Raw genomic sequence first — 144,179 nt, forward strand, 5'->3', positions numbered from 1 at the left:
GGTCCCCTGGGCGTGAGGGTGGAACAGGAAGCAGGTATCTCAGTTTGATGGACTCAGCACCCACCGGCACCTCAAGGCCAATGAGGCACATGCCAAGGGTGTCCACTGGCATCCAGAGAACAGGCTCTGAGGCTGGACCGATCGCCCAGCATTGCCCGGTCCCGTGTCTTTGACCTACAGGAAGCTGCCAGTCTGCCCTGCACAGTTGCCATGGCAACCTCAGTGCCAGGCTCCTAAGGGCAGGGTGGGGAGAAGGGAGGTGGAGAAGGCACGGGGTGGCTTTTCTGGAAAAGCCTATCTGTCCGTTCCCCCAGGAAACCAAGCTGGGGGAGAAGGAAGGATGGAAGCGACACCTGGGTCCAGACAGAGAAGAGAGGGAGAGACCCCGAGACGCCCAGAGAGCAGCTCTCCTTGGGGCTGTGCTTTTCTTCCACAGTGGAGAGGGGCCCATCGCCGATGGAGACTAAGGTCCAGTGGGTCTTGGCGGGGGCATCTGTGCAGGAGCCCGTGTGCAGGAGGCAGGGCGGCCCCGTGGCCTCAGGTCCCGGCGGGAGCCCTGCGAGGCCCGTATCAGCCGCAGCAGGCTTTCTTCTTGGCAGGGCGGTCAACCTGAATGGTTTCTTCCCTCACTGTGTCTTCTTGCTCCTTGAGGATCCTGGGGGAGGGGAAGGTGGAGGGTCAGCAGCAGAGGAGCTGCTGGGACGGACCCAGCCTCCCAAGAGCATGGACAGTGTTCCAAGTCTCCCCTGGGCCAGGCACAGGTGCACAACTGTGATTTGTAAAGCTAGAGTTGTAATCAGTATGGATCTTTCACAACACCTCCTCCAGGCAGCCTCCCCTGATGCTCTGGATAATGTAAGTGCCCCTGGTAGCACTTGGGTCCTTCCTCTGTTACAGTCCCATCACTGCTTCTCAGCAGAGAGTGAGACGCTGATGACAGAGATTGTATCCTTTGTCTCTGTGTCTCTGAAGCTTATCATAGTACCCAGCACCCAGCAGAGGCTCAAACATTATATTTATTGGTCATTAATTTTATGGAGTGGAGAAGGAAATGGCAATCCACTCCAGTACTATTGCCTGGAAAATCCCATGGTCAGAGGAACCTGGTAGGCTACAGTCCATGGGGTTGCAAAGAGTTGGACACGACTGAGTGAGGGCTTCCCATGTGGCCAGAGCTCCAGATTAACTATGAGAGGTGAAGGATCAAAAATAGTGTCAGGGATCTTATCCCTGCTTTATATTCTCCAAGAACTTTCACCAGAAGCATCTCTACCGATTTTCACATAAGAGCAGAGAAGGTAGGATGGATGTTCCCATGTTGGAGGCAAAACCCTGGCAGGCAGGGCAACTTGCCCTGGGAATCAGTGGCAGAGAAAAGCCTAGAGTTTTCCCCATAAATCTCTAGGTCTTTCATATCTCCACAATGTCTCCAGTGCACCAAATAAGTTGTTCTGTGCTCTTAATTATTTAAAAAAATATATATATATCTTTTAGATGCTCCAGAATGAATACTCAGCATGACATAAGCACTAATCAGTGTCTGCTGGGTGGGTTGATGGATGGGGATGGGTGGATGGACAAATGGATGGCTGGATGGAGGGAGGGAGGGATGGATGGATGGATGGACAAATGGATGGATGGATGGAGGGATGGATGGATGGGTGGATGAGGGGTGGATGGACAGATGGATGGATGGATGGAGAGATGAAGAGATGAATGGATGGATGGATGGGTTGATGGATGGGTGGGTGGATGGATGGAGGGAGGGAGGGATGGATGGATGGACAGATGGATAGGGGGTAGAGGGATGAAGAGATGGATGGGTGGTGGGTGGATGGATGGCTGGATGGAGGATGGAGTGAGGGATGAAGGGATGGACAGAGCAATGGATGGATGCCTAGACAGATGAATGAGTGAATGCCCAAGGATTGAGACTGGGGCCTGTGTGGTCCTGTTTCCTTAGCCTTGGTGTAGGTAGAGGCGTACAGCACCAGTCCTTTGAGCGCTGTCTTCTAGGGTACCTCTGTGTCCCCCATCGCAGCCCCTCTCCTTGGCTCCCCTCCCCCTCCCACAGGAGTCCACAGTATAAGCCAGCTGGCTGCCAACTAATCCTTGGTAAAACATTAGGCAGCATTGAAGAGCCTCTTATCTGACCTTTCCCAAAGCATTTGCATTTAAAAAGAGGATCTCTGGGAAATGGCAGGCAGCCTTTAAGACTCTGAAGACAAAGACTGCGGTGGGAGCTGGGGGGAGCGATGGGGGCGGGTGACAGGCAAGGAGGCTCTCTTTTTGTCATGGTGTTTCAGAGGTCTGTTTCTGACCCTGGGGTCCCACACAAAGGCCTAGGGCTCCAGCCCCTCTACCCAGATGGCTCAGACAGACAGAGGGGGTTTAGGCACACAGAGACACCAGCTGAGTAGCATCTCATTACCTGGCCAGATGGAGCACAGGCTCTTCCGTGTTGTGACCAGAATAGGCGCTGCATTCGTAGAAGATCAGGTCATGTTCCTGGAATCAGAAGACAGAGGGCATGAAGAAGAGTTGTGGGGAGGGGGTGGGATGGAGGGAGCCTTGGGTGGGGGGAGAATGCCCGTCTACACCTGCCACACCTTCACTTCCTCGCGAGCCCTCCTTACTCTGTACCAGGCTGAGTTCTGTCCCTCGGGCTCTCTGACGGATGCAGGTTCCGGAACCATCTCCCAGGGGAGCCATAAGAACTATAAAACAACACAACCTACGCTGCTGCCTTAGTGCTTCACGCTTTCTGGAATTGCTGTCTGGGGTGTATGGGCTCCTTTTTCTTCTCACACCAGCCTGCAATGCAGGCCAAGACTCAGACAGAGGCCAGGGTGGGCGACATCCTTCCTGCTTTACAGGCAGGGAAACTGAGGCGTGAGAGGGTACAAATGGTGGGTGAGCCTGTTCAGGTCTCTGCCAGGCTCCCAGCAGCTCGCTTTCCCTGGCACACGGGCACAGTTATTAATAATTCACATACCAGCTAACACTCCGGCTGCCCCTGCTGTTGGCCCTGGGGTACAGGACCCTGGGGCCACAGGACAACTGTCCGTCACCTCACCAGGCAGAGGGTGGACTGTAAGTGTGGGGACAGGGGGTTTGGCCAAGGCTCATTCTATTCCATTTATCATTCCCATTAACAGGCTTCCTGCTTTGTAACGACAATGCTAATGGCATCTGGCAGGAGCCCTGGAGGCCGACACCCTGGGGGACAGGCAGCTGGGTGCAGATGCGTCCATAGCCGCAGATCAGGAGGCCCCAAGAATGCTGGCCCAGCTCCATCCTCTGCCTTCGCCTGGTCTGGTCCCTGCACACCTCTGTCCTGACTCCCCTTCAGTCCATGGAAGGATGAAGGCTCCATGGTGGGGGTGGAGGCAACACATAGACCTGGAACTGGAAGGCACAATTTGCCCCTTAGCTTCAAGTCCCGACCCCACCACTGAGGACGGGTGATGACTGAACAGAGCACTTAACTTCTCCCAGCCTTCTCTTTTTTGCACTTATAGAAAGAAATAAAGAAAAATAAAATGGAATGATAAAAACACAGATCTGCAGTTCCTTAATCAAAATCCTTGGATCCAGGTGTATTTTGGAATCCAGAATTTTTAAGTTTTAGAAAGATAATAGTGTTAGTTGCTTGGTCGTTAGAGCACATCATCTGTGAAGGCGACCAAGTCAAGAAACATGGATGGATGGAACTCAAGGATTGGCTGGGGGACTGAAATAAGGAACCTCCTCCTAGCAGACTCTGCGACCCTACAGACTGTAACCTCTGTCCATGGCATTCTCCAGGCAAGAATACTGCAGTGAGTTGCCATTCCTTTCTCCAGGAGATCTTCCAGATCCAGGGATGAAACCTGGGTCTCCTGCATTACAGGCAGATTCTTTACCATCTGAGCCACCAGGAAAGCCCAGAAATAAGGACAAGAAAGATAATACTTGTCCATAATATATATTACATAATAGCCTCTGTGGATATACAACAGTACCCTATAATCAAATATAATATTTCCTAGTGAAGCATTTGAATATTCATTCAAAGTGAAGTAAACAAAAACCATAAAAAGCCCCAATTGCAGTCCTGGTCAGCTTCTTCTGACAAATGGAATGCAAAAAAACCTTTGTGTTTGGAGCTTTTTGAACCTGGAATTGCGGATGTGGCCCAGGGACATGCAGCTTCCCGCTGACCACACAGCCGCCGGACCGTCCTCCTCCTCCTCCCGTGAATCTCACCCCTGTGCCTGCCTGCCCAGCCCCAGGGGCCGTAAGTCCCTGTCTCGAGCAAGCACACCAAGATTTATGGACTCCTGGTGCTGCAGAGCACTAGCTCCACAGACGCACGGTTCCTAGAATCTGCTCCAAGGGAAAGCAGGCTGCCAGGAGCGAGCGTGGTTTGTGTTGCTGCCTGATTTCCTTCAAGCCACATTGGTCCTCTGCTTGGGCGAGGGGGCTGGTGCTTATTTTAATGGTCGGCTTTGCAGGGCCTGCCCTGAGTTTGTCTGGAGTCTGCAGCTTGGAGGCTCAGTCTTGGTGGGAAAGAGGAATGCTCTAACTGGAAGAACACTCTCCAAGGAAGAGCACATGGCCTGGCGGGGAGTGAGCGCGTCGTCTGTGAAGGCGACCAAGTCAAGAAACATGGATGGATGGAACTCAAGGATCGGCTGGGGGACTGAAATAAGGAACCTCCTCCTAGCGGACGGTTTGGGCTTCCCCGATGGCTTTGTAGGTAAAAAATCTGCCTGTGTCTCCTGCATCGCAGGTGGATTCGGGAGACGCAGGCAGACTGGGGTTCGATCCCTGGGTCGGGAAGATCTCCTGGAGGAGGAAATGGCAACTCATTCCAGTGTTCTTGCCTGGAGAATCCCATGGACAGAGGAGCCTGGTGGCTACAGTCCACAGGGTCATGAGTCGGACACGGCTGAATGCGTGCACAGCTGCAGCCTCTGAAGATTCATAATTCTGAGTTTTAAGGAAGAGGATTTGGGAAATGCCCCACACCCAAGGCAAGTCTGTCTTGCAACCTTGGTTCTCTGCAGAAAGTTCCACATGCACAGCAGCTGGACTGCCCCCCGATGCCAGGACACCATCCGGCCCCCTTGCTTCCTTCCCAGGGGCCACCCCAAGAAGGATCCCAGCCCAGCTCTGGGCACATGCATGACCCCCCTGGGGTCCCTCCCTGTCCAGAGAGATGGGATGCTCGCCCCTCACCTTGGCCAGCTGCTCCCCCAGGCCTCGCGGCACTTCCCGCTCTTTCTCATTGTCAATTTTGTTGGCCAGCAGAAGAACAGGAATGCGGTCTCCCACAGCTTCCTGTGGAAAAGATAATCCCCAACTGAGAGATACATCTTTAAGGAGAACCTGGAAGGGCAGGTGAGAACACTGGCTGCAAAGACTCAAACTGGCTTGCAAACTCTCTGCTGCCACAGAGGTTGGGTGATAAGACAGTCAGCCCAGAGCGGAGAGCGGACCTCAGTCTCTCAGAGCCTTAGTTTGCCGGGCTTCTGTGAGTGCCTGAGGCTGCCTCTGATGCCTCCCAGTCCTCTGTGCAGGGACCCCCCACCTCCAGCCTGCTCCTCGGGTCCTAGCTGGAGCAGAACGAGGGCACAGCTGATGCTGATAAAATAAGGGTCTGTACACAGCCCCCACGGGCATTCCCAAGTGACCAGATTTGGTCGACATGACCGAATGAGCAAGGAGTTACTGTGATGGGCTTAGGAGGTGGTCCAGGGACTATGCTGCCAGCAGTGGCACCTCCGGGGACCTTGAACTTGGCGCATTGCTCCTCTAAGGATGGGTCTGGGTCCAATTCATGGTCCTGGGCCCACAGTGCCCAATACTTGGCTGTCGTGTGCTTCCCTGGAGGTCACCCCACGGGGATCCCTGTCCTGGGTACCCTGGCTCTGAAGAAGTCCCAATCAGGAAGAATGGGGGCTGGAGCACCCACAGTTCATGGGCCAGAATAACAGGTTAATTCGAGGGCTCAACCCTACTTACTCCTCCAGCAGCTGTGATGTATCAGCTGGGGACTTGCACCCCAGGATCCCTGCACTCCAGGGTCTCTGCACACTGGGGTCCCTCCACTCTAGGGTCCCTGCATCCCAGGTTCCCTACACTCCCAAGCTCTTTGCACCCCAGGTCCCTGCACCCTGGGATCCCTGCAGTCCAGGGTCCTTGCTCCCCAGGGTTCTTACACCCCAGGTTCCCTGCACCCGAGAGTTCTTGCACCCCAAGGGCCCAAAACACACAGAGACTGAGTCAATGTGGTAATGTTCACATTCACTCAGGTTGTTATTTTTGTTTTGTGAGATATTTAATTAGGGGCTTTTGATCATAATTTGGTAACAACTAGTTATTCACTGCAGCTCTGTGTTTCACAAAGTAGAGAGAGCCGTGGGATTCCAGAAGTCAGCCAGTGGTTACAGCGCCACCAGCAGCCCAGCTGCCTTACCCTAGACCCGGCCAAGCAAACGTCCACGGTCCCTCCGACAGGACTCCTACAGAAGTTTAAATGTCATCACATTTGAAATGAAGCCTCCCTGTTTCCTCAGTGTACACATTCCTTTTTATTGAAGTTCAGTAGTGAAAAAATTCTCATTGATTAAATGAGAACGTTAGAGCTCAGCGAATCCAAAATAACATCCAGTAAAGTCAGTGTTATGAAGACCCATCCTTTAGTATATGGATCACCTTTCTCAAATCTTTGGCTCTAAGTTCTTATTTCCAATGACCTCTACTACTTTGCTGCTGCTGCTGCTAAGTCGCTTCAGTCGTGTCCAATTCTGTGTGACCCCATAGTCGGCAGCCCACCAGGCTCCCCCGTCTCTGGGATTCTCCAGGCAAGAACACTGGAGTGGGGTGCCATTTCCTTCTCCAATGCATGAAAGTGAAAAGTGAAAGGGAAGTCGCTCAGTCGTGTCCAACTCTTCGCGACCCCATGGACTGCAGCCCACCAGGCTCCTCTGTCCACAGGATTTTCCAGGCAAGAGTACTGGAGCGGGGTGCCATTTCTTTCTCCAGTGGAGCTTCCCCACCCAGGGACTGAACCCGGGTCTCCTGCATTGGCAGGCGGATTCTTTACCACTGAGCCACCTGAGAAGCTCCTCTGCTATCCACTGTCTCATTAACCAGAACTCTCTGAAGGCAGTATTTCTGCATATCCATGGTGGGACGAATGATGACTCGAGGCACTCCGGGATCTTACAGTGTCCTCTGAGACATCAGAAGTAGGTTGACTTGTGCACATGTTGGTGCATGTGCTGGGCGGGCTCCGCCATATTCCAGGTATCTGTGTGTAAGAAATACTCATGGCTGCATGCAGGGTCCACCAGACTCCCTCTTAACCAGACTTCGGGGACCAGGGACGCCCCCCAGTCTCACCTGTTTTGTGCCACAGAAACTCTTGCAAACAGTTTTTCACAGAAAAGGAACAAAAGAGGAAGAAGCAGGAAAATGAGCCAAAAGCCTTGTTGTTTGGAGCACATGTGAGAGATATTTGTAGATGGATGTGTGAGAAATGACCTAAGGCTGGCGGGATTTCTCAATGTGGAAACTCTGTGAAAATAAGAGCATCAGACTTGAAATCGCAGGGTGGGATTCTAGCCTGGAGTCTGATATTGTTACTGGAAATGGCTGGTTTTTCTCCCTGGGTCCTGAATGACCAAACGGGATGAGGTAGGAACAGGCAGCCTAGCACCTGTACCACGAGCAGCAAAGCTGCCCCTGAAAAAGGAGAGTGGCCTTCTTTCCTAAAATGATTCCTGGCTGAAAAATAAAAATAAAGATGAAAGAGTTTAGAAGGAGCAGAAGAAAAAAAAAAGCTCAGGCCCCAGCTGAAGTGGTGGTTTCTGCTCTTTGCAGTGTTCTCCTCCTACACAAACTCTCTGGCCCCTCACTTTTCCTCCGTGGGCCCTGTGATGTAGGAGAACTAGGCCTATCTCCAAAGATGCGGCAAAAAAAAAGTCAGAACATACCTAAGGCCACGGCCCGTGCTACCCATCATGGGCAGCCAGGTGTCCTCACTCCGCCCTAGATCCGTCTCCAACATGGGAGGAGCCGGGGCTGGGCTGGGGTCTCATGGCCCTCTCTGACTTGAACCTCAACACTTGAGCCCTCTGCCTACACTTTACATCATTCACCTACCTAACTAGCTGTCGGCCTGTCTGTCCACTGCTTGAACAAAGATGCTGTTAATGACCCATCAGATGAAGTGATACTTCCTTTTGAAAGTCCGAGGAGCACCTCCTTTGGTGCCTAAGTCTGCAGGCACTCAATGTCTGTGGATGTTTCTATAGATGTTGGTAAGGTCACATGGGGCTTCCCTAGCAGCTCAGACGGTAAAGAATCTGCCTGCAATGCAGGAGATGCAGGTTTGATCCCTGGGTCGGGAAGATCCCCTGCAGGAGGGCATGGCAACCCACTCCAGTATTGTTGCCTGGTGTATTCTGTGGACAGGGGAGCCTGGTGAGTTGCAATCCATGGGGTCGCAAAGAGTCAGATACAACTGAGTGACTGTCAATTTCACTTTCACAAAGTCACGAGGGCACCCCAGGTTGGAAGGAAGGAGTGGCCATCTGGGCACAGTGTCTGGGCAGCCCTCCAGGCCCTGTCCAGCTCTGCTGCAGCTCTCATGGGACCTGCCCAGCTCCCTCCTCTCTCCCCTCTCTACTCCCTGAGCTGGGAGGTGGGTTTCAGTGTTGGCGTCTTTCCTCCCACTGTCCTCAGAAGCCTCTTTCCACCTTCCACCATTCAGTTACTTTTCTCTAAACTTGAACTTCTCGGAAGACAGACTTGTTGAAATTCAAATATTCTCCATCTCTGACTTTAACTTACAGGAACTGTCAACTTGGAGCAAGCTTAGGACATGCAGCTATTGCATTTGGTTGGTAGCTGTGTGTGTGTGTGTAAGAGAGAGAGAGACAGTGTGTGTGTGTGTGTGTATGTGTGTTAATATCTATTTGCTGGGAGGCAAGAAAAAGTACTTAGCCAGGCGAGTGCTGTATTTCTCCAGAGGCAGGAAAAAAAATCTTAACACATTAAAGCACGCAGTTATGCTAAGAACAAAAAAATGACTGCAAAATTATATCTTGGGGGTTTCCATATTTATCCAACCCCCCCACCCCGAAGATGAGTCAAAACAAGATTTATTTGTGTAGTTCATTCTAAACTGCCAGCACTTTGAGCTCAACTTGGAACATGGAGGAAAAAAATCAAGCTGCTATTTTTTGCCAAGTGCTATACATTGTCACCGGCGACAAAGATCACAGAGTGAGAGTCAGCCAGTCGTCCAGGAAGGGAGCGGAGACCTGCAGAGCTGTTCTGCTTTGAGGTGGGAGCCGGAAGGGCCGGAAAGAGATGAACGTCTGTTTCTCAGAAGCAGGTGTACCCAGGGCCGTGTGATGAGGGAGGAGCAGACCTTAGATTTCATCCCTGGCTGTGCCACCTGACCAGCTGCGGATCCTCTGACAAGTCACTTCTCTCTGCATCTCAGGATTTCTCAGTTATAAGGCAAACAGCCTACGTGACATTAATCTCCATGGTTTTATTCCAGCTCAGATTCAGTGGTCTTGCTGGTTCATGACTTAGTTCAGATGCTACTTCCTTGACGTACAGGCTTAACGGGACAGAGTTCTGGGGGTGACAGAAAGATCCAAACAAGAAGTTAGTATGCCAAGACTCTGGGCACTGGGGACCAGCAATCTGGATTCAGAAGAAATATCAGCCTATCTGGCTTGTGTTGTTGTTTTCAGTCACTAAGTCATGTCCGACTCTTTGTAGCACCATGGACTGTAGCCTGCCAGGCTTCTCTGTCCATGGGATTCTCCAGGCAAGAATACTGGAGTGAGTTGCCATGCCCTCCTCTAGGGGATTTTTTCCACCCAGGGATTGAACCCACATCTCCTGTATTGGCAGGCGGGTTCTTTACCACTGAGCCACCAGGGAAGCCCCACTGGGCTTGTTGTTGGGTCACTAAGTTGTGTCCGACTCTTTGCGACCCATGAACTGCAGCACACCAAGCTTCCCTGTTCACGATCTCCCGGAGCTTGCTCAAACTCATATCCATTCAGTTGGTGATGCCATCCAACCATCTCATCCTCTGTTGCCCCCTTCTCCTCCTGCCCTCAATCTTTCCCAGCACTGGGGTCTTTTCAAATTAGTCGGCTCTTCACATCAGGTGGCAAAACTATTGGAGCTTCAGCTTCAGCATGAGTCCTTCCAGTCAATGTTGAGCGTTGATTAGGATTGACTGGTGTGATCTTATTACTCAAGAGTTTTCATTGGGCCTGTACCAAATCCTATTTTCTTGACCTGATTCATGGACAAAGTTTTCAGACGTCTAGGGTGCCTCACAGTCTAAAAACAGGGCCCTTAGATCCCGTCCAGGTTCTCCTCTAGACTGGACTGGTTAAAGGAGTCCCACGCAGCAGAGATTAGGGTCAGATGGGTCGGGGACGCTGAGGTGGCAGGAAGGTCTAAGGGCTGCGATTTCCCGTAGGTGCACAGGAAAGGTAAGACGGCGGGAGGATCCTCAGAGTGTGTCTGGATCCAGCTTTGGCCTCTTCTGCAGGAGGCCTGCGGGCCAGTAAAGGTGGAAGGGGTCTGGGGGGTGGCCAGAACACCTCATAAGGTGGGGCAGAGGCCCCTTTTCTTCATCCAAGGCGTTTGGGTGGGTGAAGATCCTTCCAGCCCAGCTCCTTCCTCTGGGCTGGAAGGATCCCTGGGGTCCTCTAGTCCATATGCTCCATCCTGGCCCCCCCAGACAGTCAAGGGCCAGCCCCAGTAGAACGTGAGGGCCAGAGCATCCCATCCAGTCCTTCACTGAGTGACTGGCCCACATTGTAGAGCCAGGCGGTGGTTGAGTTGAGACGGTGACAAGGTCCAAGTGGAGTTCAGGGAACTGCACTCCTCCCCAGCGGCTGTTCCCACCCCAGGCAACCTCGCCAAGGAGCCAGGCTTTGCCGTGTATAATCTCAGCCCTTTCCTCTGGTACAGCTTTCAGGTTGAGGGGGGATGGGGTGCTGGGAACAGCTGGCCACCATTCACTTAACAATAAGGCTTCCGAACCCAAAGGCTGTTATTAAAGCTCCCGCTCCACCCTCCCTGCTCCGGGCAGGGGGTGCGGGCTGGCGGAGTGCCATGGAAGTTGGAGGTGCGCCACCAACATCAATGCTGCTTATGCTCAGTCCCTCTCCCATCCGAGTAGGTGTCAAGTTTTCACCCGTCACCTGACGTCTCTGGTGGCTGGTTGCCAAGGCAGAACAACTTAGCTTTTCAAGAACCTTGAGATCAATTGCATTTCCAATGCCACCGTTCCACGTCCTCAACACACCCCCGCCACCTGACACAGGCTCTGGCACCTGCCCATGAAATCCAGGGCCACCAAACTGGGCCCTCCAGACTGCCTGGGACATGCTGAGCACACGGGTCACGCCCCTCAAATTCTTGCTGAAGGAGCACAAACGTCTTTGAAAAGGATTTAGAATCTTGCTTCTCAAAGTGGGGTCCCTGGCCCAGCAGCACTGGCTAGTTAGAACTTGCTAGAAATGCAGAATCTGGGGCCCCAGCCCACACCTGCTGACCCAGGATCCGTATTTTAACCCTGTCTCCAGGAGACTATTTATGCATATTAGAGTTTGAGGAGCCACTGGTTTAGGCTGGAAACCATGGCGGCTGAGGATCAAAAGCACCTGGGGGAACTTTGCTTTTCTTGTTGTTCAGATTTCCAGGTTCTGGATCATTCTCTTTGGGAGAAAAGGCCCTGGTGTCTGTTTTGGTTGAAAGCTCCGTAAGTAATCTTCACGTTCGTTCAGGTTTAGAATCACCTTTTCAAGTTTACCTGTACCTTCTGCTCAAAGCTAAAGCAGGAGAATGGAAACCACAAATTACACAGAGAAGGCCCGTCCACACATGGGTAATTCTGAGTTAGCCACAGATGGATCTGCCATTTCAGCTTTGCTTCCATGGGGGGCTCTGTTGGGGGGCACACAGGTGATGCTATCCAGCCCTACCCCGGGCAGGAACAGGCTAATCACACAGTGCTCCACCCAGCTTTGTGCAGAATGACTGAACTCAGCCTTCAAGCTGCGACGATGTTGTTGTCGTTCAGTCACTAAGTCGTGTCTGACTCTCTGCGACCCCATGGACTACAGCATGCCAGTCTCCTCTGTCCTTCACTATCTCCTGGAGTTTGCTCAGATTCATGTCCATTGAGTTGGTGATGCTATCCAACTGTCTCATCACCTGCTGCCTCCTTCTCCTTTTGTCGTCAATCTTTCCCAGCATCAGCCCCTCTGACATTTCTTTACCTCCACCACCACCTCCAAATTCAATCTGATGTGCCACTTCCTGGCTAAATCCCAGGCTTTCTGCAAAACAGGGGCCTTAGAAACCCTAGCTCTTACTAATGCAGAGAGCACACTTCTGTAAATTTCTCTCCATCCTTCCTTGCTAATTTCAGACTACCTGCATTGCCTGTTCCCAGAACTCGCTCTGTAACTGCAAGGAATTGGTGCCAGGACCTCTGAGGGCACCAAAACCCATGGGTGCTCAAGTCCCTTACTTAAAAAGGTGTAGTACAGTCAGCCCCCTGCCCGGAATCTGAAAGTCCCACATCCTCCAGTTTGGTGTGTGCAGAAACCCCACTGTGTGTTTATCAAAATTTTGGTGTGGGGTGCAATTAAACGTCTGTGGCTGGGGAAAGAATGGGTGACTTTGAAAAGGTCCTGACCTCAATTTCTTCATTTGAGAACCAGATGGCTATATTACATCTGTGGTTTTCAAAGGGAAACCCTCTTGCCTAACAAAATCATAGTCAAGACTCAATGCACAAAACTGAAAGACAGGGAATTCCCTGGCGGTCCAGTGGTTCAGACTGAATTTCAAATGTAGGAGACACAGGTTCAATCCCTGTTCAGGGAACTAAGATCCTTCATGCTATGTGGCATGGCCAAAAACTAAAATAAAAATAAATAAAGCAATCAAAAGACAAAAATTTAACAATATAGAAGGACTCTGAGGTGGGGGGTAGAGGGTCCAGACTTGTGACCACCACCCTTCCCTGACCATCTCTGGCCATGGGAAAGGTCAGCCTGATTGCCAGGCTCCAAGGAGGAAAGTTTGAAAACCACCAGGATAGGTAAGCCCTAAAATCTCTCCTGGTGCTTTACCTCTGTGAGGAAGATAAAATCTGCTGATGCCATCAAAAATCAGGTTGTAAATCACAAATTTTAAAGAGGATGCACTTCCATATCACCCCACCATCTGCCTCTACCATCAGCTCTGTGTAGGGCCACTCGCTACATTTCAAAACATACATTTTCTCTATCGTGTTTTAGACACAATCATTTTGAAAAATAATTTGTATCAGGCAAACTTCTGAGAAACCCTGGAATCTCACTTCCATCCCTGTTCCTCATTTTCCTTGGTGATGCCAAAGCAGCAGCAGAACAGGAGAGAAAGCAGTGCCCCATCCAAGTCCAAACTCCAAAAGGAACACATTTTGGGTTCGAGGCAGTATGGGTCTCAGGGCTGAGACATAACGAAATGAACAACGCCAGTATCCTGCCTGCACGGAGACACAGCATCCACACTTGTGTCCAACATCTGTTAAGCACAGAGGAGCCTCTGCCAAGCCCTGGTCACAAAGGCAAAGATGCGTGGAGGGCGGCAGGGGTTGGGGCTGGCAACTCCTTCCTGGACAGCAGTGGACAGTCTGATGAGCAGGTTAAGAGCTGAGCAAGGCCTGTGGGCTTGAAGACACGGTCGAGCATGAGCTCCACGAAGAGAGGAAAACTGTCCCTTTCATCCACTCCTGGAGCCCCCAGGCCCCAGAATAATGCCTGTTAGAGCTCAGAACAAATAAACAAAGCATGGGTCCTGCTGGTGAAAGGAGTGGGACCTCCTATTGGTCTGTATGTGAAAGGACTGGGGTGGGCCGGGCTGTAAAAGAAAACAAGTGACTTGGCACAAGCCCTTGGCCTTGGGACGTCTGCATTCAGGTGGCTGAGGACAGCTTGAGGTGGTCGGGAGCACCAAGGGCCCCACAGAGCAGCATGTTGGAAGGACAACACGGGAAAGCAGAGTCTTAGAGAGAATCCAGAATTCAAGGAGGAGTCCCATCTCTCGAGGGCCCTGCCCAGGGTGACTTGGGACAGCCTGGGACCCTCACATTGCAGATGAGCCTCCCTTTGTGTGAAGGGCTGTGATGAGACCACCAAAAACTGAGCAGACCCGACGCCCCCTGGAGCTGGAAAAATGCAGGCGGTGGGAAGAGGCCCTGATGACTCTATTTAAACATCCTGGAAAATCGTGCACCCCCGACACTTGGCACTCCCTCCCCCACTCCTAATCCCACTTTTCACAGTCTCAAGGTCCGCATTACTGGCTTCATCTGTATTTTTCCTGGGTTCCTCTCCCAGCCCCCCCCCCCCCCACAAGGGCAGAGTCTGATCACACCTCTCGGGTTCACCTATGGGTCCCCAGTAACCAGCCTGATGCTGGGCACTTGGGTGGACAGACGCACGGACGCCTGAACCGGTTTGTTCTGGGAAAAGGTGGGGTCTGAGTCAGGTGTCCCGAGAGGGCCCAGGAGGAGGGCCCTCCCGGGAGGCCAGCCACTCACCTCCACGCTGCTCAGCCACTGCCGCACGTCCAGGAAGGACTGTCTGGCTGTGAGGTCGTACATGACCACGACGCCGTCCGCTTTTCGGAAGAACTGCTGGGTGATGCAGCGATACCTGCGCGAAGCTCCTGGTCAGGTGTGCGGCCTCCTCGGCCGCCAGACCCCGCCCCCGCGGGGAGAGGGCAGGCGGGGTTACCCCTGGGCCGGGGCGGGGGTGGATCCTCACCTCTCCTGCCCCGCCGTGTCCCACAGCTGCACGGCCACCCGCGAGTCGTCCACTCGCACCGTCTTCACGCGGTAATCGATGCCTGTGGGTGGAGCCGAGCATCACGCCCAATCCAGAAGACACGCCCCCACCCGTCAGCCCCAGGGACGGCCCTCCCCGCTACAGCTCCTGACGGGTGATGTGGGCGTGGACTGAGCACTGGGCAAGGAGCCTGGGGACCTGGGCTCTGGTCCTGTCTCAGCCACTGACCAGCTGTGGGACCTCGATCCAACCACTGAACCTCTCTGAACCGCAGGCCCCTCACCGCAGTGTCCCTCTTTAGGGATCAGATGAGCTCATATATGGAAAAGCAATCTACTAAGGGGAAAAATTATCATTCATGAATTGATTCCCTCATTGTCAAGACGAGGAGACAGAAAGACTGTCCTCAGATTCCTCCCTCCCCCGCTCCCTTTCTCCTTTTCTTCTTTTCCCCTGAAATCCTTTTCAAATTTTCTATAATAAAATTCAGATATCCTTGGGGGGATGGATCACATGTTCAGACTCCCATGAGTGATACAAAGATAGGTGAAGGGAGGGGGAAGCATAAAGAGGGGAGTGCTTGACAGTGGCGGGGGCGCGGGTGGCTGGGGCAGAGAGAATAAGGGGCTGGGAGGGAATCAGAGGCAACATTCCCCCTAGAGTTGGGTCCAGAGTTCCTAATCCCAGCCACCAGTGAAAGTGTTAGTCACTCAGTTGTGTCTGACTCTTTGCGACCCGATGGACTATAGACCACCAGGCTCCTCTGTCTGTGGGATTCTCCACGTAAGAATACTGGAGTGGATTGCCATTCCCTTCTCCAGGGGAATCTTCTGGATCCAAGGATCAAACCTTGATCTTCCGCATTGGCAGGCAGATTCTTAACCGTCTAAGCCACCAGGGAAGTCCCAATCCCAGCCATCAAGCCCCTTGTAATCATCCTTCTGAGGCTGTGACCGCCCCCCGACCCCTGGAGTCATTGACCCCAGAGAGAGGCCATGGGGCAGGGAGATACACCATGTGCCCCACAGCAGACTTCAGACAGAGAACCTAAATGCAGTTTCTTTGATAACAAACATTCCTCTATTCCACATCCTGTAAGGGTATTCACAGATGTTCAACCAGTTAAAACACTTTTCCCTCTTAAGGCATCAGTTCTTGAAACCAGTGAAAACCCCCCTCCACCTTCAAAAAGGCCCAGCTTCTAGGGTCCTTACTCTGGAGCGCCCAGGGAGGAACAGTAGCAGCAGCTGGCCAGAGCGAGACAGACAGATGGACAGGCAGATAAGAGGCAGGTGACAGAAAAGGGCATCCCTGCCACAATGTCCAGGCAAAGGGGCATGAGGGGCCAGGCAGGGCAGGAGAGATGCGAGGGTTGTCAGTCCCTAGGATGTCAGCAGGACCGCAGACACCCTGGGTTCCCAGAAGAGGGTCAGAAAGAGGGTGCCCACATCTGGGTGAGGAACAGAGGGACAGGTCCCAAAGGTAGAAGGTTTGGCATTCCCAGTTCCCATGTGACACCCCTCCCTCCTCATGGAGCTCCCCTGTGACATCCATGTGAGGGTTGCTATCTGCATACACACAGGCACCCATACATGCACATGCACACACCTCCATCCCCTCCGCATGGAAGGCTGAAGAAGCAGGAGATGCTCTTTGCCTGAGCTGGTCAGCAGCCTCACGGAGTTGTAAACCCAGTTCTGAGACTCATTCCCCTCTTCACAGCAGCACCCTGGGCATGGGGCACCCAGTAGCTTCATTTCACCCAGAGAGTCCAGGACTCAGTGCTCCCATCAGAACAGGTGGGAACCAGACCCAAGGGTATCTCCTTGGCTCAAGCGAATGGGCTTCCCCCATGGGTGCTCCGGGAGACAGAGTAGCTGCCTGCCATCTGATAACAGCTCAGGAGAAAGCCAACCACAGCCGATACCTCCGGGGCCTGGTCTGAAGGCCCTGAGGACCCAAGGCTGAGCCCTGTGTTTGGTGGAAAGGGGATGGAGGGCCAGCTGGGTCCCTTGCCTCACTGATGACCGCTCTGCTGGACCTGGGGAGCTTGTCTTGTAGGCGGCACAGTGGACCAGGAGCTTGGTGAGTCCCTGCTGGCCCGCAGGGCACTCCTCCCTGCAGCCTCGCCTGCAGGCTGGGAAGAGGATGAACAAGCCCGAGGGGAGTGTGGGGCTGGGAGGACATGGGACATCAGTGTCCAGCAGAAAGGGCCTCACAGAAGGACATGGGACCAGAGGGGTTTCTGAGACCCCTGCACTGGTTCCAACGATCCAGGAGCCCAGACCCTGTGTTCCTGCCTCCGAGCAGCCATGTGACCTTGAGGACTTGATGTCACCCCACTTGGGGAACTTCATTTTCCCCGTCTGTAAGGTGAGGCATGATGGGGGTGTGGGGGAAGTTGGGTGTCCATGACCTTTACGTTCTGCTGCAGCATTCAGTGAACTCTCACAGGTGACCCCCAGACTGCAACCTAAGTGGTTCCTGAATGAGGACTGGACCCCAGGGCCCCTCACCGTGGAGTGTATGTGTGGTAGGATGTGCAGGTCAGAGCTGGGTGATGGACCCCAGGAAGGGCGGCCTTCACTTTTCTAAGCAGTCAGTCCGAGCACACGGGCTTGGGAATGGGGAGAGCCAGCGATGTCATGGACACAAGCTCCCAGAATTTCTCTGTGCAGATGAGGAGATGGATGGAAACTGACTGGTGCCCAGGAGAGGTCAGAGGGCATCCTGCCAGGGAAAGCTTTTGGAAGGAGCACCTTGGGGCACAGCCCATGGTTTAAAACAGGAGCCTGTGAACCAAGGTGAGGCCTCAGGGAGAGCCCTGGACTCAGAGTCCTGGGTTCAGAGCCTTTGCCTCCAACAGCCTCTCTTCTCCTTGACAACACGAGTTCCAGAATTCTACAGGAAGCATCAGTTGACATTTCCAGGCCACTCACAGGACCCACGCACCCGCTTTTGAAGGGACATATGGTAGGGGAGGCAGGGCACCCCAAGACACACTGCTGCATTGTGGAACCCAGATCCTGCACAAGCCAACGGGCAAGGACAAGTCATGTGCTCACTAGGGGCTGGGCGATCAGGAAGTCTCTTTGGGGAAGGAGGAGGGCTTGCGAGCACTGCCGTGTCCCTGTAGGTCTGTGCTGAGGGTCCAGGGCTGTTGAGCCTATGGGACTCAGCCTGCTGGATCCCCGGAGCCCAGGACTTGATGCCTTGCCTGTATCTTTAAAGGGAGCATCTTCCAGGCAGCTGGCGTGACATCAGCTCCCTGACGCATGTGCCAGGGACGCAAATTCCAGCTAATGCTCTGGGCTCCCCTTGCACAGTGAGAGGAAGGGTGTTCTAGATTTGGAAACTCTGATATTTTTCCCCATCCTAAATTGTCGGTGTTTCCGTAATTGGCCTCCTGGGAAGTGCAAATTAGTCTGATATTCTCAGAGTTCTCCATCTCAGAGACACTGGTTGGAGGTGTGAGCAGACCCCGATTCTCTGATTCTTCCAACAGGAGGGGCAACATGCCCATGGCATGGGGGCTACCCTGGGGGGTGAAGCATCTCCCCTCTGCTCCCACAGGCTGATGCCCGAGGCGTGACCTCGGGGGTAGTTCTGCAGTCACCCCACGGAATGCTCCAGGGAGGGCCAGTCCAGCTCCATAGAGGTCACTCCCAGGGTCACCACACTCGGCACCCAGGGTCACTCCCAGCCGTCCATCTCCAGCTGCCCGCGGCAGGGTCTTCTGGGTGTCTTCCTGTCAGAGTCCTGATTCTTCCCTTTGGGAGGCTCTGAGTCTCCAGGTGAAATGGGGCAGAAGTGGGGCAAGAGGGGCCCTCAGATTTGGAATCTGCAAAGGCTCAGCCATAAGAACGGGGTGCCTGCAGCCTGCAGGAGAGACCCAACCATAGGAGGAGAATTGGAAAGAAGGGCCCATTTAGGTTATCCTGGAGGAGACCTTGGAGTCTCCCAAAGCAGGTCTCTGGGGCAGGAAAGTTTATCTCGGAGGGCCAGCTTGTAAGACCACCAGGGGTCAAGGGTGGTTTGGACAGGGTACTGGGCTTGGAAGCAATCTTGGGTGGCTTCGTTCAAATCTCTCATTTTTTCCAGGTGAGGAAAACTGGAGCGCAAAGAAGAAATACCTCCAGAGTCACATGGCTGGCCAGTGGCAGAGCTGGAGTAAAGGTCCAGGATTTCTGATGCCTCCTGGACCTCAGCAGACTGCCCTGCCTATGCCACCCGCCTCCTGTGGCAGAAACTGGGTGCTGAGCACACAACTCCGTGTTGTTAGGGAGACAGTGGGCTGGAACAGCAAGGGTGCTGGGGGCGGGCAATGGGAGCACCAACCAGATGATGAGAATGAGGACGGGCCTCTGGACCTCTCCTGGTCCTGCGTTGGGCTGATAGCAGTGCTTGCCTTTTCAGGGTTGTTGGGAAGACAGATGGATATGGTAACTATTAGGTGGGGATGCAAATTGATGCAGCCACCATAGAGAACAGGATGGAGGGGCCTTAAAAAGCTAAAATAGAACTATCATATGATCCGGCAATCCCACTCCTGGGCATATACCCTCAGAAAACCATAAGGCAAAAAGACCCACATACCCCAGTGCTCATCGCAGCACTATCTACAATAGCCAGGACATGGAAGCAACCTAGACGTCCATTGACAGATGAATGGATAAAGAATATTCCACCATAAAAAGGAATGAAATTGGGTCATTTGTAGAGATGTGGATGGATCTGGAGTCAGTCATACAGAGTGAAGTAAGTCAGAAAGAGAAAAACAAATATCATATATTAATACATATATATGGAATCTAGAAAACAGGTACTGATGAACCTATTTTCGGGGCAGGAATAGGGAACAGACGTCTAGGCACAGAAAGGGAAGGGGAGGGTGGGATGAACTGGGAGAGTAGCCTTGACATACAGACATGACCGTGTGTGAAACAGATAGCTAGAGGGAAGCTGCTATGTAACACAGGGAGCTCAGCCTAGTGCCCGTGATGACCCACAGAGGTGGGATGGTGGGGGGGGGGGGTGAGAGGGAGGCTCAAGAGGAAGGGATGTACGTATACATACAGCTGATTCACTTTGTTGTACAGTGGAAGGTAATACAACATTGTTCTTGCCTGGAAAATTCCATGGACAGGGAAGCCTGTTGGGCTACAGTCCATGGGGGTCACAAAGAGTCAGACGTGACTGGTCAGCTAACATTTTTCACTTCACTTTCTTATCAGCAAGGTTAAATGGTACATCGAAGACACTCCATGGATTCATTTATTTTTTTGCTTGAGTGACTGAATTTGGGAGAAGCTAAAAGGTCGATATGCCCTTGGGTTCTACCACATATCCCAAGGCAAGGAGCAACTCTGGGAGAAGGGGCCAAGGCCTCTACCTAAATACAGATTTGTGCTCGGTCACTCAGTCGTGTCTGACTCTTCGCGATCCCATGGACTGTAGCCTGCCATTCTCCTCTGTCCATGGGAATTCCCAGGCAAGAACACTGGAATAGGTTGCCATTTCTTATTCCAGAGGGTCTTCCTGACCCAGAGATCGAACCCATGCATCTTCTGCATTGGTAGGTGGATTCTCTACCATGGAGCCACCCGGGAAGCCCACCTAAACACAGAATTACCCAGATAGTGATGGGAGCAGACAAAGACCTGATCAGCTAATAGCTGAGCTTAAAGAGCATCCACGACAGACTCCAGCTGTTACCAGCAGGCCTGGGATGTAGGATGGGGACACCTGACAGGTAGAAGAAGCCACCAGAGCACTGTCCTGTCCCCTGCCCATCTACACAAGTGTGTGCACACACACACACAGAAAGTGGGGAAGGCATGATTCAAGAGAGACAGGTTCAGAAAGGCAACAAAGGGCCAGCAGTTCATCTTTGCCAAGTTCAAGTCCCCTTCAGGCCGGGCGTAGGAAGCATTTATGGTTGCACGCTCATGGAGCACTGGAAAGACATGGTCCTCACCTACCAGCCCAGCCCTTGGCCCTTCCCACAGAGCTCCAAGTTCCTCCCTGGGCCCCCTTCTCACAGCCACCCCTTTCCAGAGGTGGGCTGGGGTCCAGCCTCAGGTGGAAAACTCACCCACAGTGGCCGCTGAGCCTGGGGAGAACCTGCCATCACAGAACCGGCCCAGGAAAGACGTCTTCCCCACGGAGGAGTTGCCCACGAACACGATCTTGAAGAGCCGGTCTGGGGTAGATGGGAAGCCTTCCTCCTGCAGAAGGCAGAGAGTTGGGTCAACCACTGGTATGGTCACCAGTCCCCACCCCTGCCACCCCCACCCCTCACCCATCCCTGCAGCATCCAGAGAGACACCACCAACCAGCAAGGGAGGCTGCTCGGCCTCAGATGCAGGAAGCTTCGGGTTCAGGGCACTGGGGCTCCTTCCAGCATCAGATGCGGGAAGAGAGACATGCCTTCCAGCACCACTGATGCCCATGTGCTGGGCCGCAGACCCTGTGCTGGGCTGGGTTTGTGGCAGAGGGAAGGAGGCTGTGTGTACAGAGTCGCAGCATGATGCTCCAAGTGTCCAGGGAGCATGGTCAGGAAGTCAAGGGTCTTGGGGTGCAGGGTGGCTTTGGGCTGGGCCTTAAGGAGGAGCTGGAGGTTTTCTGTGGGGAGTGATTAGGAAGGACAAGGTGGGGTGTTGGCAGGGAGATGGGGAGATAGAAAAAGAAGGCTTAGCTATATCTTGGGGGCAGAATGATCCCAGACGGGGTCAGGCCTCTTATTTCTGCCCCATCACTGGAAACCTAGGCTGGATGGAGGATGAGCCTACCTTCCTGCACACTATCCTGCCATCCCATCTCACCAGCTTCATCTAGGGGCCCCATCTGCCCTCGAAATAAAAGAAGAAAAAAGAAATCCACACTCACTAAAAAAAAAAAAAAAAAAGCTTTAAAAACCAAAAGTGATACTCATTTTAAAAATTAGGAAACTTAGTAGAGAGGAAAATAATTATTCATCATTCATCCCACCACCCTGAAATGACCACTGTTTCTATTTTGATGGATTTCTTTCAGTTTTTTTTTTTTTATATATAGATGAAGCAATAGGTGACTTTTGAGAGCGATTTGAGATATTATATGTAATTTGTTTATATTATTATACATAAATTTAAATTTATATGTAATTTTTTATTTTTAATATATTATTAAATTATGAATAGTTTTCTGAATTGCCAAAGTTTTTTGAAAGTGTGATTTTTAAAAATTATTTTAAATTAATGAATTTTTGTTTCGGCTGGGCTGGGTCTTCACTGCTGTGAGGGCTTTTCTCTAGTTGTGGCAAGTGGGGGTTACTCTGTACTTGTGTTGCGTGGGCTTCTCACTGCAGTGGATTCTCCTGATGCAGAGCACGGGCTCCAGGGAGCACAGCTTTGGCGATGGCAGCACATGGCATCAGCAGTTGCAGCTCCCGGGCTCTGGAGCACAGGCTCTAGTTATGGCCCATGGGCTTAGTTGTCCCATGGCATTTGGAATATTTCTGGACCAGGGATCAAACCCATGTTTCCTGCACTGGCAGGTGGATTCTTCCTTACTGAGCCACCAGGGAAGTCCTGACAGTGTGACTTTTAACAGTGCTATAACATTCTGTTAAATTAATATAGTTTAATTTATGACCAACAAAAGTCTGTCTAGTCGAAGCCATAATTTTTCCAGTAGTCAGGTATGGATGTGAGAGTTGGACTATAAAGAAAGCTGAGCACTGAAGAATTGATGCTTTTGAACTGTGGTGTTAGAGAAGACTCTTGAGAGTCCCTTGGACTGCAAGGAGATCCAACCAGCTCATCCTAAAGATCAGTCCTAGGTGTTCTTTGGAAGGACTCATTTGAAACACCTGATGTTGGGAAAGATTGAAGGCAGGAGGAGAAGGGGATGACAGAGGATGAGATGGTTGGATGGCATCACCGACTCGATGGACATGAGTTTGAATAAACTCCAGGAGTTGACGATGGACAGGGAGGGCTGGCCTGCTGCAGTCCGTGGGGTCACAAAGAGTTGGACACAACTGAGCGACTGAACTAACTGAACTGAGGTGAATTTATGGCCTTATTGTTTTTATTCAATTGTGGCAAGACAATCTCCATCAGTAGTGTGGCAAATCCTGAGATGCCAGGCTATGGGCAGAACTTTCCAAAACACGGTCACACTGCCCCTTCTCTGCCCAGCAGGGGGAGGGACCTGGAGCTGGCCAGCGAGTTCCTTTGCAATGCTCCAGCCAGTAGGAAATGGACTTGCTCCAGGACAAGGGGGATGGGGCAGGAAGCCAAGGGTCATGAAGTCCAGAGAGCCACCCGCATGCCCAAACCGTGCTCTCAGGCTCTGTCCGGCACTGCTGGCCGAGTGAGCAGGCTCTTTAGAATCCATTTAGAAGTGGATCTGGGGGAATTAGCTCTTCTCATGGACAAATACTGTAATGGAGCAGCCGCTGGTATTAGCAGTTTCAGAGAAAAGCCATTAACAGCCTTTTGGGGAGAAATCAATTCCATGCCGTACTTAGGAGGGAATTCAAGGTCAATTATAGGAATTTGAACTCATCTTTAAAAAAAGAGAAAAGAAACCCACGCTCAGAAACACTGTCCCAGCCCCATGTTCTTTGTTCCTAAACAAGCACCACTCTCTGCCAGCCTGGGGTCTCCACGTGTCATTTGTTTGAGACTAAAGCTCCGTGCAGCCATAGGTGCGTCCCAGGCCCGGGAGGACACGGAACATGAAACCCAGGCTGGAAGGAGATGCTCCAGGCCGCAGAGGTGGGGGCTGACCTTGCTCTGCGCTCTCCCCAGCACTGCCCCCACCCTAGCAGAGCACTTATTTTGCAGACAGGATACCACCAACATGGTGATGGCTCAGCTGAGGCCGCCTCACAGGGTGGCTGAGCAGGATCCACCTCACATGAGTGGCGAACCCTCCCAGGGTCCACCATCAGCCCTTAACCTGGGGAACAATCCACCTGCCCACGACAGTGAGACAACCAGATTGTGGGGCGGGGGCTCGAGAAACGATCTCCCCACTAGCAAGTTAGGGGATCTGTTCTCATTCTCATCAAGGCCACTCTTTTTTTAAAGCTTTAAAAAAAATAAACGTATTACAAACTAAGTTTTAAAACCAGGAAACTTAGTTGAGAGAAAAATAATTATTTGTCATTTATCCCACCACCCTGAAATGGCCACCATTCCTAAATTGATGCATTTCTTCCAGGTGTTTTTCTACATTCCCTTTTCACATTTGATGAATCAATATGTGTTTCTTGAGAGAGGTTGGACCTATTATACATAATTTATTTACACTACTATGTATAAATTTAAGTTTATACATAATTTTATTTTTTCATATATTATTGTATGCATGTTCAGTTGTGTCCAACTCTTTGCGACCCCATGGACTATACCCCACCAGGTTCCTCCGACCATGGGATTCTCCAGGCAAGAATACTGGAGTGGGTTGCCATTTCCTTCTCCAGGGGATCTTCCCAGCCCAAGGATCATATATTAATAGATTAAGAATAGTTTTCTGAGTCACTAAAGCTTTTTTGAAAATACGATTCTTGAATGCACCATAACATTCTATTAAATGACTATAATCTAATTTGTGTCCTTGGCTGCTGCTAAGTCGTTTCAGTCATGTCCGACTCTGTGCGACCCCAGAGACGGCAGCCCACCGGGCTCCCCCGTCCCTGGGATTCTCCAGGCAAGAACACTGGACTGGGTTGCCATTCCCTTCTGCAATGCATGAGAGTGAAAAGTGAAAGGGAAGTCGCTCAGTCGTGTCCAACTCTTAGCGACCCCATGGACTGCCGCCACCAGGCTCCTCTGTCCATGGGATTTTCCAGGCTAAGAGTACTGGAGTGGGGTACCATCACCTTTGTGTTGTTTTTTTCCATTGTTTGCTCTTATCCACTTATATTCTTCAATGAAATTTCTGTCTGACTTTAATTATTTCCTTAGGAACAGTTGCTAGAGGTAGAAATGCTGGTTACAGAGGTGGCCATTTAAAGTTCTTGATTCCTATCCTCAAACTACTTTCCAGAAAGCTGGTTCCAACTGAGGACTCAGCGGCCTTAAAGGGGACCCTCTGCTGAGGCTGCTGTGTGACTTCCAGCGGATATATTTCCTCTTGGCAGCAGCTTCTGCCCCAGCTAAAGGGCAGCGCATGTGTGCAGCCCGCGGGCTGGGGGTGGTGGCGGGGAAGGCAGAGTGGCGGGTGAGGGGCTGGGCTCCCGTCACTGCAGGGGTGGGGGGTGCGGCCTCACGCTCTCTGCTCTACTTCCCCACACTCCCAAGGGGGCATCAGGTCTCTGACGCCCCTCACCGGACAACTGCGAGGATCACATGCCACCGCAGACTGGATGCTTCATCTCTTCCTTCACCCTGTCTCCCGTGAACCTCGTAACACTTCTTTCACCACCATCGTGGGGTATTTAAAGCCCCATTCTGTGCCCACTGCCAGCCAGTGTGGCCTGTGCACTTTGGGGGATGTGGAAGGGCGTGTATGAGAGAGGGCTCTGCCCACCAGTCTCTCTGGGTCCCATGGCCCAGGGTCCTTTACAAGTAGGGGTTTGTGGGCATGAGTGTTAATCCAGGATGAAGAATGATAACTGAGGCCAAGAAGTTCCTGTGCAGGGCCGGGAGAGGGCTGTCTGGCACATAGGCCAACGCACCGCTGGACTGCGCAGCTCTGAAGGTTGCCATGAGGCACGTAAGCTGTTCTAGCGGGTCCAGTGGTGGGCACAGGGCTGAGGAGCTGATCCCATGGCCTGGGTCACAAACAGGGTGAGGGGTTTCATCAGTGATCCAGAGGACAGTCTGTGTGCTTCCTTCTCCCGAGAACTCAGCAGGGAGAGCTGGCAGGGGGCACAGCCGTGGGAGCGGGGTAGTGGAGGGTCACACTGGCGGGAGGAGCAGGAGGTGAGCTCATTAGGAGCTGAGAGGAGAGGGGTGGGGCGCAGACCTCCCCAGCAGGGATGCGCCTGCAGGGAGCGGTCGCAGAAAGGACCAGAAGAGGGACCATGTTTAAAGTGCGTGCTATCTGATGTTCACAGCCCAGCAAAGGTTCCATCCTACTCCATGAAGGCTTTTAAATCTGACTCAAAAAAGAGCACATCGGGTAGGGAGTGGGGCCAGCAATAGAAGTTGTCGGGAGAGCATCCCCAGGCCCCCAAGTCTTCACCATGACTCTCATGACCGAGGGGGATGGTGGTACCCAATGGACACAAACTCGGCACATGGTCAGGCTTGCTGCATCTGACGCCCGAGTTGCCCTGGGCTCTTGGGCTACGATGGAGGGAGACGGCACAGGATGACCTACAAACCAGCATGGGAACATCCATACCTCAGACAGGGCTTCTTTTCCGACGGGCTGCCCTCGGGGAGACGTGGGTGTGAGTCCCAGAGGTCGGGCAGGTCCGCTTTGTTCATTCACCCCCTGGCCGGAGGCCTCTTCTTCTTCCAAGCATTTGCTCAGTGGCTGCTGAAAGCCGCCCCCCAGCAGCTGGGGCAGCGGGTCCTCTTCGATGGAGATGATCCTGCGGAGCGGCTGGGTGAGTGGTCCTCCGGGCCCCGGCTCCTCTTCTGTAAGGGGGCACCCACTCAGGCCCAGGGAGCTTCTCCGCCTCTGGATGCCAAATACATCCTCCTCCTCCTCTGACTGGCTGTTTGCAGGAGGTGGGGGGACAAAGAGTGGGGACAATATCATAACATGTATATGCGTGGAGGCTGGGGGCTGCCCGACAGATTCTGTGACAGACAGTTGAGGAACCACATGCTTTAGGGGCAGAGAGGAGCTAGGAATGGGAAAAGCAGACCCCGCATTCTCTAGCTCATTCACTGAATGTCTTTACAGCGAAGGTGCGATGAAGATGATGATAAAGGTGAAGGTGGTGAAGGTGATGATAAAAGCGATGCAGATGGTGAAGGTGGTGGCTCCAGGTGTTAAGCTAATGACACGGTCCTTGCTCTCAAGGAGCACTTGGCTCAGGAGTCTAGAGCCATCCTGACACACTCACTACACTGGTCCAGCTTGTGGCAGGTGCCGCGGAGGAAAAGGAAAGCTGTGAAGAAGGAGCGTAACAGATGCGGAAACAAAACCTCCTGGGTCAACCGTTGGCGGCCTTCGCCCAGGTCTGACACCAGCCCTTCTCAGCCGCATGTCCCCAAGTCAGACGCCAACTCTCCAGGCCGGTTTCCCTGCCCGGCTGCCCTGCCCACCTCCCTGATAAGCTGGTGCACAAACCCGACCCGTTAGGGAAGCGGCCCTCAGGGAGGCAGGCGAGGGGGTCGCTGCTCTAGGGAGGGGGCCCCAGCACAGCGGGCATCCACCGGCTCGGGGCTGGCGAGGAAGCCAGGCAGGGCCCTCCACCTGCTTCTTCTCCCTTTCTCCTGAGAGTCTGGAGTGAGCGGCCTCGGATGGTCTGAGCATCCAGAAGCAGGAGAAGCAGGAGGTGGAGGACTCTGGTGCTGGATGTGGGGTCAGTGTGCGGGCTGTGTCCTCGAGGCTTGAGAGCAAAGGCCCCCTGGGGCCACTGTGAACAAGTCAACCTGAGGACGGTTTTTACGGGAAGGGACTTGAGTCCAAAGTCGAAACACACACACGAGGAGTAGAAGAGAAAATGGAACAGGAAGCAGTGGTGAGGCGACAGGGCCGAAGGACACAGAATATGCCGAACGGAGAAGCCCCTTCACTTCGCTCCCCGGCTTCTAGCATTTCTGGCTCCTAAGGACCGACAGCAGAAAGAAAAAGAAAAAAAAAAAAAAACACGTGTGTATCACTGTTCTGAAGTTGGATGATTCTGAAAGAGAAATGGGGATGCAGAACTTGCTCACAAAAACACTGACTTAGTTTGGTCCCCTGGTATAAAACAAAGGATTTGTAGGAATTCAGGGATGCTTAGATTTACTGATAAAATCAGTTTTTCACAGAAACTGACTGTCACCTTTTCAACAAATTTCTCCTACATTCTAATGAGCCTACTAAGTGCTCACCCACTTCAGCACACAATTAGCATTCCCATCTGCTTTGTCTCTGCCTGCACACACATGTACACATGTGAGCATATGTGAGCAACATGCATGCACACACATGTATTCACCCACACACACACACACTCACTCACACCCACTCACACACACATTCACCCACTCACACACACCCACACACACACTCACACATACTCCCTCTCACACACACATTCTCTCTCTCCCACACACACACACATACACAGGCAGAGCATGGCTTTTTAAAGTCCCTGCAACCAGGAAAGAAATGGCCACTGAAATGATCCTAAAATGAAATGACCCTAAAACAAATTGTTTCTTGGCAAAAGCCTCTCCCTGGGGAATTTTCAAGCACTGTTACACTCTGGAGTACCATCAGTATAGCGTAAGTTCCTCTTTGGTTTTGCCATCAAACGCTATGTGTGAGCAGCAGAGAACAGGCACCTCTGCCAAAGTCTATGGGAATTCAGAGTTCTCGATATTGATTATTCGTCAATTAATGTCTGTTTCCTCCTCTCAACTGTAGGTTCCTTGAAAACAGAGATGGGGTCTATTTTGTTGACCCCTGTACCCCAGCACACAGCCTTGTGTCCTGCACACAGCAGGTACTCAATAACGGATATTAAGGGCAGGACCCATGCCTGATCGATCTTTGGAGGCTTCCTAGAACTCAAAGAATGTCTGGTATGCAGTAGGCGATCAGGCAGTGCTCGTTGAGAGCATATATTCGGTTCCGAGGAACCAACAGAACAATTACTGCAGGGATTTGGCTCCCACGTTGCATCCCATCGTTCAGCTGTTTAGAAAAGGAATTGATGATGATCAAGTTCAAGATTTTGACAAATCAGTGGACTGACATCCCCAGGTCACCTCCACTTTGCATATCTTTTAATTTCATGCTTGCTGTCCTCAGGCTCTCCCAGATGAGCAAGTTCACACAATCACTCCTGGGTTTGGCACCTGGGGATCTGACTGTCTCTGCCTCTCTGTGGCCATCATGGGCATGGAGTACATGATCCATAGAAAAGAGGGCAGGGGACCACCTTGCCTCTCTTCAGGAGCAATGGGCCACTCCTCTGGGGACTCAAGTGCTGTCCAGAAGCAACCAAACACATTATCTCTGAGTTAATTAACTATGAATTATTGAAAGGAGTCTGTGAATTACAAACCCCATGCTCATCTGCAAAGGAATTAACGGTTGGAGACTCCATGAAGTATGTGAAGTGTTAGTTGCTAAGTCTTGTCTGACTCTTTGTGACCTCGTGAACTATAGCCTGCCAGGCTCCTCTGTCCATGGAATTCTCGAGGCAATAATACTGGAGTGGATAGGGATTCACTTCTCCAGGTGATCTTCCTGACCCAGGGATCAAACCCAGGCCTCCTGCATTGAAGGCAGATTCTTTACCATCTAAAACATTAGGAAAGCCCACAGAGATTCCATACTCCACTATAATTACCCTTCAGACTCACACAGTCCAGTACCTGGAAGACAGGAGCATCCTTCTGCCTGACAGACCGCAGAGCCCTGCCTGGCATTCCTGCCCTTCCTGTTGCTGACCCCTCTTCCTCTCACCCTCTCTGTCTCTGGGCTGATTTGCAGCCGCTCTTCAGCGCCCCCTTTAGGAACACTGCAGGCTGGGGCAGCCCAGGACCTGTCCTGGGACTCACCCTGCACCTTGACATCAGAGCAAGAAGGTACATGTCCTTCAAGATTCAACATAAGAGCACGTGGCTGACCCCAGGCTTCCCGCCAGGGCCAACTGCAATCAGCATGTGCTCAGAGCCTACGCCCAACCCTGCAAGGCCAAGGAACAGATAACAGGTAAGCAAAGTGGGATGGCTTACCTTCTGAGCATCCCTGTGCTGTCCACGTATTTGCCGATCACAGAGCCAGATCGCTGCTTCCATCTTGCCGTGGGAGCAGCTGTGTTTGCCCTGGCCGCCTTGTCTTTCTGGAGAAACACAGAATGCTCTCAGATCCTCACCCGCTGATTTGTCCCAGTGTTTGAGCAGAAAAGGGCTCAAGCCTCATAGATCAGGCTTGAAATAAAACCTTTAGGAAGAAAGTGATGGCCTGGACTCCTTGCTAGCCTTTATCCACTTTCCTTTCACTGTCATCTCTCAGCAGTATTCCTTCACCTCCTGTCTAATAATCTAATCGAAGGAACCAGTTTAGAGCCCCAGGGTCTGGGAGGTTACCCTTCACAGGATTAGTGATCATTTGCAAGAGGATAAATCAGTTCAGTTCAGTTCAATTGCTCAGTCGTGTCCAACTCTTTGCAACCCCATGGACTGCAGCACGCCAGGCTTCCCTGTCTATCACCAACTCCTGGAGTGTGTTCAAATCCATGACTGTAAAGTCAGTGATGCCATCCAACCATCTCATCCTCTATTGTCCCCTTTTCCTCCTGCCTTCTATCTTTCCCAGCATCAGGGTCTTTACCAATGGGTCAGTTCTTCACATCAGGTGGCCAAAGTATTGGATTTTCAGCTTCAGCATCAGTCCTTCCGAAGAATATTCAGGACTAATTTCCTTTAGGATGGACTAGTTGGATCTCCTTGCAGTCCAAGAGACTCTCAAGAGTCTTCTGCAACACCACAGTTCAAAAGCATCAATTCTTCAGTGCTCAGCTTCCTTTGCAGTCCAACTGTCAAATCCATACATGACTACTGAAAAAACCATAGCTTTGACTAGATGGACCTTTGTTGGTAAAGTAATATCTCTGCTTTTTAATATGCTGTCTAGGTTGGTCATAGCTTTTCTTCCAAGGAGCAAATGTCTTTTAATTTCATGGCTGCAGTCACCATCTGCAGTGATTTTGGAGCCCCCCAAAAAAGTCTCTCAGTGTTTCCATTGTTTCCCCATCTATTTGCCATGAAGTAATGGGACCAGATGCTATGATCTTTGTTTTTTGAATGTTGAGTTTTAAGCCAGCTTTTTCACTCTCCTCTTTCACTTTCATCAAGAGGCTTTTCAGTTCTTCTTCATTTTCTGCCATAAGGGTGGTATAATCTGTGTTTCTGAGATTATTGATATTTCTCCCGGCAATCTTGATTCCAGATTGTGCTTCATCCAGCCCAGAATTTTGCATGATGTACTCTGCATTTAAGTTAATTAAGCAGGGTGACAATATACAGCCTTGACATACTCCTTTTCCCATGGAAACCGTCTGTTGTTCCATGTCTGGTTCTAACTCTTGCTTCTTGACCTGCATACAGATTTCTCAGGAGGCAGGTAAGATGGTCTGGTATTCCCATCTCTTGAAGAATTTTCCATAGTTTGTTGTGATCCACACAAAGTCTTTGGCATAGTCAATAAAGTTGAAGTAGATGTTTTTCTGGAACTCTCTTGCTTTTTTGATGATCCAATGGATGTTGGCAATTTGATCTCTGGTTCCTCTGCCTTTTCCAAATCCAGCCTGAACATCTGGAAGTTCATGGTTCACGTACTGTTGAAGCCTGGCTTGGAAAATTTTGAGCATAACTATACTAGTGTGTGAGATGAGTGCAACTGTGTGGCAGTTTGAGCATTCTTTGGCATTGCCTTTCTTTGGGATTGGAATGAAAACTGACCTTTTTCAGTCCTGTGGCCACTGCTGAGTTTTCCAAATTTGCTAGCATATTGAGTGCAGCATTTTCACAGCATCATCTTTTAGGATTTGAAAGAGCTCAACTGAAATTCCATCACTTCCACTAGCTTTGTTCATAGTGATGCTTCCTAAGGCCCACTTGACTTCACATTCCAAGATGTCTGGCTCTAGGTGAGTGATCACACCATCATGGTTATCTGGGTCACGAGGAGCTAAATGTAGGATGCACAGAAAAGACTCTGTGCATTGTTTAATCACACACACTCTTCCGTGGAGCTTCAATCCCTCTTAATTTGCAAAGCCCCAGACGCTGCTGTTGTTTAGCTGCCCGGTCGTGTCTCTGTGACCCGTGGGCTGCGGCACACTGGGCCTCCCTGTCCTGCTCTGTTTCCTGAGCTTCGCTCAAACTCATGTCTATTGAGTCGGTGATGCCATCCAACCATCTCATCCTCTGTCGTCCCCTTCTCCTTCTGCCCTCAATCTTTCCCAGCATCAGGGGCTTTTCCAGTGAGTCAGCTCTTCACATCAGGTGGAGCTTCAGCTTCAGCATCAGTCCTTCCAATGAATTTTCAGGGTTGATTTTCTTTAGAACTGACTGGTTTGATCTCCTTGCTGTCCAAGGGACTCTCAAGACTGTTGTCCAGCACCACAGTTTGAAAGCATCAGTTCTTCAGTGCTCAGCCTTCTTTGTGGACCAGCTCTCACATTGGCACATGACTACTGGAAAAACCATGTGAAGTGAAAGGCACTCAGTCATGTCCAACTCTTTGCAACCCCATGGCCTCTACAGTCCATGGAATTCTCCAGGCCAGAATACTGGAGCGAGTAGCTGTTCTCTTCTCCAGGGGATCTTCCCAACCCCAGGAATCAAACCCAGGTCTCCTGCATTGCAGACAGATTCTTTACCAGCTGAGCCACCAGGGAAGCCCTGGAAAAACCATAGCTTTGACTATATGGACCTTTGTCGGCAAAGTGATGTCTCTGCTTTTTAATATGCCATCTAGGTTTGTCGTAGATTTCCTTCCAGACAGGAGGATCAATTAGCCCAGTGCCCTGCCCACAGCTACGAAGCTAGAACAGAGTATTTCAGATCTTTTGTAGAAGCAGGCTAGGTGAGATAATTTCTCACGTGTCCTCAGTGAAGAGCCTGGTGGAGTTGGGGGCTTGCACCCCCCTCTCCAGGCCTCCCTAACAGATGTCTTCTAGATGAGAGGGACTCAGATCACAGAAGAATCTCTCATTAATCAGCCAGTCCCATGGTTCCGAGTGATCTTTAATGAGAGAAGGAGGGGTAGCCATGCTCCCAGGGCCTCAGAAGGTATGGCTGTGATTCCACATTAATCTTTAACAATTATCTGGCATGAACATGATTTTATCCTCTTTTTTCTATGCCCCATGAAGGTTCTCAATTCCATTCCCTACTCGAAACAGAATGAGTTTGGCAGGGGAAAGGAAGCAAGGTCAAGGGATTAGGGTGACATTTGGTAGGAAGTTTTTAAATAAATTCATTGTTACTTCTAAAACAATTATAACCATTATCACCATCAAACAAACATGTGTGGGCTTAAGCCTCACTCTGATAGTACACATAGGTGGGCGGCAGAGACGTGCTGCTGCCAGCTGGGAACAGAAGAGAGACGGTTATGTGCAAGGTCCCCAAGGGGTTTGTAGCTACAAACCAGCTTTGAACAAATGAGGGGCAAGCTAGCTGCCACGTGCTGCCTCATTTAGGGAATTAACAGCTGAGGGGCTAGCACAAGACCTCCTTTTCCAAGAGGTTTTCACACACACAAAAACAATCCCTATACACTACTACATGTAAAGTAGCTAGTGGTGTTGGTGGTGTTTAGTTGCTCAGTCGTGTCCAACTCTGTGCGACCCCATGGACTGTAGCCCACCAGGCTCCTCTGTCCATGAGATCTCCCAGGGAAGAATACTGGAGTGAGTTGCCATTTCCTTCTCCAGGGGATCTTCCCGACCGGGGGATCAAACCCATGTCTCCTGCATTGGCAGGGGGGTTCTTTACCACTGAGCCACCAGGGAAGTCCAAAATAGCTACTATAAGCTGCTATATGACACAAGGAGCCCAGCCTGTTGCTCTGTGACCACTCAGAGGAATGGGACGGGGGGATGGGAGGGAGGCTCACGAGGGAGGGACTATACATGTCGTTATGGCTGATTTGCATTGCTTACAGCAGAAACCAACACAACATTATATCCTCCAACTAAATAGAAAAAAACAAAAAGCCCTACAAAATGAAATAAGGAAAAGAATTCCCTTTCCTCCTGTGATCACTGAGGTCATGGTCCAAGGAGGCTAACAATTTACCCAAGATCACACATGAAATTCACAATGGATAATCCTGGTAGAATGTTACATGGATCCATCCTGTCCCCCTTTTTCTTCCCTTCAGAGCATCCAACAGCTACTGTCTAAAGGGGAGGATGATAGGAGACCCTGAAAGCCTAGCTTCTGCTTAGTGCATTCGCAAATGAAAATCTTCATGTAAATAAAGGATTTTTGTGTTATTTGGGAAAGTATGTAGGTTTAGAGGAGCAGCAGTCCCCATAGGATTAAAAAACTTTATATAAAATCAACTATGTAAATGATGAAATACACATTTTAATTCTCTCTATGACAGTCTAAAATGTAAAATTTTCATCAAGACATCAAAATCTTAATGAAGAAAAAAACAGAACATTTTGGTTTAAAAGTGATGGCGACATTTCAACTCATCGTTTCTATGTTCAAAAAGTGAGGGACCCTCCCGAGTATCCCAGTCTCGTGATGCCGAAAGAAAAGGGTGTCATTTCACAGAAAATTAACACACTGTGACCCTATAGGTCACCTTGAACCTTTACTACTTTTGAAAAATCTTAGGCCACCGTCTTGCCCACATGAAGGTACAGCCAGACCCCAAGCCATGGGACCTTCCTGGACCAGTCCCAGCACAGCCTGGCTGCCACTGGACCCCTGTCCTTGTCTTCCCCCTGCCACACGGAGGGGGCACTGGCCACTTACCTGGAAACGTATGTCCTGTTCATCCCGGAGATGCTTGTTCCTTTCCCTGCAGATGGAAAGGGGAATCTGTTCAAACATGGGGCCTGCGGTCGACAGATCCACAGCACTGGTTTGACGGTCAGATGGGTGCAGAGGACGGCTGTGTGGAAGGCCCGGGGAGGAGGGGGTGTGGAACTGCTTTCCTTAGGGATGGTGGCTAAGGGCAGAGGGTGACTGTGTCTAAGTCAGGTCAGAGGCAGGGGGACAGAATGGCCCTTTGGCCATTGGCCTTAGAGCCATCTGGCATCAAGGCTCCCCTGAGCTGGTTGGGGGGCCAGGTAAGGCACAGAGAGGCTCCAGGCTGGACTCTGAACAGACACTGATGGTGGCTTAGTCGCTAAGTCGTGTCTGACTCTTGCAACCCCATGGACTGTAGCCCACCAGGCTCCTCTGTCCATGAGATTCTCCAGGCAAGAACACTGGAGTGGGTTGCCATTTCCTTCTCCAGGGCATCCTCCCAACCCAGGAATCGAACCCGGGTCTCCTGCATTGCAGGCAGATTCTTTCCCAACTGAGCTGTAAGGGAAACCCTCGTCTCCATTAAAAAGACCCACAAATGTTGGCAGAGCAGTGCCTTGTCAGCCTCCCCTGCTCACTCACACTGTATCTGCCCTTGTATTTTTTCAAAGTACAAATAGCAAAAAGGGAAAAAGCCCAACCAAGCACATTCCTGTGCATCTTGTTCTCTGCCTTCATTAAATCCTTCCTGAGAATCCAGACCTCCTCTCACACCCGTGAGAACTTGGCCACCTAAGAAAATCTCTTCCATCTTCCCAGGCTTTTGAATCACATCTTAAGTGAAGAAATCTGAGATGCATTCTCCTTGAAGAATTTTTCTATTTGGTGGCATCAAAGACGCCAGACACAGTGATCTTACCTTGCTTTCAAATTAAAAAAATAAATAAATAAATAAATAAAATAAAAACCTTAATAAAGTAGCCAATTCAAACCTGCTTGCAATTTAAAAAATTAGAACCCAGATTTCATCACCATTTCCCAAAAGGTGTTTTGTGGGCAGCAGGTTAAGTAACTTAGAAACCTCAGAGGCAAAACTGAAAATTCCATCTTTCCCCACACCTGGTTGGGTATGGTCATTTGGGGGAAGTTTTTTGAGAGTATTCCAAACCAAATCAAACCAGTGAGCTTTGAATTTATAGTAAGCTTGATAGGCTGAGAAAACTCCTATCTTGCTGCCTTGTTTGTGATGCTCAATCAGTTCAGTTCTCTCCTACCTGAGCAAGTACCATGCCAGGCACGCAGAAGAATGGGGCAATGCCCACCTGCAGAGGTACAAACTGAAACGGGGGGTGGGCACCTGTGTAAATGGACCAAACATGGTGGAGAGGTGGTATTCAGCCGTCCAACAGGATGTTGGGGACCAAGGGAATGAGGGTGCTCTCTCAGCAGACAGGTGAGACTCTGGAGGCGGGGGCGCCCTTCTGGGCTCTGGGATGAGCTCACACCTCAGGAAATCCAGCTGCTTCAGGAGCCCCGACTTCTCCCGCTGCAGACTCTCGGTGACGCGGTACACCTCCCTGAGAGGGTACAAGAGGGCGGTGATGAGTGACCACACCAGGGGGCGCACTACCAGGGCGCGGGGCGGTGATGAAGTCAGACCCTGGAGATGGTACCCGGGCTGGTCCTCCGCTGGAGAGCAGGGCCTCGTGCAGGGGCTTGTACCAGGAATCAGCGAGTCATCTCAGGCACCTATTTGGAAGGTGAACTTATCCCCGTTTTACAAACATAGATCACAAGACAGGTTCATTAACTCTCCCAGGACAACCCAGGACTGAGCCGGGGTCCTAATCCAGACCCCCTGGTCCAAGGATACTGCTTCATGAGGACTGTACTGTCCTCGCAGGCTCCCAGTGGTCCTGCCCTGCCCAGAGCTCAGGGAATCAGAATCAACTCTCTTCTCCAGCCCAGTCTCGGAGGGCGAGAGCAGAGCTGGTGCTTCCCCACCCCCCGCCCACCCCCACCGTGCTGGTTTGGTTTATTTTCAGGAGCTACTGAAGAACCACTGTCCCGTCTCCACCTCCCCCCAACAGTCTCCAATCTGTTCCCGAAGATCTGGAATCTCCAATCTTGCGCATTCATTTCTTTGACTAAAATTTCCATCTGTAGCTACAAAGCAGAGATTTAATGTATCAGTCATAATCCATCGTTTACATCACAGTGTGAGCGTGTCAGTAGAGGATTTGGGGGAAGGAGAGAGGCTGAAAGATACACAGGGGTGGCTGGAGGGCAACTTAGGCTGCGAGGTGGGGCTGTGTGTGCCTTTGTGTTCTCGCTGCAGCATCTGGCTTGAAAGCCGCAGTTAGCAAACAGCAGTGGGAATAAAGGAGAGAGGGCAGGAGGGGCGGGCGGGAGGAGGGCTGGGGAGGAGGGAGGAAGAGAGACGGAAGGGAGGAGGGAGTGGTGGCGAGGAATTCAGCCTCTCTCAGAAGGGGAAAAATAGAGAACGGGGTGATGCTGGAAAATAAACCTTGCTTAACTGTGCAAGTCTGCCTCCCTCCTTCCCTCTGGGCTCTGCCCTGCAGTTCAGAGATTTTAAATCTCCCCCAGGCTTACGGCAAAGGGTCCAAGGTTCCACATTTTCAAGCCACAGCCTAGTTTTAGACCAGGAAGCACCTTGCATCCGATAAACGCATCGCTGCCATGGGCTGCCTGCAGGGTGCACAGACTGCGCTGGGCAAGCACTGTCCCCCGACCACCCCGCCCACGTCACCACCGAGCTTGCTGGGGCCGCAGGACGCGCCTGCCAAGCTCGCGATCTCCTGATTCCTTTGGCAGTATCTGTGGGTTTTTCCCCTTTATAGAATAATTAGAAAGTCAATTTGCAACAGTAACAAACTGTCTCAAATTCTAAGTTCACCTCAGACAATCCTAATTAAGCAAAAGAACTTCTCTGGCTCCTGCAGAGCTGCAAACTCCCAATATTTTATTACTAATTATATTTAATTTCGACTTGAGGGAAAACAATGTCTCTCCCATTATCCACGCTGGGTCCCTAAGCCCCAGCCTGGGACTCTGCTCCGACCGACCGGCACTACATGAGCATACCTGCCATCTTGCTCCTTGGTTCCCTCGGAGCCAAGGTTGCCTCCGGCTGGCTTTGGGGCTCCCCAGCCCCCACCCCACGTCCTGTTTCTTCCTGGGAGCAGATGGCTTTCCCTGATGAGGACAGTCACTCAGTGGAGACCTGAGGGCTGGGGTCTCACAGTGTTTGTGCAAGTGTGACTGGGTGTGTGCTGTTGTGCCCGACTCTGCGCGACCCCATGGACCGTGGCCCACCAGGTTCCTCTGTCCACGGAATTCTCCAGGCAAGAATCTTGGAGTGAGTTGCCACGCCCTCCTTTAGGGGATCTTACTGACCCAGGGATCGAACCTGTGTCTCCTGTTTCTCCTGCATTGGCAGGCTGGTTCTTTACCGCTGAGCCACCTGGGAAACTCCACAGTATTTGATGGAGGGGTCAAGTCCTCCACAATGAGAGGACATCATTCCAGCCCTCCTTTGGCCCTGCTGACACAGCACCGGGGGACCCTGGCACCATGACAACACACACACATACACACCCGTACATGGTACGTATCAGTGCACACACACGGCTGTTTGTCTAGTAGACATACAGATATCCACCTATCTGAACATGCACACACACACACATACATATTCAGATAGATTTGGGGGGGTCTTAACAAAAAGAAGAGCATTTCTGCAAAAAAAGAAAAAAAGATACTTAGATATTTAACAAAATGCCCCTGAACGTCTTTCTGACCTAGACATTCGACAAGTTTGTGTCTGGCTGATGGGTGAAGGGTAAAGCACAGAGCTTGCCATTTCATGGAAGTGGCTGAGGAGAGGTTTACCGCCGCCCAGAGGGGAGGGCTGTCGGCCTGGTTTTTATCAGAAAGAAATATGGAGCGTTCTCCAAAGGATCCATCAAGTGAAAAAGCCAGGCTGATGTAGAGCAGTGCTCTGCTGCTGCGTGTGTGTGTGTGTGTGTGCGTGTGTGTGAGCTCACTGTGACCCATGGACTGTAACCAGCCAGGCTCCTCTGTCCATGAGATTCTCCAGGCAAGAATACTGGAGTGGGTTCCCACGCCCTCCTCCAGGAGATCTTCCCCACCCAGGGATTGAACCTGCATCTCTTACGTCTCCTGCATGGGCAGGTGGGTTCTTTACCACTAGCGCTGCCTGGAAGTGCCTGTGTGTGCACACACACCCTGGAAGGATCCACAAGAAGCCACGACTGGTGGCCTCCTACTCACAGGAGGCCAGAGGTCAGGGGGTAGGGGTGCAAACCACTTTGAATTTTGTGCCTTGTCATAAACCACCTGCCCCAGATACAAAATGATTAACAAAACAGACAGCGAAGCTGCTTTTCAGTTGACCTTCACCTCTCCTGTGACTGTTCCTTCTTCATCTCTTTTTAAAATCTAGTTCTCCTTCCTTGGGCATCTTCAGAGAACAGGAAGACTCATTTTCCTATCCACATGATGGGGCCTGATGATCTAGAGGCCTGCTCCCCCCGCTCCCTGCTGCTCTGGAGAATCACCCGGCAGTCAGACATCTCTGGGGATGGACAGGATGGGAGGACACTGTGTAGCTCTGTGACTGCAGGTTGCTTGCTACCCCTCTCTGAGCTTCCATTTTCCATGTGTGAAATGGAGAGGTGGCTTCTAGCACGAAGGTCCTGTCCATACTGCTGGTCAGGGTTCCTGCTCTATGGAGGGCACACTAAGCCTCTCCCCGCCCTTCTCTCCCATCTCCCTGGACAAGACACGCTCTCCTGGGCTCCAGCAGGCTCTCCGGCTGCACAAGCCGCTGCAAGCTTCTTCAAAACAAGCCATGAAGGTTCCGCACTCATTTATCTCTCCCTCCTAGCCCCTCCTCCCTCTTTTTCAATTCCTGGCCTCCAGAGATTGTGTCTCTGGCTTGCCTGATGAAGATAAGGCTTCAGAAAGATTTTAATCCTCACGCCGTGATTGGTTACCCTGGCTCTGGTGCTTAGCTCTGGTGCTTACTTCCACCTGCAGACCTCACGCCTGTGCTTTCGGATGTTTGTTGCTTTTAGGCCTTGATTGAATTTTAAGAGGCTGAATCCTTAATTCTGTTTATAAAGTTAAGCACCTTGTTGACCTGCTCTCAATGGGGAGGAACCGATTTTGCTTGTTTCCAATGAAATACACCGTTCCTCCACCCGGCATCCAAGCCTTGGAACGGAAGGGCTGGTTTCGCTTTAAACCAGAAGCTAGGGGAGACAACTATTTTTCAACTGGAGGGATCTTCCTAGGGTAAAAAACTCCAAATCTGAACACATATCCTGCCTCTCACTCTGGATCAGTCCCAAATCATACAAGACACTACACAAGAGCCAGACAGCAGAACGATTTGATTTAGGCTAATGGCTTCTCAGGTGGCAGCGTGGTAAAGAATCTGCCTGCCAATATAGGAGACGCAAGAGAGCGAGTTCGATCCCTGGATCAGGAAGATCCCCTGGAGGAGGGCATGGCAACCACTCCAGTATTCTTGCCTGGAGAATCCCTGATCTAGGAGGATTTCACATGCTGCGGGGCAAGTAAGCCCATGCACCACAACTACTGAGCCTGGCGGGCTACAGTCCAAAGGGTTGCAAAGAGTCAGACGTGACTGAGCACACACACTTCCTGCAATGGACCAAGGTTTTGCCAGCAGTCAGAGAGAGGCAGGGCTTTATCAGCAAACCATGCCCAGAAACGTGGGGCTGCCCCCATAGGGCCCACACAGAGGAAGGCTGGTGGGAAAAAAATGGGCAGAGCTGGGATGCTGCTTCCAGGCCCCTGTCACACGCCCTGTGACACGCTGCACATGTATGGCATGCTGACCTGGGAAGACTTCCCGGCCCGCCGGGCCTCCAGGGTCAATGTCTGGCCACTCCCCTCACTCAGCATTTTCCCCAGACTGCCTGCTACTTGGTTGGATAACGCCGTCCTGATCGTTTAATACATTTTCTGAGAACAAGGCTGCATGTTTCTTGTCAATCCTAGGTAATGCCTGGCACAGAGCTGGTCTGCTTCACATCTCAGGATTCTAGAAGAAGGTTAGAAGAGGGACCGAGGAGCCCCGTCCCCATGTTATGAGCAAGGAGAAGGGTCTGGGGTGGGGGTGTGGGGCGGGAGGAGTCACTCATAGGCTCAGAGCAGGGGGACCAATGCAGAAGGCAGAGTCCGGGTGGCGCAAGGGTCACACTCACATCTCCTTCTCCTGGTGGAGCTTGTGGGCCTCTTGCCGGAGGCTCTCCAGCTGCTGCTGGGCGTCCTGGAGCTCCCGGGATGTCCGTTCCAGCTCCCGTGCCAGCTCCTGGTTGGTGAGTCTCAGCTTGGTGTTCTCAGCCTTGGTCTCGTGCTTGTCATTGTGCAGGGCGGCGCACTGGCCTTCCAGCTGGAAAGGCGGAAGGGGGTGTGCAGCGGGGAGTGATGAGGGACCAGCTCTGTCAGGCTGCCTCTCCCGGCCCCACCTGGCTTCCTCCACGTGGCAGGCAGCAGCCCTTGCTATTGCCCCTCACCACCCTCCAGCCTCAGTCAGCTTTGTCCTGCCCCTCAATTCACACACACACACACACACACACACACACACTTCCAGGGGCAGGGAGGAGCTTCCAGAGCACTCCTGTCTCTCCCCTGTCTCCACAGGGCTACTAAACAATCTGGGCAGGACTTCCCTGGTGGTCCAGTCGTTGAGAATCCACCTGCCAATGCAGGAGATGTGGGTTCGATCCCTGGTCCGAGAAGATTCCACATGCTGAGGCACAATTAAGCTACAACTATTGAGCCCACGCTCTGGAGCCCAGGAGCTGCAACTGCTAGTCTGTGTCCTAGAGCCTGCGCTCCACAAGAGAAACCATCACAGTGAGAAGCCCTCAGATCGTGACAGAGAGTAACCCGGACTCACCCAACTAGAGAAAGGCCCATGTGTAGCAACAAGGACCCAGCAGAGCCAAAATGAAATCCATTTTTTAAAGCAACATTGTTTAAAAAAAAAAAAAAAAAGTCCTGGGAGGGGCTGTACCATTCCGAAAGACCACCGTCTGTCCCTCTATCCCAGTGCTGATGACCATCGTCTCACCAGCAGTCTCATCAATGTCTTAGGCTCTCATGAGACCCCTCTTGTCCGCCACACTAGTTGCTTCCCCTTGGTCCTTGATGGAGATGGAAACTGCTAAGTGTCGTTCTTCACACAGCCACCTGCCCCGGTCATGAATCCTGAATGTCAATCAATTTATTCCCTTTTCCTCTCTCAGCTAAACAAGTCTGAGTCCTTTCATCTAGACAAGTTTGCTATGGTAGCCACAAACCCTGCAAACCCTTAGGAAATAGCTCAAACCGGTCCAACCAAACATGGACCTTTTCTCATGTCCCTAAAGCAACTAAACACCTTAAGGTTTTTCTGGCTGGTGATTAGTCTCTACAGAGCTTCTAACCCTCTCACCAGAGGAAGACTCAAAGCAAGGCACACAGATCATAATGGATTTAGTTGAATGAATGTGGCCAGTAAGAGAAAAAGGAAGCAAAAACAAGGAAGTCTGTGCCAATCTCAGGAGGCCCCTGTGTAATCAGGCAAGCATGCAGTAATTAAGTCGAGTGGCAATCACTCATTGAAGGGATAAATCTATTTGCGAAGAACTTAATACGTAACAGTAAGGAGGAGAAAGAGGGAGGAGAAGCCAGGTATGACTGTGCGGTGGGGATGGGGAGGCAGCTGGCAATTCCAGGCGTTGAGAACATCTCGCTGCAGGAGAAAAACCAAAATCTACGGGTTGGGGATTCGCAGGAGTGGAACTGTCTTCCAGCCTTAGCATGGGTTGTCTTCAAGCGTATTTTAATGTGCTGCTAAAAATATCCCTCTCTTTTCAAATGGAAGCAATGTGTCTGGGTCTGTCCAGGGCTGGATTCCTTCCAGCACCAAACAAAACAAAACAGGAGGCCAAGTGGCAAATGGCCCTCTCTCTACCTATGAGCCCCTTGCTTTGAAGAGGAGGCTTGCCTAGGCTTCCCTGGTTGCTCAGACGGTAAAGAATTTGTCTGCAATGCAGGGGATCCAGGTTCCATCCCAGGGTCAGGAAGATCCCCTGGAGAAGGGAATGGCAATCCACTCCAGTAATTTTGTCTGAAGAATGCCATGGACAGAGGAGCCTGGCAGGCTACAGTCCATGGGGTCACAAAGAGTCAGACGAGACTGAGTACGCATGTGCTATAGAACAGAAAACCTCAGAGCTCGTCACATGTAAGGAGAGTGAGCATGTTTCATGAAACTCTGGTTTCAGTTACTCACACATGCAAGTGTGTGCAAGCTCCAAAGTCACTCATTTTTCACTTGCCTAGAGAGTCCATCTCTCGGGGTCCTGTGCCAGGCTCTCCCAGACAGGGTGGATGGACACAGAGATACTGCCTAGCCTGCCTCTGGGGACTCAGGTGCATCAAGGGAGCGTCTGGTGTCTGCATCGATCCTTCGGGGTGATGGGAGCAGTCACAAAGGGGCTGGTGCACATTTTCTGGGTGCATGGGAAGAGACGGAACAGACAAATGGACCTTTGAGGAGCCTCTTCCAACTGGAGGCATCCCCAGCCATCCCGGCAGGAAGACATCACAGTCTGCAGCCCCCTCCCCCCAAATCAGTGACTGTGACCCCATGTCTCAGCATCTCCCTCCTCTCTCACACAGGATGCAGGAAACAAACTACCATTTCAGCTTTCTGGTAGCTCCCAGGCATAACTATACTCCCATGTCTGCAGATACCTCAACCGTCGGCAATTTTTCTGAGTTAAACACCAGGCATGGGAGAGTATAAAGGTTTTATCTTGGGATCACCTGTGATTTCAAATGCTCTCTTTTGTATCATTAAATGGTTCTTCTCAGATTGGAAAAAATTAAGTCCTTAAGCAAAGGGCAGGGAAAGTGGGTAAGAAGAGAGGGGAGGATAGAGTAGAGAGTTGGGTCCTCTGAGGATGCAGAGGAAAGTTTACCCGCTTCTGCTTCTGGACCAGCTGTTCCAGCTCCTGCTCCTTTGAGAGCAGCTTCCGCTCCAGCTCCTGACTTCGGGCCCGGAACCTCTCCGTGTCCTGCCAGACCAGGGAGAGGGACACATGAGGCCCAAAGGCACCTGGATGGAGACTGCTTTCACCACCTTGAACCTGCTCAACAGCAGGATCCACTCAGCCTTTGGACTTCCAGTAGTCTTGTACAGATGTGAGAGCTGGACCATAAAGAATGCTGAGCACTGAAGAACTGATGCTTTTGAATTGTGGTGCTAAAGAAGACTCTTGAGAGTCCCTTGGACAGCAAGAAGATCAACCAGTCAATCCTAGAGGAAATCAACGCTAAATATTCACTGGAAGGACTGATGCTGAAGCTGAAGCTCCAATACTTTGACCACCTGATGTGAAAGCCGACTCACTGGGAAAAAAAATCCTGATGCTGGGAGAGATTGAGGGCAGGAGGAGAAGGGGACAACAGAGGATGCAATGGTTGGATGGCATCATCCACTCAATGGACATGAGTTTGAGCAAACTCTGGGAGATAGTGAAGGACAGAGAAGCCTGGTGTGCTGCAGTCCATGGTGTCGCAAAGAGTTGGACACAACTTAGCCACTGAACAGCAGCAACAACACGACATCCCAGGGCTTCAGTGACCCCCCGTCCAGGTGGACAGGGAGCATGTACAACACTAGCTCCCTCCAGGAATGACCAAAATCAAGCCCAGCCTTCAGGATGCTTTCAGCGCTAAACCCCTCCATCCCTCTGTAATCCTCGTTCAGTCATTGATCCAACAGATACTTGTTGATTGACTGCCTACTCTGCTCCAGGCACAGTGGGGGTACCAAGGGTATATCAGTCCATAAAAGAGGACGACCCCTGCTCTCTGGGGCTAACATCTTAATAGGACCAGACAGACCACAATCGATCAAAATGAACCAGTAAATTACATGCCAAATTTGAAGGTGATAATGACCTTGAAAAAAAAACAAAGCCAAAAAATAGGAAATCAATAATACCATGGGGGTAGTGTGACCTTAGGTCCAGGAGGCAGAAGGTGGTCAGAGCAGGTGCTCTTTCGCTATTTCAGCCTGGCCAGCACAGCCAAGACCTGGACTTGAATGGACTCTCACCTTCAGGAGAAACTGCTCCTTCTCAGTTTTGATCTGCTGTTCCATCTCCTCGTAGAGGTGCTGGATTTCTTCATCATAGGCAGCGATTTTCCTGCACAGGTGACAAAAGGAGAGTCTGATGAGAAGCCTCTATTCCCCAGTGGAGCTCTGGATGGGGGTGACCACTAGGTCGGTCAGCTAAGACTGCAGGGTCAGCTCCTCAGGATCAGCAGACCACAGAGGACAGGCAGGACCCTCTTGTCCTCCTGTCTCTCGGCCATCCCCCCCAGATGATCTACACACTTGCTGGTGGGGAGGGGAGCATCTCGGCTCCATCTTCTTGTGCTCTGCTTTATGCCAGCACCAACCACCCAGCCTCGTGACACTCATCATAGCATTACCCGCCGATCCCTATGCTTTTCCACAGCATAAAGGTGTGGGCTTTTCCTCTGCTTGGTTTCTTGGTTTATCTCTTTCCTACGCTGGCTGCTTTCTCTCCACCTGGCTCCATCAGCACTGTCTGAGCTGTACTCTCCTTGTGTGCTGAATTTTGGGTGACCCTTGTTTTCAACAGGCTCTCAAAAGGTTCCATGGTGATGACTACCACCTCCATCACAACACCCCCTACAGAGGGAGGGGCCGCTCCTGTCCAAGGACTCAGACCATCTCAGTACGGGGTCATGGGGAGGGTGAAACTCAAAGTGTTAGTCTCTTAGTCGTGTCTGACTCTTTGCAACCCTATGGGCTGTAGCCCACCAGGCTCCTCCATGCATGGAGCTCTCCAGGCAAGAATACTGGAGCGGGTTGCCATTCCTTTCTCCAGGGGATCTGCCTGACCCAGGGGTCGAACTCAGGTCTCCCGCACCACAGCCCATGGGCTGGTCTTTCCTCACTCGCTATCTGCTGGGGGAACCTGGCACCCATGCACAGGCCACAATTTTGATTGGCATCCTTTCAGTTCTACAGGAACCACACAGCCGCCCCAGAACACACGGTCAAGGTTACTCACTGGTCTGAGTTCACGTTCCTGGTTGTACCTCCAAGACCATAAACCTGACTTGGAGTGAGTACCCCATTGGTCCAGGGTTGTGCCCAGACAGAAGGGCACGGCTCCCCAAGACGCCTGTGAGCTGAGGCTCTCTGCTCACCGCTGGACCTCCCATTCTGGGAGTAACAAGCGTCTTTCTGGCAAAGAGGGAGAACTCTCTTCTCAGTAAATGACAAATGTTTGGATGGCTGCTTTGGTTCTTGGCTACCCCACAACAATTACAAGAAAATCTTGGTGAGAAACAAGGAGCTGAGACACCTGCGGTTGCACAGGGACCCCTTGGGGACAGAAATGGATACAGTGGATAGGAAAAGTTCAGAGAGAAAGATAGGCTTCCCCTGGGCCCTGGGATTGCCTTCCTGTGATGGAAGAAATTCAAATGCGACGTGGCAAATGGTATTTAGGAAAACTACAGATAGTGATTCCGACTCTACAGGCACCAGAGAACTGACAGAGTGAGATGAGAAAAACTTCCAAATGGATTAGGTGCTGCTAATGTCATGCTCATGATAATCACTCACATAAGCTATGTAGCATGTAAGCCCAATAACCATGCAGGGCGTTAATTCTACATTATCATTAAATGTGTTATATTAACTTGAAGTGTTATTGGATTAAATTAATAAACGTTATGCTTTTCATGCTCACATGTCAGTTTGTTAGTCGTGAAGTAAGTAAGTAATTTTACAAACACAGATGTGAGAATTGGACTATAAAGAAGGCTGAGCACTAAAGAACTGATGCGTTTGAACGGTGCTGCTGCAGAAGACTCTTGAGAGTCCCCTGGACAGCAAGGAGATCAAACCAGTCAATCCTAAAGGAAATCAGTCCAGAATATTCACTGGAAGGACTGATGCTGAAGCTGAAACTCCAATACTTTGGCGAAGAGCTGATTCGTTGGAAAAGATCCTGATGCTGGGAAAGATTGAAGGCAGGAGGAGAAGGGGATGACAGAGGATGAGATGGTTGGATGGCATCATCGACTCGATAGACATGAGTTTGAGCAAAGTTCAGGAGATGGTGTAGGACAGGGAAGTCCATGGGATCTTGAATTCTTGCACACAACTTAGCGTCTGAACCTCAAGGACATCAGCAAAACAAATGGAGCGAAGAGAGATGCAGCCTCTGAATGGTACCTACCCCTGCCCTCATCACAGAGGAGGGACCCACCGCAAAGAAGCCCTGGGTTGCAGGTGGGCATCAGTAGTCCGGCCCATATGGGCTCCCACATGGAGCTCATACTTTGGAAATGCTTTTGAACAAACCTGGTCTCTTTGGAGGCTGCTGAGGCATGAAGGACTTCAGAGGTTGAGCCGTGACCCAGGGCTGGACACACGAGCCCGAGAATGAGAATATTAAGGTGCCGTGTATACCACAGGCATCACTAACCCAGCTCAGGGGGTGCAGAAGGCCAGGGTTATGATCCCAGAACCGACTTATTTCCTCTGTGTGACCTTGGGTAAATGTTTCAACATCCTTTGATCCCAGGATAACAGCTGCTCCCCGTTCCTTCCAGCATCGTCACAATGAATGGGCAGGTAAAGTGTTTGGAACTGCAAAGTCCTAGACAGATATAAGGGATTATTTATTTTCCTAATTATTATCATGGGCTGCAGAGGGCAAGGGCCAGCACTCCCCAAGGGGTGGAGGGTCTTCGTTTTAAGGATAAAAGGGCTGCTGGGTTTGGAAAGGGTCAGAAGCAATCAGAAAGGTGAAGAACAGAAAGCTTAGTCAATAAAACCTCCTGTCGGAGTGATCCATTAGAGACGCAGGCTGTGTGTGAGCAGGGGCTGCAGAGAAATTACTTCTCTGGGAGAAACAGTGGCGAGAGGCACTCTCAAAAGATGTGGGCATATGGCATGTGGTGCCCCAGCCAAGCTCACCACATTCTGCCATCAGAGGAAAGAGGCAACCGATTGTGTTTGCTTATTACACACCCCTTTGTTGCCACAGTTTCTGGAACCACTCAGATTGCCTGATGCACAAACACAGACTCTGAAGTCTTCTCCATGAGGATTTCTCCATCTGTTCCGATTTTCTGACCCTCTTCCCGGACCTCAGAGAACACCGCATGTCTTTATTTGAACCTTTCAAAGTCCTGAATGACTCTTTCCTTTGGGTTTATGCAGTCTCCACTAGGTTATGGACACTCAGACACTGATGTCATCCACAGGGCCTGTGCTCAAAGTGTTAATGCTGAAAATCTGTAAGAAATAAATATAAGACTTTGGATACCAGACTCAGAAGTCCATGGGTGGACCACATGAGGTGTCAGGGAAATGCCAGATTCCAGGAGAATCGAAAAATTTGGGGGTTGAAAGAGGTCTTGTCTGATCCAACCACATTTCCAGTGTCAGAGTCCTTGCCATAATATCGCCACCAAGTATGTACCCAAACTGGTTTAGAACAGCTCCAGTGAGAGAGAATGCTGAGTTTCTAACCAGCTCTTTTAGAGCAAATGACCTACCAAAAGCCGGGGTGAAAGGTCCAACCAGCCTCAAGGAAACAGTGCCACCCTGGGCATCTGACTGCGGTGGATGCCCCCTCTTGCAAGGATGACGTGTGTGTGTGTGTGTGTGTGTGTGTGTGTGTGTGGTGTGTGCATGTGCACAATATCAGGCGTATTGGAGATCTAAGGATGGAATGTTTGTGGGAAGCAAGGAGGGCTGGAGATAGTGATGCTCCCCATCAGTACAAGCTTTAGGTTCAGAGAGAATTCTCAGGGAGCAAGACCTTTCCCTGCCAGCCTCTGACAGGCATCGTGGAAATTAATTAACCTTCACCAAGTGCACATGGAGAGTCAAGGTACCAGGCGCAAGCAGAGTATTTTAATCCTCAGCACCACTGCGGCCCCAGCTAACAGTACACGGGCGAGACCTTCCTGCTGCCGAATATTAATTGGTCAAAATATTTTTTTTTCCCAGTTTGCTCTCTCCTTTTCCTTTCCTTAGAAACAAAGGGTCTCAGAAAATCACCAGGTCCAGTGTCTAGGTTTTAGGCAGGATGTGCTGAAATTACTCCAAGAAACAATGCAGTGTCTTCCTTCCCTAAATGGAGGTGTAGTTTTGACCTTGGACAGGACAAGCAGCATTTGTCTGCATTTTAGATACATTTCAGAAACTTGAACTCAAAGGACAGCTTAAGAAATGGCCACAGGCCTTGGAGAGGGGTCGTTCTGATTCCATGTGTGTGCCTGTGGATGGGCAGTGGTCTGATACACAGGACTCTGGTTTTCAGAGCCTGGTGAGAGGCAGATGCAGAGAGAGGAAGAGCCCCTCCCATCACAGACAAGCGTCCTGTGCGCCCACAGGAAGGGAAATGCAGGTCGAGGCAGGGCGGGGGCCAGTCTGTGGTCACCCGGTTCCTGGGGCCAGAGCGGCGGAAGAACCCAGGCTTCAACTCCCAGCCCGTGCCCTCCAGCCTGTCCTCGCAGAATCCACTTCTAAGACAAATATCGTATGGTATCACCTATGTGGGCTCTAAAGAAAGGGCACAAGTAAACTTATTTACAACACAGAAATAGAGGCACAGACGCAGAAAACCAACTTACGGTTACCGGGGAGGAAAGTGGGGGTGGGGGGATAAGTTGGGAGATTGGGATTGACATATACGCACTGCTATATACAAAACAGACAAGTAATAAGGACCTACTGTATAGCACAGGGAACTCGACTCAGTACTCTGTAATGACCTACCTGAGAAAAGCATTTTAAAAAGATATATGATATATCATATATATATATATATATATAAAGGTGCCCTGCTGCCTTTTCCTCGCAACTGCGGTCTCCACTGGCTTCCCCAGTGGCTCAGCTGTAAGGAATCCTCCTGCAATGCAGGATACCTGGGTTCGATCCCTGGGTCAGGAAGATCCCCTGAAGGAGGGAGTGGCTACCCATTCCAGTGTTCTTGCCAGGAGAATCCCCTGGACAGAGGAGCCTGGTGGGCTACAGTCCACGGGGTCACAAAGAGTCAGATGCAACTAAGCACAGCACATAGGTATGTATAGCTGATTCACTTTGCTGAATAGCAGAAACTAATATAACATTGTAAATCAATGATACACCAATAAAAATGTTAGAAAAGAACGCTGACAACTCCACAAGTCTGTGTTCTGGATTGTCAGCATCCAAACCTCATCTGGCAATTGTGGAGTGCGAGATCACGGGGGTGAGGAATGGGGCTGAATGTCTGGAGGCTGCCCCCTTCCCCTGTCTCCCCGACCCCTGCCCCTCATGCTCTGTTCACAGAATGGAGACCCTGGTCCAGAAACCTCTCAGTGAGCCTGCTCTTTGCCAGAGAAGAAAATGGAAGCGCATTCTGCCTCCACCAAATTCGTGGTTGGGACTCAGACTCGCCACCGCTCCCTGCTGCCTTTTCCTCGCAACTGCGGTCTCCAGAGGCAAAGGGAGGCTCTCACTAGAAAAATTCACTAGGGTTCTCTTGTTCCCCTGAAAGCAGTCTCTCCCAGGCTCTCTGTCGTCTGTCTCTCTCTCTCTCTCTCACACACACAGGATTAGAGTATCACTGAATGAAAGGCAAACATATGAGTTTGTCGAAAATTCTGCGAAGGCTGTAAAATCGCCAATTGGATTTTCAAGATGGATGGTTTCTCCCTAATTAGATTCTGCTGCCTTGTATAAACCAACTTTGCAGCTTTATCCCAGCCTATAAAGCAAACCATTCTTCATTAGTCAGGTTTACAAATCATGCCCCCGGTGACCACAGACCACAATCACCCTCACTGTTCCTTCTGCTCTCAGGGCAAAGTTAACAATGTGCTTCTGCCTCCGATAATAGTACGCCAATTAAAAATACACGGGCGTGACTAAGCCGTGGCCTCACGGCCGAGGGCCCACCCCGAGAATGTCCCTCTACTCAGAGAACGGGAGAGGAATTACACCAGGGTGTGCCTGTTGCAGCCTGGTACCTTCCAGAAGTTTGTTCAGTCGTGTCCGACTCTTTGGGACCCCATGGACCATAGCCCACCAGTCTGCCTCCTCTGTCCATGGAATTCTCCAGGCAAGAACACTAGAGCAGGTTGCCATTCCCTTCCCCAGGGAATCTTCCCGACCCAGGGATCGAACCTGAGTCTCCTGCATTGCAGGTGAATTCCTTACCATCTAAGCCACCAAGGAAGCACCTGAGTGACTCACACACATACCTTCTAGAAGCTAGACAGCATTTCTCAGTGAGGTCTGGAGTCTACCTGCTTCAGAACCCACATTCCTGGATCCCCCACCCCTAAGACATACTGATTTAGACCCTCTGGGGTAGGAACCTAAGGATCTACCTTTTAACCCAGAGCCCCTGGTCATTCTGAAACAAGCTAACTTGCCAGAACCACACAGCTAAGATTCATCACAAGGACTACCAGCCACACATACAATGCTTTAATTGCCATCAGTGGTCTCCGACCTTTTTGGCACCAGGGACCATTTTCATGGAAGATAATTCCCCCCTGCCCAGGGTGATGGGGCGGATTGTTTTCAGGATGATTCAAGTTGTATTACAGTTACTGTGCCCTTTATTTCTATTATTATTCCATGAGCTCACCTCAGATCAGCAGGCATTAGAGCCCGGAGGTTGGGGACCCCTGCCCTACCTGGTAGCAAGGTCAAAGAAACAGTGACCGCCCCCCGCCCCCATCACAGAACGCCAGTTCTCAGACTTGTGTCGGGTACCAGGTATCCCAGTTGGGCTGCCTGTCCGATTGTGAGACACCTTTCCTCCTGGTCTGGACACCCTCTCGGGGCTGAGGGAAGTGAGTCTGCATGGACCGCAGCGGGACAGAGGCTGGGAGGCTGGGAGTTGCAAGTGCAGCCCACCCCCGCCAACCTCCATGCTCCTGAGCAACTGCCCAAGGCCTGAATCATCTGGGCCAGGAAACTGTGCAGATGAGGGACCGATGCCAACGAGGGTGTGGGCTAAGCTTGCCAAGGCCAAGGGTGGTCCACCGAGGATGCAGAGCCGGCGGCCTGGGGGTGTTTCCCAGCTCCGAGCTGCAGAGGATGGAGCTGAGGCTGCCTTTGATCTCGAAAGCACTTCTCTTCAAAGCGCTCCCCAGATACAGCCTAATCCATCTTCTCCCCCATCCTCAGGGTTAGATCCTGGTAAGGAACTCAACCCAGCAATTCCTCCAGCAGATTCCAGCTCTGGTCCAAAGTCAGGAGATTTTATACATGTAGACTTGGAGCCCCCACTGCAGACCAAGTTGTCGGGGTCCTCCTGGGGTGTGGTTCCAGAATCCCTGCTGGTGATGCTGCCTCCAGGCAGCCCCGTTCTCATCTGGAGAGCCCAAGCTTTTCTTTTTTTTCTGAATCACCATAAATGGCAGGATGCTTTCTACAGTGGAAGAGTTCATCTCTCTGATGGCCAGAAGTCCTTTCTCATGTCAAACTACTCATATGTCTCCTAAGGTAAAGTATAAGTTTCTCCAAGTCTCTGCATGGTGCATACAGAGAAGAGTGGCTTGGTTGCGACCTGACCTCCCTTTTCTTCGGAGGGAAGTGGAGGCGCTGGAGGGCATGCACCCACCTCTGGAGGTGCAGCAGAGGAGCTGGGCATTAGCCCAAGGTCCCTGCATTCGACCTGCCCCTGCCTCACCTTACTGGGTTGTGGCTGCTTGCCCGTGGACATGCAGCAGCTTCAAACACTGAACCCAGATTCTAGCCCAAATCTGAGGGTTTCTAAACCCCTGTTCCAAGGGACAAGGGTGGGGGGAGGTCGAAGGCTCCCTGACTTGCTTCCTTCCCCTGCTCCTGAGGTGCAGAGTCAGAAAATGAAATTGCCAGCAGGGAGGGAAGGCCCCGTGCTATTTCTGACACTGTCTCAATGCTCGAGTCTCCAGACATCAAGACGTCACCCCCGAAGCATCCCACCCGCTGCATCCTCCTCCCTCCCAGAGCCTGGAGGTGACCCTGGAGGATGCTGGGGGCCCTTCCTCACTCACTGCAGCAAAACTAACCACGAGGGGCACAGCCAGCCTGGGAGCTGGGGCCAGGAGTACCCCCAGGTTAGTCATATTTCTCTGGACCCCATGGGAGAGAGAACCGAGGTGTGCGGTTCAGAAAAGGAGGGCGAAGCCGAGGCTACTGCTGCTGCCAATGGCAACGCTGTCGAGTGATTCAACAGCCCAGGGATTTTCTGGTCGGCTCTGCAGCAGAATTTTTATGGCTCTGCCTCCTGGGCGTGATTGTAAACTCCTCAGAGATGGGGACTCTGTGTTCCTTTTGCCCAGTTCAGCCTGGCACAGAGTAAGTGCCCATTGTGCACGCATGCTAAGTTGCTTTAGTTGTGTCTGACTCTTTTGAAACCCCACGGACTGTAGCCCACCAGGCTCCTGTGTCCACAGGATTCTCCAGGTGAGAATACTGGAGTGGGTTGCCATTTCCTCCTTCAGGGGATCTTCCCGACCCAGGGATCAAACCCACATCTCTTACATGCCAGCTGCTAGTCACACGAGAACTGTGCCCTGGTGCCCAGCCCCAAGTGGCCCATAGCAGTCAAACCTTGTCACCCTTTCTGGGTGATGCTCATGTCCCAGATAGAGTGATGAGTTAGAACCTGGACTGAACAGTCGGCTCATGGGGGAGCCTGGGAGATGCTCTGACAGTTGTCAGGGTTCCCCCGACTCCAGCCCAAATCAAACCATTCCCCCAGGGGACTTTCCTGGGGTCCGATGGCTAAGACTCTGCGCTCCCAATGGAGGGAGCCCGGGTTTGATCCCTGGTCAGGGAACTAGATCCCACATGGCATAACTAAAGATCCCATGTGCCATAACTAAGATCCAGGACAGCCAAATAAATATTTAAAAAAAATTTTCTCCAGACCTCCTTTTCTCGCTAACCAGAGTGTGTCCCTCCCTCAAACAAGCCCAAACTCCCAAACTCGCCTCCTAGATGTCCCAGCATCACTTGGCCTCACCTGAGCTATTTGTAAAGCCTCCCATTTAACTATTCTGTATCCTTCTGTTGCTGCTGCTGCTAAGTCGCCCCAGTCGTGTCCAACTCTGTGTGACCCTATGAACAGCAGCCCACTAGGCTCCGTCCACAGGATTCTCTAGGCAAGAATACTGGAGTGGGTTGCTATTTCCTTTTCCAGTATCCTTCTGTATCCTTGGAAGAAAAGTTATGACCAATGTAGACAGCATATTAAAAAGCAGAGACATTACTTTGCCAACAAAGGTCTGTCTAGTCAGAGCTATGGTCTTTCCAGTAGTCATGTATGGATGTGAGAGTTGGACTATAAAGAAAGCTGACCAAAGAATTGATGCTTTTGAACTGTGGTGTTAGAGAAGACTCTTGAGAGTCACTTGGACTGCAAGGAGATCAAACCAGTCAAGCCTAAAGGAAATCAGTCCTGAGTGTTCATTGGAAGGACTGATGCTGAAGCTGAAACTCCAATATTTTGGCCACCTGATGTGAAGAGCTGACTCATTGGAAAAGACCCTGATGCTGAGAAAGATTGAAGACAGGAGGAGAAGGGGACAACAGAGGATGAGATGGTTGGATGGCATCACTGACTCGATGGACATGAGTTTGAGCAAGCTCTGGGAGTTGGTGAAGGACAGAGAAGCCTGGCGTGCTGCAGTCCATGGGGTCGTAGATTTGGACACAGTTGAGCAATTGAACTGATCCTTCTGGGGTTTCAGTTTCTTGTTTGACTTGAGCTACAAGGACCTCCAGGGATCACCTGGTTCAGGTAGAATCGGGAAGCAGGATGTGATGAATGCTTTTTCTTTCTTTAAGGGAAGAGAAGAGAACACAGAAACTCCAATGGGACCTACTGTGTATTTCTTATTGCTGGGCTTCCTAGGTAAAGAACTTGTGTGCCAATGCAGGAGACGCAAGAGACACAGTTCAATCCCTAGGTCAGGAAGATACCCTGGAAGAAGAAATGGCAACCCATTCCTGTATTCTTGCTTGGGAAATGCCATGGACAGAGGAGCCTGGTGGGCTATAGTCCATGGGGTCACAAAGAGTCAGACGTGACTGAGTACACACGTGCTATAAAATAGAAAACCTCAGAGCTCGTCACATGTAAGGGGAATGAGCATGTTTCATGAAACTGGTTTCAGTTACTCAGACATGCAAGTGTGTGCGAGTGCCAAAGTCAAGTGCATTTCTTCTGATGAGTCTCCATCAGAAAGTTTAAACAGCACCAATCCTGTTCTAATGCTGCCAGTAAGGAAACCGGAGCACAGAGAGGTAAAGCACGTTGCCTGAGGTCACACAGCTGGTCGGTGGCAGTGCCCGGGCGGGAGCTCAGGGTGCTTCTGTCCCCTGTTTCAGTGCTCTGCTTGCTCCAGGCCTCTGGGAAATCAACTGCCAGACAGTTCAGTGACCCCCTCCCCAGCCGAGGGTGGACTCCATCAGCTGACCCGGGGCAGGGGTAGCTGGCCGGGATGTGGACACAGAGGGCTAGAACTCCTGGCTGAACTAATTTCTCCCACACAGCCGACAGTGACCTTGACTTTCAGCTCACGAACTTTATAACCATCATTAAACTGGGACAAAAGCATGAATGGAGGCCACTTACAGATGGATGTGAGGACTGAAAGGCTCTGAAGTAAGTCTCTCCCTGCGGGGGTTTAGGCCACAGAGCAGCCCCCTGCAGGGAAGATTCTAAGCCCTGAGCTGGGGCACTGTGGCCACTCAGGACCCCCGCCTCCCTAGGGAACAAGGGAACCGTTGGCCCTTCTGGGGGCGTCACCTGACTTTCCTGTGGCTCCTTGGGGGTGATCAAGGCTGGGGTCAGAGACGGAGTGATGAGGGGGAGAAAATAATCCAACCCCTCATTTTACAGGTGAGAAAAACCGAAGCTCAGAGAGGCCAAGAGAGCAGAGCAAGGTCACAGAGCTAGCTGGCTAGACAGCCACACGGCTCAGACTCAGAGCTCCTGATTTCCTGGTTCTGCTTCTAACATCCACAGAGGAGGTGCTGGGACCTACTTTTATTCAGTGAGGCTGGGACTCCTCCCAGCCTGAGGTCCCAAAATGCTGGGGCCTTACTGCCCAGAGGCGGGTAGGGTGGTTTCTAACGGGTCTTGGGTACCAGCCTATCTGGCTTAACGGAATACACACTGCCTCTTACATGCTGTGAATTCTGGGGACGCGTTACTTACCCTTCCACTGCCTCAATTTCCCTATCTGTAAGATGTGGATGAAGATAAATATCCGAATGAATAGACAAGATAGCACAGTGCCGAGCACGGCTGAGGGCCTAGTGCACGTGAGCCAGGGCTTAGAGACAAACACACGGTGTCAGCTCGAGCCCAGGCCCAGCTCGGGTGGATGGCCGATGGGCGGCAGCACCGGATATAAGACAGAAGGGGTATTCCTGGTTTGCACGTGTCTGTGCAGAGGGCGGGCTGACACGGGTACCCACTTTTTCAGGGCGCACTCCAGCTCGTTCTTCTCCTCGTGGGCTTCTAGGAGCTGCGAGAAGATTCTGGTCAGGAAATCCTCAAAGTTGGACAGTAAGTGAGGCTCATCCTTCTTGAGCTGCAGCCAGAGCTGCTTGACATCAGCTTCACTGCGAGAGAAAAAGGAGCATTGAGGCAGGAGTGTGGACACGAGGCTTCCTGGGACACCCTGAGGTCCCGGGGCGACAGGGGCAGCCAGAGCATCATCACTGTGGTCGGGACAGTGACGTCAGGGGCTGGCATTTATTGAGTGCTCTCTGCACACCCGCTGCTTTATGAGCATTTGTTCATTTGGTCTTAGAGTTGCCCGTGAGGCAGGTGCCGCTAACACCCCCGCTTATGGGCGAGGAGACTGACGGAGAGGGGTGAATGAGACAACTCAGGTCACTCAGCTGCAAAGCGATGGAGCCAGGAGGCAAGCTCGGGCCTGTCTGGTCCCGTGCTGGCCTCCTACTGGCCACACCCGAGGAAGGGGGGAGGACAGGAGCCCAGTGCTTGTGAGGACAGGGTCGTGGAGCTGAAGGAGAAGGCCTGTCGCCCCAGGAAGGACGCTCCTCACGGCTGAGAGGGGAAGACGTGCCAGCTGCTGGGTGGCAGAAAACAACTGTCACTGCAGGGAATGGAGGGAAGGCACTGCGCCCCACTGGGGCCCGGAGGCAGCGGCATGACTGAGAGGCGAGAGGAAGGGAAGGAGCAAGGCTGAGAGATGCGAGTGTGCACACGGGGAGACGGTGGAGAGTGAGGAGGACGGAGCAGGCAGAGAGACAGGCGCAGAGTGATGAGCCCAGAACCGCGCCACCCCCGCCCCGGCCAGCACCCTGAGCTCATGTGCGTGCACTTAACAGAGACACTTAACAGGGTCACGGTGATCAGGGAGGGGAGGGGTGGGAGGCGGCACGCCACAGCCCCTGCTCTCCCTCTGGAGAGATTCAACAGTCTACAGCCAGTGATCAGACAGACAGCCAGAGAGCAATCTGATTTGCAGTCCATTAAATTCCAAAGCCACTATGATCCGAAGGTAGCTACTACCAGGGGCCCTCAGGATACAGAATAAAATCCCTTGTGTTTGTATAACAAGCACGGTATCTGAGAAATTGTATTCCAAAGTAATACTTGATGGTGCCATGTTAGCAATGTGCCTAGGGCATGGATATTACTCTCTGCACCAAGCAGAGAGGAGGCTCACCAAGAAGTGAGGCTGGCTCTGGTCAGTTATCTGATCATCTATCTGACTGTCTTTCCCTCTCTCTTTCCTGTCCTTGCTCCATTCTATCCAAACATCCACCAACTTATCTAGACCAATCATCCACCCATCCATTCATCCATCCAAACATCCATCCACCCACCCTCCCATCCACCCATCCATCCATCCATCCACCCATCCACCCATCCACCCATCCACCCAACAAGTATCTATTACTTGTTGAAAATGTAGCATTGAATTGGATGACATGAGAGATTTTAGAAATGAGAGAAGGGGAGGTAAGGAGCCTCCCTGTTTTCCAGAATGAGTTCCATTCCCCCCAACCCACCCACAGAACATGTGGTCGCCTGCTCTATTGTACTGTAGATACAATGGAGATGGCACAGAGGGTTCCGAGATGAGGGTCTCAGAGTGATACCACAGTGACCTTCCATCACTGTGGCGGTTGCCCCTCAAGAAGTAAATGCATGATAAACTCAAGGTGCACCCACTGGCCGAGGCTTGTCTGTTTGCATCCCTCAGGTTCCTATTGGAACCTGGCAGTCAGCCATTTGGCCTCGAGCCTCCTCTGAAATCAGCAGACCTCGCGATGCTCTTCAAAGCTCTTTGAACCACCTAGTTGTGGTTACATCTTATTTTTTTTTTTTCATATTGGGAAGTTAGTCATGTCCAACTCTTTGCGCCCTTATGAGCTGTAGCCTCCCAGGCTCCTCTGTCCATGGGATTTTTCAGGCAAGAATACTGGAATGGGTTGCCATTTCCTTCTCCAGAGGATCATCCTCCCAACCCAGACATCGAACTCATGTCTCTTGCTTCTTCTGAATTGTCAGGCAGATTCTTTACCACTGTGTCACCTGGGAAGCACCAAATTTCTGGAAAAGAAACAAATCTCTGAACCCTGGATGAAAGATAAGCCAAGGCTGATCAGCTGCCCAATCACTCAGCCAACCGGAGCACTGAGAAAAGTTGGGAGTCCGGGTGTTCTGCCTACCACATCTGGACCAGGCCAGGGTCACTCTCTTGGAAGGATGTAGGGGTAGGGGGTGAGAAGTGGTTCTGGGTGGTCAGTCCATCCATCTCCCTGCTTCTGGAACAACACAAAAACCAACAAGATGTCATCTTGATTGGTGAGATCTTTAAAGACCTCTGAAATTTTCCCAGCCTCTTCTGCTTCCTCGTCTGGGGTCCCGCGGTCTGGACAGTCCCCCTCATGATATGGTGTTCAACTTGAATGAAAACTGCAATGCCCGGGCACCATCTTAATTTATATATATAATTTTATTTATTTATTTTCAGCTGTGCTGGGTCTTCATTGCCACGCACAGGCTTTCTCTGGTTTGGGAAGCAGGGGTTACTCTTGGTTGTGATGCGCGGTCTTCTCACTGTGGAGGCTTCCCCTGTTGTGGAACGCGGGCTGTAGGGCACACAGGCTCAATGTTTGCGGTGTGGGGGCTCTGGGGCATGCTGGCTTCAGTAGCTGCAGCTCTCGGGCTCTTACAGCACAGAGGCATCAGTAGTCGTAGCATGCAGGCTCAGTAGCTGTGGCTCACCGGTTCTAGAGCACAGGCTTAGTTGCTCCAAGGCATGTGGGATGTTCCCAGACCAGGGTCGAACCCATGTCTCCTGCACTGGCAGGCAGGTTCCTATCCACTGGGCCACCAGGGAAGTCCCCAGGCCCCCAACTCTGTGCGTTGGCTTTGTCCGCTGTTTAACTCTTCCCTGGAACCTTCTCTTCTGCAGGAGCCATCACGTGGTCTCAGCCCTGCCCGGGGCCCTTGACAGAGGTCCTCCAGGCAGCCTCTGTAAGGTGGCTGGCCAGGAAGTGATGAGTGGACAGAGACGCCCCTGGCTTTCATGACAGTCCCTTGGCCCCCACACGGCCCTCTCCTGCCCCCTCCTCCAGGATAAGGCTTCACAGGGTCATGGGCATGGTCACTGGGCTCTGGCCTCTTGTCCTTAGAGAGGTGGGGTCTGGTGTCCCCTCTGGCCTGCCTGTCTCAACTCTGCCACAAGCTAGAAGATACTTTGACTTACACATGCTGTCTTGGCCCACACGTTGTGTGAAGACCACTCTTTTCTTCCTCTTTATCCTTCTCCTCCATAATCTTCCTCTTTCCAAGCTCCAGACACAGCAGCTCCAATCACCAGGACATTCCTGCCCCCCATGAAACTCACTCCCAACCCAGGACCCAGAGACCCCAACATGAAGAGGCAAAAGGTGATGATGGGAATGGGGGCAGAAGTCATTCCACGTTTCTCAGGCTTCTGTCTAGTTTCCACCTGTTACAACATCCCTTGATATCATTTCACTGAAAATGCCTGGGCTTAACATTTATGTGTCTCTTCCTTACAAAATACTTTGTACCAAAAAGGAAAAAATGGGAGTATTATGTTTGGTTTGAAGTGGCAACCATCTAAAATTTTCAGCTGAGTTACTGATTGCCCAAGTGATGAGCTGGTAAAAACGGGTCCACCTCCCACCTTAGCTTCCAGAACAGGTTTGGTTCAGCTCAGGGATCCGACATGCAGTCCTGTCCACATAAGGTGCCTTTGGCAGAAGCACAAGGGATGCGCTGCAGACCCAGGGACCCAGCGGAGGTGGAGATGCAGCTGAGCAGGCGGTCACAGGAAGCCTCAGGTGCGACTCACTGAAAACCCTCAAGGCCTGGCACTACCCTCCGGTGGGTGAGCACCCCTAAAGTGAAGGAAACTAAGCCAAGGACAGTGCTGATTATAAACAGCAGGGAGTGAGAGATCAGGGGACCAGGGTGTTTCCTGTGGAAATAATGCAAAAAGCAGGGTCAGAGCCCTAAATCCTAGCACCCAGCCAGGTCATAGCCAAGGGCAGGCTGCACTGAGTCACTGGTCTAGCTGGAAGCAGAGACCCGGGACCTGGCTGAGGGCTTCATGAGCATTAAGGTAGAAGGGGGCAGATGGAGAGGTTGTCCCTGGGCTGGGCCCCGTCCCCAGGTCGCTGTCACCACTTACTCTTCCAGAACCTTTTGGGCTCCAAGTCTGTCCATGAGCGTCTGGAACTGGGCTTCTTCATCTTCGTCCATGTCGCCCAGGTCCTCGTCGCCTCTACTCTGATACACCTTCTCCTCCTGGAGCTGGGCCGGCTGTGCACCTGCATCTTCCTGACTTGGATTATTCTGGCTGAAGAAGAAGTGACCTGGGGGACGCATGGGCACAAGGGTCTGAATTAGGCAGTGCTCACCAAGGAAGACCTTCACTTTCTCAGCGGCCAGGAATCACTTGAGGTTCAGCCAAGAGACAGAAAAGGGAGATCAGACCTTCATAGCAAAGATCTTTGGATGACATGCTCTGGATTCTGTGTCTTTCTTACTTGGATGAGATTCTGCCAGAGATGCTAGAACCTGGGAAAGGCAGAGTGCATGGCAGGTACTATGGCATTTTGTAGTTCTCAAAACTTTAAAGGCTGGCTTCAGATCATCTCTCCATGAATTCCTTCTCTAAGGCCTTCCCCCCATCACACTCCAGCAGCCCGACTCCCTATGCTTCGTGTTACCACCTAGTCCTCCTGGCAGCCAGCATCACTGTGCTTCACATTACAAGTCAGTTATCAATTTCTGAAGGTCAGGAAAGGCATCAGAGATGTCTAAGCAAATACAAGGTTCCTGGAAGGAGGCAGATGTATGGTGATTTATCTGACCTGTATTTGTTCTAATCAATATCTGATCAGTATCAGATCTGATGGTGTATCTGTTTTGTTTTGTTTTTTTTTTTTATCTCATTCATGGATCTCAGTTCTTTCCCTCCTGGTCACTTTGAGAACAACTGGTCTATTCAAACCCTTTACAAATTCCTGTGAAAGCTGGTGCCCCTCAACCTGGCAGACTCAGCCAGCCAGGTTGCAATGAGCCATGTAAGCCTCCCACTCTGTGGTCCCAGACAGACTGGAAACCCCACCTCAGCTCCCCTTATGCCAAGCCTCCCCCCAGAGATTCTCTGCTCACTCCTTGCCGTTCTCCAGGGGGTGGGCACCAAGGGGGCAGTGGTGTGGGCAGGGATGGTGAACACATGAAAAGAGAACAAATGACCCACAATCTGGAAACTTCAAGAGGCAGGAAAGGGTGTACAACATGCTGCCTCAGAGATGATGGAGCAGAGCTGCTCCTTATAGGGCTCTGCTCAGATGCTCAGTGTCTGAGTCTCTGCGACCCCCTGGACTGTCCCCCGCCAGGCTTCTCTGTCCATGGGGTTCTCCAGGCAAGAATACTGGAGTGGATTGCCATTTCCTCCTCCAGAGGATCTTCTTGACCCAGGGATCCAACCTGCGTCTCTTACGTCTCCTGCATCGGCAGGCGGTTTCTAAGCCACTAGCACCACCCGGGAAAGCCTTATATGGCTTTAGGCTGACCCATACCCTGGGGCCCCAGCACCCATCAGAACTTACTAAATCCAGTGGTGAACTCCTCTGGGGTCAGGAAGCCATTGCCGTCAGCATCCAGGGTATCAAACACATCCTCCAGGTCCTCCAAGCTGAGGGGCATCTCCTTATGGAGTCTCTGAAAACAATGCAGACTGCCACGGTTAACACTGCTCATCACAGAGGGCTGCCTGGGGGCGGTGGTGCCTTCCATCCCCAGCCAACAAAAGCCAGAAGCTGGATTCTGAAGCTTCACCTTCCTTCTCCTCTGAATATTAGGACTCCACCATCTCTTGGGTACCTGCTCATCTGTTAGGCACCTTGCTGGGTGATTTATAAGTAAATACGTGTATATTTCTTTCTATATTTATATATAATTTAATATATATAGGATTTCCCAGGTGGGCTCTCAACTACTCCTGAAAAAACAACTGCCACTGGCTTAAGGTCTGGACAATAGTATTTGTGTTGTAAAGAGAAACTGGCCCAGTGATTTGCAAGGTCATTGGACCTGGGTCCTGGACCGCCCCAATCACCCAGGGAGGGAAGGGCAGACACGGACAGATGAAGAACAAAGCTGAGTTTCCCCCTGGCCTCTGCCTGATGCGCAGTGGCCCCAGGCTAGGCTTAATTTGCACCCTTGAAGCAAGCACCCTCTTGTACCCTAATAATAAAAACTTCCCAGTGGTGACTCCCAAGGGAGTTTATTAGAACCCAGCTTTCCCTCTCCCTTCCTCCTGTTCCCCTGGGGACAGCTGCACAAATTTTCTCACTGTGGAAGTGACAGACAGCTGAAGACAAGGAACACACGGAGCCGCAAGAGGAAAGGCACACGCACATCTGAGCAGTCAGAAAGAGCTGGCAGGTGTGAGCGCCCATGACATAACTTGAGAGACACTCAGCTTGATCCTCCGGCAATCTTCTAGCTGATAAGCCATAAAGATTAATTTGGCAGGTACGTGCATTAAGGAAGACGGTGATGGATCACAATGTGGGGAGGCAGGATGGTGTCGGAGCCATTTAGAATCATTGAATTAAATATGAATGGGTTTTTTTTTAAAGGAAGGGGAGTGAGACTGTGTGTGCAGGTTCTGGAAGTACATCTGCTGAGCAAAGAGCAAAATCTCTAGCTTATCGACAGTCCATAAACCAGCTGTCCCAAAGCCAAAGGCAGAGAATACAGGGCGAGGAGGGGGGTCAATCTGGCAAGTGGGAAGTCCATTAACTTCTTCTGAAGCTAAAGGCATCCCACTGGAGGCAGGCTGAAAACCAAGATTCCAGTCCTTTCCTTGTGATAATCTGCCTCTCTCCCACCCTCAGCCTGAATGTGATATCTAAAGTGTGGTCTCGGGCTTCCCTGGTGGTCCGGTGGCTAAAAATCCATCTGCCGATACAGGGGACATGGGTTCGATCCCTGGTCCAGGAGGATCTCACATGCTGTGGGGCAAGTAAGCCCATGTACCACAACTACTGAGCCCTCACTTTAGAGCCCAGGAGCCACACTACTGAAACCCACCTGCCCTAGAGCCCAAGCTCCAAACAGAGAGGCCAGGAAATGAGAAGGCCACACACCGCCGCTAGAGAGTAGCCCCTACTCGCCGCAACTAGAGGAAGCCTGCTCACAGCAACAAAGACCACCGTAGCCAAAAATAAACAAACATTTAAAAAATAATAAAATGTGGTCTCCGTGCTGAACCCAGAAATGGGCTGGAAGGAATTTCAGAGTCAGTAGGACCCCCAGATTGCCTCTAACCACCGACAGGTGGGTACCCTTGTCTTGTTAGCATCACCCAGGAAAAGCTAGGTCGCACCCCATCTCTGGCACCACTTCTGAATCCAACAACACTTCTGAGCACAAGTCCTTCCCATGACAGAATCCCACACCTTGTCTCCGTCTCAACCCAGCTTCCTCCTCCTGCTGTCACTGAAACTGAGGGGCGGGAGGACGACAGTCTTACACCTTCCGAGTCATCCTCAGTCTTCACCTCCCGGCAGAGCAACACCAAGGGCTTCTCCAGCCTCCTCGGCAAACTGCGAACACTAGATCTCTTCACCTCTCTTCACTGGCCCTACTTGCAAAATCCTTTAGTCTTAATAACCATAATTGCCTCTTATTTATCTTTCGTCTCCGGGCCTGCAGAGCTGTGTAAAACCAACTTATTCTGCTCCTGTCCCCTGGGTACCTAATGCCGTCTGCATTTTTAACTAAGGGAGCCAAGCTAAATGGAGAGGGACGTGATGATTCATTCCATGGTGCTGATAACCCGCGAAGCTCGGAGATTTGCCTGAAGTCACAGTGGAGGCCAGCCTGGGATAAAAAAGTGATTTCTCCTTCAGGGCCTCTGCTGTGGGCTAGTGGTCCTCTGGGCACCCTTCCTTAATTCCCTTGTCTCATTTCTATCCCACCCCTGCCACCAAAATCTGCCTGGCCAGCACTGCCCATACCAGCCTTCCAGAATCCTGCTTCATGGGTGGGGCCTGTGTCCCTTCAGCTCCACCTGGACGGGCAGGCAGAGGATGGAGGGAGACAGGGAGGAGGCAGGGTCACCCTCCTTACTCAGCCCACAGCCCAATCAGCTCTTCACAAGTCCACGCCCCCCAAACCCTGGCCTCCCCCCACCGCCTCCCAGTTAACCCTCAATTCCTGCCTCTTGGCATCACTTCCCCAGGAAGGCTTGGCAGCCCCCAGCTTAGGAGAGACCCAGACTCCCCGAAACACATTGCACTCATTCACAAGTCTCACCTCACTTTGTACTTCACGTCCTGATGGATGTGATTAGTGGATAAATGTCTGCTCCTCTGGACTGGAAGCTCTGGGAAGAGGGGCCCCACTCATGTTTGCTCACTATTGTGCCTCCAGGATCTGGCCCAATGTTGACAACCCAGGGGTATGCAACTCGTTCACTTATTGAACGAGCGAATCAATAAACGAGTGACTACGAGTGATCTCAGGCGGTTCTGAACTCCTATTCACAGATCTCTGGTCGACACCCCACCCACTCCAGATCCTGAAGCCCCTCTGGGAATGCTCAGCTCAGCAAGGCCTTATAAACTAGGCCCTAGAACAGGAGTCTAGGCCCTAGCATAGCCGTGCTGAGGGGGCAGGCTCCCAGAGCCAGGGACAAATGCTGTCTCCTGCTGCACCCCAGCAGGACAGACCCTCTGTCTTCCAGGCCACCAGCCCCTAACATGTCTCGTGCAGCAGAAAGCTAAGGTTTGCATAGCTTCAAACGCATCTAAGGGAAACACTCACTAAAGAGAAAATCAACAAAATGAAGTTAACTTTGCAAAAAGAATAACAATTGCATGTGAACAATGTTCTGTGATCTCATTTTAAAAGAATAAAACTGAGTGTATGTGACAGAAAAAAAAAAAAAAAGAGTTTCAGAAGGACATATACCAGCCCTGCACACTGGTTTTTCCCTGGAGGGTGGCACTTGGAGGGAGGGCTGGAAATCGCACCTTTATTTTCCTCCTGTCTATAATGTGCTTCTTAAAATGATGAAGTTAGTTTCACTTTCATAAAAAAGGATAAGACCACAAGGGATCCATCTTTACAGCCAGATTGAAGTCTTCCTCTTCTCCCACAGTCTCCTGTTCAGACTCCTGTCCCTGTGGTTGAGCCCAGCCACATCCAGTGTCTTCAGAACAGGACTGTAGGGTCTGGAGGTGGGCTCTACCTTGATTCCGCCTGGTGCTTTGAGGTGCTTGGTCCAGGCTGACGGCTGGGTGTAGAAGGTGTCTCAACCTCTGCACTACTGGTATTTCAGGATGGAGAATTCTTTGTTGGGGAGAGAGCTGCTCTGGGTCTTACAGGACACTCAGCAGCACCCCTGGACAGCACTTTGTAGACGCCAGCAGCATCTCCCTCTCCAGTCACTCCGGTCAAGAATGTCCCCAGGGCTTCCTTGGTGGCTCAGTGGTGAAGAATCCGCCTGCCAATGCAGGAGTTGTGGGTTTGATCCCTGATCCTAGACGATTCCACGTGCTAAGAAGCAACTAAGCCCCTGTGCCACGACTGTCGAGCCTGTGCTCTAGAGCCTGGGAGCTGCCACTCCTGTAGCCCGCACGCCCTGGAACCGGTGAACAGCAACAAGAGAAGTCACCGCAATGAGAAGCCCGCACACTGGAACTAGAGAGTAGCCCCCGCTCGCCGCCACTAGAGGAAAGCCCGCTCAGCACCAAAGACCCAGCACAGCCAAACATAAATAAACTCATTAATTACAAGTGTTTAAAATGGTCCACATAAACAAAATTAAAAAAAAAAAGAATGTCCCTAGACGTGGCCAAAAGTTTTCTAAGAAGCATAACCGTGTTTGCTCCCACAGACTGGACACAAGCGAGGTCAGTGCCTGTTGGAGATGACCAGAGGGGACACTCTCCAGCAGAAATGTCCCTTCTTGGCCTCGGAGGCAGAACAGATAACACTCGCCTGGCCTCCCAGTGTGACAGTATAGCCGCTGTGGAAACAGGCTGGGGCTCCTCCAAACCACACATAGAATCGCCTGGGATCCAGCGATCCCGCTTTGGGGTACACACCCCAGAGAACTGAGAGCAGGACCACCAAGCGTATCTGTACATCACAGCAGCATGGTTCACAGGCAAGGGTGTGAGGCATCAGATGTGCCCATTGACAGTCAAATGGATACGCAAAATATGATAAATAGGTACAATGGAACCTTACACAGCCCTGAAAAGAGAGGAGATTCTGATAAGTGCTGCCACGTGGCATCTTGAAGACATTCTGCTCAGTGAAATACAGTGGTCACGCCAGGATGGACACTATATGATTCAACTTACATGAGGTCCCCAGAGGAGCCGTATCCATAGAGACATAAGGCAGGATAGTCCTGGGGGCTGGGGGAGGGGGATCAGGACGTAGGTTTTAATGGGGACAGTTTCTCTTTTGCAAAATAAGAAGAGTTCTTGAGCTGAGTGGGAGTGATGATTACACAACAACCTGAATGTATTGAAAAGCACTGAAATAGTCACTTAGAAATGGTTAAGAAATTTTTAGTGGATTTATCAGTTGGCACTAGTGGTAAAGAACCCACCGGCCAGTACAGGAGTATAAGAGTCGAGGGTTCGACCCCGGGGTTGGGAAGATCCCCTAGAGGAGGACGTGGCAACCCACTCTAGTATTCTTCCCTGGAGAATCCCATGGACAGAGGAGCCTGGAGGGCTACAGTCCATGGGGTCACAGAGTCGGACATGACTCAAGTGACTTAGCAGGCACAGATGGGCACACACAATTTTAAAGCATCACGAGGTGGAGGACACTAGGAATTAAGAATCAGGGTATAAGTAAGTTCCCCACCACCACCAACACACACACAGGCAGTGAGCATTTATGGGGAGATTTCAGGTCCCAGCTCGGGGCTAAGTGCTCTGCATGAACACGGGTGTCTGACTCTCTTCTAGAGCCGGGGGGTAGTTATAAATAATTCACACATGAGCAACTACAGCTTACAGGGGTTAAGAGACTCACACAAATGCACACTGCCAGTAAGCTGCAGATTCAGGATTAAAATTGGTCAATTTTCCATAAAATTCTTTGAGTCTCCTTGCTAACCTAATTGAGGAGTCATCTAGCTTCTCCTGTAAGAGTCGGATGGTGCCTCTTTAAGGCTTTGTGAGCCTCTGTGACGGCTTCTAAAAGTCTGAGCTGTAACTTGGAATCTGCTGTGGAGGGTCTGCAAAGAGCCGGCTGGCGTCCAATAACACGGCGCTCACAGAAATGGGGAGCGGCTGGGTTTGGCTGGTTGGCCAGCTCCTGGGTGGTTCTTTACAGCTCGGCTAATCCAGGAACCCCAGGCGGTGTTGGGAGGTGTGCTCTTGGTACTGGGGACAGTCATCACACCGCTCTCAGGTGCTCAGTCTCTCAGTCTGCCTGACTCTGTGCGACCCCATGGACTGCAGCCCTCCAGGCTCCTCTGCCCATGGGATTCTCCAGACAAGAACACTGGAGTGGGTTGCCTTGCCCTCCTCCAGGGGATCTTGCCAACCCAGGGACTGAACCCGCATCGCCTGTGACTCCTACATGGGCAGGCAGTTTCTTTACTACTAGTGCCACCTGAGAAGCCCACACACTTCTCTAAAAAACTGGGGAAATGGGATTTATGAGGCTGCAGGCTGCCCATCCAGTTCCAGCTCTCTCTCCCAGCTGGAAAGGTCTTTTCACCCCCTTCTCCAGCCTGGCCCTCCGGTGTCCCTCAGCCTCTCACTCAGCACCCTCCAGCCCACGACTCTGCTTCTCTAAGGGACCCCTCCCTGCAAAGCAGTCTTCACCCCAGCTCTTTCAGGAATGATCCCCAAGGGACCCACAGCGGGGCTCCTTGTGGAGGAGAGTGTGAGGTGTTGTGGGGGGACACGGGCAGGTCTGAGGACCCTCACATCCCTGCCGAAACCCTGTGCACCCATGCAGATCAGGGTCTTCCGCCCACTGTCTGGCAGCAGGATGTCTGCCCCTGGAGCCTGAGCTCAGGGCAGCCAGCCATCCCCGAGACCGGCTCCTTTCCACCTGTGGTCCTGCCCTGCCGGGCCGGCTGGCTGCCCACCGCTGCTCTGAGCACCTGTCAGATGGCTGAAGCCCATCTCACCTACTGCGAGTGGATTTCCTGTCATTACACAGGAGAAAGAAGAACAGGAGCACTGGGGGAGCAGCCTACCACAACATCGGCTATACCCCAATACAAAATAAAAAGACTGGGAAAAAAAGAAAACCTGCCCATCTTGGGTCTTCATCCCCTTAACACCACTGTATGTCCCCCACCCAAAATGCACTTGGCAGATAAGTGAGGGCTGGTAGGGGTAGGGCAGATGCTGTCAGAGCTCCAGCAGAACCCATGCTTCCTCTAGTCTCATCTGGGTGAAACCATGACTGCAGCATGAGAGACTGCAGGAAGACGCTCGGAAGAACTTTTACACTAGCAGCAGGAAGGTACCAGACCAGGGTGGGCAAGCCACGCCCCCGTCCTGTAAGTGGGACCCAGAGCCTGTTTTCCTATGACCAGTGAGCTAAGAATGACTTTTACATTTTTTAACGGTTGAAAACAACATCAAAAGGATAATATTTAGTGACACATGAAAATGACATACAATGTTCATTTCAGTATTGGTAAGTAGAGCTGTTTGGGGGCGGGCCACACTGTCTGTGGCTGCTGGTGCTGATGTAAGCAAGCAGGACCCTCTGGGGCCTTCCCAGGACAGACCTCTTCCCAGCATCTTCTGCTTTAGATCCTCTCTGAAGGCTACCCACTCCAGTATTCTTGCCTGGAAAATCCTGCAGACAGAGGAGCCTGGCGGGTTACAGACCATGGTGTCACAGAGTCAGACATGACTGAAGTGACTTAGCATGAAAGACCTAGATAATAGTATCTGAAGCACACTGCCTGAGTTGTTCTACAGATGATAAAAGCCACCACCAAATGGAAGACGTCATATACCTGATGATCATGAGTACGTAGCCCCTGGGCCTCCTGGAGCCCGAGGATTGATCACCTGAACCCCTGTGACAGCACTCTGATCTCTCACCATCAGCCAATCAAGAATTGTGCACGAACAGATCACAGACCCTGGAACTCTCCCTCCCAAACCTGGCCTTTAAAGATGCTTTGCTGAAACCCCTTAGGGAGCTTGAAGGTCCTGAGCTCCTTGCCTGACCTGGTAATAAATGCTACATTTCCTTCCCCACAACCCAGCGTGGATAGATAGCTTTATGGCACATGGGACAGTGGATCCGAGTTCGGTTTAGTAACCCGGCCACAGAGCGGAGAGTCACAGCACCTCGTGGGAGTGGCTTGAGCACAACTCAGAGCTGTGCTGCAAGGCAACAAGTCAGTGCCTTTCCACCTGTGTTCCAGAAGGTTCTTCTCCACGTCTTCAAGAAACTTATATTGCAATCACTATTTTCCACAATCCTAGGGCTTCAGCAATACGTGAACCATGAACTTCCTGAGTTCAAGCTGGTTTTAGAAAAGGCAGAGGAACTAGAGATCAAATTGCCAACATCCGCCGGATCATGGAAAAAGCAAGAGAGTTCCAGAAAAACGTCTATTTCTGCTTTATTGACTATGCCAAAGCCTTTGACTGTGTGGACCACAATAAACTGTGGAAAATTCTAAAAGAGATGGGAATACCAGACCACCTGATCTGCCTTTTGAAAAATCTATATGCAGGTCAGGAAGCAACAGTTAGAAGTAGACATGGAACAACAGACTGGTTCCAAATAGGAAAAGGAGTACGTCAAGGCTGTATATTGTCACCCTGCTTATTTAACTTCTATGCAGAGTACATCATGAGAAACGCTGGACTGGAAGAAACACAAGCTGGAATCAAGATTGCTGGGAGAAATATCAATAACCTCAGATATGCAGATGACACCACCCTTATGGCAGAAAGCGAAGAGGAACTCAAAAGCCTCTTGATGAAAGTGAAAGAGGAGAGTGAAAAAGTTGGCTTAAAGCTCAACATTCAGAAAACAAAGATCATGACATCTGGTCCCATCACTTCATGGGAAATAGATGGGTAAATAGTGGAAACAGTGTCAGACTTTATTTTTTTTTGGGCTCCAAAATCACTGCAGATGGTGACTGCAGCCATGAAATGAAAAGACGCTTACTCCTTGGAAGGAAAGTTATGACCAACCTAGATAGCATATTCAAAAGCAGAGACATTACTTTGCCAACAAAAGTCCGTCTAGTCAAGGCTATGGTTTTTCCAGTAGTCATGTGTGGATGTGAGAGTTGGACTGTGAAGAAGGCTGAACACCGAAGAATTGATGCTTTTGAACTGTGGTGTTGGAGAAGACTCTTGAGAGTCCCTTGGACTGCAAGGAGATCCAACCAGTCCACTCTGAAGGAGATCAGCCCTGGGATTTCTTTGGAGGGAATGATGCTAAAGCTGAAACTCCAGTACTTTGGCCATCTCATGCAAAGAGTTGACTCATTGGAAAAGACTCTGATGCTGGGAGGGATTGGGGGCAGAAGGAGAAGGGGACGACAGAGGATGAGATGGCTAGATGGCATCACTGACTTGATGGACATGAGTCTGAGTGAACTCCGGGAGTTGGTGATGGACAGGGAGGCCTGGCGTGCTGTGATTCATGGGGTCGCAAAGAGTCGGACACGACTGAGTGACTGAACTGAACAGAACTGAGGGAGTTACTGAGTCAGAGAAAACAGCTCCCAAGTCAGACAGCAAGTATAGACCAGAAAAAGAGCACCCAGGAGATCTGGCTCCCAGAAGAGTCTGGGTCGATGTCTCCTTCCAGGACAGAGTTAATGGCATCTTTTCTGTTAAAGGGCTTCCCTGGTGGCTCAGACAGTAAAGAATCTGCCTGCAATTCAGGAGACCTGGGATTGATCATTGGGTTGGGAAGATTCCCTGGAGAAGGAAATGGCAACCCACTCCAGTATTTTTGCCTGGGAAATTCCATGGACGGAAGAGCCTGGCAGGCTACAGTCCAAGGGGTTGCAAAGAGTCAGACACGACTGAGCGACTAACACTTTCACTTTCTGTTAAAGATGTCACATCCCAAGAGACAGGTCCCAACCCAAGAGAGGGAGACCCAGGCCCTTGGCAGTCCAGGTGGGCAGGCCCAACCCAGGGCCCCTTACCTGCATATCTGCCCTGGCGATGAAGCCCTTGCCCTCGGTGTCACAGGTCTGAAAGAATTCCTGTGCCCTCCTCAGCATGGCCAGCTGAGTCGCTGCCAGCTCCTGAGTCCCCTCGCATGGCAGGTCGTCCAGGGAGCCCAAGCAGGCCCTGCTCCCCTGGCGCCCCTGGCCAGATCCCCGGGGTCTGGAGACCATTCTCCCATCAATGGTGGCCATCCGGATCTGTCAATTTCTTCGACTCTCTTCAGAACCTGAAGATGGAAGATGAGAGAGAGGCGTGGTGAGGATGGAAGGAGGCTGGAGAAGGATGTGGGGGTTGGTGAGAGGGAAGCAGAGAACCACCTACCAATGTGCCTGTCTCTCTCTTAATTAGCATGAGCTCAGAACAGGGGAAATGCGCCATGATCACTAACAGATCAGCCGGCCCATCAAAGTGAGCAGAAATGATTGGTGGGGGCGGAGGGGGGTGGTGGTGGCGGGGGATAGATGTTTCCAGATTGAAAGGAGGCGGCCAGAGAACTGAATCAACAAATAGATGTAAATCAACATCAAAAGTGCGGATCCTGATAGATCAGTTATCATTTCTGGAGTGTTCCTCTGGAGGCAGGTACCACACCAAGATCCCTCTACACATTTCCCCACCCTCGAATGGAGGGATTTCAGTCATGGTGACCAGCAGTAGAGGAAGATATTTGGGGTTGGGTCTTCCCTGGTAGCTCAGATGGTAAAGAGTCTGCCTACAATGTAGGAGACCTGGGTTCAATTCCCGGGCTGGGAAGAGCCCCTAGAGGAGGGCGTGACAACCCACTCCAGTATTCTCGCCTGGAGAAGCCTATCAGTTCTATCAGTGTTTGTTCTATGCTTTTGGCATCTGCTATTAGGTCTATTTGTGTTTAGATTACTTTATCCTATTGATGAATCTCGCCTGGAGAATCCCACAGACAGAGGAGCCTAGCGGGCTATCATCCATGGGTTGCAGAGTCGGACACGACTGAAGCCACGTAGCATGCACGCATTGCTGAAAGAATTTTCAGTTCATGGCACAGGAAGAAGAAACCTAGGTGGAGCCTGTGTGTTCAGTTGCTCAGTCGTGTCCAACTCTTTGCGACCCCATGGACGATAGCCTGCCAGGCTCCTCTGTCCATTGGATTCTCCTGGCAAGATTCATCAATAGGATAAAGTAATCTAAACACAAATGTACCTAATAACAGATTCCAAAAGCAAATGCACAGAATAAGAACTGATAGAAATTCAAGGAGAACTAGACAAATCCACAACCACATTCAGATTTCAATATCCCTCTATCAATAATGAATAAAACAAGGAGACAGAAATCAGAAAGGATACAGAAGGCTTGAACCAAACTGTCAACTATTTTGACCTAATTGACATTAATAGAAAAATCTACCCAACAAAATCTGAATACAAATCTTTTAAGTGTAACATGGAACATTTACTAAGACAGTCCATATTCCGGTCCACAAAACAAGATTCAACAAATTCAAAAGGATTCAGTCAAACAGAGTATGTACTCTGACCACACTGGAATTACATTAGAACAACAACAGAAAGACCTCTGGAAAATCAACAAATATGTGGAAACTACATAATGTTCTTCTGAAACCCATGGTTCAAAGGAGAAATGTAAAGGGAATTTAAGAAGCATTTTTGAACTAAATGAAACTGCTGCTGCTGCTAAGTCGCTTCAGTCGTGTCCGACTCTGTGCGATCCCAGAGACGGCAGCCCACCAGGCTCCCCTGTCCCTGGGATTCTCCAGGCAAGAACACTGGAGTGAGTTGCCATTTCCTTCTCCAATGCATGAAAGTTCAATATATCAAATTTTGTAGGATATTGCTAAAGCATTACTCGGGGAAAGATTTACAGCACAAAACACATATAAAAGCAAAGAAAGGTCTTGGTCAAGCAGCCTCATCTTCTACCACTAGAAACTAGAAAAAGAAGAGCAAATTAAACCCCAAGTAAGGAGAAGAAATAACAATCAGAGCAGAAATCAATGAAATAAAAAAACAATGGAGAAAAATCAATGAAACTAAAAGCTAGTACTTTAAGAAGATCAATAAAGAGAGAAGACACTATATCACAGTATCAGGAATTTGAGATGACACCATTACACATTCTACAGACATTAAAAGCATAATAAGGGAAAATTATGAGCAAGTTTATGCCAGTAAGTTTATCAATTTAGATGAGATGGAGAAATTTCTTGAAATATCACACTAAATATCAAAGCTCAGTCAAGGAAAAATAGGTAACACGAATAATACTTTATTTTAAAAATTGAACTGACAGTTTAAAATCTTCCTATAGGAAAACTCTAGGCCCAGGTGGCTACGCTGATGAAGTCTACCAAATACTAAAAGAAAAATTAATAGCAATTCTATTCAAACTCTTCTGGAAGATTGAAGGATAGGAAATACTTTCTAACATATTCTATGAGGCCAGGATTACCCTGACACTCAAACTAGACAAAAACATTAAAAGAAAAGAAAAACAGACCAAAAACCTTCATGAACATAGATGCAAGAATTCTTTAGGAAATTATAGCAGATTGAACCCAACACTGTATAAAAAGAATGATACATCCTGATTAAGTGGGGTTTTATCCCAGGATTACAAGAATGGCTTAATATTTGAAAATTAACACCATAATTCACCACATTAACAAATTTAAAAAGACAAACAGTATGATCATCTGAATAGATGCAGAACAAGCTTTGACAAAATCTAACACCAACTTCTGGCAAAAACTCTCAGCAAACTAGAAATAGGAAGGAGTTTTCCCAATCTAAAAATGGGTATCTACCCAAAAAAAGTGACAGTTAAAATTATACTTGGTGTAAAACCAAATGTTTTTGCCCTATGATCAAGAAAAAGACAAGAATGTTGTCTCACCACTTCTATCCAACATTGTTGTTAGCATCTCGCCAGTTTGATGAGACAAGAAAAGAAATAAAAAGCTCCCAGATTGGAAAGCAGAAAGTAAAATTATCTTTATTCCCAGACAACTTGAGTGTCTAGTAGGAAATCTGACGAAATTCACAAAAAGCTGCTAGAACTAACATGTGACTTTGACAAGTTTAAAAGATACACACTCTCTATACGAAAATCAATTGTGCTTCTGGATGTCGGCAACAAAAAGCTGAGATTGAAATAAAAATATCATTTACAGTAGCATCAAAAATATGAAATGCTTATGGATATATCTGAGAAAAAATATGTAATACTCATCGATGGAAAGATACAAAATATTGGTGAGAGAATTTAAAGAAGACCACAATCAGTGGAAAGAGTTGAATGTTCATGAACTGAAAGACTCAATCCTGTTAAGATGCTATTTCTCCCTAAATTTATCCATAGATTCATCTCAATCCCAATCAAAATCCCAGCGGGTTTTGTAGAAACTGACAACCTGATCCAAAATTCATGTGGAAATGCAAAGGACCTAGAAGAGCCAAAACAACTTCAAAAAAAGAAAACAAAGTTGCAAGAACACTACTGGATTTCCAGACATTCTGAGTCTGCAGTCATGAAGACAGTGTAATATTGGTATAAAGACAGAAAAGTAAATAGATAAATGAAACAGAACAGAAGATCCAGAAATAGACCTGTATATAGAACTAATTTTTTTGCAAAGGCAGTTCAGCAGAGGGAGTATAATCCTTTTAGCAAATGGTACTGGAATAATCGGATATCCATTTGCAAAAATGAATTTCAGTTCATACCTTATCCCATATACTAAGATTTACTCAAAACGGATCATAGAACTAAATGAAAAATCTAAAAATATTAAACCTCAAGAAGAAAACATCTTTGTGACCTTGGCTTAAAGTCAAATATTTCTTAGGTACAGTAGCAATAGCATAATCCATTTAAAGGAAACCCTGATAAATTGGACTTTATAAAAATTTCAAATTTCTGCTCTTTGAAAGATACCATTTAAGCTCCACAGAGAAAAATATTTGCAAATCATATATCTGATAGAGAATTTTGATCCAGAATATATAAAGAACCCTCAGAACTTATTTGGAGAAGGCAATGGCACCCCACTCCAGTACTCTTGCCTGGAAAATCCCATGGACGGAGGAGCCTGGTAGGCTGCAGTCCATGGGGTCGCTAAGAGTCGGACACAACTGAGCAACTTCACTCTCACTTTTCACTTTCATGCATTGGAGAAGGAAATGGCAACCCACTCCAGTGTTCTTGCCTGGAGAATCCCAGGGACAGGGGAGCCTGGTGGGCTGTCATCTCTGGGGCCGCACATAGTCGGACATTACTGAAGCGACTTAGCAGCAGCAGAACTTATTAAGCAGAAAATAAACAATTTTTTAATGGACAAACATTTGAACAGGTGCTTCACCAAATAAGATATATTGATATCAAATAATTGCATAAAAATGTTCAACATTGTTAGTCATAAGGGAAATGCAATTTAACACCACAATGAAAGGCTACTATACACTTAATAGAATGTCTGAAATGAAAAAGATTGACCAATTCTTGGCACAGATATGGGGTGATCGGATGGAATACTCAAATGCTGCTGGTGAGAATGTACACAAATGTACAATCCCTTTGGAAAACATTCTGTGGTTTCCTAAAAAAGTCAAACAAACTCCTACCATCCTAAATATTTACTAACAGAATAAAAGCATATATCTGTACAAAGACTTGTCCATGAAGGTTCATAGAAGCTTTATTCGTAGCAGCCAAAAACAGTAAAAACGTTCATCGGCATGTGAGTGGGTAAAACTGTGATGTAAACCCACAATGGGATGCTACTCGGCTTTGAAAGGAGAGGACTGTTGTTCCAAGGAACAAACTGCATTGAATTTCAATCACATGAGTAAAAGAAGTTGGACAAAAATAGTGCACCCTATTTGATTCCATTTATATGAAATTATGAAAAAGGATGACTAACCTAAGTGATAGGAAAGGGATAAGGGAGGGTGGGAGAAGGTGAAAAGCAGGAATGGCAAATGGGCAAGAGGAACCTTTTGGTGGTGTAGATGTGTTCCAAATCTTACTTGCTGTGGTGGTTTCGTGGAGATACACATATACATACAGGCACTCGTGCGCATATATACATACATGTATATACAAACCTGGGCTTCCCTGGTGGCTCAGTGGTAAAGAACCTGCCTGCAATGCAGGAGACATGGGTTCAATTCCTAGGTCTGGAAGATCCCCTGGAAGAGGAAATGGCAAGCCACTCTAGTATTCTTGCCTGGAGATATCCCATGGACAGAGGAGCTTGGTGGGCTACAGTCCATGGGGTCCCAAAAAGTCAGACACGACTGAGCAACAGAACAACAATTGTATGTCAATAGTTCAATAGATCTATTTAAAATATATCTATAGGCCAGCCAGCCCCTTCTCATGCTTCCCAGAACTTGCAAATCTTGCACCACCTGCTGTGTTTATTCCCAGGATCCTGACTCCTCCTTTGACCTTCAACTCTGGCAAGCCGGAAATGCCTGAAAATTCAGCAGTTCCCCTGTGAAAACCCTCAGTCACATAGTGTCGGAGCTAAATGAACATGGAAAGGAGGGGAGCAAGGCAGAGTTCCTTCTGCAGACTCTTGCCCCAGTCGGATGCATGAGCTCACCTCCTTTCTCCTCTGACTTGGCCAGCAATCTTCCCATAGTATCTGTGGGGTTCCCAAGGGGAAGAGAAGACAAAGCCACAGAAGTGCTTCTGCTTTCATTTCCAAATAGAATGGAAGCCCTGAGCTGGGCTGGGCAGTCTCACATTTGGAGGAAGCCTGGTGATGCTCTGGCCCGGGACTGAACACAGCTTTCTGCCTCCAGGATGCTTCAGGCCACTAGACAGTAACTCCGTAAGAGGGAAGAGGTATGTGTGTTAGTTGCTCAGTCCTGTCCAACTCTATGTGACCCCATGGACCATAGCCCTCTGGGCCCTTCTGTCCCTGGGGTTTTCTAGGCAGGAATATTGGAGTAGGTTGCATTCCCTTCTCCAGCAGATTTTCCTGACCCAGGGATCAAACCTGGGTCTCCCCCACTACAGGCAGAGTCTTAACTGTCTGAGACACCAGAGAAGCCTCCTTAAGAGGGAAAGTGGTGGGATATGGCCCAAAGACAGTGGACAAAGCCTGTCACCATCACAAAGGGAAAAGAGAGCCCGCTCTTATCTGCCTGTCTCCGTCAGAGCTGGCAGGCGGTCGTTCTTCCTCCAGAATGGCTCCATAAAAGCCTTCATACATGGATGGAAATTATCCAGCCCTCTTGCATTTCCAGAAGCATGTCCCAGACTTCCAAAGTGATTCACAGTTCAGTAACGGCTATAATCAGAACATTCACAAAGCCTAAATCCTCTCTGAAGGCTCTGAGCCCCTTCCCTGTTACTCTGGGCTCCTCAGAAATGGAGCAGGCTGGTACCCTCTCTCCACCACACCAGAGGCAGACTTCAGAGTCACCCTGACCTTCCTTGAAGCTCTCCTGACGCAGGTAGGACTAAGAGTCCCACAGCATCTTCAGTATCTGATCAGATCCTATTAATTACCCAGGCTCCAGTGGAGGAATATCCTATATGCAGCAGTGATCCAGTACTCTTGCCTGGAGAATCGCATGGACAGTGGAGCCTGGCTGGCTCCAGTCCATGGGATCGCAGGGGTCAGACACGAATTAGCGACTAAAACTCCACCACCACCGCCCACTTGTCAATGACTAACTTCATGTTGCCAGCATCACAGGGAGGCAGATGGGCCAGTCGTGTCAAGCTGTGGGGGTGCCGGAGGGCTGCTGAGCAAAAGGCAGCTGCAGCCAGAGAGGGTGTGAAAAGCTCAGGGGGCCTGGTTCTTACCCGCCCCTGGGAGGGAGCAAGTGAAGGAATAATTGAGGAGGCATCAGACGGGAGGTGTGTCAGTTTCCTAGGGCCATTTTGCAAGAGAGGACCAAAAACTGAGTGGCTTAAACAACAGGAACATATTCTCTCATATTCTGAGGGCCAATCCTGAGGCTAGAAGCCCAAATCCTGAGTGTCTCAGAGTGGGCTGTGCTTCCTTTTGATAGAGACAAAGCTGGTGATGAAACAATTAATCTTACTAGGGGATTGTAAGTAGAAAAAAATATGAGAAAGCCCTGTAAGTTAATGATCTCTCAAGAAAGCAGGTTTGCTTAACCACAAAACCAAGCTGGCTTGCTTAGCAACCATGCAACAGAAGACATGCCTTCAAACAATAAAAGTGGCGGCATGAGCCCCACCTGCCCAGTGAGCTTAGTGAGTTAATAGCCCCTAGGACATGCTGTCTGCACACATTTGGTGGAAAGGCACTCATTGTACAGAGACCTGAAATCATATTTTTCAAGTCCTGGCTTGACCACGTCGAGACAAGAAAACTCCCCTTCCCAACCTAGAGGAGGAGTTGATGGAAGTGTGATGGCTACTCCAGGATGAGGAAGAAAGTGGCCTTTTTCCCCCTCCCTATTTTTCCTTTGATTATAAAACTATAGCCCACTAAGTTCTTGGGTACGGTACTCTCCCACCCATCCACTTGTAAGCCGCACAAGTGTCCTGTTCTAATAACTCCCTTCTCATCTATCAATTTACTTCTTGCTGAATTCTTTCCACCTAGAGACATGTACAGCTGTGAGAGCTGGACCATAAAGAAGGCGGGGTGCTGAAGAATTGATTCTTTCAAACTGTGATGCTAGTGAAGACTCTTGAGAGTCCCTTGGACAGCAAGGAGATCAAACCAGTCAATGCTAAAGGAAATCAACCCTGAATATTCATTGGAAGGACTGATGCTGGAGCTGAAGCTCCAATACTCTGACCACCAGATATGAAGAGCTGACTCATTGGAAAAGACCCTGATGCTGGGAAAGATTGAGGGCAGGAGGAGAAGGGGGCAGCAGAGGATGAGATGGTTGGATGGCATCATAGATTCAATGGACATGAATTAAACTCTAGGAAATAGTGAAGGACAGGGAAGCCTGGTGTGCTGCAGTCCATGGGGTCCCAAAGAGTCAGACATGACTTATCGACTGAACAAGAGACATAAAGGACCAGAGCTCTTCAGAGAACCCTGAAATACCACCTAGCGGTTTCACTCTGAGACTTCAGGCAACACTTTTCCTGCCTCTTCCCAGCTGGCGGCCAGCCTGGAGTCCTTGGCTCTTAGCTCCATCTTTCCTCTGATCTCTGCCCCCATCACCACAAGGCCTCTCCCTTCCACATCTGCTCCTATCATCTTTCTATCTTACATAACCAGTCATGTTGATTAAGGGCCCACCCTAATGACTTCATTTCAACTTCTCTAATTGCCCTTACAATCACCCTACTTCCAAATGGCTCCGCAGTAAAAAAAATATATATATATATGCCTGCAATGAAGGAGATACAGCTTCAATCCCTGGGTTTGAAAGATCCCCTGGAGGAAGACATGGCAACCCACTCCAGTGTTCTTGACTAGGAAACCCCATGGACAGGGGAGCCTGGCGGCTACAGTCCATGGGGTCACAAAAAGAGTCGGACGTGACTGAGTGACTTAACAAGCATACAGGCTACTTTGAAATCAGGTCACAATCCAGGGTCCTGGGGGTTAAGACTTCAATGTGTCTTTTGAGTATACAACTCTAGTCCTAAGAGGTGGTGTCTTAGAAGACCCTGAGACAGGGATATGGGTGAAAGGGGCTAGTTTGTGAGGGACGGAAACATTGTCCAGGGAGCGCAGCCTGTGAGAGGTGCATTCTCCAGCCAATTAATGGGGGGGGCGGTGCCAAGGGCTACTGGAGCCTCCCAGGAACTTGGGGATAGACCACAGTTCTCAGTGATCCAACCCCAGGCCAAAGAAATGGATTCCTTGTATGTCAACCCCTTTCAATCATGGAGAGCTGCCCCTGAGGATGTCAGCCCCCAGCACTCCAGGGGCCATATGTGGCAGCTCTAGAGAAAACCCCCAGACAAAGGGGCAGCTAGAAGTGGCCAGAGGACTTGGAAATGGTCAGCACTACCTCTTCCATGAAGTGGGCAGGGAACCAACAGCATCTGGAACTAGAACATGGGGGAAGGGGAGTCTCCAGGCCACCCACCTGCAATTCAGATGGGTCCAACCTCAGTTTCCCTATCTGTAAGATGCAGGTGACAGTATTTACTTCCCGTGAGGACCAGGCAACGTAAAAACATGCAAAACACTTGGAAATGATGATGGGCACACAGTAAGTGGTTGGTAAGGGTGAATGAACTCTTACGATCATTTCTGGAGCATTTTCAGTATTATTCTTTCTAGTTTGAAAATCTGAGAGTGAGATGACTCCTTGGAAGGTGATTCGATAATCCAAGATGTATAAACTCCTAATGATGCTAATTATCCTTTTCAGTTGCAAAAGAACTTTCCCTTCCATCCTCCCATCTCCATCATGTGAAGCTGTCAGAACTGGCTGTCCTTTCCCCCTTTCATTAATGAGCATCTCAGCCTCTGAGAGATGACCTGCATGACCTGTCTGGGGCCATCAAGCCAAGCTGAAACTCAAACTTATCACCCCTGAGAGTAAGAGAAGACCACACCAGCAACCTGGGGGCTCTGTTTGTTTTCTAGGACTCAGCAAAGGGCAGTGTTCAGTTCTTTCTCCCTCCTGTGAGAATCCTTCACAGTCTGCTCCAGCTCTCAGCATTGTACATACCTTCAGGGCCCAACTCTAATTCCTCCTCCTCCGAGAAGTCTTCCCTGACCACCTGGTCTGGATTGCCTTGAGTACTTACTCTTTATTACTCTTTTTTAGAACACACTGCTTGGTCCAGTTGGCTAGATTTTCAAGTGCACATAATATGTCTAATTTCCTCCACAAAGATAAATGCCCTATTAATAAATCCTAGTAGGTATGGAATTGACATATGAGCATTTAAATGAACAAATTCCCAGCCAGGTACTTTGCATATGACAGGTGTTCAATAAGTGTGTGTTGGCTTCCTAACTGGCCCTGGAGAGTGAGGGCTGAGAAGGATAAGTATTGGTAGTGTGTGTGTGTGTGTGTGTGTGTGTGTATTCAGTTGCTAAGTCATGTCTGACTCTTTGTGACCCCATGGACTGTAGCCCACCAGGCTATAGTATTTTTGCCTGGGAAATCCACCATGGGATTTCCCAGGCAAGAATACTGGAGTGGGTTGCCATTTCCTTCTCCAGGGGATCCTCCCAACGCAGGGATCAAACCCTCATCTCTCGCATTGGCAGGCAGGTTCTTTATCACTGAGCCACCAGGGAAGCCCAAGTATTGGTGGTACAAGGAGAAATATCTACCTGGTCTTTGTGCCTGGTTTCTGGTGCAGAGCTCCTAAAACCCTTAGAATTTCCTGCGCGAAAGAAGAGTCTTTTGTTATTTATAATGAGCCCCTTTCAACCACACCTTAGTTCAAGCTAAGGAGTGACTTTGGGTGGATGACTTTGGGTGGGTTTCAGGATGGGGACTGGTGGCCAGACGAACCAACTATGTGATTAGAAGTGTCGACTGAGAGAAAAAAAAAAATGCATGGCCTAAAAGTTGAGAACTATATTTTATACAAGGAGACTGCTAAAGAATCTAGCCCTGGAAAACAGCCTCTCAGATCACTCTGTCTCAAAGAGGCAAGGGAGGAGCCAGGGTACACAGGAGTTCTTGCTGAAAAAATAAACCTTACAGTCAAAGATTAAAAGATTACTGCTAATCAGACACACACACACACAAAAAAACCCAGACATTTCAAGTTAATGAATTTAGCCCTTTTCTGCTGTCTGAGAAGATGCAAGAGATGGGCTCATTTAAATTATCCCTGTGATATGCCTCTTAACTATCTAGGGCCAGTATCCTGGTTTTTCTCCACCCTGAATCCCCTCAGGTGCACCACCGGGAGCTGCTGCTGTGGCTGATGACTTGATGGTTGCAGTATGGTTGTGAACTGAAATGGCAGGTGACATTTTTTATACACAGTGGGTTGGCATCTCAACCCCACCCCCCTCCTCCAGGGAGGAGAGAGAGGCTGGAGCTTGACCTAGTCACTCATGGCTAATGATCTAATCAATTCTGCCAACATAAAGAAGCCCCAACAGATGGGGTTCGGGGGGACCTGAAGGATCCTAGGATCTTTCCCTTACCCTGGGCATCTCTTCCATCTGACTGCTCCTCAGTTGTTTCCTTTGTAACAAAGGGTGATAAGTAAGGCACTTTCCTGAATTCTGTGCACCATTCTAGAGAGTTAATGAACTTGAGGAGGGGATTGTGGAAAATTTGTGGTGGGTCAGACATATGGGGGTGTATGGTCAGGCCCCCCACAGTGGCTACTCTCTTGCTCTCTGTACAACCCCTTCTCAACCAGTCCCTGGTTGAGACTGAATTCTCATTGTAACTGAGACTGGTTACACCCATACCAACTCACAGGACTGACCTTCCCTCTTGCTGTTGCTGTTGTTCAGTCGCTAATTCATGTCTGATTCTTGTGACCCTAGGGACTGCAGCACGCCAGCCTCCCCTGTCCTTCACTATTCCCAGACTCTGCTCAAACTCATGTCCATTGAGTTGGTGGTGCTACCTAACCATCTCATCCTCTGCCGCCCCTTCTTTGCCTTCAATCTTTCCCGGTGTCAGGGTCTTTTCCATTACTAATTGCCCCGTGCACTTCTCCAGTAGCATACCTGACACCTTTCAATTCAGGCGGCTCATCTTCTGGTGTCATATATTTTTGCCTTCTCATACTGTTCATGGGGTTCTCGCGGCAAGAATACTGGACTGGTTTGCCATTCCCTCCTCTAGTGGACCATGTTTCATCAGAACTCTCCACTATGATTCATCTGTCTTGAGTGGGGCTTCATTGTCAATTCAGTTCTGAGACTAACGCAGACCCCACAGGGTAAGGGCTCACAAGCCCTCAGAATTGAATTGACAATCCAAGGACACACATTTGGTGTGGAAATAAGTGTTAGAAAAAAAGATACCACAGTATTTCACAGCCGGTTCTCTGGGGAGGGTGGGAGAGAGCCTCGATTTGCAGCTTCTGCCTGTTGCTATGGCGTCAATCTTCCCACCACGAGTGATGTCAACCCACCAGCCATCAGCTCTCACAAAGAAAGGAAAATGGTGAGGCTACTGTTTCTGCCCAGGGTCTTCTGAGAGGGTGACCTGTGAATCCCCACTGTCTACACAGGTGACAATGGCTGATGACTATTCAGACTGTACTCCCCACCCGAGACTTACAGGTCAGGGTATGTTTAAGATCCCCCTTCAGTTCAGCCCCTCAGTCATCTCCTACTCTTTGCAACCCTGTGGACTGCAGCACGCCAGGCTTCCCTGTCCACCAACTCCGGGAGCTTACTCAAACTCATGTCCATCGAGTTGGTGATGCCATCCAACCATCTCATCCTCTGTCGTCCCCTTCTCCTCCCACCTTCAATCTTTCCCAGCATCAGGGTCTTTTAAAATGAGTCAGCTCTTTGCATCAAGTAGCCAAAGTATTGGAGTTTCAGCTTCAGCATCAGTCCTTCCAAAGAATATTCAGGACTGATCTCCTTTAGGATGGACTCTCAAGAGTCTTCTCCAATACCACAGTTCAAAAGCATCAATTCTTCGGCGTTCAGCTTTCTTTATAGTCCAACTCTCACATCCATACATGATACTGGAAAAACCATAGCTTTGACTAGATGGACCATTGTTGGCAAAGTAATGTCTCTGCATTTCAATATGCTGTCTAGGTTGGTCCTAATTTTTCTTCCAAGGAGCAAGCGTCTTTTAATTTCATGGCTGTAATCACCATCTGCAGTGATTTTGGAGCCCAAAAAATAAAGTCTGTTACTGTTTCCATTGTTTCCCCATCTATTTGCCATGAAGTGATGGGACCAGATGCCAGGTCCCATTAGTTTTCTGAATGTTGAGTTTTAAGCCAACTTTTTCACTCTCCTCTTTCACCTTCATCAAGAGGCTCTTTAGGTCTTCTTCACTTTCTGCCATAAGGATGGGGTCATCTGCATATCTGAGGTTATTGATATTTCTTCCGGCAATCTTGATTCCAGCTTGGGCTTCACCCAGTCCAGCATTTCTCATGATGTACTCTGCATATAAGTTAAATCCACCTTAGCACCTGGGAAAATGTGTTTTTCCCAAGCTTCAGAGTCTCACAGGTGGCCTGCCCATCATTTATGCCTGTGCCCCCTCCTTGCCCCACAGCCCTGGGCAGACCCTCTGGCAGGACCAGAACATAAATGAACAAAGATGACGCTTCCTCACCACCCACTGCTCAAGATTAAAATATTTAGCTCAGGAGACAGGCCAGTCTGGAAAGGAGAGTTTCCCTGTTGCATATCAGATTATTCTTTACTTCTTCAACACACGGAGTCAGGGGGCCTCAGACATTCACCCCACCTTCTACAGTAGGCTCTTACTGCAGTGGGTAAGAATACCAGGTCCAAGGCCACAAACAGGTTACTCAGCCTCTCTGAGTCCCTCTATCCTCACCTGTACAATGAAGGCATGAGTAGAACCTTATGGGTGTCAGCTCCTGTTATTATTCTTATCATTTTGTTGTTGTTGTTGTTGTTTAGTCGCTCAGTCGTGTCTGACTCTTGAGACCCCATGGACTGTAGCCCACCAGGCTCCTCTGTCCATGGGATTCTCCAGGCAAGAATACTGGAGTGGCTTGCCATTTCCTTCTCCAGGGGATCTTCCCGACCCAGGGATCGAATCCGCGTCTCCTGCATTGGCAGGCTGATTCTTTACCACTAAGCCACTAGGGAAGCCCGTTCTTATCATGATGAAACCCAAACTGGCTTCCTCCACCCCTGATACAATTCTAACAAATAAACTCATAGACAAAAAGAAACATAACAACAAAACACGATACAGAAAAGACACAGTCAAGAGGCGCAGAAATCTACCATTGAAGGCCCAGGGGGAGAGGACCTTGTGACGTGATCTCACCCTCCCAGGCCACTGGGAAGGACACCTGCCCCACCAGCCCATTTATAGGGGCAGGCTCACGGGAACACCTTTGAGAGGACGACTCACCACTCTGCCTACTGTTCCTTATGCAACTGCTACACCGCACCTCCTCTTCCCTCGAATTAGGTCCAATTTCCTTTTCCACCTCAAGGGAGACAGGGAACAGCTGTCTCTACTGCTGTAAAACAACTCTCCCAAGTCTGCACAGCTAATGTTCAACAGCCCCGCTCACACTTGTCTTGCTCTATTATAAGATACATTAAAGGCCTTGATAATGGTTTGGGGTCTCCATGAGATGGCTGTTGTTCACCCTCATTCTTCTCATAATTAGTGGTTGTAAACCACTTTGAAGATAAAAGGCGTTTTATAGGAGCTAAGTCCTGTTATGATTAGTCTTCCAATATTTCCTCGCTGATGAGCACATCAAAGCCAACCATGGGCTCAGCGTGAGATCTGGTGGTTAATTAGATGTATTTCAAGGCGGCTGGTATATATTAAAGACTTTGCTGCAAAATGTATCAACATTAAAAAAAAAAAGTGCCTGCCTTCTTCCCAACAGAACAAGCTCTCTCCAAAGGCTGTCAGTGCTGATGCCGGCCAGACAGGCAAAGACCAGGAGCTGATATATCCTCTGATCCTGAGAGAGAATGACTGGATAACGGCACCTGGCTTTGGGTAATGTCTCTATTGTTGTCAAGAAGGTTCTGGGCCCCCGACTCATTTCACTTTGTTTTCACAATCATCCTGTGATACGGGCAAGTTAACAGGATCCCCATTTGGCCAATGAGGAAGCTTCAAAGTGGTTTTAGAGGCAGAGGCATCAGTGTGGTACAGCTGAACATGGTTATGGATGCAGTTACCCAGGCAACACTACAGATGATCCACCCACATCCCTTCCAACATTTGTGCACTACCCAACCCCCTCCACTGCCCCTACTTTGCCCTAGCTCCCTGCACCTGGGACTCTTAGAAGGCCGACCGTTGGGCTTCTGGAGTTATTTTCTCTTATGGGCAGAGCCAGGAGTGCCTGAAGTTTCCCAGTCACCCCTAAATAGCCCTTGGCTGATGCCTGCCTGGTGCAGAAGTGGGGAAGCCCATTTCCCAGTCTCCAGCCGGCATGATTCTGAGTTGCGTTTACACTTTCATGGAACCAGGCTGAGGCTGGACCTCCGTTCCACATCAAACCCCTGGCTTCCTCCTCTCTTCTGTCCTGTGAATCACACCTTCACTAGGTTTTCCTGGAGCATTTCCTTAATACATCATTTGCCTGAGCATAAACAAACAAACAAATCACTCTTTTGGGGTCTGCTTCTGGGCAACTCAGCCTAAGACAGCTCTCTCAACTCAGCATGAATGAGAAAGTTCTGCATGTTTTCTGTTAAATACATGCTCCCAGATCCCCTTAGTTCCAGTCCTTCCCTGCCAAGTCTCAAAAGCAGGTGGAACATCATGATCAAAGGGAAAATAGGGACTTTGAGAGTAAAGAGCTAAGAGCTTGGAGATCAGGGTGGACACAGGATTGTTTTCCACCTGTCCCATGGAGGAGGGTCAGATGGGACACTGAATATGAAAGTGAGCAGTGATGTTGTACACAAAGGTAGACATGCCCTCGTCATTGCTATGGGGGAGGGAGGAGATTAGAGGAAGGAGGATGGAGAGATGGGTCATGCTCCATGGGGAGGGGACTTCTATTAGTAACAAGTGCCTAGGCAGCAGCGCCCCGTGGAGAGGAGCCGGCAAAGGTTCCAGACCCTTCTGCCCACATGTAACTACAAGGCAAGAAGATCTAGGAAAAGTGACCAGCTTTCTCATCCAGAGGCCTCCTTTAGACAAACTGAGGTGATATCTTACTTGTTTCACCAACTTCCCCAATGGGCTGGGACAGACCTCTGTCATCTGATGTTTAAGCCACTGTGTCGTCATCATATCCTTGATGAAAATAGATGCAAACATTCTCAGCAGGATACTAGCAAACCAAAACCAACAGCAGCACTGAAAACAGCACACACCGTAATCAAGTGGGGTGCGCGCCTGGGTTACAAAGTGAAAAGTGAAGTCGCTCAGTCGTGTCCGACTCTTTGCAACCCCGTGGACTATAGCCTACCAGGCTCCTCTGTCCATGGGATTTATAAGGCTGGTTCAAATTATACAAATCAATAATGTGATTCACCACATGAATAGAATGAAAGATAGCTCTTATATTATAGGATCATCACAAGAGATGCACAGAAAGTACTGGACAAAATTCAACATCCATTTATGATTAAAAAAAACAAACTCTCAACAAATCGGGCACGGAAGGAACATGCCTCAACATAAGGATTGCCATACAGGACCAGCCCACAGTTAACATTACACTCAATGGTCAAAAGTGGAAAGCTCTTCCTCTAAGATCAGGAACAAAATGTGGGTGTCTACTCTCACCACTCCTACTCAACATAGCACTAGAAGTCCTAGCTGGAGAAACAAGGCAAGAAGAACAAATAAAAAGCAGCCAAATCAGAAAGGAAGATGTAACCATGTCTGTGTGTTGATGGTAAAATTTTATGTATAGAGAATCTTCTTTAGATTTCACCTAAAACCTGTTGTGTGTGTTTTAGTTGCTCAATCATGTCCAACTCTTTGTGACACCATGGACTATAGCCCGCCAGGCTCCTCTGTCCATGGGATTATCTAAGCAAGAATACTGGAGTGGGTTGCCATTTCCTTCTCCAGGGGATCGTCCTAACTCAGGGATTGAACCTGGGTCTCCCACATTGCATGCAGATCCTTTACCATATGAACCACCAAGGAAGCCCTAAAACCTGTTAGATCTAACCAATAAATTCAGAAAAGTTGTAGGAGTCCAAATCAGCATGCAGAAATCGGTGGCATTTCCATATACTAACTGTGAATTATCTGAAAAAGAAATGAAGCAAACAACCTCAATTATAATAGCATTGAAAAGCAATAAACTACTTAGGAATAAATTCAACCAAGGAGGTGAAACATCTGTGCACTGAAAATTATGACATTAATGAAAAATTATACGACAGTAAGAAGACACACATAAATGGAAAGATAGCTCATGTTCAGGGACCGGAAGAATTAGTATTGTTAAAATGTCCTTGCTACCCAAATCCCACTGTAGAGTTAAGGTATTCCCTATCAAGTTTCCAATGTAATTTCTTGCAGAAAAAAAAAAAAATCCTAAAACTTGTTTGGAACCATAAAGAAGAGGAAATGGCAACCTTCTCCAGTAGTCTTGTCTGGAGAATCCCATCTGACAGAGGAGCCCGGTGGGCTACAGTCCATAGGGTTGCAAAGAGGGGATAGGACTGAATTGACTTAGCACACACACACGTAACTCTAAGTTTGTTTTCTATGCCTATGAGTCAGTTTCTATTTTGTAAATAAGTTTGTGTCACATGTTAGATTCCACATATAAGTGATATCACATGGTATTTGTCTTTCTCTGTTTGACTTACTTCACTTGGTATGATAACCTCTAGGTCCATCCATGTTGCTGCAAATGGAATTACTTTATTCTTCTTTATGGCTGAGTAATATTTCACCGTGTATATATATTGTGTATATATATACACACACACACACTGTATCTTCTTTATCAATTCATCTGTCGATGGATATTCAGGTTGCTTCCATGTCCTGACTATTGTAAAGAGTGCTGCTATGAACACTGGAATGCCTGTGTCTTTTTGAATTATAGTTTTCTCTGGATGGATGCCCAGGAGTGGGATTGCTGGATCATATGGTAGCTCTAATTTTAGTTTTTTAAGGAAACTCCATCCTGTTATCCATAGTGACTGCACCAACTTATATTCCCACCAACAGGGTAGGAGGGTTCCCTTTTCTCCACACCTTCTTCAGCATTTGTTATTTGTAGACTTTTTACTGATGGCCATTCTGATCAGTGTGAGGTGGTACCTCACTGAATTTTCTAGTATTTTTGTTACAACAATGTCTTAGTTTGCAATAAAGGAAAAAAAAAACATTTCTTAAAAAGATGAGAGAATTGGCCTAGCTAAATCAAATGAATAAGAAATACATTTGGAAAAAAAAAAAGAAATACATTTGGGCAGGGAGGCATGGATAACATCCTATTGAAGTTCATGGGGTCGCAAAGAGTCGGACATGACTGAGTGACTGAACTGAACTGAAGCCACTTTTTGGTTGATAAAGCAATTTCACAACGAACACCCCCCTTGACCTTCACAAGACCTTCTCAAGGTTACAAAGAAAATAAACTTCAGTACAAGAACATGTCTGATGCTCAGGGTCCTGATTGCAAGGCCAATGTGTTTTCTTTATCCTTCCTGCCCTTCCATAGTTAACCTTGCTTCTCTTTACAGCAGAAGGCCCCCCAAAAGCCGCTGAGCACCCAGCTCCAGCCCCCCTCCCTGCCACCATCTGAGCCTCTCCTGTTGTGCCCAGGCTGGTGAACTCATCAGTGCATTTATTAAACCGTAGTCTTTCCCAATTCTTTTCTGGGTTCTAGGCATCGCATTGAACTGGGTCTTGGGATAGAGTGAGGAGCCAAAAAGGTCTCCCAGTGCAGGAAGGAGCTTTTACCAAATTAGTGAATATATACAAGTCAAGATCATGGCAGTGAAATAAAAGTAAAGGATGTTGTGCAAATGACTGGCACCAGAGGGAGCTATTTGGACCAGGTGATCCTTTCTCCTCACAGACCAACTGTCACTGAGCCCCAAGGTCAGCCAGGCAGACATCCTAGCTGGAGGCCAAGATCACAAGACCCCAGTTCTCAAAGGCTATGCCTTCTGGATGGACAGGCAGTGCATGAAGCCAGATGAAAACTTAGTGACGGCAGCAGGCATTCCCAGTGATGAAACAGCCCTGGAACCCTCTCTGGGACAAAGCAGAATTCACCAACCAGGTCACCAGGGCTGCCACGAGTCAATCTGGGATTGTCACTGGGAGAAGCCACAGAAAGAAAGGGCACAGCCATATAGAACACGTATAGTTAACAGTGCAAGATGGGAGCTTTGGTGTCTAAGAGAGGGCAGAGTCCTTCAGCACTGCAGGATGCTAGAGATGGGACAGGTCTGGGCCGTGCTGACACGAAGAAAGGCTTTGGGGAGGAGGGAGTATTTCAAGTGGCCCTCAGAGAGTGAATGGGATCTAGAAGCTCTTCAAGGTGATCCCCTTCGGCAAGACCATAAGGGTGCCTGGCAACCCGGAGCAGTCACTTGGTTGTGTACGACTCTTTGCGACCCCATAGACTGTAGCCCGCCAGGCTCCTCTGTCCATGGGATTCTCCAGGCAAGAACACTTCAGTGGGTAGCCATTCCCTTCTCCAGGGGATCTTCCTGACCCAGCGATCAAATCTGGGTCCCCTGTATTGCAGGCACATTCTTTACCGTCTGAGTCACCAGGGAAGCCCAAAGTACGTATAAAAGCTTGCTGCTGTTATTGTGTGGTTAGTATCATTGTCGGGGTTGAGTTGATGGTGTCCTTTCCTCCTTGGACACCGGTGGTTGGCTTCCTGGCCCTCCATCACGTCTGAGGGCTTCCCAGTGTCTCTGCAGTTCTGCTCTGAATATCCAGGCATGCTGCTGGCCACCCCAAGCTGAATGTAAAGATGATTTCAGCACAGGGCGAGTTGGCAAGGGCTGAGAACACCTGGCTAATTAGGTCACCTGCCCAGTGGGTTTTATTGTGATAACATCCATGAGAGAAGCGTCAACCTGCCAGGGGCTGGGACCCTCCAGGAGCGGACAAGTCAGGTCACACTAGTTACCGTTTGACACTACCGGCAGCGCCGCGGTGATTCGGGCTGCAGTGAGCTCTCCAGCCACACCATCAGCTCAACTCTGACGATGATTCTAACCACACAGTAACAACAGCAAGCTCTCATACGGTACTTTGGGCTTCCCTGGTGGATCAATCGGTAAAGAATCTGCCTTCAATGCAGGTGACTTGGGTTTGATCCCTGGGTCGGGACAATCCCCTGGAGAAGGAAATGACAAACCACTCCAGTATTCTTGACTGGAGGATCCCATGGACAGAAGAACCTGGTGGGCTACAGTCCATGGGGTCGCAAAGAGTTGGACATGACTTAGTGACTGAACAACAACAGCAACAGCATATTATATCATGCTGAAATGATATCCTTGGGGGAATATTAGGTTAAAGGAAAATGTTAATAAAGTTAATTCTGCCTGCTTCCTCTCCTTCTCCTGTGTTGGCAACCAGAACAATTGGAAAGCTCCGGTGCTCAGATCTTCGTCTGCTACATAGCCCTGATCTAGCACATGAGCCCCATGAAGCCAGGGTTTTGTGGCTCTGGTTCCCTGCTGGTGTCCAGGCCCCACCCCCTGGGACAGGCCCTGAACTCATGAGCACAAGGATGAGGGAGGCCTGCAGGGTCAGAAGTTATGGAGGTCACACTTGAGGAGGTTGGGTTAGTTTGGAGTCATGTAGTTGCTGGTTAGTTGCTCAGTGGTGTCCAGCTCTTTGCGACCCCCACCAGGCTCCTCTGTCTATGAGATTTCCCAGGCAAGAATACTGGAGTGGGTAGCCATTCATTCCCTTCTCCAGCGGATCTTCCCGACCCAGGGATCGAACCCATGCCTCCTGCACAGGCAGGCAGTTTCTTTACCACTGAGACACCAAGGAAGCCTTTGGGATTCCAGGAGCAAACTGAGTCTGGGGAAAATATTAGAAACTTGCCACCAACAGCAAGAGTCTAACCAAGTGCTTCCCAACCACATGTTCTTTCTACTAAGCCCCTTTACCTCCCATAGCAATGCAGAGTTGAGAAAGAAAACTAGATTTGGGATTTTCTTAAAACAGACATCTCCCTTACCCCCATCACCACCAACATCCCAGCTTCCAGCCTCCTTGGGCGTCAGGCTCCCAAGCTTCCCCTTGGCACTGTCAACCACCAAAACCCTTGCATTTCCTGTCTGATCCTGGCGTGCAGAGAGAGGCCAAGCCCTGAATATTTCCACGTTCTCCTCTCCAGGCTTCGGTCCCCAGAGAGCCTCCCCAGCTGAGCTTTCTTCCCAACACCCGCATCAATAATGTGTTAGCTTAAGGTTCCCTTTGATTTCACTTGGTTTTAGATGCTTTTCATCCGAAGCCAAAACTTTGCAGACTTTTCCCTTGATCTTGTCATGAAATTCCCTCGGAGGTATTTAATTCTAGAAATAGCTTCTGCTCTGCCACATATTTTTAAAGAAAAAGGATGTCTAAATAACAAACCTCCTGCCGTAGTCAAGCACACATCTCAGAAGACACATGGGCTTGTCACCCTCTGTCTGCTCCCTTGGTGCGGTTGCCATCTATACCGATGACGTGTCTACATTTCATTCCCCAAAAGGAAGGTACTCAATACGCCACCAGCCTCCCATGTTCCCCATTTATGCCGTGAAGGGATTCTGATGTTCAGTGAACATTTTCTGCTGCCTTTCTTCCCGTGAAACCCTCTCAAGTGCTCTGATCTGCTTTCCCCTGCGGTCCCCTCCCTGACTTGTTCCCACCCACCTCCACCAAATACCACGCGTTTTTGGAAAAGAGTCTGTCATTTCCATTTCCAACCTCAGCTCAAGAACCTCTTGAATTTTCATCTAAGCAAGAGTATTTTAGAGCCAAAGCTGATGTCTCAGAGAAGGAAAAAAAATACCCCCCTCTCCGGGTGTAACGCCGACACTATTTTTGATCAGAAGAAAAAAGAAAGATTGGCCAGTATCAAGTGTGTCATTCTAGTCAAGAAAAGGGCCTCTGTGAACTAGCAAGGATAGAGCTGCTTTCGAATCAGCCTGACGTGGGATGTAGAATGCACTGACTCATCCAGCCGTGTCCCAGCCACTGGTGGAATCATTGTGGATTTTGATCCACTTCCCCAGCCACCCAGCAGAGCGCCTGATGGGCCAGCACTGGCTGGTGCTGGAAGGCTGCACGTGAGTTTTAAATCACCAGCAAGTGCCAGGACTGCACATTCACCTCCTCTAATTCATGATCTGCTGCATCCTGAGGCCAAACCAATTCACCCAGCGGTTCTCCTGGGCTCACACTGACAGAGGCCCAGGTGGCTAAAGAATCCACCTGCCAGTGCAGGGGATGTAAGAGACGAGGGCTGGATCCCTGGGTCAGGAATATCCCCTGAAGGAGGAAATGGCAACCCATTCCTGTATTCTTGCTTGGGAAATGCCATGGAGAGAGGAGCCTGGTGGGCTACAGTCCATGGGGTCACAAAGAGTCGGACACAACTGAAGCGACTTAGCACACACAGTAATGCAAGATGATGTGTTAGGGAACAGAGATAACACATGAGTGACACAGCATCAGGGTTCCCAGAGAGCTCAGCACTCAGTGGAGTCAGATGCACGTGAGCAACTAAAATGTAAGGTAGAAAGGTAATAAACATGGGTGGGGTGGGGGGGTGTGAATGTGTGTGTGCATGTTTGTGAGTGTGTGTATGTGAGTGTGTACTGAATAAAAAGATGTGAAGGAAATATACCCCGATGTTACCAGCAACTCTCTCCATTTATTGGGTTTCCGGGTGATTTTTTTTTCTCTTCTTTACCGTTTGCTATATTCTCAACTCTTTCCTCTTAGGACAAACATATACTAATTATATGATAAAGGACGTTTTTCAAGAAAACTTCAGCACATGATAAAGAACTATGATTTGGGTGAGAAGTTATGACTTGACAGAGGATGGGATAGGTATGTGGGCCCTACATGGTACAGAGAACTGGGGGGGAAGGAAAGGAGCAGAGGAGATTCCAGGCAAAGGGACAGCATGAAGGACTTCCATGGTGGTCCAGTGGCTAAGACTCCGTACTCCCGATTCAGGGGGTCTGGGGTCTGGAAGTTGGGACGTGGGTCCCATCACAGCACTCTCAGTTCATGAGAGTTATCTGGAGATGTTTTTAGACTCCAGATCCCTGGCCCTCACTGCAGAGACTCACCTGATCTTGAGTGGGGTCAAGGTGTGAGGTGTGTGTGTGGGCTAGGGAGGTATTAGGTGAGGTTTTGTTTTTGTTTTGTGTTTTAGAGTTTCCTAGCTTCTGAAGTCCAGCCTAGGGAGGGCCAGTGCTTTTTTTTTCACCTTCATTAATTCATGTTTTGCATCTTATTGATGGATTTTCCATTTTTTTTTAACAAAGTTACACTGCAGAGAGCAAAATTCATACACAGTTTTGACTGACATCAAAGTGAATACTTTCAAATGGAACTGCATTTAGTCTCTCAGAATATATGTATTGACCACTGGAAAAGATATGACAAACCTAGAGAGCATGTTAAAAAGCAGAGACATCACTTTGTCAACAAAGGTCCGTCTAGTCAAAGCTATGGTTTTTCCAGTAGTCATGTATGGTTGTGAGAGATGGACCATAAAGAAAGCTGAGCACCGAAGAACTGATGCTTTTGAACTGTGGTGTTGGATAAGACTCTTGAGAATCCCTTGGACAGAAAGGAGATCAATCTATCCTAAAGGAAATCAGTCCTGAATATTCACTGAAAGGACTGATGCTGAAGCTGAAGCTCTAATACTTTGGCCACCTGATGCAAAGGGCCAACGCACTGGAAAAGACCCTGATGCTGGGAAAGACTGAGAGCAGGAGGAGAAGCGGTTGGCAGAAGGTGAAATGGTTGGATGACATCACTGACTCAATGGGCATGAGTCTGAGCAAACCCTGAGTGATAGAGAAGGACAGGGAAGCCTGGAGTGTCGCAGTCCACGGGGTCACAAAGAGTCGGACACGACTCAGTGACTGAACAACAGCAACTGACCGTGTGCTGGGCATCGTGGGAGGCATTGGGAAGGCAGTCGGTACTTTGAGTCTCAAGGACTCCCAGCCTCCCATCCAGGCAGGCATCATGAGCGACACGACCTTTCACCCACAGGATGATTCTCAGTTTCCTCACCAGTCGCACTCTCTGTCGTCTCCTGGTTTTTCAATGTTGCAGAAGAAGAAGATCAGAGACCTCAGAGATCATTCCACCCAGTGACACCCCACCTTCTATCAACACCCCATCTTTATAACAAATATTTGGAAATGCCCTCTTCACTGCCAGAGATGAAATTCCTTGATAAGTCAGTTGACCTACATGCATCATTGAGCTATAATTGTGATATAAAAGAGAAAAGGGAAAGCCACTTATAACAAAATCATAACTATTTCAGGAAGGAAGCATTCACGCATGACTGCCCTAGAACACTTATTTGGGCAGGCAACGCTCACACCTACTCGTGATGGATAAGGTTAGACTAAACCATCCATATAAACAGCAGGAGGAAATAAAAGAGCAGAGGACAACGAGATAAAAAATGTGAGGACATTTACCTGTCTGCATCTGATAACAGGAAGGAAATAACCTCACTGCCAAATTAAATTATGGTGTGGAAATGGAGAAAACAACAAAACAAGGAAGTATGTTCTTCTTGTGAACGAGCTAAGCCTTATATACAAGTATATTCTAATACACTTGGCCATGCTGAGACCTGGAACAAAATTTCATGGAGAACAAGTGTCCATCCGGAAAACTCCACTCACAGAGGGAGGCGGGCACACATTTAGTCTTTAGCATTAAAAACCCTTGGAAACAATATCGGTTTTTTTTAGGTGGTGGGGAGAGGAAGTTGAACTGGAAAAAGCTGTTTGGTAGATCACTAATGAGAACATCAGAGTCAGAATGAAACACACAGGCAGCCCCAAAGGAAATCATTGTAACATGTAAATTTTTCAAGAGATTCCTTATTATTAAACTGCATATATACACACACACATATATGGGTTTTCCAGGTGGCTCAGTGGTAAAGAATCCATCTACCAATGCAGGAGATACAGAAGACACAGGTTTGATCCCTGGGTTGAGAAGATTCCCTGGAGAAGGACATGGCAATCCAGTCCAGTATTCATACTGGGAAGAGCCCATGGACAGAGGAGTTTGGTGGGCTATGGTCCATGGAGTCGCAAAGAGCTGGACATGACTGAGCGACTAACACTTCCACTTTTCTCATGTATATATCTATGTTCTTTTTTTAAAAGATCTTTTTCCAGGATAGTTTATTACAAGATATTTAATATAGTTCTCTGTGCTCTACAGTGAATCCTTGTTTTTTATCTCCTCTTCTTGCCATCAGGTTCCTCGAGGACAAGAAAGACAGGGGACATTTCTCTTGAATGTCCCTCCCAGCGGCCAGTCCACACAGCTGTGGCCCTAGCAATGCCAGTCGTCTGTATCCCTCAGGACTCCGAATTCTTTTTTGACCAGAAAGCAACTTGTCCCCTTGACTCATCCGCAGACGCAGAGGCCACATCCTCCCGAAGCCCCTGGGGTGCGTTCACCACCTTTGTCTTGTCAGTTTTGCCACCAGCTCCGACTGCACCCGGGACCACAGGGCTTGAAGAGTCACTGGCTCCCTCTCTCCCCCACCGACACCCCACCCCCCACCCCTGCAGCCTTTGCGGTTAGTGTTACACTCAAGAAAGAATAAATAGAAAGCAACCCCCTTGTTCTAAGATAACCACAGAGATGACAGATGCATGCAGACTTGAGGGAGATGGAAGATAGAGTGAAACAATTAAAAAAAAGGCAAGAAAGGCATGTCTCCGTGATGAGAAGCCCTGGCCTACAGATGCTTTTGCTGGGGTGTGACTTCAAAAGTCCAACACGGGGACCTATGAAGGTGCCCTTCTGCCCCATACTGGCCCCCAGGCTTCACTGGGGAAGAGGGTAAATGCCCCAGACGGAGGCAGCATGGCTCAGCCGCTCAATGAATGACCAGGAATGAGAAATGCTGAGCTGGGGGTGGAAAGGGGAAAGGAGGCCTCCTTCTGGCTGCCTCTAGACCCTGCCAGATCCAGTGTCAAGAAGCCCATGGTCTCCGGAGCCCAGGACTGTCAGCCTCCCCCCGGGATGCGGGCAAGAGATGGCTCAACACCTTAACTCACAGCCTCCACTTCCGGTCCCCACTTCCTTCCTTCATCAGCAATGGTGGGCCCAAGACAGGAAACCACTCACCTCCTTACTCCACAGTAAATTTGTTTCTTTTGTCAACAAATTCAGGACCCAGGCTGACACATCCCGGTACCAGGTTTGGTCAATGGGTCGTCCCTTGGGCCCTGGGACCCGGATGTGGCTCATTCGTCTCTTCGCTCACCCCTGGCACAGAGTCGGGCATGCAGAAGTTGCTCCACTGATATTTGGGCACGCGGGGTGATGAACCCAATTCCTCTCTACAGTGTGACAGCCCAGAAAGGAGGAGCTATCGCCTTTGTCAGAAGAACAAACAGCTCCTCCTTGTGTGCCTTCTTCAGCTACGTCATCATTTCACCCATGTTCACAGACGTTCTCTTTATCATGATGGTTATCGCCGTGCCACGGCTGACAACAATCACAAAGGTGAGAGGTGTAACCGTAAGCCACACGCTTTTTTTTTTCCAGAGGCAGCGTAATATATTGAATAAAACAGGAGTTTCTAAAGACAGAAATTATTGGGTTCAGGTCTTAGGTCTGCCATGTACAAGTTACAAATCCTGGCTGAGGGACTTTGTTACTGTTTTCTTATCTATAAAACAGGAATAGGAACAGTGTGTCCTCGTGGGGCTCTGGTGAGATGATGCATGTCACCCGTCTCTTCCACTTGGACCAAGAGACACAGTTAAGTATTCACCCCAGCCCCACCCATACCCTAATCTTTTCACTGAAATGAGCTCGCTTAGTGTTCCAGGTCGAATTCTGATCTCCAAGAAAAGGCACAATGAAGTCCTCACCCCCAGGACTTCAGAAGGTACCCCGATACGACCGGTGTCCTCAGAAAAAGACAGCCACCTTAAGATAGATACACACGAGGACAAACCATGTTACAGGGCAGGCAAGAGCTCTATTACTGCAAGCTGAGAAACACCAAAGATTGCCTACCAACCACCAGATCTAGGAGGAGGCCAGGAAGGATCGCCCCACAGGCCGGAGGGGGAGCAGGGCCCTGCGACACCTTGAACCTGAACTTCCTTCTTCCAGAGCGATTGAGACAACACATTTCTGTTGCTTGAAATCACCCAGTGTGCAGTACTTGTTAGGTGACGCAGTGGTAAAGAATCCACCTGCCAACGCAGGGGACACAGGTTCGATCCCTGGTTCGGGAAGATTCCACATGCTTTGGGGCAACTGAACCCATGCACCACAACTACTGAGCCTGTGCTCTAGAGCCAGGAGCTGCAACTACCGAGCTCACACGCTACAACTACTGAAGCCCTTGCAGCCTAGAGTCCATGCTCTGCGACAAGACAAGCCCGTGCCCTGCAACTACAGAGTAGCCCACACTCACTGCAACTAGAAAACGCCTGAGTGTGGCAACAAAGACCCAGCACAGCCAAAAATAATTGATTGATGATTGATTTTTAAAAAGAGGGGCTACGGAAGGTCAGAGCTACTGTTTCCTGCAGCATCACTCGGAACCTCTGCTCATGTGGCCCAGCCTTTCTGCAGGTGGCTTCTCCCACATATCTGCCTCGAGGACCTCTGATTCTCACCATAAGAAGCCCTGTGTCCAGCTCCACACCTGGGGTTGTAGAGGGAGTTCACCTTGCCTGGGCTTTCCTGGGGTTTCCCCTGGACACCCGGCTCTGGGCTCTGGCTGTCCAGCGCCCCTTCTGCAGCCCTCTTCGTGGGAAGAGCCATGGCCGCACTGATCACAAGGGGGAGAGGCGGACAGGGCGGCGAGTCGCTGCCGCCCACCCTTGACAAGCGGCCCAGTGGCCCGACTGTGGGTCAGCCTCCTGAAGGGCAGATGTGGTCAGGGCAGGACCTGCAGGCGGAACAGACTGCAAGAAAGTGTCCACAATTTGGCTTCGAGTAACTCATGATAGAGCTCAGGGCAGAGAACATGCTGCGAGTCACTTAATTTTCCTCCTGGGGCTTCTGAAATCAACTGCTAGCTTGGGTCCGGGTCAGGTTTTGAAGCAGATTCCGGTTACCTGCCTAATATCCATTCTCCCTTCCTCCTTTCCAACAAGATTTCAATTTTGTTGATCACTCAGAATAAGCAAGTTTATGCTCAGCTCAGGGCCCCACCCCATCAGAGCAAGCACAGGCCCTTTCCAGAGGGTGGTGGGGGGTGGGCCTCTGACCCACCTCTGGTCACTGAGACAGGAGAGGGGCTTTGTGGACTGTCCCTGGAAACGCTTTCCTGGCTCTTAAGGAAGATGCAGGACTGCCTCCCTCTGGTATGGCAGAAGTGGTGCGATGAAGCTTTATTCTTTGGGATGAGGTCTCTGGCCCAAATGCTGGGAATGGAGGTTGAGCAGGGGCTAGAGACCAGGAGGAGGTGAGGTGATGGTTCAGACAAGCTACAGTATATATACATATACGTATTACATACGTACATATTAGAGATATACACATTATATAGGTATATTATATGTTGGTATATGTGTCAATTTATATCAATTACAATTTTGATATGTATGTATATATATGCATATGTATGGGATAAATAGGTAGACAGCTGTTGTATATATTACAGTAAAAGCAAAGGACATAAAATTTTTTGAGGGAGTCTCAAGTCTTGTTTCTCTTATATTGAGAGGTGAGGTAGATGGGATCATTGTTTCATAATTATTATTATGTGATTAAATAAGCCAGATGGATATTTGTTCTCCAGGTGAGCAACACCCGCGGCGGGCTGGGCTTTGTGGTCTGTGTCACCGACAGTGAAGAACAGACGTCTGTGAGCCCAGCCCTCATCAGGTAGTGGGGAACACACGCAATGAACAGAAACTGCAAGTCAGTTATGGGATCACAACTGAGGTACCTGCTCTGCTGAAGACACGGAGAGATGCAGATGCTTTCTGGAGGAAGCGTGGAGCAGCAAGGCTGACATAGACAGAGGATGCGGGAAAGAAAGGGATATTTACACTGGGTCCTGTAGGATGAGTAGGAGTGAGCCAGGAAAGGGGACGGGGAGCGTTCTAGGGAGAGGAGACAGCAGGTGCCAACACCCTCAGGAAGAAGAGCTTTAACATGCTCAGAACTAGAAGGAAACCAAGACGGCCAGAACAATGGTAACCTGACAAAGGCGGCCAGGATGAGGCTGAAGAGTGAGGCTTCGAGGGGCAGGCTGGGACCGGGGGCTTCACCCATGCAGCCGTGGGAATCATTGAAGTGACACCTAAAAGCTGCAAGAGACAGGATTTGCATTTTTAAAAGGTGACCTGGGCTTCTTGTGGGAATGAATTTAGGAAGAGGAGGAGGAGCTGAGGAAGTGGATACACTGAGACCAGTTAGGGGAATATTACAGTCCAGACAGGACTGTATAAAGTCCAGGGCTTCCCTGGTGGCTCAGCTGGTAAAAAATCCACCTGCAATGCAGGAGACCTGGGTTCGATCCCTGGGTTGGGAATATCCCCTGGAGAAGGGAATGGCTACCCACTCCAGTATTCTGGCCTGGAGAATTCCATGGACTGTAGAGGCCATGGGGTCGCAAAGAGCTGGACATGACTGAGCGACTTTCACTTTCACAGTCCAGACAAGCAATGGTGTGTCCTGAGCGGGTTGTGGCCGGGACAGATGAATGGGTGCTCCGGCTATTTAGATATGGGATCAAGAGGATGGAGGGGTTGGATGTGGCAAAGGTGGAGACGGAGAGGTGGAGGCCAGCTTGGACTCAGTGGTTCTCTCTACATCTATCTTGGAAACTCTCAGAAATAAAATGACTCCTTCAGAGAGGAAGTCTCTGCAAATCTCCTCTTGTCTGCTCCCTGCTACTTCCAGCATCACGTCCTCCGGGGGTGGGGTGCTGAGCAGAATAATCTCTGCTGAGTAAGCCACACCTCCCTGCTGAGGCATCTCATGAGCCGGTCAGAGAGCTCACAAAATCTAATCAGTACAGGCCGGGCTTCTAGGTCCAGAAGGCCAACCTCCACTGAATTAACTTACCTCTTTCACAATTCGGTCCATGCTAAATGGAATTCTCAGATGACACTTTCTTTTAGCATGAAGAAGATGAAAAAAGAATACCTTTGGCATGCTGAAAGAAAGTGTCATCTGACAATTCTAGGCTTAAAGAAAATGTCATTTAGGAATACGGGAAATGAAGACATTATCTGATAAAACTCTAGTGTGCCACAAGCAGACCCTTTAATAAAAGGCATTTTTAAAGGGGTATTTCAGACAGTAAGAAAGATTCCATATAGAAGATTGGAGATTAAGAAGGAGTGAAAAACAAAGAAAATGAAAATAGATTTTCTCAGTCTATTATTGAAGAAATAGCAATTGGGAGTCAGACATATTTATCTCCATATCAAGTTGTCATTTCTTACTGTCTGGGAAATTTGGATCAAGTTCATCTCTCACAGTCTTGATAGCCTCATCTTCAAAATTCATAAGCGAGGTCTTTGTAAGCAATAAATGAGCGACCACATAGAAATGCTTCCAGCATAGCTTCTGCATCTAGGAGGTGTGAAATAAATGTTTACTCCTTATCTTTTTAAAAATTAATAAACAAGCAAGTAAATAAGATGTCGTTAGCCACACAGAATCCCTCCCTCTTCTTCAAGTGTGAGATAGAAGTCTGGCACTCTTTTCCGTTGTATGAGGCTACACTGCAGAGCTGATGCTTTAAAGCTAGTCTTTTCCTCTTTGCAGTAGCAAGCCTAAGATCTTTCTAACAAAATATTTATGATTTCTTTATTTTATAAATACTGCATGTGAACACACAAGGCCCAGGGGTGGACCCTAGATTCCAACTTCGCTCACAATTTTAACATAATTCGTGTTCACAGTTTTATGAGAACGAAGGAAATGAAGGCAATATCTGATAAACAAAATTCTAGTTTGCCACAAAGAGACCCTTAATAAAGGACAGTTTTTAAAGGTGTATGTCAGACAGGAGGAAAGGAGATGATTGGATAGAATCACTGACTCAATGGACATGAATCTGAGCAAACTCTGGGAGATAGCGAAGGATAGGGAAGCATGGCGTGCTGCAGTCCATGGGGTTGAAAAGAGTCAAGACACGACTTAGTGACCGAACAACAACAGTTTTTTGAGATCATAAAACACCTGCTGGTCCATCTGAGGGGCAAAACGACCAGTCCTGCCCACCCCTCTCCAGGGCTCTTCCGCCAACTAGAAAGCAGCGGCACACAGAGGACCCCTCTGTGCAGCTTCTGCATCCTAACCCCCCGTGCTGGCAGCCACGGTGCCAGTTCCATCCTCGACTCACCCCCATTCCCTTTAGGACGAGAAGCCAAGCTAAGAAAAGCTAGCTTAGTCTTCCTTGGAATCTCTGCCTAATTTTCATCTGGCACCAATTTGGTGGGGTTTCCACCACCGAAGTGGTGGTGATGGAGAAGGGAGAGATAAACCCCAAAGCAGTCTCCCCCTGATGGCTTAAGGAGGCAAATAGCACCAGAGGTTCTAGGACCTGGGCTAGCATCCTTACTCTGCCCTTTGTCCCCTATGTGTCCCCAGGCAAACCCCTTCACCTCTCTGATTTCATCTTCCTCTCACCTGTAAGTCGGAGTCAACAATTATACTGTATTTGTAGAGGATGTTACAATTCCCCGAGTGTCTCCACAGTCATAATTGCATTTACTATGCACGGTCAGCTGGTTAACAGCCAGCATGATGGGCACCTTGCTGCTGTAAAGACCTAAGAGCAGAGCATGGACTACTGTGTACATGGCAAAGAGCTCCGTCCACATGAGGGACCATCACCAGGGTCCTGCGGCGGACACTCCTAAGAGCCGGGCTTTGCTGTCTGAGTGCCGAATTTGAATTGATTCTACCCCAACCGGCTATGGGACCTGGAGCTTCTCAGCTCCTTGCCTCTAAATGAAGGGCGATAACAATAGCCCCGTCTGGCAGCCCAGGGCTTCGTACATGGGAGACACCCAGGGAATGAGAGATGATGGAATTGACACAAGTTAAGTCCACAGGAGTCCGACCACACACATCCACACTCCCTGACTCCCGCCATCTTCCATTCCTTCTTACCCACGGTTACACCTGATCTCCACAGCCCTGGACAAATATTGGCAAAGGGAGGGTGGGAGCTCTGAACAGCAGGACACACTGAGGACTGTTTCTTAAAGATGATCAAGCCTCAGAGTCCCACTAGATTTGGGGGTGTCTCCAGCTCGCTCTGGATGGAAGCAGAGTCCAGGCTCCCTGAGGTCCCAGGCAGCCCTGACCCTTCCCACTGCCACCTGAGGGTCTTGCTTCGGTGGCTGGAAAGTTCTGGAATATAGGACATTGGCCAAGCCTCAGTCCCCTAACTAGACTGTGCGGCCACCTTGTTGACAAAAAGCCCTGAGTCTGGGAAAGATTGAAGACAAAAAGAGAAGGGGCGGAAGAGGATGAGATGGTTAGATAGTATCACCAACTCAATGAACATGAATTTGAGCAAACTCTGGGAGATGGGGAAAGACAGGGAAGCCTGGGGTTCTGCTATCCATGGGGTCGCAGACTCAGACACAACTTAGCGACTGAACAACAACCGAGGCCTATGCCCACATCACATGGAGCTGTTGTGCTGACCTAGGAAGCAAATGTTAATTGAGCCCAATCTGATGAATGGATGGAAACCACTGGACTATAAAAAATATAAGCTTATTGTTGTTCATTCACTAAGTTCATGTCTGACTCTTTGTGATCCCATGCACTGCAGCACACCAGGCTCCTCTGTCCATGGAATTCTCCAGGCAAGAATACTGGAGTCGGTTGCCATCTCCTTCTCCAGGGGATCTTCCCAACCCAGGGATCGAACAAAGGTCTCTCAGATGGCTCAGTACCATCTGAGCCACCAGGGAAGCCACCTGGCTTCTCCTCTCTGACGTCTGTTTTGTCTGGCTTTCCTGGTGGATAACGTGGTATGAAAAGTGTAAGTCTCTGAGAGTGAGTCTGCCTGCTTTCCCCTGAAGCCCCACAGCACCTTCTTCGGGGTTCTGAACACTGCCTCCTTCCTAACGGAGCCTGGCCATGTGACGCACACCTACACCCACACATGTTCTAGAAACCCCCAGAGCAGACACTCGTGTGTCCAGGCAGGGCGAGCTGTGCTTGATTCCCTATGACACCTGTATCTATAGGAAAGATGAGGGTTCAGAGGATCTAGAAGAGCCTCCTGGCTCCTCACAGCTTTAGATGGTGAGCCGAGTCAGCAGACACCAGCCAGCGGAAGAGGTCACCCATAGAAATACGGGGAGGGTCAAGGCACATCTTATAGTCCAGCCAGGACCTCATTGGTTCAATTTCTATGCAGTCTGGTCCTCAGACACTGCCTACTAAGATGGACTGAAGGACCCTCACGGAACATCCTTCCAGAGCCTGCCATCCCCACCTGCTGAATTCCGCCATCCTTTCAAGCCCAGCTCTGTTCTCGCCTACCTAGTTAAGCTTTCTGCAAAGGCCCTTTCCTTCTAGAGAACATAGAGTCTGTCCTACTCCCTTGACAGGGTCACTTATGCTGTCAGAAGAAGCCCTATGGGCTTTGTTCTCTCTCCCAGTACAAAGCGCTGCACACAGTAGGTGCTCAAGCATTTTGCTTTTGTGTTTTGGAGGTTTTTTGAGGGTTGGGCATTAGCATTCCACAAAACCACATTGATTTAGTCCCTACCATGTTAGGAAATTCAGATGTGGTGTGTGGAATAACCTGATTGCTATTCAGTACAAATTAGAGCTTTTTATTCTATTTCTAATCCCAGTAAATGGGGCTTGTGCGTTAAAAAAAAAAATATTTTTAGTTTGCAATGTATGATTACATAATGGAGGCCGAGTCATTTTTTTTTTCATTAACATTCATCTTCCTTAGCAGTTCCTTTCTGGGTCTTTGTTTTTGACTCGAGCTGCGGTTCGATGTATTAAAATTGCATTCCTTATAAAGGAGTTCCATAGCAGATGTTTTAACTGGCCCTCCCCACGCCTGTATTTCCAGCCGGCCTGCGCCTGGGGCAACTCACCTAGTGGGGAGTCAGGGGATCCTGCACCCATTCTACAAGTCTGTTAACTAATCTCTGGAATCCAGCAGGGCCCCCCACCCACCAGGGCAGCTCTTTGCAGGGAGCCCGTGTAGGGTGGAAGGAGCATCAGTGTGGTGAAGTGTCCCTGGGGGAGGTGTCTGTACCAGAACTAGATGTATGAACTCAGATGACCTATTTAACCTCTAGAAGCCTCAGTTTCCTCATCTGTAAAATGGGGATGCTAAGTCCTAGAAAAAGTGCCTGACACACTGCAGGCATTTAATACCTTGTCTTATTTGCAGACTTCCTGTGGGAGTCTATTCCTTGCTGTTTCTCCAGCTGTCATCATCCTCAGAGTTATATCACATCTACCGAAGCCAGAACCCTGAGCCCCAAGCAAAAATGAACCTCCAAAATCTGAGAATAGGGCAACACAGCAGGGACTAGTGTAGCTCATGGAGAGGGTAACGACAAGCAACAAGAAACATGCCAGAGACCAGGGCACGTATCCACAGAAAACCATGATCCAAAAAGATACACACACCCCTATGTGGATAGCCGCACTAAATGCCCACTGACAGTGAGTAGATAAAAAAAGATGCGGTGTGTATACATATATTCTTTACCGACTGAGCTACCAGGGTAGCCTGCATGGTCCATAATTAAGCTATTTTCAAACCAATCCTATTTGGCTAAAGGCTCCACTTGAGAATCCCAATGGAAGATAGTTCATTCATTACAGACCCAAACCCGTGCAGGTTCTAAAAGCCCTCTAAAGCAGATGCTGAAGTAGGAGTTGGGGTTGGCTGTGCTTGGTTCTACACAACGACGGTGGAGGAAGATCAGAGTCCAGAATCAAAACCTGGCTCTGAAATCCTGTGCCTTTGTGTGTGTCAACTCTGACACTGCTTCCTCGTCTTTGAAAAGGGTGATAATGATAATAATCCCCTACAGGACGGTTGGGAGAAACACAGTAGACAGTGAAAGAAAAGAAAATGAAGTCACTCAGTCGTGTCTGACTCGTGTGACCCTACCACGCTCCTCCATCCATGGGATTTTCCAGGCAAGAGTACTGGAGTGGGTTGCCATTTCCTTCTCCAGAGGATCTTCCCAATCCAGGGATCAAACCCAGGTCTCCCACATTGTAGGCAGACACCTTACCATCTGAGCCACCAGGGAAGTGCTTAACGCAGAACCCAGCCCCAAGGAGGGCGGTCTCACAGGAGCCCATTGGCTGAAGCAGAGAATTAAAGAACCAGAAAATGACAGGAATCAGGAGCAGAAAGACTGCCCAAGTGCAGAGGGCATCGGATGGCAAGGAGGCTGTGTGGAGGGAGGCTGAGACACAGTGAGACTGGGGCCTCCCTGGAGTCAAGGTCAAGATCAAACCCGAGCAGCTGGGCAGATGAAGACGTTCCTGGGATGGTGTCGGTGGGGGTGGTTACGTAGCACTGTGAATGTTCTGATGCTACTGAGCTGTACCCTTACAAAGGGTTAAAAGTGTAAATTTTATGTCAAGTATATTTTACTCCGATGAAAAAAGACCGAGTTACCAAAAAAATTAAAAAACAAGACAATACCCTAAAACCCAACAGTCAGCCCACTGAACACTCTAAAACGAAAGCAGCACAGAGATCAGGGTCCCCTCGGTCTGTGGGATGTTGCGGGGGCACCAGACCCCCGCATCCAAGGCCCGGCAAGTCTAGACCTCCATGGCGTGGAGCCGACTTTCCCCAGAATGCCCACGGAACCCAAGCTCCCAAACGCTTGAAAACCCAAGGCCACCAGAGGCCACAGCAGCAGAGCAAGATCACGAGGTTCATGTGCAGAGCAGTGTCTCTCTTGATGGTTCCTCCCCAGTCATTTCTGACATGATTGAGATGAAACAGAAGGAAACATCCAAGGACCCCCTCCTCTTCACCCTGTGTCCTCATCTGGGGACGGTGGTGTTTCTCTCTCGTTCAGAAAACCCTTGCCTTCAGGAAGAAAGCCTCGAACTTTCCATCCTGCTCAGGTCATAGAAAGAGGACCTTCAGCAAACCACCACTTCCTTTCCTCCCCAGAGAGAAACAAACCCCGGCTGGAGAAGTCTCTCTGGCCAGTATCTCGAACACCCTTGGCCATGACCTCACTCGTGTCCCCAGAGGGCATGGCAGGCTGGTGCCACCAAAGGTCTGTCTCCATACCCCCAGGGACTTATGACTGCAAAAGCCCCCAGCCTGGGCCTGACAGGCTGGGGCCCAAGGGGGTTACCCAGCTGCCTATTTCTGGGCTCCCAGTCATTAGCAGCCCCGGGGCAGCTCCTCGGTAGAAGGCTCTGTGGAAAATGGACAGGGTGAGTTGGTGACGCAGACCTCACCCTAAGGGATCCCACCCAGCAGCATGCCTGTGTCCACTATGCTCGGTCCGATCACAGACCCCCTCCCCTTCTACGCTGCCCACTGTCCTCTCTGCCCAAGTCCAGCCCTCCTCCAGGCCCAACTCCATCCCACTTCCTCTGCTCCCCTGCAGGTGCTCGTAGCATCTCTCATCACTGAAGATCATTGTTCCCAGGGACCGGGATGCTGGCTGGCTGTGGTCTCTTTTCTTAAACCAGATCCCTGGGGACCTTTGGGCTTCCAAGTCACACTAATGGTAAAGAACCCATCTGCCAATGCAGGAGACATAAGGTTTGAGGGGTCAATCCCTGGATTGGGAAGATCCCCTGGAGGAGGGCATGTAACCCACTCCAGTAGTCCTGCCTGGAGAATCTCTTGGACACAGGAACCTGGAGTTCTATGGTCCACAGGGTTGCAAAGAGTTGGACACAATTAAAGCGACTTAGCATGCATGCATGGGGACCCTTAGCTGGCACAGATCAGATCAGATCAGTTGCTCAGTCATGTCCAACTCTTTGCGACCCCATGAATTGCAGCACGCCTGGCCTCCCTGTCCATCACCAACTCCCGGAGTTCACCCAGACTCACGTCCATCGAGTCAGTGATGCCATCCAGCCATCTCATCCTCTGTCGTCCCCTTCTCCTCTTGCCCTCAATCCCTCCCAACATCAGAGTCTTTTCCAGTGAGTCAACTCTTCGCATGAGTTGGCACAGCCAGGGCTCAATAAGTATAGATGTCAATTAAGTGAGCGGTTCTATCCCTTCCCTTTGAGGAATTTTGGTCCAACACTGGCACCCTGACAGGGACCCTCTAGACAGCAGGACTCAAGAACACACTCAGTGGGCAAAGCCACCATGATCAGCAGGGGACGTGAGCTGTGGCCATAGAGCCTTTCACACCCTGAACTCACCCGGGATGGACTAGCTGGCCATCATTCCTATCTCACTGAAGAGGGAAGGAGCTCAAACTTAGAGGCTGAATTCCCAGGACACATGACTGGTTACAGTCAGAACTGTTTTTGGCACTCAGCATCTCTAGGGGCAGGGCGGGGTTGAGCCAGTGGCCCTGGGGCCAGCCTGCCTGGGTTCAAAGCCCAGCTCAGCTTTTTGGGAGCTGTGTGATCTCAGGCAAGTTACTCCAGCTCTCGGAGCCTTGAGTTTCTCATCTGTAATGTAGTGTGTGTGTTAGTTGCTCAGTTGTCTCCGACTCTTTGCAACCCCATGCCTGCCAGGCTCCTCTGTCCATGGGATTTCCCAGGCAAGAATATTGGAGTGGGTTGCCATTTCCTTCTCCAGGGGATCTTCCCAACCCAGGGATCAAACCCGGGTCTCCTGTATTGCAGGGAGACACTTTACCGTCTGAGCCACCAGGGACAGGACCAAATGTGGAGCTGAGCCTGATGCATTTCTGTGCATCCAGCCTCAAGTTGCAGTGGGAAGGGGTTCCTGACATTCTGCATTGGATCAGGGTGGGGCTGCAGGAAGCTGGTCTACCTCCCCACCCCTCCCTCAGCACCCATGCGACCTTCCAAGCCAGCAGGCAAGGGTGTATGTTTCTGCAGCTTCCATGTGGTAAAGCTCCATCCATCCATCAGATCCCGGAACTCAACACAGAACAGCCTCTTAAGTAAATAAAGAGAAAACCAGCCAATTGCCCAGGTAATAGGAGATTTTCCTCCTGTCTGCACTGGTAATTGAGCCATTGGAGCCAGCCCCCAACCTCCACTGGCACTGCTGTGAGTTGGAAAGGGAGTTTAGGAGGCTGTCTGGCCAAAGATACACATGCAGGTCCAGAAGGTGGTGTCCACCACACTGGAACCTGGATCTAGAAGGCGGGTGTCCACTGCACTGGACCCTGGGTCCGGTAGGGCTCAGCACACCCATGGTGTGTTCACTAAGTCTAGCCCACCTTACCTGTCCCCTTGGCCCAGCAGGACACGGAGCTGCCCAGACCCACGGGCCCCAGGAACAGAGGATCGGGCAACGCCAACCAGCCACAAGGCTGCTCTATAATGTGAACAAGGGGCCTTCAGCACAGGCTCCGTGGGTTCAGAGGCCCTTGGAATCTGAGCCCCGTGGGACACCCATCTGCTCCTGCCTCCCTGAAGCCTCCATGCTGGAGGGTCTGACTCCAGGACCCTCACCACCCCATGACTGCCACACCCCTGCCTCGGCCTTGCCAGCCCGACCAGGATGTGTCAACAAACGGGCGGGGGAGAAAGAACCGCTGGCATTTCTGAGAAACCAGGGCTGGGAGCCAAAACAAACCGTCGAAGGGAAGGCAACTTCTCCTGAAGAAAGTGTCGCAAAAGAAAAAACATATCCCTCAAGCTGAGAGAAACCCCTGAAGGTCATTCTGTCCCCCCAGACAGAGTGGGTTTTGGAACCCACCCCCCACACTGGCCTACAAGAGGGTCTTCCTGCGTCTGACCCAGTGCATCCAGCCCGATGACCTTGTCTGAATGGACAGAGCAGTTACAATCCAAGAAAGAGGCAGAAGGGAGATCAGCCTGAAGCAGGTGCAGAGGCCCCTGAGGACAGAACCTGCAGGTCTCCTGCCCATCACGAGACGCAACCACAGGTGAAATCACGCGAAGTCAACCTTTGAAGGGGAGGGGCAAGATAGGGGCAGGGGACTCAGAGGGACAAACTACGAGGTATAAAATAAATATGCTATAAGGATATATTGCACAGCACAGGGAATATAGCCAATATTTTATAATAACTTTACGTGGAGTATACTCCATAAAAATTTGAATCACTTAGTGGACACTCAAAACTAATACTGTAAATCAACTATACTTCAGGGTTTTTAATGTTCTGTGTCTTGATTGTGCTGGCAGTTATGAGTGTGTACATGTGTCAAAGGTCATTAAACCAAACGTTTACATAAATAAGCTGGTTCACTTCATTGTACAGCAGAAACTAACACGATATTGTAAAGCAATTACATCACTAAGCTGTGTCCAACTCATTGCAACCTCATGGACAGTAGACCGTCAGGGCTGTCCATGGGCCAGACAAGAATACTGGAGTGGGTTGCCATTTCCTTCTCCAGGGGATCTTCCCGACCCAGGCATCAAACCCACATCTCCTGCATTGAGCAGGTGGATTCTTTACCACTTGAGCCACCTGGGAAGCTCCCAAAGCAATGATACTCCAATAAAATAAATAAATAAACCTAAGCACCATCTAGCAAATCTCCCCAAAAAATAAATAAATAAATCCGGCTTTGAGAACAGCAGGGAAGGATAGACAAGGACTAAAACATCACGTCTGCTGAAGCTGTTGGTGTGTCCATTCCTGACCACATCATCCACTGCGCTTTCCCTGGTGGTCCCCAGACACATCCCTCTCCCTAACTCTACCGTGATGTCCCTCCCCTCAAATGCACTGGCACAGCTTCCTCCTCAAGGTGCAGTGAAGTACCACGTCCAGGGGGCCACCCAATCCACTCCTTACAGAGGTGACCCCTCCTGCCAACTTCCCAAGACTTGGGCATTCATCACCCTTTCCAGTCAGTACCAAGCAGCAAGGGGACCTCAGAGGGCAGACACAGTTCTCCTTTATCCCTCAAACCTATGGGCAGAGCAGCTCTGATGGGCAGACACCACCTGACCCTGCATGCTAATGCCACCCGAGCGGGGCACAAACACTGGGCCCTCCAACTAAAATTTCAGTTCTGTACAGAATACACTGCCCCAGTTTCATGTCCCTCAGTGCACAACCTTGATGAAAAGATTCGTGGAACCTGCTGGTTTCTTCCAGAGACAGGGAACTCACTACCTCATGAGTTAGGCTCTTCTCCTGGGCTCTGATCTCCCCGGGGACTCCCACCCCTAGGCCCTTCCAGCCCTCTGGAGCCACTAATTCATCCAGGGTTCTTCCAGGATTGGCTCCCAACAAGGTCACTGTGTTGACCAGGGACAGACGTATGGAGCAGAGGGCTTTCCCACCTGCTGGAGTGTACGTATGCACACACACACGTACACACACATCCACACACCTAAGCCAGAGGGTTTTCACACCTGCTGGAGTGGGCTTCCCAGCCCTGACGGTCTACAGTCCATGAGGTTGCAATGAGTTGGACACAGGTGGGAAAAAACCCACCTGCCAATGCAGGAGACAAAGACACTGGTTCAATCCCTGGGTGGGGAAGATCCCCTGGAGTAGGGCACGGCAACCCACTCCAGTATTCTTGCCTGAAGAACCCCATGGACAGAGGAGGCTGGCGGGCTACAGTCCATGGGGTCGCAAAGAGTCTGACACGACTGAAGCGACTTAGCAAACATGTAGCATGGAGTGTATATATGCACACACACACATACCCATGTATACGCATGCGCACACGCATGGCATACACATGCCCACACAGGCACACACACATAGGCCAGAGGCAGCCAAGTCTGGCTGAGTCACGCAGCCAGACCACAGCTCAAGCGCGGCCAGGGAGGAAGTGACGCCCCATTTCCTGACCGTCCTCTGCTCTGAGAGGTTCTCTTCTGTCTCTTTGTCTTTCTGACTCCGTCCCTCCCAGGGCTTTGCTTCTACTCAGAACAATAGCCTGCTACATCCTGGCCCCATGGCATGGGCTCCCGGCAGCCCTGAGCCCCAGGAGAGGACTTAGGGCTTCTAGACCTGCCGCCCTGGACAAGGCAGCTCACGGCTCTGAACCTCGGTCTCCTCTTCCTTGAAACGAAGAGGCTGGGTATGACGACAGGGCCCTTGAGGTCCCTTCTGATCTCAGCCCTGGGGCTTCTGGCCCTCCTCCAGTCCCCACGGGGTTCAGAGCATCAGAGGGGCCAGGATCAGGCCTGCAGACAGGGCTGGGGACCCCAGCTGCTTCCTGGGCACATGCCTCCCTCGGAACTCCATGTGCTGCACACATTCCCTGCCTGCCTCGGCGGGACACCCAGCAGGAAGCACCACCACCCGGCAGACGGCCAGGCAGAGGGGCCTGGAGCACCCACCTGCTCCACACCTCCCTCTCCCCTCCCCTTGCCCTCCTCCCCCTCCCTTCCCCGCTCTCTGCCCCCTCCCTCCCCCCTCCAGACCTACCTTGCACCTGCAGCCACCTCCTTCCCAGTCTCCAAGCGACAGCACCACAGGCCCACAGCTTTCAGGCTCTGCCTGACACCCCTGGCCCCAGCAGCTGGACTGGCCCCCAGCAGCAGAGGTGGGAGTGGTGCCAGGAGCCACTGCCCTCTGGGAGCCCTCCAGGATCTGCCTGCGCGTGTGGGGCCGGCTGGCAGCAACCTCTGACTGCCCTGAGGGGGGGCCTGGGTGGTGAGGGCGGGGCTGACGTGGCCTGCCTGACTGGTTGGGCTTCCTGGGCCCCTCTGTTCCGGAGTCCTGGAGGCCTGCTGTCTCATTCCAGGATGTTTCCAGGACTTTCTGTAGAGGTGGACATCCGTCCTGGGCTTTGCCCTCAGACTGGAAGAAGATGCAGACTAGGGGTGTGTGTGTGTGTGTGTGTGTGTGTGTGTGTGTGTTCAGTCGCTCAGTCATGTCCCACTCTTTTGCGACCCCATGGACTGCAGCCCGCTAGGCTCCTCTGTCCATAGAACTCTTCAGGCAAGAATATTGGAGTGGGTTGCCATGGCATCCCCCAGGGGATCTTCCCCACCCAGGGATCAAACCTGCATCTCCTGCATGTCTCCCTGAAAACCTGCACCATCCAGGCCCACCCCCAGCTGGCATCTCTGGGGGCTTCGTCCTTTATAGTAATACTTCTCTACCTCTTCTGTATACTCTACTGTGGGCATGAGTGCTTGTGTAATAGAAAGCATCCAATTAATAAAGATTAAATATTAATAAACCTTCAAAGGCCTCCCGAGGCAGTGGGGTTGAAGGGTGACCCTGACCCTGTGCACGAGACCGTCCACGCACACGAGCTAACTTCCCAGCCTCACAGCCTCTCCAAAAACACCCACACGCAGCCCCGCTCTGCACACTGGCTGCTGCCACCTGCCAGCTGCTGGCACTCTTGCTTTGCCTGGAGTCCACGTTCCCATCCCTCTCTGCTTGCAAAATCCTACCCAGCCATCCTGGCCCCACCGAAATGCTCCCTTCCTTCCCAGGGAATCTGTCCCCAGACACTGGCCCCAGCAGAACTCCCAGCCCCTTCCTGGTGAACCCCTTCCTGGTTCCCTTGCTGGTTTGTGGATTAGCATCCTCCATCTCCCCCCATTTCTGCTCTCCTCCCCTCCACACTCAGCCCTGTTCAAGGAGGGATGGAAGTAAACACTTACTGAGATGCTGTCATAAATTGCTATGTGCTGTACTTGCTTTGGGGCTTTGCAGGTGGCTCATTGGTAAAGAACCCACCTGCCAATGCAGGAGACGGGAGTTCGATCCCTGGGTCAGGAAGATTCCCCGGAGGAGAAAATGGCAACCTAGTTTTGCCTGGGAAATCTCACGGACAGAGGAGCCTGGCAGGCTACGGTCCACAGGGTCACAAAGAGTTGGACACGACTGAGCAACTGAACACCCATGCATGTATTGCTTCTCCATGAAACCTGGGTACCACTGACTCATGGCCTCCCCCACCCCACCTCGCACCCAAGCAGCAGGGTTGCACCAAAGCCCTGGCCACCAGAGGTTCAGAGGGCGGTCAGGCCTCCCTCGCCCTCCTTCTGATGCCCCCACCCCGTCACTGGGCTTCTGCATCCCTATTATGTGGCATGCCTGCTTGCATCAGCCCCAAGGTCAAAGATTGTGTCCATCTCTGAGTCTCGGTTGCACTCCAGCACACAGATTGAGGGCTGGTGGTTCAGAGAGCAGAGCCGGCTGCACGGGTGGCCTGCCCTCCTCCCAGCCCCTTATCATCAGCATCTGAGGATTGGAAGGGCTCTTGCAGATCACATGATGTGAAATCTACCCATCCCCATCTTACAGAAGAGAAAACTGAGGCCAGAGAAATCGGGGGCATCAGAGGGAGCAGGTGTGGGAGGAAGGTGGGCGGGGCTCCTGGGACACCAGCCCTGGTTTCTCGGTGATGCAGGAAAGCAGGGAAAGCCTGGAGAGGTGGGGAGACCCTGCTGGGGTGGGGGCACTTAGGCCCGAGTACTGTGGGTGGGGAGAGCAGTCAGTGGGCTTGCAGGGCACATTTCCAGGGAGGGGGGCTCCCCCCTTCCTGAGCGCCCCCCTCTAATCCTCACACCCTTCTCCTGGTGTCTCTGTGTTCTCTTGCCCGTGAGCTGCTCTCAACTGTAATGAGAGGCCAGTTCCTCGGGCGTGGCACCCAGGGGAACAGTGTGGAGATATTCCCTGTTCCAGTACAGGAATTTCCTGCTGGCCTTTCTTCCTTATTATGAGCGGCTATGATTACAGAGTTTCCAACAGGTGGAGGCTAACAAAACAAACAGACCTTTCAATATTGACTCTCTTGGGCTCCACAGAAGGCTATCATCTGTCCTGCCTCCCAGAGCCTCGCCAGCAAAGGTGAAACCAAACAAGAGGGTCAGAGCGTGAGAGGGCTGGGCACGCTGCCCACGAAGCAGACTCCAGAAGCGGTGGCCCTGGGTTTCCACACTGTCCATCTTTCTCCTCCTGGATCAGCTGGACTTAGCGGGAAAGGAGACATTTTCTCTAAGATCGCAGGGCCCAATTCAGGTTGCATGCTCACTGCTGGGCTTGAAAAAGAAAAGAAGGGAGGGAAATAAAGGCTCCTTGGGGATGCCTCTGAAAGCCACATGCTTCCTTTAGAGAACTTACAAACCTAGAGTCCTTTAGAGCAGGACAAGTAAGATTTCACTTCCTTGTGAGCCATGACTTTTTACTCTCTCCAGCAGCAAGAATGGACTTCATCACTCAGATGGTGTCATGGTTAAAGAACTGGAAGAGAACTACAAGCAGTACCAACCCCATGATCGTAGATGATGTAACTATGGTCCAGGATGACTTGACCAAAGATGTGGGGACAGGATTCCTCCTGGGCTCTGCTGCAGGATTGTGTCCAGTCCCCAAGTCTTGAAAGTAGCCTCCGAGGGACTTCCCTGGTGGCCCAAAGGCTGAGACACTACACTCTCAAGGCAGGGGACTGGGTTCGATCCTTGGTCAGGGAAGTATTACTAGATCCCGCATACTGTGACTAGAGAGCCCACATGGTTCACTGAAGAGCCTGCATGCCTAAACCTAGACCAGGTACAGCCAAATGGATGAATAAATGCTGTCTTTCCATTGTGTACATGTACCGCAACTTAGATATAGTCTATTAACATGGATAAATGGAATCCAGAAAGATAGTACTGATGGACATATTCGCAGGGCAGCGGACATAGAGAACAGTCTTGTCGGGAACAAGAGAGTGGAACACACTGAGAAAGCAGCATGGAAGCATACACACTACCGTATGTAAAATAGATAGCCAGTGGGAATTTGCGGTGTGATGCAGGGAGCTCAACGTAGTGCTCTGTGACAACCCAGAGCGGGTGGCATGGGATGGCGGGTGGGAGGGAGGTTCCAGAGGGAAGGGACATACATATATACCTATGGCTGATTCATGTTGCTGTATGGCAGGAGCCAACACAATATTGTAAAGCAATTTGCCTCCAATTAAAAATAAATTAAAAAAAATTTTTTTAAGTGGCCTCTGAGAGACAGAGTGCCTGGTACCACCTTGTCTGACATACTATTGTCTTCTATCAGGAATTTCTGAATCCCAAGCTTAGAGAGCAGCGAAGGAAAATGCACCATATGATCGAGGCCACTCCCTAAAGGATGGTAGAAGCTGTATCATTACTTCTGCTAAAAAAAAATTTAAGACTCTACAATGAGTAATATATGGCTCCCCAAATACAGGAAAATACAGACAGAATGAGCTCCTTTGGGCGTGATGGAATTCATGTTTTATATCTACTATTTTTTTCTTTATAGAATGTTTGAGAAAGGAAAGTACAGACCTTTTGGCCTCCTAATTTCACCTTGTCGGGTGCACATGCTGCTGCTAAGTCGCTTCAGTCGTGTCCAACTCCATGCGACCCCATAGACGGCAGCCCACCAGGCTCCCCCGTCCCTGGGATTCTCCAGGCAAGAACACTGGAGTGGGTTGCCATTTCCTTCTCCAATGCATGAAAGTGAAAAGTGAGAGTGAAGTCACTCAGTCGTGTCCGACTCCCAGCGACCCCATGGACTGCAGCCCACCAGACTCCTCCATTCATGGGATTTTCCAGGCAAGAGTAAACCCAACCCCAGTGCCCTGGCTGTTGATGTAATAAATAAGGAAATAAGAAACTCTACTACATAGAAGGCTTTCCAACCTAGAGTTTTGTGGTGTCAATCAGATTCTAAGCATAATGAGTACGAAGCAAATCTGTTGCCAGTGAGGTTACGAGACGGCTCCAAATTATTTCTGTCTTCCACCATCCAAAGTTCGTCAGCAGCAGCATCGTTTTGGGAAGATGTTTTGTTTGGGTGCAGGAAAAGAAGCTCGATTTTTCTAAGCTTGGTGTTCTCAACCAAGAATAGATTTTAGACATCAAAAATGATACCAGCTGACAATTTGGAATTTGAGAGGATAAAAGCTGAATGACCTATTTTTTAAAGCAATAGTCATCTCTTGACCCATTAGAAAAGAGAAAATAAGACACAACCGCCTAACACTGTTTTAAGAAAAACAACACAGAGGCTGTAAAACAGCTCACTAGACAGTGATTAAAGATCAGAATTGTCGTAGGATTTTGCTACTGAGTCAAGAGGTTGCAAGTCCTCCTAAGTTCTGTGGACTTCCTCAGTAGTGACTTTGGCCTCCCCCCAGTCTCTTTTCCCGGTTTATGCCCTGAGCTCAGGTTTTCTCACCTCTTTCTGGGCGATACCCTTGACTTTATACTTTTATTTTCTCCTGCACCCAATATTCCCTGCAAAGGATGGCCAGATGATGACAAAGGCAAAGCACAGTCTCGACTGCCCCTTCTCTGCACACACACAGACACACACACACACACACACACACACACACACACAAACCTTCCATGGACACCCCTTCTGTGTTTTCAGAATAAAATCCAAAACCCTTAGTGTGTGTGCTCAGTCGTGTCTAACTCTTTTCAACCCTTTGGACTATAGCCAGCCCAGCTTCTCTGTCCATGGGATTTTTCAGGCAAGAATACTGGAGTGGGTTGCCATTTCCTCCTCCAGGGGATCTTCCCAACCCAGGGATCAAACCCACATCTCCTGTGTCTCCTGCCTTGGCAGGCAGATTCTTTACCACTGAGCCATGGGGGAAAACCTTTAGCCTGGCCTTCAAAGCCCTCGGCACCTGAGAGCCTGCTTCCTGCAGCTCACCCACAGCAGGCCGTTGAGAGCACCTTGTTGGGACTCCAGCCACAATGTTGTGCTAACTTTGCTTTCCCGCTCAAAGGGCCCTCCCTACTGTCTCCAACCAAAGTCCAGGGCCAGATCCAGCTCTCAAAGGACGGCCTTGCCCTCATCTCAGAACTGGGAGGAGCATCCTTGCCCCGCCTGGACTCCCAACCACATCTCTCAGAGACTTGATCACCCCGCTGCCTTAGAGCCAGTTATTTGCGGAGTCAGTGCCAGGGAGGGGAAGGGGATAGAGAGGCAGAAAGAACTAACTGTCACTGTGAGCAAGCTGGGAAGTCTCTCTGATCTCATTTCCTCATCTGTCAAATGTCCTTAAAGAAGGACTGACCCGATGAAGTTGCCTTAGCTGGGGGGTAAACTCGATAATTCATGTAGATAGCACCTAGTCCACAGCCTGGGACTAAGTCAGGGCTCACAGTGGTAGAATGGCAGAACATACCAGAGAAAGAGGGAGACAAAGGAAGAAAGGCAGGTGGGGGGTGGAGGCAGAGGCAGAGGCAGAGAGAAAAGAGGAGGGAAGGGGAGAGGAGAGAAGGAAGAAAAAGCAATCAACGACCTTCTTTTTCTACCAGAGTCAAAGAACTTGCTGCTCCATAGAAGAAAATATACACATACATAACCTTCCTTGGAGAGAAAATCTGACAAAAAATGTCATCAAGATCAGGGGAAGGGTGAAATCAATTAATCTTCTGAGGTCCACTGTGTATATTTATGAGCTGAATTCTATTAGAAACTTAACATTTTCAAAATGGCATCACCCTGTCCACTCCCATTGCTTGTCTGCTAAAGAAACAGGGCAGAGGGCAAGGACTGGCCAGTGGCAGGGTCCAGATTGGAAATCTTTCAGCCCAGAGCTCCAACCTCCCCATACATCACATCACCAGTCTTGGAAAACACACAATAAAAACCTCCCACCCAGGGGGGATCTTTCAGCATGAGAACAGGAAGAGTTTGATAAACGCTTTCTCCAAAAAGCAGCTATAAAGCTTGGTCAGAACTGTCAGAAACAACCATTTCAGCCCTCTGGAAATTGGTTGTAAACACACAAACAAACTGAGACACGTTTGTTCGTGAAAACGACTGAATTTGTGTTCTTGCCTGGAGCTGTTCCCATCCCCCGCAGTTCTGTTGTTTGATGACTCCACCAGGGCAGGTTGGGAAAACCGAGCACCATTTTGTCACAGCCAGAGTGGTCTCTATTTGGAGAGGTGTCAGTTTAAATGGTGATCTCATAAACAAGTGGACAGGGAGGGCTGGCAGCTCTGAGAGCTTGAAATTGGGGAGCAACGGACCGGTGATGACCTGGAGATTTAACGGGAAATTAAGGGAGGTGAACCAGCCCCAGGGAGATGGATAAACCCTCCACATGTCATGGGTTGACCGAGGCTGCAAGCACTACACAGACAGCACCAGCCCACGCGGCCCACACAGCCCTGGTCAATGGAACCTGCCCACACGCACAGTGGAGATGCAAGGGCCTGGTGGAAAACAGAAGCCTCAGCAGGCTTCGGGGGGAAAAAAACCTGCACATTTGAATGCACGGCCCAGCTCAGTCTCAGATTTACCAGCCGAGAGTGGAGGTCTTATTGGCTCACGGCATTTCAGCTACAATATAAACATTATAACTGAATCAGTTTGCTGTACACCTGAAATTAACACAACCTTGTAAATCAAGTTATATTTCATTTAAAAAATGAATAAAGGGTGGAAAAGATGAAGTTCTGAAGGGCACAGCCCAGAGACTAAGGTGCATGAAAAGGTTGAGACTTTTATCCTAAGATTATATAGGATGCTTCCCCTCCCCACCACTTTACCACCACATCCACGTAACAGGATCCTAACAGGAGGTTTCAACCGAAAGAGCCGAGAAACACAAGGAGGAGCTCATACAGCAGGAGCTACAGAAATTTGAAGATGTTTCGAACTAAATGAAAAGGAAATACACCTTATCAAAATTTGTCGAATTCAGTGAAAGAAGAGCTTAGACGGAAATTATAGGATTAAATGCATATATTAGAAAAGAAGAAAGATCTAAAATCAATAACCTAAGTTTCTATCTTAGGAAACTTCTAGAAAAAGAGCTAATTAAATCTAAGGTAAGATCTTAATAAATGAAGATGAAATAGTCATGGATTGGAAGACAATGTGGTTAAGATGTCATTTCTCTCTCACTTGATTTTTCGGTTGAAATGACAAGTTGATCCTAAAATTGCATATGGAAGAATGCAAAGATCTAGAGTAGCCAAGAAAATTTTGTAAAAGAAGAAAGAATATTGGAGGATTTCCACTGCATGATTACATAAGATATTAGGAAGCTTCAGTGATCAAGGCAACGTGATATTGGCATTAAGACAGGTGTATGGATTACTGGAACAGAATTAAAAGTCTGGAAATAAAACTTTACATTTATGCTCCATTGACTGTCAACTAAAGTAACAAGACAATTCAATGGAGATATTGTCATCTTTGCAGCAATAGGAGCTGGGATAAGGGATATATACAACCTAAATCCTTCTCTCAATCATGCATAAACATTAACTCAAAATGAGTCATAGTGCTAAGCAAAAGAACTAAAACTATAAAACTCATAGAAGAAAACATAGGAGAAAAATCTTGTGAAAATCTTTATGGCTCCAAAACAAGAGTCATTAAAAAATGGATAAAGTGGGAAGGTCATGTACACACTGCTATATTTAAAATGGATAACCAACAAAGATCTACTGTGTAACAGGTGGAACTCTGCTCAGTGTTATGTGGCAGCTAGGATGGGAGGGGAGTTTCAGGGAGAATAGATACATTGTATACGTATAGCAGAGTCCCTTTGCTGTTCACTTGAAACTATCACGACACTGTTCATCGCCTATCAGATCAGATCAGATCAGATCAGTCGCTCAGTCGTGTCCAACTCTTTGCGACCCCATTAATTGCAGCACGCCAGGCCTCCCTGTCCATCACCAACTCCCGGAGTTCACTCAGACTCACGTCCATCGAGTCAGTGATGCCATCCAGCCATTTCATCCTCTGTCGTCCCCTTCTCCTCCTGCCCCCAATCCCTCCCAGCATCAGAGTCTTTTCCAATGAGTCAGCTCTTCGCATGAGGTAGCCAAAGTACTGGAGTTTCAGCTTCAGCATCATTCCCTCCAAAGAAATCCCAGGGCTGATCTCCTTCAGAATGGACTGGTTGGATCTCCTTGCAGTCCAAGGGACTCTCAAGAGTCTTCTCCAACACCACAGTTCAAAAGCATCACTTCTTCGGCCCTCAGCCTTCTTCACAGTCCAACTCTCACATCCATACATGACCACTGGAAAAACCATAGCCTTGACTAGACGGACCTTTGTTGGCAAACTAATGTCTCTGCTTTTCAATATGCTATCTAGGTTGGTCATAACTTTCCTTCCAAGGAGTAAGCGTCTTTTAATTTCATGGCTGCAGTCACCATCTGTAGTGATTTTGGAGCCCAGAAAAATAAAGTCTGACACTGTTTCCACTGTTTCCCCATCTATTTCCCATGAAGTGATGGGACCAGATGCCATGATCTTCATTTTCTGAATGTTGAGCTTTAAGCCAACTTTTTCACTCATCGCCTATACCCCAACACAAAATAAAAGGTTTAAAGTTTGGAACAAAAAAATTAAAAAAAAAAAAACCTTCGTGCTTCAACAAATAACCTTAATAAATGGAAAAATCCACTCATAGACTGGGATAAAATATTTGCAAAATGTGTAATTGATAAAGGATTTGTATCCGGAATACAAAAAGAACTTTTACAACTCAATAATAAGACAACCCACTTTTTAAAAAAATTCCTGGCAGGAATGAAAATGGTATATCTACTTTGGGAAAATGGTTGTTTCTTTAAGTGAAACAAAAAGTTACCCAAACCCTGCAAATTCACTCTAAGGAATCTACCCAAGAGAAAGGAAGACATGTTCCCACAAAGACTTGCAAGTGAATGTTCACAGCAGCATCATTGATAATCAATTCAAACTGGAAATAATTCATACATCTACCAGCTGCTGAGTGGATGAATTCCATGTGGAATATCCACGTAGTAGCATACTATTCAGCCAGAGAAAGGAATGAGATATCAGGGCTCATTACAGCATGGATGAGCCTAAGCAAATCTTGCTTCAAGAAGCCAGCTGTACAGCCTATATATATTGTATGATTCATTTATATTAAATGTCCAGAAAAGACAGATGACAGACAGAAAGCAGATTCATGACTACCTGGACTGAGGGCTGGGAGTCGGTGTTGACCGCAAATGAACTTGATAGAAATTTTTAGGATGATGACGATGTTCTCGGACTGGCTCACGGTGATGGTTGTACTCCTCTATAGATTGATTAAAAATAATTAAACCATACACTCTCAAGGAGTGAATTTTAAGGTATGCAAACTATACATCAATAAACCTGCAAACATAAAGTCTGATGCTCAGGGTCAATTCAGCAAGAGAGATGAGCCCTCTGGAAGATGACAGGAGACAGACAGCAATATCCCGCAATGACATAAATTCCCCCTCCCTCCCCCGGGCCGCCCTGGCTGACTGCAGGCGGGCCCGGCCACATCCGGTCCCGGTCAGGTCACGCCTTTCCTGTGGCCCAGTGTCCCTGTGGGCTCTTGGATTTCACTGTCATGAGCTCTGGGCAGGGTGCCAGGTGTCAGCCACCTGCTCAGTACTTTCGAGCATCGTAGTATGGCGGCAATTCTGTTACCAGTGACAGTCCACGTGGATTTGTTATAAATCTAACAAAAATAAATACTGACCTACAGTCTTGGCCTTTATACACACAAAAGAACGAAAATGTACCTTAATAGTTTATACTTGCATAAGTTGGTGACACTTTCTGCCCCACTAAGAATACTTACAAGCACTTACAACATACCTGATGCTTGTCCCCCAAGAAGGAGCGTGTGTGTGTGTGTGTGTGTGTGTGCACATTCTGGTAAACTTAGGTGGAAGATGAGGCCTAGGAGATGTAGTCATCTGATGTTTCTAGTTTTAGTTGAGGGACACATCTGTGAAGGAATGAAAGGTGATGTTATCACTTCCTCTGCCAACTTTGCCACTTTTAGTTTTTTCTTTTTTCTTTTTTTTTAAGGAGAGAATTTCATTGGGGCTGCAGCTGGCTTCTTCTGAAGAGAGATCAAACCAGCACATTTCCTGCTCTTGACTTTCTCATTTACTCTGGACTCCATCACCAGCTGAGTTTTCCAAAATTCCTCAACTGCTCATTTCTTGATTCACATTCATTTCACAACAGATGTTTATGGAGCTCCTAGCTTGAGCAAAAGGCTCTCTTAGATACGAGATGGGGCTACGGAGGTGGCAGAGAATGGCCCATCCTTGGAGAGTTTACAGTCTGATCGCAGCAGGGGGCAAACAAGGTGCCTACAAATACCTAAGCCAGTCACTGACGTGGCCACAGCGATGCCCACGCAGCCGTCAGCGCACAGAGCAAGGAGAGATCTTTGAGAGGAAGAGCCAGGAAAGTCCTTTATGGAGAAAGTGTGGCTGAAATCAGGCCTTAAGGATGGATGTAACTGTGAGTGTCAGCTGCCGGACCACAAGGAAAGATACGTGCCTGGAAGATGCGGCTTTCAGAAATGGTGTATGTGAGCAAAGGACCATATCGTTTTGCTAAAACACAGAATAAGTATCGGGGAGCAGCACCACATGTATTTATAAATATAAGTTGGAGTTCCACCATGTGGGACATTGACTCCCAGGGAAGATTTTAATTCCCTTCTGGATGTGCCATGTGAAACTTCTCTGACTCAAAAGACACTGAAATGATAAAGATGCAGACTCAGGCTCCACCCTGACCAGATCCATAAGTCACACCTGGAGAGCATCCCCATATGGTCACAAAATATTGGATGACTGTCCTGGGTAACTCTTAATCCCCATCCAGCCTAAGACTGAAGCTCAGTGGGCCCTAGCAGGCCGTGAATGGGAGTTGAACTCTTGTCTTCTGGGGCCTGGGGTGGCCAGAGCCATGTATGGATGTTGGGGATAAGAACTGGCCTGCCAGAGAGATGCCCTGGGCGTGGTTTACTCAGAAGTCTGTCTCTCCCGCAGCTTTGAAAGCGAGGACGGCCTTCCCACACCTGTGGCCCCTCGTGTTTCAAGTACCAGGCAGGCTGGCCCCCACCGCTAGCACAACGGGAGGCCAACACGGTGTGCGTGCCCGTGCTGATTCAAGATCTGTGTGAACGCTATTAATTCCACTGTTCCAGACAAAAGTTCTTAAGTGGAGTAACCAGGCAGCCTCGGGCAGGCTGTCAGGAGAGTTTAGAAGGCTGACAAATATGCGAAGTCTTTACTGGCTCTCCTCTGGGGGTCATTTCCGTGGACAACTTGGGCTGCTGCTGCCATGAATACAAAATTCCTTCTGAAGCCAGAAGTCCTGTGACGGGAGCAGAAAGGGAAGAGGGAGGGCCGGGGTTCCTATTTTAGAAAGAGGATTGGAGGGATGGGAGATGTAGCTCAGACGACCCTCTTTCAGAGCCTCAGGTATGGTGAGGGTGGCTGGGAGGAGCTGAGAGAGTCATTAAAAGCACAAAACGCATGTCTTGCTAAAGATACTCACTGCTGCGTAAATCCCACAGCAGCAGCTAGATCGGCCCCAAATGGATAAGGATGAGGCTGGCCGCCGACTGCGACGGCTGGACAATTAAGCTCAGTTAATACAGAGACAAGGACCAGCCAGCACGGCCCAGGCCACCAGCATTCTGAAGAAGCTGAGATCAGATTCCGGGGTGTTCAGTGGATTTAATGAGCTAGACATCCCCTGGGTCCTTTTTCCGCTTCAGCCACTTGGCAGGCTCTGTTGAACGTGGACATTTTTTCCCTCTGCTGGACTGATCAATGTCTGAAGTCCTGTCCACCTTTAAAACTCTCCATGCCTTTACTTCGGTCAATTTCACTACCTGGGCTCAAAGTGTATGAAGGATCTGGGAAAGTCATGTGGTTCTTAAGATTTTAAAAGTAACTCATTGGTAGATGGTGGTGATATTTACTATATTGGGAAAAACAAGGGGGAAGAGCAGGTTAAGACAGTCCAGGGGAGGCCAAGAAGGCTTTCAGATGCAAGATACTGTGGATCAGGAGAGAGATCCGGGCTGCAGATGTGAAACTGGGAGTCATTGCTCAATAGAGCATATTAAAATCAGGGACTACATGAGATTACCTGGCAGCAGCGGAGGGGTTGCAGCTATAGGAGGAAAGATAAGATAAAGGCAGGTATGAGAACGCCCAGGATGGAGACTTGTGACCCTGCAGGATCTGAGGTCAGGAGAAGGAGAGACCACAGCCAGCAAAGGGGGCTCTGATCTCCTCAGTCCTAATCCATCCTTCACGATGAGACCAGGGTGACCTCTCCAAAGTCAGATGGGTTCCTGACACCTCCCTGCTAAGTCTCTCCTGCCCACCTTACCCTGAGAAAATCTAGCACCTTAGATGTTACACAAGTCCCTTCACAACCTAGACTTAACCTTCTTTTGTAGGGTCCTCGACCTCTCCTCCTGTGTCACAGCACTTTAAGATCATGTTTTGAGGGATTCCCTGGTGGTCCAGTGGTTAAGAATTCACCTTGCAATGCAGAGGACATGGTTTCGATCCCTGGTCCCACGTGCCACAACCACTGAGCCTGCTCTCAAGAGTCCGTGCTCCGCAACGAGAGAAGCCACCGCAATAAGAAGCTCATGCACTACATCTAGAAAGGAGCCCCCACTCACTGCTACTAGAGAAAGCTTGCAAACAGCAATGAAGTCCCAGCCGAAAATAAACATTTTTTTAAATTGTGTTTTGCTTGTCTGGGTACACATTTGTCTCGGTTATTAGATGTAACTGAAGGATCATGTCGTTCACACTTTCAATGCCCGGCACATAGTAGGTGCTCAAAACTTTCTGCTGAACGAGATGAAGGAAGGAAGGAGGATGGAAGGAAGGAGGGCAGACTCCTTGTGTGGGAACCTTCTCATGAAGAATGCATGACAATGTCTGCCCCATCTTCCTCCTTGGAATTTTTGGAAACCTTGAAACCTGGGTTGGGATGAGAAGAGTGCCCTCTACAGGGAGACACATACAGAAACGGACACTTCCTGAAATTTTCCCAGAAATATAAACCGCTGAGCAGGCAAAGCTGGAACTCACACCAAAGCAATCTTTTTAAGAAGCCAATTAATGATAGCGATGTTCTCAGATGACTTGATCCTATATGTATATAGAAAATCCCCGAGACACAACGCCAAAACTATTAGAACTAGTCAGTGAATTCACTAAAGTTGCAACACACAAAATTAACATGCAGAAATGTGTGAAATTTCTAAATGATAATAACAAACTATCCAAAAAAGAAATTAAGAAAAAACCCTGTGTATAGTCACATCAACAAGAATAAAATACCTAGGAATAAATCTAACTCAGGAGATAAAAGACCTGTACTGGAAAACTGTTAATATAAGAGGCTGATGAAAGAAAATTGAAGACAACACAAACAGATGAAAAGATGTACTGTGTTTTTGTATTAGAAGGATCAATATGGTTAAGTGACCATACCACCAAGGAAATCTATGTATTCAAAGTAATATCTATCGAAATACGATGGCATTTTTCACAGAGCCAGAACAAACAATTCCAAAATTTATATGGAAACACAAAAGACCCCCAGTAGCAAACAATCTTGAGAAAGAAGACCGGAGCTATAGGAATCGGTCTCCCAGACCCCAGACTATACTATGAAGCTAGAGTAATCAAGATAGTCTGGCACTGGCTCAAAAACAGATACATAGATCAGTGGAACCGGAGAGAAAGCCCAGAAACAGACCAATGCACTTACGGACAATTAATCTAAGACAAAGTAGACAAGAATATACGATGAGGAAAAGACAGACTCTCTCATAAGTGCTACTGGGAAAACCGGACAGCTACATGCAAAAGTATCAAACTGAACTACTTCCTCACACTATATACAAAAATAAACTCAAATGTACTAAAGACAAAAATGTAAGAACTGAAACCATAAAACTGCCAGAAGAAAACATACGCAGTACATTCTTTGACACTGGTCTTGGCAGTATTTTTTGGATACATCTTCTCAGGCAAGGAAAACAAAAGCAAAATAAAATAGGACTGTGTCAAACTAAAAAGCTTTTGCACAGGGAAGGAAACTATTAAAAAACGTAAGGCAGACTATTGAATGGGTGAGGATTTTTGCAAACAATATACCTGATAAGGGGTTAATACCCAAAATATACAAAGAACTCACACAAGACAATATCAAAATACAGACAACGGCCCAACAATTAAAAACTGGGCAGAAGACCTGAATAGATGTTTCTCCAAAGAAGACACACAGATGATCAACAGGCATATGAATAGGTGTTCAACATCACTAATCATCAGGGAAGTGCAAAGTAAAACTACAGTGAGAACCCCAAACCTGTCAGAATGGCTATGATGAAAAAGACAACAAAATATATATATGCACATGATATGTACATATGTATGCGGTGTGACGTCGCTTCAGTCATGTCTAACTCTTTGAGGCCCCATGGACTGTACCTGCCAGGCTCCTCTGTTCATGGGATTCTCCAGGCAAGAATATTGGAGTGGGTTGCTGTGCCCTCCTCCAGGGGATCTTCCTGACCCAGGGATCGAATCCTTGTCCCCTGCAGCTCCTGCACTGTAGACAGATTCTTTACCACTGAGACATCGGGGCAGCTCATACATATGTATACATATATAGATGCATATATATATATATATGTCCATATTATGTGTGTACATACACAATGGAATATTACTCAGACATTTAAAAAATGAAATCTTGCCATTTGTGACAACATGGATGGATCTAGAGAATACTGTTGTTTAGATGCTAAGTTGTCTCTGACTCTTTTGCGACCCATGGACTGCAGCCCACCAGGCTCCTCTCCATGGGATTTCTCAGGCAAGAATACTGGAGTGTGTTGCCATTTCCTTCTCCAGGGGATCTTCCCGACCCGGGAATTAAACTCATGTCTCCTACATTGCAGGTGGATTCTTAACCACTGAGCTACCTGGAAAGCTGATAAAATAAGCAAGCTGTGGGGATATAATATACAACATAAAGAACATGGCAAATAATGTTAATAATTCTGTACAGGGACAGATGGTTACTAGGCTTATCATGGTCATCATTTCATAAAGTATGCAAATATTAAATTACTACCTAGTGCTTTTGAACTGTGGTGTTGGAGAAGACTCTTAAGAGTCCCTTGGACTGCAAGGAGATCAAACCAGTCAATCTTAAATGAAATCAACCTGGAATATTCATTGGAAGGACTGATGGTGAAGCTCCAATAATTTGTCCACGTGATGCAAAGAGCTGAATCATTAGAAAAGACCCCAATGCTGGGAAAGATTGAAGGCAGGAGGAGAAGGGGACGACAGAGGATGAGATGGTTGGATAGTATCACCAACTCAATGGACATGAGTTTGAGTAAGCTCCAGGAGATGGTGAAGGACAGGGAAGCCTGGCATGCTGCAGTCCATAGGGTTGCAAAGAGTTGGACACAACCGAGTGACTGAACAACAAAAACAACGCTGTACACCTGAAAATAACATATTATAGTATTAATTTACCAATCATATTTTAATTTAAAATTTTTTGAAATAAATACCATGCATGCCCATGTGAACTACCACTGTAGAGGATATTTTTATGTCCAGTTTTATTTATGTAATTTATTTTTGACTCTGCTGGGTTTTCATTGCTGGGTGGGCTTTCCTCTAGTTATGGTGCCTGGGCTGCCTGGGCTTCTCTTTATAGTGACTTCTCTTGTTCCAGAGCACGGACTTTCCGGTGCCCAGGCTCCAGCAGCTGCAGCTTGTGGGCTCAGCAGTTGCGGCTCCTGGGCTCTGGAGCACAGTCTCAGTTAACTGTGGGGCACGGGCTTAGCTTTTCTGCAGCCTGTGGGATCCTCCCAGACCAGGGATCGAAGCTGTGTCCCCTGCACTGACAGGCGGACTTTTCACCACGGAACCAACCAGGAAGCCTCTTTATGCTCCAGTTTGTATTTTAGTCCATTGTGTCAGGAAACTTGCAGGTTTAGTTTGGCTCTGGAACCTTGTATTCCATTCACTTATTTATAAAAGACCCAATTTATACCCTGTTTCATGGTGCCGCTGATACCACTAAGTAGTACATGTAATAGAAAGAAAAAATGGAACAGGAGTAAAAGGCTGAGTTTCATGCCAGTTGTGAGATCTCAGGCAACTTGTAGAATCTTTTATCTGAACGCGGGGCTTCTGAAACACGAAATGGGGAGAATTTTCACTGCATTCCTCTCTCAGGCTGTTGTGGAGAACAAACAGAATAATGTGTATGAAAGCACTTTTTAACTTTCAAGAAAATTTTATTGAGGAATAATTTATACACAACTAAATTTATAGAGCTTAAGTTTTTCCAAATGTACATACCTGTTTTTTGTATGTACAAAGTGAGTTTTTCCAAATGTACATACAGTGTAATGCACATGTGTGCATGCTAAGTCATTCAGTTGTGTCCGACTCTTTGCAACCCCATGGTCTGTAGCCTGACAGGCTTGGCAGCAAGCAGAATGCATCTGTCCATAGGATTCTCCAGGCAAGACTACTGGAGTGGGTTGCCATTTCCTTCTCCAGGGTATCTTCCTGCCCCAGGGATCGAACTCCCATCTCCTGCAATTCCTACATTGGCAGGCAGATTCTTTATCACACTTATAGAATGGCTCGAGGACTAACTCAGTCCACGTGGACCTGGTGCAGCTGGGGGTAGATGTCCCATACATACTCAGATCACCACTGCTGGGATGGACAGGAGGGGAAGCAGGCTTCCAATGGAGAAGAGGGACCATTGGACCGACCTTGGCAGCATTGGCATTTCCAAGAGCGATGTGTTCAATTTGCCCAGCAAGGCTGGGAGTCAGCACTTTGCAGGACAGACATGATTGTCTAGAGAGCAAATCAGGGAGGACACTTTGCAATTAGAGAAGCTGCGACGGAGGCAGGAAAGTCAGGGTTCTGGGGAGAGAGGAGGAACTGCTGACTGCAGGGATCGGTCACAGGTGCAGGCAGCACATCGGGCCAGACGGGTCCCTGACTGCCTCTCCGTCACATGGAAAGAACCCTTCCCACTCTTCACCCTCAGACCCACTCCCTTCTGGCAGGGAGAGGGGGCTTCACGGCTCATCAAGGCTGTGCCCCAGATCCTACACACCTCAGTTTTAGACTCTCCAGAAATATCAAGAGCTCGGGTGTGTGTTGTGGGGGGGGGGGGCGGTGCTAAATGCTATTTGCACAGAAAAAGTTTATCATCATTTCTGAAAGTGATAAAGAGCCTCCCTGAAGAGTGATCTTTCAATGATTGACTTTTGACTCCATTTCTTCTAGAATGCATTTCTCAGCTATATCAACTCCGTATTGGGCATTTGCTCCGTAGAAGAGCCCTCAGCGTTCTGCACGTTTTTTGCACAATAGGCTTTATAACATCCTGTCTTGCTTACCCAATACCTTGGCAGCAAGCAGAATGCATCTCATAGCTTGCTCCAAGAGATGTTTTCACCTAAACCTTCGGTTTTTAGGTGCAAATGCCTCTCTGAGTCAATCTATCTCCCTTTTGCATGATGGTGTTTTGGGCTTCCTTCCATCCTTGGGATGAAAAAATGTACTTTCCATCTGTACCAGTTATTAATTTCATGTCTTTCAGCTCCACCCGCCTCCCCCAGCCTTCTCCCGCTTTGTCATACTGGAGCTGGACTCTGCAGGCTAGCTTTCCCATTGCCAGCTGGCTGGCCCTGAGGTTGGACAATAGGAGTGTGGGCGGGACGATGCATGGTTGGGAGAGAAAGAAGGGCCTTTTTCTCCCCCTTCCCTTTGTCTGTTTTTCAGAGCGACAGCAAGCAGGCACCCCAGTGGCGTTGCAGGGGGGGCGGCAGGCCACCCGTGGCCGCCAGCTCTGGGCACCTTCATCCTCGCCTGCATTACCATCACCGTGCTGCACACTTCTTGACACAGGAACCTCCCCTCTGGGGTCTGAGGCCAGCAGGCATGCAGGCTCTTTACTCTGAGTTCCTAAGCTTCTTCCTTGTTCACATTTCCCTTCGTCCTCCACCCCTTAGAGTTCTCCTGGAGCCCTCTCCATAGTGCCAGTCTCTTCTACATTGAATAAGTCTTCCTGTTACATTTCCCTCTTCAAACTTCCTGAGTTTTTTTTTACAAATGCTAAAACCATCACCAAATGGAAAATGTTAACTACTTGACGGCCATGAGCACATACCCCCAGGGCTCCTGGAGGCTGAGGACTGATAATGTTCACCCCTGTGACACCACCCTGGTACCACCATCAGCCCATCAGAGAACCACACGAGCAGATCATGTACCCTGGATCCCCACCTCCCTCACCTGGCCTTTAAAGATGCTTTCTTGAGAACTCCTTTAGGGAGTCCAGGTGTTCTGAGCACTAGCTTTCCTGGACTCCTTGCTTGGCACCTGCAATAAACGCTCCTTTCCTTCTTTACAACCTGGTGTCGGTAGATGGACTTTACTGCACTCAGGGGAAGGGACCGAGTTTGGCTCAGTAACGAGTTAAGTTCTGGAGATTGCAGTCTTGGGAAAGTAGACGGAACACAGCAAGCCAGAAGTCTCAAGCAGTAAGAGAAGTAAGGCGTTTTATAGTTTAAGGGAACATGAGTATAAACATTATATTTTCAAAGTGCATGTACATCTCAGTTCAGTCGAGTCACTGAGTCGTGTCCAACTCTTTGCGACCCAGTGGACTGCAGCACACCAGGCTTCACTGTCCATCACCAACTCCCGGAGTTTACTCAAACTCAGGTCCATTGAGTCAGTGATGCCATCCAACCATCTCATCCTCTGTTGTCCCCTTCTCCTCCCACCTTCAATCTTTCCTAGCATCAGGGTCTTTTCCAATAAGTCAGTTTTTTGCATCAGGTGGCCAAAGTATTGGAGCTTCAGCTTCAGCATCAGTCCTTTGAATGAATATTCAGGACTGATCTCCTTTAGGATGGACTGGTTGGATCTCCTTGCAGTCCAAGGGACTCTCAAGAGTCTTCTCCAATATCACAGTTCTAAAGCATCAATTCTTCAGCGCTCAGCTTTGTTTATAGTCCAACTCTCACATCCATACATGACTACTGGAAAAATCGTGGCCTTGACTAGATGGACCTCTGTTGGCAAAGTAATGTCTCTGCTTTTTAATATGCTGTCTAGGTTGGTCATAACTTTTCTTCCAAGGGGTAAGCGTCTTTTAATTTCACGGCTGCAGTCACCATCTGCAGTGATTTTGGAGCCCAAAAAATAAAGTCTGTCACTATTTCCACTGTTTCCCCATCTATTTGCCATGAAGTGATGGAACCAGATGCCATGATCTTAGTTTTCTGAATGTTGAGTCTTAAGCCAGCTTTTTCACTCTCCTCACTTTTATCAAGAGGCTCTATGATCACTTACTACATTCACGAGTCTATAGGTGCGCATGTGTACATGCACACAGACACATATATTAAAGACAGGCTGACACTGAGTGGCTCTGCCACATCCATAATGCTTAGAAGACCCCAGACAATCCCCTCTGAGGAATCTCAGAGTCTCACTCACCATGATCTCTAAATATTGTGAATTGATACAGGACATCATTCTTAAGCAGAGGCTCGGGGTCACAGGAAAAGAATGAAGGTGGGTGCTGACAGTGCCAAGGCTCCAGGAGGTAAAGGTTCAATAGAGACCAAGAACAGCCCTTGAGAAGTTGGAAGGGTGTGAGCGAATCCTGGCTCAGGCATGCTAACCCCAGGGCGCCCTCTGGTGGAGCTTAGTGGCTATTGCCAGCGTGGACCTGCATAAGGTCAGAGTCAAGACCATCCTTTCTCTTGTTTGAGAGCTCATAAGCCCCTTCCCTCCCATGCCTCCAGCTCCTCACAAACACACAGGACTCCACCCCTGCCTTCTTGAGCCAGGAGAGTCAGGATTGTTAGGAGAACCCCAAAGAAAGCCTCCCTGGCCAGTCATTCCAACCAGTCTCTTTTTTTCCCCCCTAGAGCTATGTCCCTACCTTTCTGATCCAGAGGTAAGGATACCTGTGGGGATTCAGGCAGGTGAGCAGTCGAAGACTGCTGCTGTTCATTCACGGATTTGTGCTGAGCCCAGGAGGCCTGGGCACTGGGTTTGATCTCCGGTACTCACAGCCCAGGCTGTGTCCTGACCCTCAGCTGTCCTCACCCATGCAGGCGTCACAGCTGGGAGACCCATGCTGCTTTACTGATGGGGCAGCCAAAGCACAGAGGGGCCCCACGGTCTGCAAGCGCTCATGGCAGGATGTGAGCCCAGAATGCCTGGCTCCGGAGTCTGTACTGCTAAATACCATTCTGTGCCAGATACAAACATATAGCATACGCCTCACTCACAGAGAACTGAACAGTCTGGCGGGTGTATTCCTGAAATTCACTACTCTTTCAAAGTGGGGACCCAGCAATCCCACAGCAGGACATAAACCCTGAAAAGATCAAAATCTAAAATGACATATGTACCTCAATGTTCACTGCAGCACTGTTTATAGTAGCCAAGACGTGAAAGAAACCTAGATGTCCACTGACAACAGATGAATGGACAAAGAAGCTGTGGTACGTATATACAATGGAATATTACCCAGCCACAAAAAGGAACAAAGTTGGATCATTTGTAGAGATGTGGATGGACTGAGAGTCTGTCACACAGAGTGAAGTAAATTAGGAAAAATAGACAACTGCTTTCAGCTGATTTATTCAATGAAGAAAACTGTATGTACATTAAATTATACTTTCTTGGTGAATATGGCAAGGAAGGAATCTATAGGTTTCTAAAAAAGGAGTCTCGGAGACCAACATCATCTTTGGCCAAAAAGTAAGAAACTCACTGGGAGAACCCGAAGCACAAGGCCCCGCAGCGCACACCACACGCTTCAAGCTTGCTGTCTCTGCTGTGGCAGCTACACCCGTCACAACCTTGGTCCCCTGTGACAGGCGTCCGATCACCAGTTCTTGCAGTGGATTAGTGACCCGAGACAAGAACAAATCAGGAAGGAGAGAAACATAAACCATCACGTCGGGCTGTCGGCAGAGATCCTGCTGCCCATGGTTCAGAGGCCAGATGGCAAGAGATGGAAACGGGCTCTGTGGGTGGACGCAGTGCTGAGACCCACGCAGGCCAGGCAGTAACACACACACACACACACACACACACACACACACACACATATCAGGGCTCCAAGCACCCCTTGGTCACCTGGCGACCCTCATCCTGCCAGACAGCTGGAAACCTGCCTGCTCTTTTCAGCCAGAGCAGGAGTGGGCATAGGGCAGCTGGGCTTGGGCAGCCAGACGCCAGGACTGGTCTCGGATACAAGTGGGGACTTAGCTCCTCATACGATTCAATTCATGTCTCTCTCACCATGGTGAACAGGATCCACTGTCCCATCGTAGGAAACAAATCAAAGAGACTATTGTCTCTGGGCTTTTCCTCCTTGATAGATATAGGTATAGACATAGATACATGTATCAGTTCAGTTTAGTCGCTCAGTCGTGTCCGACTCTTTGAGACCCCATGAATCGCAGCACGCCAGGCCTCCCTGTCCATCACCAACTCCCGGAGTTCACTCAGACTCACATCTATTGAGTCAGTGATGCCATCCAGCCATCTCATCCTCTGTCGTCCCCTTCTCCTCCTGCCCCCAATCCCTCCCAGCATCAGAGTCTTTTCCAATGAGTCAATTATTCGCATGAGGTGGCCAAAGTACTGGAGTTTCAGCTTTAGCATCATTCCTTCCAAAGAAATCCCAGTGTTTATCTCCTTCAGAATGGACTGGTTGGATCTCCTTGCAGTCCAAGGGACTCTCAAGAGTCTTCTCCAACACCACAGTTCAAAAGCATCACTTCTTCGGCCCTCAGCCTTCTTCACAGTCCAACTCTCACATCCATACATGACCACAGGAAAAACCATAGCCTTGACTAGACGGACCTTTGTTGGCAAAGTAATGTCTCTGCTTTTGATACATGTATAGGTATAGGTGTATGTATACATACACATGGGCTTCTCAGGTGGCTCAGCAGTAAAAGAATCCATATGCCAACACAGGAGATGCTAGAGATGCTGGTTCAATCCCTGGGTTGGGAAGATCCCCTGGAGAAAGAAATGGCAACCCGCTTTGGTATTCTTGCCCAGAAAATTCCATGGACAGAGGAGCCTGGTGGGCTAAGTCCATGGGGTCGCAAAGTCAGACATGATTGTGTGTGTGCACACACACATACGCACAGATAATTGTGTAGGAGTGAACCCAAAACAGAAGTTCATTCTAAAACCTCAGTTTAGGGGGCAAGGGAAGTTTGCTCTCCACCCAGATAATCATCACCCTCTGGATCCACAGGTTCCCCATTCATGGATTCAACCAACTGTAGATTTAAAATACTTGCAAAAAATAGTCCAGAAACCTCAAAAAAGTGAAACCTGAATTTTCCACATGCTGACAATTATTTAAATAGAATTTACATTGTATTTACAGCTATTTACATCTCATTATTTTAGGCGTTATAAGTGATCTAGAGATGATTTAAAGTATACAGAAGGATATGTATATACATGGTAGAGCAGAAATACATGGTAGAGCAGAAAGACCCTGGGCTCACTTCCTTTCACAAGCACACCAAAAATCATAACTATCTGCAGAACAACCACAGATGAGAAAGACCAGAAGGGTTCAGTAAAGCTGATCATTACCAGGTGAGTAAAGTCCCTTGGACTGCAAGGAGATCAAACCAGTAAGTCCTCAAGAAAATCAACCCTGAATATTATTGGAGGGACAGATGCTGAAACTGAAGCTCCAATATTTTGGCCATGTGATGCAAAGAACCAATTCATTGGAAAAGACCCTGATGCTGGGAAAGACTGAGGGCAGGAGAAGGGGGCAACAGAGGATGAGATAGTTGGATGGCATCACCGACTCAATGGACATGAGTTTGAGCAAACTCTGAGAGACAGTGGAAGGCAGAGGCGCCTGGCGTGCTGCAGTTCACGGGGTCACAAAGAGTCAGACACAACCGAGTGAGTGAACAACAACAATGGCTGAATGAAGTGAGAAATTTAACCCTGAAGAAGACCTAAATTACGAGATCACAGGTTTCGAATAAAAGGAAGAGCTTTTGGGGGATGGAGAACTAGAATTACTCTGTTGAAGATTTCAAAAGATTTGACCTAGAGCATTAAATTAAAAAGAAAGAAAGGGGACTTCCCTGGTGGTTCAGTGGTTAAGACTCTGAGCTTCCAACGCAGGGGGGCTTAGGCTTGATCTCTGGTCCCTGGTCAGGGAACTAAGATCCCACATGCTGCATGGCCAATAAAGAAAAGAAAGATAGAAAAAAGAGAAGCTAGCGACCCGCTCCTGGACTTAGATGTGGCCTTCTCCCCAAGGAGGACCGTGAGAGTGGAAGAGCTGGGTGAAATCAGAAATGGCCTGGGTGAGACAGCTGGTCCTCCTTCTCTGTCCCCTTGGATGCTGGCATCCTTCAAAATGCCTCCTCCTAGGATGGCATTCTCCTAGGCCTCAGATCACTGCCTACGCTTACCTTAGGTGAGCTCATTCACTTCCAGGACTCAGACAACCTCTAAACCAAACATGACCTTCAAGTCTCTATCTCTGGTCCTGCTCTTCCCCTTGAGCTCCACCACCACCCAGAGAAGAGTCTTTTAAAAGGCAATGTATCAAGATCAGACTTAATTATCTCCCTATCTTCATTAGTCAGGACTCTCGGTTGCTAGTGTCAGAAACCCAATAAGAACTACCTCCAGCATAAAGGGTAATTTATGGGTTCATGTTAACCAAATGGTAGGACAGGAGGGGATGAAATTAACTCCAGGGATGCCTGGAACCAGAGGCTGAAAGGCCACCAGAACTAGCTTCCTTCTGGGCCTCGCATCTGCATCTCTGCTAAGGTTAAACTTTTTTCTACTGAAGGCCAGTTTTTTTTCCAAATATTAGATACATAACCATTAGCATCGCTAAATTTGCAACTTGACAGATTCACCATCAGAAAAAAAAAAAAACAGCTCTTTCCCCTAGTGACAATTCAAAATTCAGAATTACCAGGGAAGGTCTCTGATTGGGGTCACATGCCCGTATGTTGGTCAAACACTCCGGACAGGGCGGAGACAATAAGATACTATGATTGAACTAGCTTGTATCTGGTATCCACCCTTAGGTCAATCATTATAGCTAAGGAGATGGCTTTTTATTAAATATTTTATTATTTTTAAATTTACATTTAAAAGGCAGTTCTTGGGAAGGCTGACATATTGAATTTGGGGCAGGGGAGAACAGGTGCATCCAGGTGCGTCTGCTGTTCCCAGGAGATGGGAGCTGCGCCACGTAAATAAAACATTGATGTCCGCTGCATTCTCCAAGGGTGCTCTGTGCACCGTACTCTTTTTCTTAGGCCGCATGTGCGACTTGTGGGGTCTTGAACCTTGGCATTGAGAGCATAGAGCCCTGATCACTGGACCTCCAGGGAATTCCCTGTGCCCGTGATCTCCACCAACAGCATCTCGATTTATCTAGTCTCGCCAATCATGCCTCAGCTTCCTAAGAACTTTGGTCAGTTTCCCAAACAAAATCCAATCTCCTTCACTTGGAACACGAAGCCCCTCCCATCCTGGCCCGAACCTTCTCTCCAGCCATATCCCCTGTGATTCAGCTGTTCCACTCTCTGCTTCCTGAATAAGCACACGTGGCTGCCACGCCTGCACACTGTTCCTCAGACACAGACTGCCTCCGTCCCTTCCAGCCCCGAACATTCGCCCGAGCTCATGTCTGCCTGGATTGGACTGTCCTTTCTCACTTTGTCACCTGTATATCTTCCTTCATTGGAAAAAAACCCTGATGCTGGAAAAGACTGAAGGCAGAAGGAGAAGGGGGAGAGAGAGGATGAGATGGTCCATCACCGACTCAATGGACATGAACTGGAGCAATCTCCAGGAGATACTGAAGGACAGAGAAGCCTGGTGTGCTGCAGTCCATGGGGTTGAAAAGAGCCGGACACGACTGAGCAACTGAACAACAACCAGATTAAGGTAGGAAGTGGCCTTACCCCCAAGTTAAATCTACCTGCTCTCCAGGCACGTCTGACACCTTTGTATGTCCCAGGACGTGTGACTTCATCTCTCTGGTCAGCACTTACCACACGGAGTCACCATTCACTTGTTGGCCTGCGTGTCTCTTCACTTGACCAGGAGCCCTCAGACGGTGAGGACCACACGTTGTTCATCTTTCAGTTGGTCCTAGCACCAGCCTGGTAGATGAATGGCTATCCCCTGGCATACAGTGGATGGCCAATCCATGGTTTTTTTTTTTTCCTCTTTTTTTTTTATTGAAGTATAGTTGATTTACAGTGTTTTGTTAATTATTACTGTACCGCAAAGTGATTCAGTTATACATATATAGCAGTCTTTTTTCATATATTCTTTTCCAGCATGGTTTATCATAGGACATGGAATAGAATTCCTTGTTCTGGACAGTTGGACCCTGTTGTGATGTTTAATGACTAAAGCGACAATGAAGTTTCTAATTTTGAGCATTCATTTGGTAGTTTTAATAACTGAAGCCTCATATTACCAAAACTTCTTAGTTCCTTTCATTCTCTTTAGGATATGAGAGTGAATTAAAGGCTAATGAGTGGGTGGATTTGGTTTCATTACTTCCATCCCAAATATTTTATTCAGATTTGCCAAAGAGAAAGTCACTCAGTTGTGTCTTTGCGACCCCATGGACTATATGGTCCATGGAATTCTGGACTGTATTGGCCAGAATACTGGAGTGGGTAGCCTTTCCCTTCTCCAGTGGATCTTTTCAACCCAGGGATTGAACCCAGGTCTCCCGCACTGCAGGCAGATTCTTTACCAGCTGAGCCACCAGGGAAGCCCACAGTTACTGCAATAACCACCACCCCATATTGCTGTATATTTCTGAAGCTTCTTCACTGCCATATGAGTCCAGATAGTATACAGATTTTTATCTTCCCTGAGCTCCGAAGTACACGCTGCACTGGCAGGTGAATGAACATAAACCTGTGGCCCTGGCTACACAGTAAATAATGCAAATACCTGGTTTTCCGTCCTGAGTTTTTCCCCTTGATTAGCAGATTCCAAATAGCTGTGATGTGTAAATTGTTATCATGATGAAGGGCATTTATTTTTGAGTGATCTAACTTTGCATGTGCATCAGAGTTGATTCGAGGTGAACACCCCCCCATCTCACTTCTCTGCAATTTGCTTTCTCATGTAGAAGACCAAGGCATGAAGCCAGCCTCTTGGGACGCCGCTGCATTCTCTCTGCTCTGGGTGGGGATTTACCACCCCGGTTGTGCCAACTACCTTATGCTGCATGACCTCAGTCATTAAAGAAATTCCTCAACATCTAGATCCCCTATGAGGTTCCTCCAGGCCCGTGGGTGGCAGACAACCCATGTGGCAGCAGAGCACACCCCTGGCACTATCGTCCTCTCATTACGATGGACCAGACTCTCAAAGGTCATCTGGCAAGAGGGTCCGCACTCTCTCAAACAGCTCTGGCTACACTGAGAATACCCTCGCTCTCTGCTACTTCATCCTTTATTTCAATATGTGCTGCTTCTTATTTGGTGTTCTGTCTACTTGCCTTTTTATGATCCACATCTGATGCTAAGCCGGAGAGCTGTGAACATAAATTGCTTTGCAGAGGTGACCTTGCTTTTATTTTCGACAGCTTTGAGAGAGTAGGAGCTCTGTTTCACAGGAGACAGGGGCCGGAAGGGGCCTTAGACCACCTCCTCATTCTACAGACATGGAGCTGAGCCCCAGGGGGAGGAAGTGACCTGCCAAGGTCGGGGAAGAGCCAAAATGAGACCTGGGTTAATGCAGGTGACTCTAAAACCAACAAAGAGACGTGGCAGTATTGAAGGCAATGAGCTAGGTTCTGCCAGAAGAAAAGAGAAGAAAATGGTTCAGATAGTACAGAATCTGCCTACAATGCAGGAGACCTGGGTTCAATCCCCTGGGTTGGGAAGATCCCCTGGAGAAGGGAATGGCAACCCACCCCTGTATTCTTGCCTGGAGAATCCCATGGAGAGAGGAACCTGGCGGGCTACAGTCCAGGGGTCACCAAGAATCAGACACGACTGAATGACGAACGTTACACTTACCCTGAGGACCCGACCGCAGGCCATGGTCACGTAGGAAGAGCCAAAGCATTCGGTGCTGTCGCAGTTATTGTTGACGATGAAAGTGTACAAAGGCTTCGCAGAGAGTCTTCAGGCTGGAAGCAATGTCTGAAATCCTGCTGCCCTGGCGCACCATGCGCCCTGCCCCCAGCACATCGGGGCTGTCTGGAAGTTGGGAGGTGGCATCTAGGTCACAGATGGATTCTTCCTCGTGCTGCTTGGCCTATCTGTGCCTCAGTTCGCCTCTCCTGCGTCTTGTGCTCTCAAGCTCTTTGAGAGGCGAAGGTCTGTGTTGGGCTCTGACTCTGGCTCTGCAGGGTCACTTCTCCCAGATGTTCTGAGCCTCCACCTTGGCCTGAAGGGATGGACGCCCACCTCCAGGAAGAACTCAGCCAGCCATAAAACCGGGCCCCGTCATGGAGCTGCCAACATACGTCAGACACTGTGCCGAGCGCCTTCATATGCCCAGTCTCTGATAACTTACAACAGCATTGAAAGGCAAAGAGGACTTCCTCGGTGGTCCTGGTAGTTAGGGATCCGCCTGCCAGTGCAGGGGACATGGTTTGACCCCTGGTCCAGGACAATTCCACATGCAGAGGGGGCAACTAAGCCCAAGCACCCTGAAGCCGGTGAGCCTAGAGCCCGTGCTCCTCAGTTAGAGAGGCCACTGCAATGAGAAGCCGACGCACCACAGCTAGCGAGTAGCCCCTACTCGTGGCAACTAGAGAAAACCCACGCGGCAATGAAGACCCAGCACAGCCAAAAATAAATAAAAATAAATAAATACGCAAATACGAAAAAAAGACAAAGCAGCAGCAGCTCGGAGCAGCTGGGTGACTTCTCCCAGGCACACGGTTAGAAAGGGGCTGAGCTGGGTCTGCCACACAGGGTGGTCTGACTCTGAAAACTGTATTTTCCATGACGGCACACTGCCTTACCAACAGAAAATGCTAAACCCATGACACATATATTTTTTAAACGTTGATCTTATAACACATAGATTTTTTTTTTAATGGAGGGTATCAGTGCTAAGCTCAGGCAACGACAGCCACGTTACAACAAAGACGCAGGAAAAGCCAGATCACTGGCCGGGCGACCAAAAAGCCTGAGTCTGGGGTCTCTGCCAGCTCTGACCCTGACATGTGACCTCGGGAGTCAACTTCCTGTCCTCGCAGTGACAGTTTATTACCTAACCCTCCACCCCACCTCCATTTCACAGGAAGTGTGAAAGTTTACCTTTTAAAACTCTGCAGGGCACCAAGTGCAATTCCTCGGACTTTGAGAGAGGGATTTCAGAAATGTGTGTTGTGGGACTTCCCTGGGGGAAGTGGCTAAGACTCTGCACTCCCAAAGCAGGCGACCCAGGTTTGATCCCTGGTCGGGGAACTAGGTTGCACATGCCACAACTAAGACCCAGCGCAGCCAAATAAGTAATTCAATAATATTCAAAATTTTAAAAGAAATATGTGTTGATATGTCAAAGATTCCCATTTTAAGCTAAGTTTATGGCCCAACTTTTGGACACATGTTTGGTAAAGAACGTAGCATATGCAGAACGTTGTAAGGTGCTGACTTTGCAATGGAGTAAGGCAAGAAGTCAAGTCCATCCCCAAGAAAAAGAAATGCAAAAAAGCAAAATGGCTGTCTGAGGAGGCCTTACAAATATCTGTGGAAAAAAAGAGAGGGGAAAAGCAAAGGAGAAAAGGAAAGATATATCCATTTGAATGCAGAGTTCCAAAGAATAGCAAGGAGAGATAAGAAAGCCTTCCTCAGTGATCAATGCAAAGAATTGAGGAAAACAACAGAATGGGAAAGACTAGATATCTCTTCAAGAAAATCAGAGATACCAAGGGAACAATTTCATGCAAAGATGGGCTCAATAAAGGACACAAATGGTATGGACCTAAGAGAAGCAGAAGATATTAAGCAGAGGTGGCAAGAATACACAGAAGAACTGTACAAAAAAGATCTTCATGACCAAGATAATCACTATGGTGTGATCACTCAGCTACAGCCAGACATCCTGGAATGTGAAGTCAAGTGGGCCTTAGGAAGCATCACTACGAGCAAAGCTGGTGGAGGTGATGGAATTCCAGTTGAGCTATTTCAAATCCTGAAAGATGATGCTGTGAAAGTGCTGCACTCAATATGCCAGCAAATCTGGAAAACTCAGCAGTGGCCTCAGGACTGGAAAAGGTCAGTTTTCATTCCAATCCCAAAGAAAGGCAATGCCAAAGAATGCTCAAACTACCGCACAATTGCACTCATCTCACACGCTAGTAAAGTGATGCTTAAAATTCTCCAAGCCAGGCTTTAGCAATATGTGAACCATGAACTTTCAGATGTTCAAGCTGGTGTTAGAAAAGGCAGAGGAACCAGAGATCAAATTGCCAACATCTGCTGGATCATCAAAAAAGCAAGAGAGTTCCAGAAAAACATCTATTACTGCTTTATTGACTATGCCAAAGCCTTTGACTGTGTGGATCACAATAAACTGTGGAAAATTCTGAAAGAGATGGGAATCCCAGACCACCTGACCTGCCTCCTGAGAAATCTGTATGCAGGTCAGGAAGCAACAGTTTGATCTGGACATGGAACAACAGACTGGTTCCAAATAGGAAAAGGAGTACGTCAAGGCTGTATATTGTCACCCTGCTTATTTAACTTATATGCAGAGTACATCATGAGAAACACTGGGCTGGAGTAAGCACAAGCTGGAAGCATGATTGCCAGGAGAAATATCAATCACCTCAGATATGCAGATGACACCACCCTTATGGCAGAAAGTGAAGAGGAACTAAAGAGCCTCTTGATGAAAGTGAAAGAGGAGAGTGAAAAAGTTGGCTTAAAGCTCAACATTCAGAAAACTAAGATCATGGTTAAGATCCAGTCCCATCACTTCATGGCAAATAGATGGGGAGACAGTGGAAACAGTGGCTGACTTTATTTTTCTGGGCTCCAAAATCACTGCAGATGGTGATCGCAGCCATGAAATTAGAAGACGCTTACTCCTTGGAAGGAAAGTTAGGACCAACCTAGACAGCATATTAAAGAGCAGAGACATTATTTTGCCAACAAAGGTCTGTCTAGTCAAGGCTATGGTTCTTCCAGTGGTCATGTATGGATGTGAGAGTTGGACTATAAATGAAGCTGAGTGCAGAAGAATTGATGCTTTTGAACCGTGGTGTTGGAGAAGACTCTTGAAAGTCCTTTGGACTGCAAGGAGATCCAACTAGTCCATCCTAAAGGAGATCAGTCCTGGGTGTTCATTGGAAGGACTGATGTTGAAGCTGAAACTCCAATACTTTGGCCACCTGATGCAAAGAGCTGAGTCATTGGAAAAGACCCTGATGCTGGGAAAGATTGAGGGCAGTAGTAGAAGGGGACAACAGAGGATGAGATGTTTGGATGGCATCACCAACTCGATGGACATGGGTTTGGGTGGACTCCAGGAGTTGGTAATAGACAGGGAGGCCTAGTGTGCTGCGGTTCATGGGGTTGCAAAGAGTCAGACACAACTGAGTGAGTGAACTGAACTGAAGGCAAGAAAGAAGTTACAGGATTAGAGATGGTGATTTTATTTAATTTGATGACTGGAGAGGGAAGCTTTGAAGAGTAACTATTTTTGTCTTTATGGACACAGAAAATACTCCAAAATTATTTGCTAGGTTACAAAAAATTTCATAAGAGAAAGGAAAATAAAGATTCTATGATGCTATGGGAAAAGGTTATCTGGGCAAATATTTTAGAGAGGTTAGATGTGCTGTGCTGTGCTCAGCAGCTCCAGTCATGTCCGACTCTTGGTAACCTCGAGGACTGTAGCCCACCTGGGTCCTCTGTCCATGGGATTCTCCAGGCAAGAATACTGGAGTGGGTTGCCATTCCCTCCTCAAGAGGATCTTCCCAACCCAGGGATCAAACCTAGGTCTCCTGCATTACAGGCAGATTCTTTACTGACTGAGCCACTGTTGGACATGATGCCAATTAAAAAAAAA

General features: G+C 49.2%; 1 protein-coding gene across 1 annotated transcript; it reads right to left on the reverse strand.

Annotated features, from left to right (window-relative positions):
- Nucleotides 1–420: 420 nt before the first annotated feature.
- Nucleotides 421–71,583, reverse strand: CRACR2A (calcium release activated channel regulator 2A). Its single transcript, XM_055566064.1, has 17 exons — nucleotides 71,345–71,583; nucleotides 61,755–61,866; nucleotides 60,326–60,509; nucleotides 56,097–56,243; nucleotides 44,682–44,772; nucleotides 43,540–43,635; nucleotides 40,771–40,958; nucleotides 35,998–36,069; nucleotides 34,496–34,541; nucleotides 29,729–29,835; nucleotides 26,223–26,541; nucleotides 20,974–21,106; nucleotides 14,859–14,940; nucleotides 14,633–14,747; nucleotides 5,224–5,325; nucleotides 2,432–2,508; nucleotides 421–655 (listed from the first exon to the last, which is right to left on the reverse strand). The coding sequence occupies exons 1-17, from the start codon at nucleotides 71,558–71,560 to the stop codon at nucleotides 571–573; spliced, it is 2,172 nt and encodes a 723-aa protein (XP_055422039.1). The 5' UTR covers nucleotides 71,561–71,583; the 3' UTR covers nucleotides 421–570.
- Between the last annotated feature and the right edge of the window lie 72,596 nt (nucleotides 71,584–144,179).

Source organism: Bubalus kerabau, chromosome 1 (genome assembly GCF_029407905.1).
Source record: "Bubalus kerabau isolate K-KA32 ecotype Philippines breed swamp buffalo chromosome 1, PCC_UOA_SB_1v2, whole genome shotgun sequence".
Classification (NCBI taxonomy): domain Eukaryota; kingdom Metazoa; phylum Chordata; class Mammalia; order Artiodactyla; family Bovidae; genus Bubalus; species Bubalus kerabau.

What these genes read in the sequence shown, in the direction of transcription:
- CRACR2A (XM_055566064.1), bottom strand. Translation starts at nt 71,560, where the DNA reads ATGGCCACCATTGATGGGAGAATGGTCTCCAGACCCCGGGGATCTGGC. An exon ending in TGGTCCAGAAGCAGAAGCGG is followed by an intron (nt 40,959 to 43,539) that starts GTAAACTTTCCT and finishes CCGCCTTTCCAG; the next exon opens with CTGGAAGGCCAGTGCGCCGC. An exon ending in AGTGGCTGAGCAGCGTGGAG is followed by an intron (nt 5,326 to 14,632) that starts GTGAGTGGCTGG and finishes TCTTTTCCACAG; the next exon opens with GAAGCTGTGGGAGACCGCAT.